A 125,351-nucleotide genomic window follows, 5' to 3' on the forward strand; every position below is an offset into this window, starting at 1 on the left:
CCCCCCCAATCCCCGTTGAGCCTCCCACCCGATTTTCTCTTCTCGCGGTCTGGCCAGCTACCTCAGTCCCTTGCCGCCGCCGTCACCGCCACCCCCTTCCCTTCCCGCGGTCGACAAACCTCTTGGCTCGAGCAGCGGACGCAGCACTGTAAATACGCTGCTTCACGGCCTCTACTGCCCCGATGTGCTCTTCCGTGTCTCTGATGACGTCATCAGAGACACGGAAGAGCACATCGGGGCAGTAGAGGCCGCGAATCAGCGTATTTACAGTGCTGCGTCCGCTGCTCGAGCCAAGAGGTTTGTCGACCGCGGGAAGGGAAGGGGGTGGCGGCGGCGGCAAGGGACTAGGGGAGCTGGCCAGACCGCGAGAAGAGAAAATCGGGTGGGCCACGAAGAGACAGGGAGGAACTGGGAAGAAGGAAGAGGGAGGAAGAGGGAAAGGGGCCTGCTTTGGGGAAGGGCTGTGCTTGGAGGCAGACAGCTTTGCTTGGGGGGGGAGACAGAAGGGGGGCCACAGAGAGATAGGGAGGAACTGGAGCAGGAGAGGGAAAGGGGCCTGCTTTAGGGGAGGGGTGTGCTTGGAGGCAGACAGCTTTGCTTGGGGGGGGGAGACAGAAGGGGGGCCACGGAGACACATGGAGGAACTGGAGGGGCAGAGGGAAAGGGATCTGCTTTGGGGGAGGGGTGTGCTGGGAGGTAGATAGCTTTGCTTGGGGGAGAGACAAAATGGGGGGCCACGGAGAGACAGTCAGGGAGGAATTGGTGGGGTAGAGGGAAAGGGGTCTGCTTTGGGGGAAGGGGTGTGCTGGGAGGCAGACAGCTTTGCTTGGGAGGGGAGACAGAAGGGCGACCACGGAGACACTGTCAGGGAGGAATTGGGGGGTAGAGGGAAAGGAGGCTGCTTCGGGGGGAGGGGTGTGCTGGGAGGCAGATCATTTTACTTAGGGGGAAGACAGAAGGGGGGCTATGGAGAGACAGTTAGGGAGGAACTGGAGGGGGAGAGGGAAAGGGGGCTGCTTTCTAGCACCCGTTAATGTAACGGGCTTAAAGACTAGTACTGTATAACTGACCTGTATGTTTCTAACTTATTACAGGCAACTTGGAAAATCTAATCTACCATCTGCAAGAACTCAGGGTGTGGATTTCTTCTCTTTCTTTCTTTCAGCTTTAACTGTGCCTTGTAACCTTTGCAGGTCAAACCTTGTTTGGGCGGGTACTGTGGAATCCAGACCAGAATCTGAACTCTGCCTACAGGCTGCAGCTGGAGAAGGTCTATCTGTGCACCGGTAAAGATGGTCACGTGCCTTTCTTTGACCCCACTGGGACAATTTATAATGAAGGCCCTCAGTATGGATGCATTCAACCCTACAAACATCTGAAGCACAGGTTTCTTCTTTTGGTGTGTCATTTATTCATTTGTGTAATTCCTGATCTATCAACAGAATGGGATGAGGGAGATTTTCAAGTTGAAATGTTTTTGATACATAAATCTGTGTGTATATACGATATCCGCTATAATAAAACCCTTAGCGCGCATGCGCAAACTCTGTGCATCCATGACTCCATGCCATGCATGCGTAGTGACTACTTCAGCTGATTTCCTGCCCTGACCTCCGACGCCGGCTGACTTTCTGCCTTCTGACTACGTTGCCACTGCCAGGATGCCTCTTCTTCTCACCCCTGGACCAGCAGCGGCAGCAGCCGCGGTTTCATCAAGCAGCTGGGGGGCATTTGCTAGGCCAGCCCACTTCGATAATGCGAAGAGGGCCGGGCTAGCTAAAGCCCCGAGGCTGCCCGGGCTAGCAGACGCTGGACAGGGGGAGCAGGTAAGGGAGAAGGGGTACTACTGGACAGGGGGGAGGTAAAAGTAAAGGAGAAGGGCAACTGCTGGACAGGGGGAGCAGGGAAGGTGATGTTGGACAGGGGGAGGTAAAAGGAAGGGAGAAGGGCTATTGCTGAACAGGGGGAGTAGAGAAGGGGTGCTGCTGGACAGGGGGGAGGTAAAAGTAAGGGAGAAGGGCAACTGCTGGACAGGGGGAGCAGGGAAGGTGCTGCTGGACAGGGGGGAAGTAAAAGGAAGGGAAAAAGGCTACTGCTGGACAGGGGGAGCAGGGAAGGGGTGCTGCTGGACAGGGGGGAGGTAAAAGGAAGGGAGAAGGGCTACTGCTAGACAGGGGGAGCAGTGAAGGGGTGTTGCTGGACAGGGGGGAGAGAAAGAAAGACAGACAGAAAGAAAGAAAGAAAGAAAGGAAGGGGGCAGGGAGAAAGAAAGACAGACATACAGAAAGAAATAAATAAATGCCTAAGTCTACACATCTATTCTAGCACCCGTTAATGTAACAAGCTAAAAAACTAGTATATATATAATACAGGTTTATGTGTGTGTGTTCATGTATATATATAAAATGCTTTCGCCCTGTGAAAGAAGCTTTTATGCTCAAAGGTTGTCCTAAATTTATCCAGATGGCTGTATGGAAGCAGACTGAATATTGGAGCTCTCGAATAGCAGCAGCCACTGCTCTGTTCATACATTTAGCACTGCTGCTTCTGTGGGTAGTGGAACTGAAAATAATGTAAAATATATATATATTTTTTAAATGTGTATTAGGTTTTTAACATTCCAAAATAGTAACTATAGATAGCACAGTATTTTACAACCAGGATAAGCAAACCTTCAAAATGGTTCATTAAATCAATTGCATCAACCGGTTGCATCAATCTTCATCTTAGGGCTCCTTTTACTAAGCTATGCTAGCGGTTTTAGCATGCGCTGCAGATTAGCCCGCGCTAACCCCGCACTACGCGCCAGACACTAACGCCAGCTCAATGGTGGCATTAGCGTGTGCGGCAATTTAGCACACGCTAAAACCGCTAGCGCAGCTTAGTAAAAGGAGCCCTTAGTCCAGGGGTGTCCAACCTGCGGCCCCATGAAGTATTTTGTGCGGCCACGGTCGAGGGCGATGCAGTGTTTTCCTCTGCTGCCCCCCCCAGGTGTTTACCGTCTTGCCAGCTCCCTCCCCTGTATTGCAGCAGCGTTTGTGCAGCCCAAGAAACATTTTTTTCAGCCAATGTGGCCCAGGGAAGCCAAAAGGTTGGACACCCCTGCCTTAGTCTAATCCAGCTTGCATTTCTCTGCTGGTATAGAATTCATACTGCTTATCCTCACCTGTCTGTTGATTTTGCAAAATAGTTTAAACTAGGTGAACAGACCCCCCCTCCCTCCCTTCCTTCCTTCACCCCTCCCCTTGTATCTTTTCAAGTATTGACAAATGTTTTGGGCAAACCCTTTCAAACTTCCCCTTTTTATTGTGCCTAATGGCAGTTAGCATTTCCACTAGCACCACCCTCTCTAGGCTCTTTCTCCAATCTACTAATGTTAGGGGAATTAGGCTTTTTCCAGCTACAAGCTGTAAAATATTTAAGTGCCTCAGCCATTGTTTATAACCACACTGACCACAGTGTCTACATATTGATCTGTTTATTGCCCAAACCATTCAGTCTACAGCAGCCAAATTTTCAAGCTAAGTAACATTTTTTTAATTAAGAAATCCATTTAAATATAATAAGATATGGATTTCAAAGCAATTAATACATCGTCCAAATCAAATAAACCACTTAAGGTGAATATCCATCAAGCCCACAATAAGTAACATTTATATCAAGTAAGAAACCAAAATAATGTCCCAGAAAAGTTATTGATCTAGCCAAAGATTTTAAAAATATATACAGTATATTACAAATATTTTTTTAAAAACTCACAATCTGCTCTGCAAGTTTTTCTTCCCCTTTATTACTGATTCTTCTACCTTTGCTACTTACATTTAGGGCTCCTTTTACAAAGCCGCGCTAGGGCCTTACCGCGCGGAATAGCGTGCGCTAAATTGCCGCGTGTGCTAGCCGCTACCACCTCCTTTTGAGCAGGCGGTAGATTTTTGGCTAGCGCACACTAATCCGGTGTGTGCACTAAAACCGCTAGTGTGGCTTCGTATAAGGAGCCCTTAGGTAGCATTGACTGATTAAGGGTCCCTTTTATTAAGATGCGCTAGAGGTTTTTAGCGTGAGCCGGCATGGTAAATGCTCTGACGCTCATAGAATTTCTATGAGTGTTGGAGCACTTATCTCGCCAGCCAGTGCTAAAACCTCTAGCGCTAATAGGTGGTGGTTGGGGGGGGGACGGTAAATAAGGAAGCTTCCCAGCACTGCTCCTTGTGACCCTGGACAAGTCACTTAATCCTCCATTGCCCCAGGTACAAAATAAATACCTGCATATATGTAAACTGCTTTGAATGTGTGACCACAATAAAGCAGTATACAAGTCCTATTCCCTTTCCCTGAGAGAATACTTCATATGTACTACTTCTGTTTAGCATGTGTTCATTTAGGCATCAAATAGTGCATCGCTGCTTAAATTACTTTTTTGTACTGTGCGTTGCCAGTAGCATAGGAAAGGCGGGCAGTGTCCCCCTTGGCGGGGACACCAGACCCTCTCCTCTTTCATCTCCATCCCCTTACCTTGAAAGGATAGATGCAAGTCGCTTGTTTATTGTTTTCAAAAATACTAGGACTAGGGGGGCATACAATGAAGCTACTAAGTCGTAGATGGAAAACAAACTGGACAAAATATTTCTTCACACTACATGTAATTAAACTCTGGAATTTGTTGCCAGAGAATGTGGTGAAATCAATTAGCTTAGCGGGGTTTAAAAAAGGTTTGGTAATTTCCTAAAAGAGAAGTCCATAAGCTATTATTGAGATGGCTTGGAGAAATCCACTGCTTATTTTTAGGATAAGCAGCATAAAATTTGTTTTATTACTTGGTATCTAGTTAGGTACTTGGGACCTAGGTTAGCCACTGTTGGCTTTATGGCCCTTCGGTCTGTCCCAATATGGCAATTCTTATGTTCTTAGGTACCACCATTTTGAAAGATGGTGGCACCAGAGGCAGGAGCAAATGGGTATCACTCCTGTATACAAATGTTTAGAGTTGGGGGTGTCTGGGGGTTGAAGGGGAGAGATTCCAGGAGAGGGTCCAATTGGCCCACCAAGGAATATTTTGAAAGGGGGAAGTTGAGGGGTGAGCGGTTCAAGGACCCACTTGGGATAATAAGGAGATTGGGTGATATGAGGTGAAGTGTCATACTTCACCTCAGTGGTGCCTTTGCTCCCAGCTCTATCTTTTTACCATACCTGGACATGCTTAAAGATTTTGCACTAGAAAAAAAAGAATACAAGCATGCACTAGATTTCAGCACATTTTTTTCACATCAGGAGCAATTTTTAATCAGCTGTTTGCATGTGTTTTGCATGACCATTGCACTATATTTTTAGTAATGTGGTTTTATGCAGATTTCCCACACTAATATTTTATACTATGTTTGAGAGTAAAATTGTTGTGGGAGAATCAAAAGGTAGCACAGTTACTGTATCAGGGTGGCAGCAGTTGCAAACTTGCATACTTCTGTGCAGCTCACTGTCTCCACATCACCACCTGTGATGTATACAGAGCTGCAAACTTGGATACTTCTGTGCAACACCTGTCTCCACCTCTCCCTGAACATCCCCGAGCTCAAGCTTAGTGGGTAAAATTGTTGAGTGGTAAGGAAGGTGTAGAGCTGTACAAGTCATCTTATACAGTATAACACGGCATACAATAGTTGCACCTCTGTATAAGGAACAGAGATAGTATTGTAATTCATGGCAAAGGGGCAGCCAAAATGAATTGTTACAAATATTTGTTATAGTCTAATTTAATTCTACAAGAGCTATTTGAAAGACAAGAATTATTGTAAAGAGGTTTCTAATTAGGGAGAGGAATTGTGATTTGGAGTAGAATTTTCTTGGCTCACTGCAATCTGATCATGAGTCTAAGAAAGTTCACCGCTTAGAAAATATGTAGAAGCCTTGCTGCCTTTAATGCACTCATTGCAAATCAGCCTCTCTTTCTTTCATAAAGAGGGACCAGTTTGATTTGAACTGTCTGTGATGTACTTTTGGGGGTCAGTTAAGAGAAGTCAAAAGATATATCAGACATCCCCTTGTCACTGTTACTGCCTCCCTTCCACAAACACACACACCACTGCTACTCACAGCACCAGCAGGAATAAAACATGTGTGTTTTTTATATAGACATTTCTTTCTTATGATTTCTAGGACCGAAACCAGCCAGAGGTAACGGATAAGTACTTCCATGATGTTCCGTTTGCTGCCTACTTTGCCTCCGAGTCTCCTGACTTCCAGACGATGGATTCTATGCCAGGCGTAGATGGGTTTACTATGAAAGTGGATGCTCTTTACAAGGTTAGGATTTAAACATTTCCAACATTTCCAAGATTTTATGATCACCAAGAGGATAATTTTATAACAAGGGCTTGGATGTTGTTCTAATGTTTACGCTTTGAATAAATTGTAACATAACAGGGGCTTGGACAAAAAAAAAACACATAAGCGTTCACACATGTATCCTCACCCACTTTGAAATAAATAAACATACAAAGCATATTCTGTAAAGGCAACATATGTGTCTGTGTACCAGTGTAAAATAGCCTCCCTGAATGCTGACACATAAAGTTACACTTGCTCTAAAGCAGAAGTAAGTGAATTTAGATTTAACTTACACCTTTTTCATAGTAGTTTAAGGCAAGATACATTCAAGTGCAATAAGTGTTCCTCTGTCCCCTGAGAGTTTATAATCTGAGTTGGTATCTAAGATAGTGGAAGGTTAAGGGACTTGTCCACTATCACAAAACATGAGCTAAATCTTTATATATGTATGTTCTAGTAAAAATTTGTGTTGTGGATTAATTGCCATTAACGATCATAGTTAATAAACCGTAACCTGCAAGACCGCCATGGCCTAAACTGAGCATCCATTTCTCTTCTGAATTGGTTTTCCTGGAAGAAACTCCCTTCCCGAAAACCCTCTCCCCATAAGCATACCCCTTCCTGAAGATTCTGCCCAAGTGCTTTCATCCTCCTGTCAAAGAACCCCCAGCCTCCTATAGTCCTTCTTGGACCTACCTTAAGGTAGGGCAGTAAGCAAGATTATCTCTCCAGATTATAGCTGCCATTTTGAACCCAGAGCTGGCACAGGCAGCAGCAACTGGGGATCACCTAGACCACCAGGGCATCTGTAATGTAGGCCAGGAAGCTTACAAAAGGAGTGGGGTGTCTGCAAGGGAGATGGATACGTTTGATGGGGGTGGATGCACTAGAGCTGTTTTGAGAAAATTGAATACTCTGGTAGGATACGTTTGATGGGGGTGGATGCACTAGAGCTGTTTTGAGAAAATTGAATACTCTGGTAGGGCTCAGAAGGGGGATGCTTAGAGTGGCTACAGGAGGGGGGTAGGTGCTGTCTGAGAGGGGGGCTTTGTGTGAATGGGCTTTGGCACCGGTTCTTCTCTGGTAGGGCTTCAAATAGGGTGGGGGAAAAGGTTCCAGGAAGTTGGTTCTTTGGGAGAGGTTCAGGTTTATTTTATTTGCTCATCCATTTGGGGATTCAATATCCATACAGCGGTTTACAAGAAAAGCAATAGCAAGAAAAAAATGCAAATCCAAATTAGTACATAAGAATGGCCATGCTGGATTAGGCCAATAGTACATCTAGCCCAGTTTCCCGTTTCCACAGTGATCAATCCAGGTCACAAGTATCTGGCAGAAACCCAAGTAACAACATTCCATGCTACTGATCCCAGGGCAAGTAGTGGCTTCTCCCATGTCTGCCTCAATAGCAGACTGGCAAATTTACCTCAGCTATACTAACTACTGTTACCACATCCTACAGCAACAAATTCCAGAGCTTAATTATTCGTTGCCAATTAACACCAGTAATTGATAGCACCCAGTTATTGGTGCTATTGGGGTCATTACTCGATTGAGTGTGCAAATTGGGCACATACCCATATTTGCATGCACAGTCGTGAGCGCCATTTATAGAATCTAGGTGTTATTGTCAGCGTGCAGAGATATAAGTGAGCAAATGTCCAATTTTATTAAAGACCTGTTTTGCAGGTAAAACCAGCTTTATGCGCAGGCAAAAAAAAACCTTTAGAAAATTTATTCACATGAATTTCAAACTCACTGAGAACTGCGTAGTTGGAAAAAAAAAAGGAAAGCTGTTCTGTGTAGCCTCTAGATCAGGGGTCTCAAAGTCCCTCCTTGAGGGCCGCAATCTAGTCGGGTTTTCAGGATTTCCCCAATGAATATGCATGAGATCTATGTGCATGCACTGCTTTCAATGCATATTCATTGGGGAAATCCTGAAAACCCAACTGGATTCCGGCCCTCGAGGACCAGAGTTGCCCATGTCTGGTCTAGGTGGAGTAGGAGCGATAAGGGGTGAAAGGCCCTAGACCAGGGGTCTCAAAGTCCCTCCTTGAGGGCCGCAATCCAGTCGGGTTTTCAGGATTTCCCCAATGAATATGCATGAGATCTATGTGCATGCACTGCTTTCAATGCATATTCATTGGGGAAATCTTGAAAACCTGACTGGATTGTGGCCCTTAAGGAGAGACTTTGAGACCCCTGCTCTAGAGGAGTCAGGAGTAGAATGTGTGCTGGAAAAAATAATCAGCGAGCCATACTTGGAGTTGATGGGAGCCTCCTTGACACCCCCCTCCCCCCCGTGCCTTACACTGAATGCTAGAATATACAGTGGAAGAAATCCTGCTCTCAAATGTACAGTATTGCTTCACTAACTGTAGTAAACATATTTTGTTTACTCTTTATGAAGGTGGAAGCTGGACATCAGTGGTACCTTCAGGTGATCTACATTATTGGCCCGGAAACTATTGCAGGTCCACGAGTGCAGCGTTCTCTTGCCTACCAGCTGAAACGCAGCCGGAGGGACCTGGTGGACAAGAATGGCAGGCTGACCCTGGATGACTCTCTGATCTATGACAATGAAGGGGATCTGATCAAGAATGGCACCAATATGAAATCACTGAGCCTCGAAATGGAGGCGGCAGCAGCTTCTCCTTCCTTCTCCTCCCAGACGGGCACTTCCATAGGTAGTGCCTTTGCTGCCGTGATGCTGCTTCTGCTGGTGCTCCTGGCTACTTGTTTCCTAACCAGGAAGTGCAAGAGACAGAAAAAGAAAAAGCCAATCAAAGATTTAATGGAGGATTTTCCTCTCAACACGAAGATGGAGGCTTCAAAGAAAAACATAGACCGGTTTGAGAAAAATTTTAACAGACACCACTGCACTATAAGAAACATCAACATACTGAACAAAAGTGAGGAGATATACAAGGTTAAAGGTTTCAAAGTCAAACAGGTCAATCTAGAGGTCAAAGTTAACAATAACTTACATGATGGTACAGAAGTTTGATAGTGTGGCATATGTTATTTTTTAAATGGCTTTTTATAAATTGTACACAAAAAAAAAGTACTAGTATTTTTATAATCCTGTGGAAAACAAAAAGGAAAAATAGCATTGCATGGTGGATGGCTATGCATCACGTTAACACACAACTGAGCTACCTCACTACAATACATGCAGAAGCATGTGGCACACAGGATAGAAAATGCTCTGAGGCTTTCCTGTAGTATATCCGTCTGCACTTTGCTATGTTTTCCAGCAAACCACTGCACCTCTTTTTTGATGGCACAAGGCTCAGGCAGTCATATTATTAACAGGTTTGTAGTATCAGGGTAGTTATAGCAAGGTTAAAGTACATAATGGGCCTCACGAATGCTTGACACTGGCTTTGATGCATTGGCATACATGGCACCTATTCATTAGGATTTCCAAGGTCCCTTAAATGAAAGAAAAGCCAAACAAATAAATGAGTATAGTTGAATAGAAATGATAATAATGGAGGCTTTAAAAATGTCAAATTTAACGACTACTTTCCTTCTGCAGGCAATGGAAAGGACCATTATCTTTCTTTATCCTTCACCTGATATGTTTTTCCTTTTTGTTTTCTCTTTTTGATTGCTTAACACAATGCTCGCTTTCTAGAAGCTTTTCTTTTTAATGTCAATTTGTTTCTAACATGATTTTCTCCATTTATTTACTCCTAGCCGCTCATTTTGCATCTTAAAGGAAAGGAAAGCAAACCAAGAGGAATAGTGAAGTCACCTTTTACTGTATTTATATTTTGTTTGGAGGTTTTCTCTTTTTTTCTCCTTTCTTTTTTGGGGGCAATTTAGTTAAAGGATTTAGAAATTCTGCTCCTGCTTCTACTTGAATGTTGCTGTAACTTTGACAGTTATACAGCATGTATTCATTAGGGTGGTAATTTTATAATTGCGTGAACCCATAAATAATATACAGATACTTTTTTTTCCCGTGTAGGTACTGGTGAACATTCAAAACAAAAGTATGCACAGACTTCTACTTTGAAGAAAACTACCCCAGAGAATTTATGCAAATATAATTACTCCCGCTCACTGGCATGCACAAATTTCCCAAGTTGATTGGCATACATGTATGCACATAGATAAGTGTAACAAATTTTACTAACTATTTATTGAATGAACACACGAGCAAACTATAGCATTGCACAAAAAAATCTCTAAAAATTAATGACCCGATGACGATAGGGGGCGTAAAGCCAGTTGCTATGAGATATTATTGAGCATCTGGTGGCACCTCTGAGGGCCTGAAGGAAGCTTATTGAGCAGTTTGGATATAGAAGATTTCGTGGGGAGGGTTATAGTGAAACCCTCTCTTTAGGTTGTCATTATATGAAATTATGCACATAAATTCTAATACTCCCCAACCTCACTCCTAGAAGCATCTCCCCTTAGTCCAGGTAAACATATGCACATATATATTGTATACATATGAGTTTACCCCCATATTGGTAGGGCACATTATAAAATCATATATCTACAGATAAAACAATCATGGAAGTAACTTTTAAAATGACGGGTACAAAGTCCGGGTAATCACCCCTCCCCCACCCCACCCCAATATTAATTCGGTGGTGGTGAGCCTTTTGCTGCTCCCCACTGCATTATTTCTGGATATATAAGGCCAGGCCCTGTCTGGGCTTTGCCATTGAATATCCCTTTTTATTTTTTGAACCACGTAACACATAGAGGGGCTGAACATCCACGTTGGAGGAACAAAAATGGCCATTTTCAAATGGCAAACTGCTGGACGTCCAAATATAATTTTTTTTTTAATCGTCTACTTAAATATCTTGGCCACCGGGACATCTAACTTTATACTCCATTTTCAATCAGAAAAATATCCATGTTGAAAACATCCTAATTCTAACCATTTTGACGTGGGTAGAGCCAGCATAGTAATGGACTGGCCACATAGACATCCTAACAGTGCAATGGACCACCTTAGAGGGCACTGCTGTGAACTTCACATAAAGGGTGCCAGATGTAAATCTCACCATAACCCCCTTATAATTTATGGTGAACCCCCCAACCCCACCTCCCCTCAAAACCTATTAGACCCTCCTGTGTATCACCCCAATAGCACTTATGGCTGCAGGTGGCACCTATATGGCAGTATAGTAGGTTTTGGGTGGGCTCACATGTTCTAATCTACCATAAATGTAGTGGTTAGAGTGGTTTATGGACCTGGGTCCTCCTCTCTATGGTTCACTAGCCACCTACTAGGCTACTTAAGACACTTGTGTGCAGCTGTACTAGGCTTCCCCATACCAGATGCTGCTGTTTTAGAGCCAGGTATGTACCTTGTGTGGGTGAAGGGGGTCAGTGAGCACTGGGGTGTCTTTCCTTGATGCATGCAGTGGTGATCTGGTCAGTTTGGGCACCTTTGTGGCACTTAGACCCATCAAAAACAGGTCTAGTTCCAAACATCTTAAGTTCCGTCCAGGATGTCTTGCAAAATGTTTGATTATTGCTGCAAGAGGTCCATGTCTAACCCGCCTTTGGGAATGCCCAAAGCCTGCCCAGAGCATACCCATCTCGTGCTCTGGACACACAGAGGCTGGAACACCTCACTAGACGTACAGATAGTTGGTTTTGATTATCGGCACTTGGATGTCCTGGCGATTAGGACGTCGAAGTGCGGATTTAGGATGCTTTTTGGACATCTATATTTTTTGATTATGAGCCTGATAGCCAGCTAGGTCAATATTCAGCCCGTTGCCACATAAGCCAAATTAGTTAAAAATAGGACTGCTCGAGAGACTACGAGAACTCCCCACAGCCATTTCCTAATGGCGATCTGCACGGGGCAGGAGCGTAGGAAGATCGTTCCTGTCCCGAAAGCCCGCTAGACCACCAGGTAAGGCCAGGAAGACGGGAGGGAGGCGGAGGTGGATCAGAGCCGGATATTCACGGTTTTTCGCCATTTGCGGTCCGGCTCTGCCCCTATCTCCCGCGAATCCGGAGGGAGAAGTGCAACCCCTTTCCTCAAGTCATTACTTTGGGTTCCTGTCCACTTCCACATGTAATTCAAATGTCTATTTCTTGTCTACAGTTTCATTTGCTCTGTAGTTCTTCATCTTTGTTCTCCCTATATTCCTCATGAATGCTTTTTTTTTTGGGGGGTGGGGGGGTAAGTCACTCTTATCTGCACCCTTCTCTTCCATTTCTTTGAATCTGTTCTTTCGAACGTGCTGTGCTGTTTGCCTGGAACAGACTTCCTGAATCAGTGCATCATATTCCCATTCCAGGCATTTTCAAATCCTTTCTGAGGTTGCTTTTACATTTTGACCACTTTATCACTTCTCCTGGAGAGGGCTTAAATGTACACAAGAGGAAGTGGAACAGAGGACAGCCTAGGGTCAGGAGCAACCGAAGAAAAGGGGAAAGATTGAGGAGCAGAGAGACTGTTCTCTGCTCTGCTACAAGCTCACCCCTCTCCTTCCCTGAAGACAGTCTGGAAGGGAGGGGTAGGAGCAGAACACCCCAGTTTCTCTGGAGTCTCAAAAATGAAGGAACTGCATTCCAGGCCCACCCACCCCTCCAATTAAGCACTGCTCTTAGATTCACTTGTTTGTAATGTATGTTTGTTTTGACTAGATGCAAGCTGTATAGAGCATGGACTCTCTTTGTTACATGTGTCTATACAACATGGAGAAATGATGTTCCTGAGATGGACTTTATTAATATTAAAACTTGGACGCAGGGTCCAAACTTGGGTCCAGGGTCCAAAGCTTTTCAGCGGACTGCGTTCTACAGGTTTTTATGTGGCTTGCCAAGTTTTAATAGCCCATCAAGCCCAATAGCCCATCCTCACGGTGGCCAATCCAGGTCACCAGTACCTGGCAAAAAACCCTATAATAGTAGCAATTTATTGAGGTCTTTTATTTAGTTAATGATTTACAATTCTAAAAATAAGAACATAAGAATAGCCTTACTGGATCAGACCAATGGTCCATCTAGTCCAGTAGCCCGTTCTCACGGTGGCCAATCCAGGTCTTTAGTACCTGGCCAAAACACAATGTGTAGCAACATTCCATGCTACCAATCCAGGGCAAGCAGTGGCTTCCCCCTTGTCTTTCTCAATAACAGACTATGGACTTTTCCTCCAGGAACTTGTCCAAACCTTTCTTAAAACCAGCTATGCTATCCACTCTTAACACATCCTCTGGTAACACGTTCCAGAGCTTAACTATTCTCTGAGTGAAAAAAAAAAAAATTCCTCCTTTTGGTTTTAAAAATTGTAACTTCATCGAGTGTCCCCTAGTCTTTGTAATTTTTGACGAAGTGAAAAATCGATCCGATTTGTAAGCACCTGCCATGGTAGGTGCCAATTCCAGAATCAGCCCCTAAGTGCCACGTAGCTCATAGGTATAGCATAGGATCCACAGCTTTTAGCATGGGCTAAGGTTTAGTGAAAGGGCTCCTCAGTCCCTAATCATTCTGATCTAGTGAACCACAAATATTAGCATGCTACAGGGGTTCAAAGAAGCTTTGGATAGGTACTTGGAAGACAAAGGGATTGAGGGGTACAGATAAGAGTAGAGGTAGATTATAGGGATGGGATTAGAGGTAATGTAATGTAATTTATTTCTTATATACCGCTACATCCGTTAGGTTCTAAGCGGTTTACAGAAAATATACATTAAGATTAGAAATAAGAAAGGTACTTGAAAAATTCCCTTACTGTCCCGAAGGCTCACAATCTAACTAAAGTACCTGGAGGGTAATAGAGAAGTGAAAAGTAGAGTTAGAGGAAAAATAAAAATAAAATAAACATTTTAACAAGACAGCATTGATCTAAATACTTTGGAAGGTAGAAGAGAGGAGAGAAAGGAATAGAAGCAGAAGGGGGAGCCGTTGAACAGTAGAATTCTGGAGAAATTTAAATGATAGAAATAGAACAAAACAAAGACAAAAGGCAAAACAATAGATAAGATTAAAGATAAATCATAACTGGAAAGAAAAATAAAATAAAACTTTGTCTTCAATCCACGGTTTCAGCGTCAGTGATGAAGTGGAGCAAGTAAGTTAGGAGGAGCGATTGACGTTTCCAGAAAGGGCTTCTTCAGGGAAGAGACTTGGCAGACAGTCCTAGGATGCCTATGTCTCCTCCCCTGCGATGTTCTCCCATCCATGCATTCCCTCCCAGACACACTGCCCGTGCCCCAGCCGCTCCAAGGAGGCTGCCCCAGATGAGGCCCACGGTGAATGTAGGATTCTCTCCTCTGCGGGAAAGCCGCCCGGAGCCGACAGTCGATCTTCTTAGCGGATTGCATGGGGGGAAGAGTTCACACTCTTGGTAGGATCGGGTCTGTGTGTAAAATTACACAAAATTAAGTTACAAAATTAATCAGGGACCACTGTTCAGGCACTAGGCCTGATGGGCCGCCGCGGGAGCGGACCGCTGAGCAAGATGGACCTCTGGTCTGACTCAGCGGGGGCAACTTCTTATGTTCTTATGTGTGCTTGGAACATCGCAGCTTTCAGCACAGCAGAGTAGACAAGCCAACATTTTGTGGGTGAGATTAGAAATTTGACTTGAACTTTCTGTGTTATTTAATAATAATAATAGCTTTATTTATATCCCATCATACCTTTCAGTTCAAGACGGCGCACGATAAGAGGTGCAGATAACAGCGAGTTATCAATTGCAATTGGGAAGGGGTAAGTGGGCAGTTATGTGATTGGGCAGCATAGGGGATAGGAGGGGGAATGTGTAAGAAGAGGTAGGTGTTGAGCTATTTTGAAAGATCAGACAAATTTGTCGAATAAGTGTGTTTTTAGTGATTTTCTGAATATGTGGTATGTTAGTGAATTCAGAATTAGGTCGCTTAGAGTGTTGTTCCATATCCCTATTTGGAAGGCAAGAGTCCTGTTGAGGAATCTTTTGAATCGGCATCCTTTGGGGGAGGGGAATGTAAACAGGAGTGTTCTGCGTGGGAAGCGGAGTTTGTCCCGTAGGATGAAGTGTTTCAGGAGACAGGTGGAAGCGGTGCCGAAGAGTGTCTTGTAGCAGAGGCAGCCGAATTTGAAGATTATTCTGGCAGTGAAGTTTCTTGTAATATGGGGTGATGTGTTCGGATTATTTTTCATTTAAGCATTTCCTAAAACATATTTTTTTTTTTTTTAAATCAAAACTTTTACTGCTTGCTCTCTGTCCTAGCTTTCCACCCTTTTCTACAGGACATGTACCTTTTTCAGGTTCATTTTTGGTAGCTCAGTCACTTGATTTAGCATGATATATGTATAGCCATAACAACCATGCCATATATTCATGGGCACAGCACTAGTTTTATTTGTAAAAGGTTATTATAACTACTCTATATGCATATTATGTACTCACATTCAGTTTCTTTGGTGTAAAAAAAATTCACTGCTGTCTGGGTAATTTGTGTAAATATAATTGTACAACCTGCAGTTTCTGCATGGAATTAAGACTTGATTAACTAGGTTCTGTAATGTAATTTCATCAGGTACCTTGTGAGCTACTGCATTCATATGATTATATTGGCTGAACAGGTCGGGTTGGTTGGGACTTTGGATGTTGCCAATGTGTTTCAAATCCTGCAGTTCTGCTGTATGATGTATTCGTTATCGTTAATTTCATATCATGCTTTGCAGGAAAAACAAAGGAACCTGGAAACTGTTGGGAGTTTTTCTCATTTGTTATCAAGTTAGGCTGCCACACATATATTTAAAAAAAAAAAATTAACTGAAGGCAATGTTCCATTTCTCTCATTTAACACACTGGAGAATGCTGCAGATTTTTGTGGCACTTACTGGCACGAATGTCCTGCTTTTAAGGCTACTGGCGCGTAAATTTATGGTGTACGATGCTGACCCCATGCCCGTTCTGTTTCCCTCTAACTTCTATAGCTGCTAAACTGCAAAATTCAGGAAGTGTTAGAAAAGGTACACATCAGGAGAAATATCAAACAGGATAGAGTCAAATATTCCTGGGCTGAGTTTTAAAATGTGGGAGAGTTTTCCCCCTGAGAAAAAATGTGTACTGAGAATTGCCAGCTGTTTGGCCGCTCACATGGTTCTCTGGAATTTTGCAGAATTGAGCCTTTTGTCCCTATACAGACTCACAGAGGCCTTGGGTTGATAAGGAAACCAGCTTTGGTGCTATTGTCATGTATAGTAATTATGTCTTTGAAATACTGCTCTGTTTATTATGGACAATATGTGATTGATAATACATGCCACAAAACACATTTTTACTTAATAAAAATAATTTTGAATATACAGAGAATGGATTATGTTATTTTTGTCTTCCTCAAATCTTTATCACTTACAAACACACGGAAAAGAAATATTTTTGAGGTAGAGGATTAATTCTTACCTAAAATATTTATATTACATATACACAATGATTAGGAAACCACTAGATTTTGTCATCTAATTGTTGTTTAACAGCATCATTTCAGCGAATTTTGGTAATATGTACCAGAATAACACATTATTGTAAAAGGTGAGATGGGGAAATATAAATAAAGTAGTGCAAAAAAACTCCACTTAAAGGTAGCTAAGAGTTTGCTCAAATGGAAGAAAAAGCTTCAGGTTTTATTGGCAGAGCTCAAGATCAAACCACCACCTCCACAGCATTGGTTAAAAATCTTCCCTAGAGTGGCAACTCGCTGTTGAGGTTTAAAATAATTGAGGACTGAGATATTTTGCAACTGAAACCACTGTGAGTGTTTAAAGCAGTCTGTTGAAATGCCAACGTTTCACAGCACTAAGCCGTTTCTTCAGGGCTAATAAGACCTTGCTTGAATCTTCACAGAGTGACAGTGCTGTGCTCACGATCTCACCATTTGAGCACTCTCAGCTACCTTTAAGTGGAGTTTTTTTGCACTACTTTATCCAGAATAACACACTGCATAACTGACCTTCAGAACTCACTGCATACTTACTTTTTCTACTGTGCAAAAGTGACAGTGTGATGTCATTATATACACTAACTGTGGAAATGATGTTTACTGGAGAAGATCGAGTAATTGTCAAGTTTTTGCAACAAATTAAGGGCCCTTTTACAAAACTGCGGTAAGCACAGCAAAACATGGTGTACCATGGAGCACACTGAGGTGTCCTATGGTAATTTTGGTATCTGTGCAAGCTACCCATGTGCAGAGGTGTGTCTTGGGCAAAGAGTGAGTGTGTTCTGCACTAATCGTGCACAAATTGATTAGCAAAGATTCAGCATGTGAGTCCCTACCGCCTACCAAATAGGTGATGATAGGGGCTTACACGCTAATGGCCTTTCACTAATGTAAACAAGGAGAGAGAGAAGGAATGGAAAGAATAACAGGAAGGATAGAAAAAGGAAAAAGTGTAGAAACAGAGAGAGAGAGAGAAGGAAAAGTATCCACTGTGAAGGAAAGAGAAAAGGCTGGAACTGAAAATGAAAAGAAGGAAAACACCAGAGAGAAGAGCAAAAGAAATAAATAAGACCAGGAAACAAGAAAAGAGTGATGCTGAACAATGAGACCAAGCTAGAGACACCCAAAGTTGGATATTTTTATCATCTGATAGATAATTCATTAGCATAAAATGTCTTGAGACCCAGTTCAAAGTTTCAGAATCTGAGTAAACATCATAGAGCATGCTACTTGTTGTTCAGCTGAATTTTGTCTGCTAATTTGACTTTTTCTTTGCATAATAAGAAACATGATGGCAGATAAAGGGCAAATGGCTCATCTAGTCTGCCCATCCACTATTTCCATCTAACCCTAATAGATCCGTGTGCCTGTCCCATGCTTTCTTGAATTCAGACACAGTCTTTGTCTCTACCACCTCTGCCGGGAGACTATTCCACACTGATAACATGACCCGATGAAGCAAACATTACTAGGGAGAAGAGAGTACAGGGGAGGGGTGGAAGGAAAGAGAGGGGAGGGAAGAGAGGAAGGAATGTTGCTGGTACAGAGGAAGGGGTGAGAGGAAGGAAAGATGCTGGCACAGGGAGGTGAGAGACACACATGGTGAGAGGAGAGGGTGAAATATTGCACATGATAATGGAGAGGAGGAAGAGAGAGAGAAAGTGTATGGAGAGGGATAGAGAGATTTGACCAAGGGCACAAGACAGGGAGAGAGAAAAATGGTGGACAATGGGAAAGAAACAAATGTTGGATATGGCAGTGGAAGGAAGAGAATGCTGCATAGGGGAGAGGGACGCAAGGGATGGAGAGAGAGGTACTGGACATGGGGCTGGATGAGAGGGAGAGAGAGAGATACATAGAAGGTGGAGGGAAGAAGGGAGATGTTGGATCTAGGAGCAGAATGGAGTGATGGAGATATGCCTGGCAAGGGGAGTGAAGGAAGAGAAGATCTCATAGGGTACTTTACTAGGCCAGACCACATCTCAACCAAAACCACTTAACTATGTACCACAAGGGGCTTTACTATCTCTTTTACTTTTCAACATATATGTCAGACCAGTAACTGACACTGATGAAAAACACATCGCCAACGATATCCAACTCTACCAACCCCCTGGGCCCAAATTGAACTGAGCAAATCATGCAATCAAGCAAATCTAGAAACCATAGCTTAATACATCAAAAACAGAGCTCCTCTGGGTTCACAAAGAAAACTGCACGAACCTTCATCCCTGCTTTTCTTAGGGAAATAATACCCTCACAGCCAAAGATAGAGTCCGCAGCCTGGGAGTACTACTGGACTCAAATCTATCTCTTACAGACCACATTTCCCAAATAGTGTCAACCTCTTTTTACTACCTCCACCAGCTGAGGAGCATCCAAACATTCTTCTCAGAACCTGAATTTGCCCAATTACTATATGCTTTCCTGCTGTCCCGTATGGACTATTATAATGCATTACTAGTAGGCCTATCTGCTAAAAACCTATCTCGCCTCCAATGTGTCCAAAATGCTGCAGTCCACCTATTAAAAAACTTGAGCATCACGTCACCCTATCACTAGCATCAGTTCACTGGCTGCCTAACAAGAAGCATATCTTCAAAGCCCTAGTCCTGGCATTCAAAACCTTCAAGAAATTGGTACCAATCTAAATGATTCCCACGCTACCAAACTATAAACCAAGCCAACGGTTAAGATCCCTGAAAGAAAGACTATCCCTAACCCCTGGACACGCCCTCAAAACAGAATCAGCTCACAGGCACGCTTACTCGCACTTCTTGCCCAAACTATGGAAATTCATCCCCCCCCCCCCCACTCCATCTATCAGAGAGCTGGACAACCTTCCTCTTTACAAATCCAGCTCCATGAAAAGACCAAGCCTAAACAATCTCAGATAAACTCATGATGGAAAGACCAAGCCTACACGATCTCAGATAAACTCACCATGAAAAGTCCAAGCCTAAACGATCTCGGCCAAACTCATTCATCAACTAGGCCATAGCGCTAGATTCCTTTCCAAAGCATGTATAGTTAATTAGTGTATCTCGGAGGTTTATATCTACTGTAGCTGATTAGTGTATCTCAGATGTTTATATCTACTATAGCAGGTATAGTTAATGTATCTAGGCTGTTTAATTCTACTTTAGCATGTATACTTACCTAGTGTATCTCAGATGTTCTCTATCTACCATAACTCAGCCATTGTACTACTTGCTTTCCAAACAGGTCTTCTAATCTAATCTTCTATTTGTGTGTCGCTGATACCTATACAGGCTCAAGGCAGAGGAGAGAGGGGGGGAATAGGATAGGTAAGAGGGTGAGAGAGGAAGTGGGAGGGAAGGCGGGAGTAGGAGAGGATGCAGGAGATTAATAATAATAATAATTTTATTCTTATATACCGCCATACCAAATTAAGTGTGGAACAGATGGGTTTGTCCATTCTGTCTTGACTATGCTGTGTATGTACTCCTGTAACTTGTTCTGGGCTCTTTTGGGATGGGCTACATAAATGAATGAATAAATAAATAATATTTTTTAATGTTTGAATTGTTGTATGTGGCTATGAAATCAGAATTCTCTGGTATTTTGACTTCAATGTGCAGTGGCAAGAGATTACCACCCATCCTTTTCAGGAAAAGGAAGGAAGTTTCCTCCTTTTCCCTCTGGGGGAAGGGTAACTGCACCTGGTTACTATCTCCCTCCTGGGCATGTTCTATATGTATATATGGAACAAGCTTTTAAATATTGAACCATGTCCAATTATGCATTTTACAAGTTTATTTTTAAAGGGTTGGTTTGCCTGATTATGATTGTTCATTTAAACATAAGAACATAAGAAACGCCTTCGCCAGATCAGACCCTAGGTCCATCTATTCCGGCGACCCGCACACGCGGAGGCCAAGCCAGGTGCTCCCAGATGGAGACCCTGGTCACCCGTACCAATCGATGTGTTTTGCAAGGAGGTATACATCCAACTTACGCTTGAAACCCAGAATGGTAATCTCCGTCACCACCTCCTCCGGGAGAGCATTCCAAGCATCCACCACCCGCTGTGTGAAACAGAACTTCCTGACATTTGTCCTGAGCCTGCTGCCCCTCAGCTTTAGTCCATGACCTCTTGTCCGTTTCACATTTGACAATGTGAACAACGATGATTCTTGCTCTATTTTGTCGAATCCTTTCAGTATTTTAAAAGTCTCAATCATATCCCCTCGCAAGGAATCAAGGGAATCGGGCTTGGGTACCAGAGGCAATTAAGTTACCTGAAAGGGGGAGGACTTCAGGTATGAAATTTAACTTTGGACCACCAAGCTGAACGTTTAGGCATCTAAACTCCTTGCATGGATCTTGAATGTGAAAACAGTGGACGACACGTGCCATGCAACGCAAGACAACTGAGGTACAGCAGAAGCAGACAGGGGAAGAGGGAGAGAGTAAGGGTAAACCACAGCTAGGGCAGGGAGAGAAGCACCTCGGCATCCTCTTGGACAAAGGAGGCGGAGGGTCAGAAGGCGTGGAGTAGAAGCGGAAAAGAGAGAGCGAGGGAATGGGAGATACTGGGTGGTTTAAAAGGCGCCAGACTGAAACTGAAGCAATGTGCTGGAGTGCCTTCAGTAGAGTGCGTTTCCTCGTATTCTGGTAAAGCAATTTCCTGAAGTTAGGTAATGACTATTAAAAGTAGAGTAGTTTTTTCTCTGTTCTTAACTGGGCGCCGGGTAAGCCAGCTAGTGGTGCATAGTAATATGAGGGAGGAGCTCTAGCGCTGTCGCTGCCCTGCCCTGCCCTGAGGTGGATTCATTGCTGGCAAGGAAGTGGGAGAGGTAGAGAAAAGTACCGGAGCAGCAGCGACAACCAGTGAGTGGTCTCGGGGGGGGGGGAGGGGGGCGCTCCTTCCTGAGAGCAGCAGGTGTTTCACCTTTTGCCCTCTTCCCGCCTTTTGCGCTGAACGTAGAGCCGCGTGTCTGTGCAAGCTGCTTTACGCGCTCCATTCTTGAGAGAAGCAAGTTTTCTTTTCGTTTGCTCTGGGGGGGGGGAGGGGATGAGTAACTGCTTTTGCTTTCTTCTCAGTGGAGCGTGGGGTGGGAGGAGGATTTTAGGTTTCATTACTTCCCTTAAGGAGAGTTACTTGCACGTATGGTAGGGCTCTCCCTGGCCCAAAGACCTTACTATTATGTTTACCTAGGAGGGAATGGGCGAAGTGACTTTCTGTAAAATCACAAGTAGGGCCAGGAGCGTCAGTGAGATCTTCCACTTGGTAGTTGAAGAACTTCATGTATTCCCTTGATGGTTACTGCAAAGCATTCCAAGAACTTTTGAGTAAAGTGGTGTGGTAGCCATGTTAATAGAAATAAAACAGAAAAGAAAATAAGATGATACCTTTTTATTGTATTAACGGCACATTTTTTTTTATTAGCTTTTGATATTTGTCAACATGTTTTGTTTTATTTCTATTTATTACATTTATTTACATTTAAGAACGTTTCAAAATATTTTCCTTAGCTGCCATAATGAATTGAAACTAGCTTTCTGTCTGTGCAAAATTGTAGGAGGTTTAGGATTGCAGAGAAGCAGCTAATTTTGCAGACATCCTTTTATTTATTTTTTATTTATTTTTTTTTGGGGGGGGGTAATTTGTAATTTCAGGTTCCCTAACCACCATACAGGAACCCAGACATATATTAAAACATGTACAGTGGGTGTTTACAGAAATAAAAGAAGTACAGTATATGAGGTGAAGTACTTCTGTGCCTTAAAGTGTGATATCTGAGAGTAATAGAATCTGACAGGTAACAAAGGAAAGCCAGGAGGATATTTGGGTGCATAGGTGGAGGTAATAATGCCTTTGCATAAGCTTCTAGTGACACTTGGAGTACTGTGTACAATTTTGTAGAAAGAAAGATATAAATAGAATGTAATTGGTCCAGACGGTATGTACTAGAATGGTCAACAGTCATCATCCCCAAAGTATAATGGGACAGACTTAAAGATCTAAATTTATTCGAGGGGGAAGCTGAAAAGTTCTCAGCCCAACAAGAAGAGAATGACTGGATATGGTTTAATCAATGATCTGAACCAATGTCAAAACAGAATTTTATTTCTTCTGATTTGCAGTTAACGAAATAAGATAACACTTTTCAGCTACAGAAGCAAAATAGTGCTCAGAATTTAGGAAGTTCTTTGTGAGTGGTTAGTTAGTTGGAGAAGAGACAGGATGAGAGAGAGAAGGGGAAATTTAAATATCTCAAATTTATAAATGCTGAATGTACAGCGCTGATTGTATGGCCTTTCAGCGCTATAGAAATGATAAAGAGTGGTAGTACAGGAGATGGATCTCTTTCAATAGAAAGTGGACTTTCTGATAAGGAGTGGACTCAGGAATGATCACAGGAAATATTTTGTTGTGGAAAGGGGTGGTGGATGTATGCACCAGCCTCCCATTGGAGGTGTTAGAGACAAGGATGATATCAAAGAAAAAATTGGGGCAAGCACAGAGAATCTCTGAGGGAGATAAACTAGGGATTATAGAGCTGAACGGTTGGTTTGGATGGGCAGATTAAATTCTGCAAATAAAAAAACCACATGATCTATCTAATCACTGGCTTCTTTTTCTAGTGAACATTTATTTTGTGTGAGTGCTAAGGTGACATATACTGAAATAGCCTAATACATTTCTTAAATGTTTTAAAATGGTGTGGTAGCCATGTTAGTCCACTTATCAAAAAATGCACTAAAACGTAGTCCAATGGAAAAGGTATCACCTTATTTCCTTTATGTTTTCTTTCTATATATCTCCTTTAAATGTTTTAAGGAACTGACACTCCCTTCTTCAGGTCTGAACAGGATGTACTAAAGATGCCAGCATACAGAACTGACTCATAAATTACAGTGATAATGTCAAGTTGGGGACTACAGAGTGTGGGTGCTGTGTAAAGCTGGAAAGGCACTGTTCTTTAAACTGTATCTACTTGATTCCTGCTTTATTACCTGAAGAAGTGTTGCCAACATGTTGCTCTAAAGGTGTTTTTTTAATTAACTGTGAAGTGATGTAAACCAAAAGGTTTGGACAAGTTTCTGGAGGAAAAGTCCATAGTCTGATATTACATTACATTAGTGACTTTTATTCCGCCTCTACCTTGCGGTGCTAGGCGGATTACAAAAGAGGTATTCTGGACATTTCCAGGTGAATTACAAGATTAGGGGACAAATGACAGGGAGAAATTACAGGACTGTACTTGATTAGAAAGTTATAGGATCAGGGAATCGTTTGAGTTGGTCAGTTACAGCATTAGGTTGTCTTGATAAAGTCCCTGAATAACAAGGTTTTATTTCTCTTCTGAAGGTTATGGTAATTTGGAATTGTGTGATCAGTAAGTTGGAGAGGTGGTGGTCTAGCTTCACTGCCTGAGTGGCTATTGAGACGTAAGGAAAGCAAGCCACTACTTTCTCTTGGATCGGTAGCATGGAATGTTGCTACTATTTGAGTTTTTGGCAGGTACTTGTGACCTGGATCGGCCCACTTTGAAACATTTTACTGGGCTTGATGGACCATTGGTTTGACCCAGTATGGCTATTCATATGTTCTAAAACTGTACCAGTCACAATTAGTGCCACTGAAAATGTCTGGTTAGTGTCTAAACTGAAACGGGCTATTTTGTGAGCGTTCCAGGGCAGAGTCAGCACTTCGGCTAGGATAACCGCATAAAAAGGACTAAATAAAACAGTCTTGTCTTTATGTGGTTCAACTTAGCTGATTAAGTGTTGAATATCGTACTTACCTATCTAGGTTTTATCTGGTATAAATTACTAGTAGGGAGAAAAATCACTAAAATTCTGTGATGAAAATAATAATATTCTTTATTGAATCACAGCTCTTTTTTAAGTTATCAAATTTACATATTAAAAACAAATGCTTATCATTCACAGTAATATATTGATTCAGTTTCCAATAACGCTGGAACAATTTATGTGATTTCTTCAAGTTCCAGCCATTTGCGACTAAATGGCGGAACAAATGTAAAAGTCAATAGCAGCGTTAATGGATTGTGCAACTAGTGCAAATAGTGCAAAAAATTGTATGATGTGCTGGAGTGCTATTAAAGTGCTATTTAAAGTGCCATGTGCTTTTTACTTCAATGCCTGGCCCCCCGACCCAGGTTTCGTGTTCTTCGTCAGGAGGGGTCTAGGTTAAAGCAAACTTACATTAAAAACATTTGTTTTATTTTTGAAATGTTTTTAATGTAAGTTTGCTTTAACCTAGACCCCTCCTGACGAAGAACACGAAACCTGGGTCGGGGGGCCAGGCATTGAAGTAAAAAGCACATGGCACTTTAAATAGCACTTTAATAGCACTCCAGCACATCATACAATTTTTTGCGCTATTTGCACTAGTTGCACAATCCATTAACGCTGCTATTGACTTTTACATTTGTTCCGCCATTTAGTCACAAATGGCTGGAACTTGAAGAAATCACATGAATTGTTCCAGCGTTATTGGAAACTAAATCAATATATTACTGTGAATGATAAGCATTTGTTTTTAATATGTAAATTTGATAACTTAAAAAAGAGCTGTGATTCAATAAAGAATAGGTTTTATCTGGTGCATATGCCTGAATATTCAGTGCTAGTGCCCAGAGAATAAATCAGTGGGGAAAGCATGCAGAGCATGGCTCATGGAATTCTTTCCAACCTTTTTGCATGTAAATGTATGTCTAAGGGAGTAGAGGAAGTGGGTAGGATTGGTGTATGTGTGTGTACATGCTTGCTTTTATGTGTGTTTTCTGTGTGTCTGTGATCAGTAGAGGAGATAAGTATGTATACCTTTGAAACTGCCTCCCCTTTTATCAGTATGTTACACTGAATCAGTATGTGCATACCTCAGCTGTCTGCTGAAAAATAGTTATTTATACAAGCATTCTCGTGATGAAGGGTGTGATGTTTCATTATTAAGCAGAGTTGATACAGTGCTGTGTCTGTAAAAAGATTATCTTCTCCAAAACTAATGACCCACCTTAAATCTCCAGAAAAACTCTGCCAACTCCATTGATCCGACTCAATATTGCTACTCTCAGACTGTGAACTCCCTTACTTATTTATTAACTTCCCTTCTCAGTTAGGACCTCTTGATTCCCTCTCTGCAATCCTCCAGTCTCTTCTTTAATGTAGCTCATGGACTCCTCTCAGCCATTTTTATGTAAACCGCCTTGAACCGAAAGGCACTCATGGTATATAAATAAAGATTTATGTTATGTTATGTACATTGGTTGTGACCTACCTAGGCCTTAGGTAGGAAAGACATTTTTTTAAATAAATAAAACTGCTTCTCCTGTAGAATGAATTGGAGTATTTTTTAGGGGGAGGGGTAATTTTTCTTCCTCCTAGGCAGTCAGGGAGGCCAAACTTCGAGTGGAAGAGACTCTGGCAAAGAACATGAAGAAAGGGGACAAATCCTTCTTCAGGTATATTAGTGATAGGAAAAAGAACACAGATGGGATAGTACGCCTTAGAAAACCAGATGGGAACTGCGCAGAATCAGATTCCGATAAAGCAGAACTACTGAATGAATACTTCTGCTCGGTCTTCACCTGCGAGGCACCGGGGCACGGTCCACAGTTGCAGGCAAGGCCCAGCGTGGAAGACCTGTTTCAGAATTTTGAGTTCACAGCTGATGACATCTACTACGAACTGGCAAGACTCAAGGTGAACAAAGCCATGGGACTGGACAATCTACACCCCAGGGTGCTCAGTGAGCTGCGTGATGTCCTGGCAGAACCGCTATCAGGACTCTTCAATCTCTCCCTAAGTTCGGGGAGAGTCCCCATAGATTGGAAAACAGCTAACGTCGTTCTACTGCACAAAAACGGTTGCAGGGCAGAGGCTGCAAACTACAGACCAGTGAGTCTCGCATCAATAGTATGCAAACTCATGGAAACACTAATCAAACGTAAATTAGACGCAATCTTGGATGAGGAGAATCTATGGGATCCCAGTCAACACAGATTCACCAAGGGTAGGTCCTGCCAATCCAATCTCATCAGCTTCTTTGACTGGGTAACAAAACAGCTAGACTTAGGAGAATCCGTGGACGTCGTATACCTAGACTTCAGCAAAGCTTTCGATAGTGTCCCGCATCGCAGGTTGTTGAGCAAGATGAAATCAATGGGGCTGGGAGAAATACTAACTACATGGGTCAATGACTGGCTGAGTGGCAGACTTCAGAGGGTGGTAGTTAACGGTACCCTCTCTAAAACATCGGAGGTGACCAGTGGAGTACCGCAGGGCTCAGTCTTGGGCCCGCTCCTTTTCAACATATTCATAAGGGATCTAACTCAGGGGCTTCAAGGTAAGATAACGTTATTCGCTGACGACGCCAAACTATGCAATATAGTGAGAGATGGCAATTCACCTGATAGTATGACACAGGACCTACATTTGTTGGAGCTTTGGTCCTCGACCTGGCAGCTGGGCTTCAACGCTAAGAAATGCAAGATCATGCACCTCGGCAGCAGAAATCCGTGCAGAACTTAGCACCTTGAATGGTGAGACCTTAGCTAGAACTTCAACAGAACGAGACTTGGGAGTGATCATCAGCGCAGACATGAAAACTGCTGATCATGTGGAGAAGGCTTCATCTAAGGCAAGACAGTTGTTAGGTTGCATCCGCAGGAGTTTCATCAGTCGGAAGCCTGAAGTCATAATGCCATTATACAGAACCATGGTAAGACCTCATTTGGAATACGTGTGCAATTCTGGAGGCCACACTACCGAAAAGATGTGCTGAAAGTAGCGTCGGTGCAAAGGATGGCCACCAGGATGGTCTCGGGGCTCAAGGATCTATTGTACGAGGAAAGGCTGAAAACTTTGCGGCTGTACTCACTCGAGGAACGTAGGGAGAGAGGAGACATGATCAAGACGTTTAAGTATATTACCGGCTGTATCGAGATGGAAGAAGAGATTCTCTTTCTCAAAGGACCCTCAGCCACAAGAGGGCATCCGCTCAAACTCAGGGGCAGGAAATTTCATGACGACACCAGGAAATATTTCTTCACCGAGAGAATGGTTGATCCTTGAAATGAGCTCCTGGTGCAGGTGATCGAGGCAAACAGCGTGCAAGAATTTAAGAGCAAATGGGTTGCCCATGTGGGATCCCTTAGAGGGTTAAGCCAAGGGAACCTGTCACCAGGAGTGGGATCCCTAGGATAGTAGACTTGGGGTGGGTCATTAGAGTGGGCAAACCTGATGGGCTATGGCCCTTATCTGCCGTCATCTTCTATGTTTCTAGGTGGGAAAGACATTTTTTAAATAAATAAAACTGCTTCTCTTGTAGAATGTATTGGAGTATTTTTTTTGGAGGGAGGGGTAATTTTTCTTCCTCTTCCCCCCACTACCACATGTAGAAATTTCTTCCAGATCACATCCTCTCTTCCTCTGACTAGAGCTGCCTTCCACTCCTCTGTTCTCTTTGCTTTCCTATTTGCTGGATCCCTCCAACCTCTGAACCATATTAATGAAGTGCAGGTTTTCAGTCAAACAGAAAGAAGAGTTTGAGGGTCATTTTCGTAAAGGACATGAAGTCCAGCTTGGATGTTTCCCACTAAACGTCCAAACTTGGAAGCAGAGAAATGTCCATTTTCAAACAGGATATCCAAATAATTAAAAATTAATAAATAAATCATCTACTTGGAAGTCTTGACTCAAAACATCTAGACAGCCAGGATGTCTAACTTTATTTGCCATTTCTAACCACAAAAATGTACAAGTTAGAAAGATCCAAATTAGCACCATTTTAGATGTGGGAGGGGCCAACAATCTAATGGATTGGCCACATGGACATGCCAACAGAGCACCCCCAAAGTACAAATAAAAAAGCTCAAATCTGAACTTTTTACTACTAGGGGATTCCATTATCAGAGGCATTAACCTTGGAACACAGTTCAAGGAGCCCAATATAGTGAAATGCCTTCCAGGATCCTCAGCTACCACAAGTACCAGGCAAATACTGACTAAAATTAGAGACAAAACGAAGAACTCTAGCACTGACGTTGTTATCCACCTGGGAACAAATGACCTGGCCAACAATACCCTACATGTATCTAAGAGAGCTTTTCGGGGAGCTGAGGGAGGGCTTAAAACTTTTGGCAAAGACTGTAGCCTTTTTGGAAGTGCTGCATACTCAAGGGAAGGGAAAGATCATAAAAAGCCTTTTGATTGTGTACTTGTAGAGAATGACACGGTGACGGTTTACCCGCGGCCACCGCATTTAAGCCGCGGGTCACCGCCGAAAACGGGGAAGAAAAATAGCAGTCGCTGCGGTGACGGGGACAAGGCCATTCACCGACCGCGGAAACGGTGAACAGGTTTGTCCCCGCGGGCCAATGTACCCCCTTCTAGGAACCGCTATTTCACCGTGCTCCTCATTTGTCATTTCAACCCTTCCTGCCAATCGCAGCAGAAGGGTACCCAACCCCTCCTGCCGGTCCTCCCAATGGCCTCCCCTAAGATCGCCGGCAGGAGGGTACCCAACCCCTCCTGCTGGACCCCCCCCCAACGAACCCTCCCACCCCGGAACCCCCTTAGTCTTACTTTTCAAGTTGGACCGGACAGCTCCTCGCTCGTCTGGCCAGCAGGCCTGCCTCCGTCCAAATGAGGCGGGCCCGCCCCTCCCCTCCCCTGCCTAACCCACAGGATCCTAGGGCCTGATTGGCCCAAGCACCTAAGGCCCCTCCTATAGCGGGAGTGGCTTTAGGTGTCTAGACCAATCAGGCCCTAGGATCCTGTGGGTTGGGCAGGGTAGGGGCGGGCCCGCCTCATTTGGACGGAGGCAGGCCTGCTGGCCAGACGAGCGAGGAGCTGTCCGGTCCAACTTGAAAAGTAAGACTAAGGGGGTTCCGGGGTGGGAGGGTTCGTTGGGGGGGGGTCCAGCAGGAGGGGTTGGGTACCCTCCTGCCGGCGATCTTAGGGGAGGCCATTGGGAGGCAGGGGAGGGGAGGGGAGGGGCGGGCCCGCCTCATTTGGACGGAGGCAGGCCTGCTGGCCAGACGAGCGAGGAGCTGTCCGGTCCAACTTGAAAAGTAAGACTAAGGGGGTTCCGGGGTGGGAGGGTTCGTTGGGGGGGGGGTCCAGCAGGAGGGGTTGGGTACCCTCCTGCCGGCGATCTTAGGGGAGGCCATTGGGAGGACCGGCAGGAGGGGTTGGGTACCCTTCTGCTGCGATTGTCGGGAGGGCCGTTGGGGGGGTCTACAGGAGGGGTTGGGTGCCCTCCTGCCGTGATCGCTGGGGGGAGGGGAGACTTGCAGCCGTAGCCGCGGTCACTATGCTAATCACGGCAGCATTTAAAGTACATGTCGTGTTTGTTTTTGCATTGCTAGCCCCAGGGGTGGTGGAAGATTAGTGATTGAAAAACTGTATGAAAAATAACTATTTTAAATTTAGTGATCAAAATGTGTCAGTTTTGAGAATTTTTATTAATTAATTTTTTCTCTGCGTGTTTTGTTTTTGTATAGTTATTAACTAATATTTAACTAAGTTTTAAAGTTTTAAAGAATGTTTCCTTTATACGTAAATAAAGAAAAGTGAATGGGATTGCAGTGGCGGTGACGGGGCGGTGAATGGGGTGGCAGTGGCGGTGACGGGGCGGTGAAGAGGATGGTGAGACGGGGACGGGGCGGTGACGGGGTTGGTGAGACGGGGACGGGGCGGTGACGGGGATGGTGAGACGGGGACGGGGCGGTGACGGGGACCAATTTTTTCACCGTGTCATTCTCTATGTACTTGTTTGATTGCCTGTTGCAAAGATCAGTGGCGTAGTAAGAGGGGTGGACCGTCCCAGGCATCAACTTGGTGGGAATACTGATACCTTTCCTCCCCCTCCCCCCACCAGCAATGGGATAGGTCTTTGAAACACCTTCCCCTCTTCCTTCGTTATCTCTTCAAATCTCGCCAGCAGTGAGCAGGCTGTCCTATGTGGTGCTCGTTCCAGCCTCATTCTCCACTTTGACATCACTTCCTGTTTTCAGGACTAGCACAATGATTTTGGGACAGCAGGAAAGAGCATATCAAGGAATGCACGGGGCAGTGATGCTGGGTGGGTACCTCTATCCCGGGTGCTAACTTTCCTCACTATACCTCTGGCAAAGATGACTTCTGCAAGTATCAGAAGAGAGGGCTCATACGTGATTATCTATTAATTTCAATTGTATGTTTGCCCTCAATAAAGATGTCCACCCTTTTTTATCCTACATATCGACAGCTACCTTGCAAAAGCAGCCTTTGTCCTCACCTTATAAAGGATTTAGGACATTGGTTCTAAATCCAAACTTTGAGACATACCCAGCCAGTCAGGTTTTCAGAATATCCACAATAAATATGATGAGATTAATTTGAATGTACTACCTCATGCATATTTGTTGTGGGAATCCTGAAAACCTGACTGGCTAGGTGTTTCCTGAGGACTGAGTTGAGAACCACTAGACTAGAGGAAGTACAGTTGGGCAGTTGCCATAGGAGAAAGAAAAAGCAGAAGATTTGTATAAAGGAGCAATAAATTCTAAATCTAAAGGTGAAATGGTGTAGCAGCCATGTTAGCCATGTTACTTTTTGAGGTAATATATAGAAATAAAAGCATAAAGGAAATAAGGTGATACATTTTTATTTTATTTATTAGACTAACAATGCATTTTATGAAAAGGTTGTGTTTTTTTTAAATTCTTTATTGATTTTTAAAACAAATACAAAGTGCAATAGAATATAATTGGTACAATGAAGCAGCACTTATATCTAACAAATATTAATATAAGTACCTTTCACCCCCTTCCCTCCCTCCCGCCCTCCCTGGATGTGTGTGAAACTCCTTTAGAAATTAAAGGCTTAATTAGTGATCAGTTTTTACAAATTTCACTAATGGACCCCCAAGTCTCTTTAAATTTTTTTATAGTGTCCCAGTTGTTCCAAATTCATTCACTCATATCTATAAAATTGGCTCTGGATTTCCCACCAAAAGTTAAAATTCAGTCTAATTTTTTGTAATTAGTTGCATAGCTACCCCTGTCATAATAAGAAGTAATCTGTTCTTGCTTGCATTAACTGGACTCTTGGGTTATAATAAAGTCCCAAATAAAACAATGTCATATGACATTGGGATAGAAGTTTCCAGTATCCTATTGATTTTACCCCATATAGACTTCCAAAAGTTGAGTATCAAGGGACAATAAAACAACAGATGATCCAGTGTCCCTATTTCAAGATGACAGTGCCAGCATCTATTAGACTTTGAACTATCTAACTTTTGCAAACGAACAGGGGTCCAAAAAATTTTATATAACATAAAAAAAACAACTCTGTATCAGAAGCTAACGCTGTACATCTCATTCTCCAAGTCCAAATCCATGGCCATTGAGTAGCAGAAATCTGCTGCTTTATCTCAATGCTCCAAATATCTTTTAGGCTTGTTTTAGGATTTATGATTAGTTTTTGAAGGTAGAAACTGAAGTGTCTAAAAAATTGACTTTTTTCTGGGGAGTAGTCAATTTTGAATTTGATTGAAGGATGGTATGTATTGAAAGAATTGTAAAATTGACTACTCCCCAGAAAAGTCAATTTTTTAGACACCGTGGTTTATAACAACAATGGTTATATATGTACAAACAACTGTATTCTCGTAAGAAACCAATAGACAGATGCAGCTACCTTCACAACTCCAGCTTCCACCTCCACATAGAAAAAATTCCATTATACAGCCAAGCCACTCAATACCACCATATCTGCTCTGACTCAAAAGACAGAAATAAATAACTACAAACCCTGACTGAATCTTTCAACCAAAAAAATACAACCCTAAAATAACCTCCAAGAATATTGCCTCATCCTTTAAAACACCCAGAAAAAAACTATTGTATTACAGAGACAACCCCCCCCCCCAAAGCAAGGACCCCCTTGGTAGGGACATACAATCTAGAGCTGGAAAAACTAAGAAAAATTATAAGATATTTACAACTACTACTCTAAGAAGATGAATTACTAAAATAATTATTTCCAGATCCACCTGTACTGGCCTTCAGTTAGCCACCTAATGTAATGTAATGTAATTTATTTCTTATATACCGCTACATCCGTTAGGTTCTAATCTGAAACAGAAACTGGTCAAAAGCAAATTCCCTACACAAACCCACAATGAAGAGAATGGCATACATCCTTGTGGTGTGGCAAGCTGCAAACTGTGCGAGCCCAAATCACAGGATCACACAGTCAGTCATATGGGGAAAGCATTCAACAAAAGGGGATCCTTCACATGCTCGTCTTATAATGTGGTTATATATCAATCAGTGGTATGCAATCAGGGCCTTCAGCAAATTTCCCTGCTGTAGTATGCATTTTTTTTTTTTTTGTTTACTTTTTGCTTGGTGCACTTTGATTGATTGTGCAGGTAGCCTGCTCAATTAATCAAACTGCTCAGGGGAATTATGATGGAGTTCTATAAAAGACTGAGTAGAGCACAACAGGTAAATTACTTGTTTACTCCTTCCAAAAATATTAGGACTAGGGATCAGGCTATGAAGCTGCTAAGTAGTAAATTTAAAACAAATTAGAGAAAATATTTCTGCAGCCAATCACAGAGTGGTGTGGGACCAGGCAGGAAGAGCAAAGGTCGCGCTCCTACGTTATGCGCTGCTCTACAATGAGAAAGGCAGCCGTCCAGCAGGAGACCACGCTGTACCACCACCAGTTTAAAAAAGGTACCAGGGGGCTGTGGGCTACCCAGCAACAGACGCACCAGACGCACCTACGTTTAGAGGAGAAAAAAACAAGGAAAAAATATTCTGAACCAAATTTTTTTTTCTTGGTTTTTCCTCCTCTACATGTAAAGGTGCATCTTATGGTTAGGTGCATCTTATAGACCAAAAAATACAGTAATTTCCCCCCAAAAGTACTTGAGCCATTATTAAGATGGACTTAGGAAAATTCACTGCTGATTTCTAGGATAAGTAGTATAAAATATGTTTTCATCTTTGGGATCTTTCCAGGTACTTGAGACCTGGATTGGCCACTGTTGGAAACAGGATACTGGGCTTGATGGACCTTCAGTCTGTCCCAGTATGGCAATTCTATGTTCTTATAAAAGTTCAAGCAGCAGAGGAAGAATGGATTGATCTTGTAAATGCTGTGGAAGACCAGCACATCACTTTTATCAAATCTAGTAACTCTATTATAAAATTGTTGCAGTGATACTGATTAGGTATTGCCACCTACAGTCTAGATCAGGGGTCAGCAATCTGTGGCCCCAACCCTTTAATTTCCCTCCCAACCCCACAATTCCCTTGCCCAGGCCTACTGAGGTACCTGGTGGTCCAGCGAGGGTCTTTGTGGCAGGACTGCGGCCCTCTCGCTCCTGCCTCCTTGTGGCTGCCTTCTAAATAGCTGCCATGACCTCTCACAGCTGCTTGCGGCTTTGCCTGTAGTACCGTAAGAGGTTGCGGCAGCCATTTTAGAAGGCAGCCGCAAGGAGGCAGGAGTAAGAGGGCCATTCTTCTGCCACAAAAACTCCTGCTGAACTACCAGGTACCTCGGTAAACCAGGGAAGGGTATCTTGGGGTTGGGAGGGAGATTAAAGGGTCAGGGCCTGGAGAAGGGAGAGAACCTTGGCTATGGGGAGGGATGAGAGGTGCAGAGACCTGCAGGAGGTTGGAGGGGAGTGAAGCTACACCTTGCGTCTCTTTGTAAATCTTGGGTCTAACATTTTGGATAAATTGGCTCTTTGCTGTAAAAAGGTTGCCAACCCCTGGTCTAGATCTGGAATCAGAGGTACAGTGGCGTACTAAGGGGGGTGGGAGGTCCGCCCCGGGTGCAGCCTTAGGGGGGGGTGCACAGCCTGCCTTTCCCCGATCAGCCTGCCTTTCCCCGACGTCAATTCTGCTGTCGGAGAGGAAGTTTGGGCCAGCCAATCGCTGCCTAGCTGGGCGGAACTTCTTCTCCGATGGCAGAATTGATGTCGGGGAGAGGAAGGCTGGTCGGCCCGACACAGGGAAGACAAGCTTGGGGTGGCGGCGGCTTTAGAAGGGCAAACAAATGTGTCACTGAAAAAAAAAAGGAGGCCAGAACTGGGTCACTGAAGGCAGCATGTTTACTTCATTCATGCTGCCGGTGGTCCGAAGAGTTGCAGCAGTGCTGCTGGGAAGAACAATGAGCAAGCACCGGATCCTGCCGGGGGGGGGGGGAGGAATAGCATGGGGAGGGTAAGAGAGATGCTGGAACGCGGGGATGGGGAGAAAAGATGCCAGACATCCAAGGGAAGCAAGGGAAGGGGCTGATAGAGATGCCAGACAACGGGAGGGAGGAAGGAAAGGAGAAAGATGTCAGACTACGGGAGGGAGGAAGGAAAGGGGGGGGGGGAGAAAGATTGGATGCACAGTCAGAAGAAGAAAGTGCAACCAGAGACTCATGAAATCACCAGACAACAAGGTAGAAAAAATGATTTTATTTTAAATTTAGTGATCAAAATATGTCTGAATTTATATCTGCTCTCTTATTTTGCACTATGGCCCCCCTTTTACTAATGCAGAAATAATAGCAAAATACCACTATATCAAACAATACACATCAGTATTGTCAAACCTTACTCTGTCAAGGCATCCTATACGGCCTCAGAAATGGAGCCTACGCACAGCAATGCAGTCACAAACTGAGACAATCCGCGTAGTAGAAATACTCCTGCTCCAATCATTGGCCTTTAAAACTATTTACTAAGTGCTATTTTTTAATCACTATTTTTTAATCTAAGCCCTACACTACTCCATACTTAGGATGTAGTTCTAAATGGACATGAATTGAGTTTTTACTATTAAGACTCCGACAGTGAAGACTACTAAACAAATAAGATAAGTTTCTGTGGTCGAGTTTTTCAAATTTTGATATTACACACAGTATTTGATGAAAATTTTTTGAACAAGTATTACGTATTTAGAACTACATCCTAAGTATGGAGTGGTGTAGGGCTTAGATTAAAAAATAGTGATTAAAAAATAGCACTTAGTAAATAGTTTTAAAGGCCAATGATTGGAGCAGGAGTATTTCTACTACGCGGATTGTCTCAGTTTGTGACTGCATTGCTGTGCGTAGGCTCCATTTCTGAGGCCGTATAGGATGCCTTGACAGAGTAAGGTTTGACAATACTGATGTGTATTGTTTGATATAGTGATATTTTGCTATTATTTCTGCATTTGTGCTATATACCACTGGGTTATATTACATTAGGTTTGATACTAGTACTTTTCCCCCTTTTACTAAACCACAATAGCGGTTTTTAGCGCAGGGAGCCTATGAGCGTCGAGAGCAGCCCTGGGCATTCAGTGCAGCTCCCTGCGTTAAAAACTGCTATTGTGCTTTAGTAAAAAGGGAGGGGGGTATTTGTCTATTTTTGTATGGTTGTTACTGAGGTGACAGTGCATAGAGTCATCTGCCTTGACCTCTTTGAAAAAACCCCAGAATAGGAATGATAATTAACATTTTCTCAGCGTACAGTGTGCTTTGTGGTTTGTTTGTTTTTTAATTTTATTGTTGATAGATCATTTTGACTTGGTCATTTTAAATGTAGCTCGCAAGCCCAAAAAGTGTGGGCACCCCTGAGCTAGAGCATTGAAGTTGCATGTTTCTGCCGTAAAGGTCATCTCTGATGCAACCGGAAGTTGCATCAGAGACAACCTTTACAGCAGCCATATGCAACTACAATGCTCCGGCTGCTGTAAGAAGGCAGTTTAGACATCGCCGGCCACAGGGCAGGGAGGTTTGTCGGATCGGGCCTGTTGTCCGGGCTGGGGGGGGGTGGAGAAAGCGCCACGAAGGTAAGGGGCAGGGAGGGAGAAAGGAAGAAAAGATGGAGAGGAAAGCAGGGTAAAACAGAGGGGGGAGAAGGACGCTGAAAGTACATGGGGAAGACAGAGTGGGAAGAAGATGCTGAATGGAAATGGGGAACAGAGAGTGGGGAGAAGATGCTTAAGGGAAATGAGGAACAAAGAGTGGGGAGAAGATGCTGCAGGAAAATGGGGAAGAGAGAGTGGGGAGAAGACCGCTGATGGGAAATGGGGAAGAGAGAGTTGGGAGAAGACGCTGGCAGATAAGAAGACAGAGATGCCAGACTATGGGAGGAGCGGAGGGAAGAAGATGGGTGCCAGACCAATTTGGAAGGAGGGAGAAAGGGAGAGGCACAGTAACAGAACAAATGGAAGATGCAGAGAGAAGAGGGACAGTGGATGGAAGGAAGAGAGTAACAAGAAGATGAGGAAAGCAGAAACCAGAGAAGACAAAGGTAGAACAAAAATTTTCTATTTATTTATTGCTTTAGGAGACCTGTGTCACTGTTTCTGTGGTGTTGCATTGTATGCAGAGTCCAGCTTCTTGCTGGTTCAATTTAACCTTTGTCTATGTATTTCTATTTTATCCCCCCTTTTACAAAACTGTGGAGCATTTTTTAGCACCAGCCTTGGTAGTAGCAGCTCTGATGCTCAGAATTCTATGAGTTTTGGAGCTTTTACCACCATGGCTAAAATTCACACTACAGTTTTGTAAAAGGGGGAGGGGTTAGTTTGTGATGACATATTCCATACTAGGCGAAGGTGTTTTCTGTGTTCGAAAGACATGGTTTTCTGTTAGGATTGACGGTGTAGGATTGATCTGTACTAGTCTAGCTTGTTTAGTTTTACAATGGGTGTATTGATGTTGTACTGCTCACTGCAGTATGTAACATGCTGCCTTTTCCTAGGTACTCATGTGTGACATGTGGCTTGTTACTAAAAATCATATTTTTTGTACAGATTGGGGGGGTGCCAAAAAATGATGGGCCCCGGGTGTCACATATGCTAGGTATGCCACTGCAGAGGTGTATTAAGGGGGGGTCATACTGCCCCAGGTTCCGTCTTGGTGGGGGCAGCGGCACGTGTCCTCCTTTCTGCCCCCTGGTACTTCCCCTCCCCATCATGTGTGTGCCTTCCCTTCCACCCACACCTCTAACACTTCACTGGTGCGAGCAGCATCTCCAGCATTCTGCTTGCACCAGTCTTGGCTCTCCCTCTGAAGACACATACTCCAAGGTACACAGCAGTGCTGGCTGGTGCAGTTGGCCTCAGAAACCCTAAATCAAAGTGCGAGCAGGCTGCCATGGCACCTCTCCCAGACATGCACGTTCATGACCCGTCATGTCCAATCTCCCTACAAACAGGAAGTTCAGAGGGGAGGGGATGTGGCATGCTTTTGCTTGTGCTGTCATCTGATGGAGGTTTGTGGTAGTGAGAGCTGTGATTGCACTGCCTACTTAAGAATTGAAGAAAGAAAATACTGGATATCTGAAAATGGGAGTGGGGGAGGAGGATAGAAAAATGAGATACTGGTCTCCTAGAAAAGGGTAGGGGAAGGAGATGGTGGACAAGGGGGGAGCAAGGAGAGGGAGATTCTTGAGTGTTCAAAAGGGGAGATGCTGGACACCTGAAATATGAGGGGGTAGGGTAAGGAAGGGGAAATGCTGGGACAGGTGGTAGGGAGGGGTAGCGAAAGAGATATGTTGGACACGGGGTTGAAGGGACTTGAGCTGCAAGTTCATGATAGAGATCAGATATCCTTGGGCTGGCCCTTGTCTCAAGAAAGATATAGTGGCGCTAGAAAAGGTTCAAAGAAAAGCGACCAAGATGATAAAGGGGATGGAACTCCTCTCGTATGAAGAAAGACTAAAATGGTTAGGGTTCTTCAGCTTGGAAAAGAGATGGCTGAGGGGAGATATGATTGAAGTCTACAAAATCCTGAGTGGAGTAGAACGGGTACAAGTGGATTGATTTTTCACGCCGTCAAAAATTACAAAGACTAGGGGATGATGAAGTTATAGGGAAATACTTTTAAAACCAATAGAAGGAATTTTTTTTTCACTCAGAGAATAGTTAAGCTCTGAAATGCATTGCCAGAGGTTGTGGTAAGAGCGGACAACATAGTTGGTTTTAAGAAAGGTTTGGACAAGTTTTTGGAGGAAAAGTCCATAGTCTGTTATTGAGAAAGACATGGGGGAAGCCGCTGCTTACCCTGGATCAGTAGCATGGAATATTGCTGCCCCTTGGGTTTTGGCCAGGTACTAGGGACCTGGATTGGCCACTGTAAGAACAGGCTACTGGCTTGATGGACCATTGGTCTGACCCAGTAAGGCTATTCTTATGTTCTTATGAGTTTCACAGCATCTTTTGGCCTGAGCAACCAATCTTATTTGTAAGTAACTCTTCTGAACCATTTATAGCAGTCCATGCAATCATGCTTAATATCTTCAGAGCTTAACCTCCAGTTGTGGTGAATTCTGAACAACTTTGATACTTTGGTAATGAGTCACTGCATTGGGAGCTGACTCTTGCTGAAAGGAGCAGCTAAAGAGCTGAAGTAGAAATTTCATAGGAGTAATAATGACTCTGATAAGGAGCAGCTGTAGCAGCATAATCGTGATTTTGCATATGAAAATTAAACAATTGAAAGGACCTTCCAGATACTGGTAAGTGTGGCACAATGGTTAGAGAAGTATAATTTGATTATTGCCTTTCAGTGGTTACAATCAAAGCAGTTTGCATATTACATACACTGGTACCTATGTTGTACCTGGGGTAAGTGGAGGGTTAAGTGATTTTGCCCAAGATCTCAAGGAGACACAGTGAGAACTGAACCCACTGCAGTAATCATTAAACTACTCTTCTACTCCAGCCCGAGTTTTACAGAGGTGCTTGCATGGACTTGTATTTTGCCCCATTGATTTCTATAGAAAAATCAGAAGAGCATTTCCATTCATTCACCAGGCTAAAGCTGGAACTGGATTATTAGCTTGTTCTTTGAGATATGGAGCCAGATGTAAATTAATATTAAACAAATGAATCTCTCATGAAGAATATAAGGGGCACTTTTACTAAAGCTTAGCACCTGCTAAGTGCCACATGGCCCATAAATATAAAATTGGATGCACATGTACACCCAGATTCTATATGCAAATCTGGGCACATTGCCAATTTGTGCATGCAACTTAATTGGTAAACAAACCAATTAGCGCTAGTAATTGGCAATAATTAAAATTTAAACACACAACTTTCTAAGCATGTTTTATAAAGTATGTGTAAATTCTACTGCATAGATCTCAAAAGGGAGCGTGGTCATGGAAGGACATGGGTGGGTTGTAGGCATTCCAAAAAAAATTTGGCACACTAATAGAATAAGCAGAATTTAGGCAGAGGCATTTAGGCCTAGTTTTCATTGTCATAAATGAGCGCACTACATGTATTCTATAAACCACACCCAACCCTGGAGGCAGATTTTTATTGGGGGTGGGGTGGGGGTTGTAAAATATATATAGAATTTGGTTCTTAGTGTGTGCTAAGCTTTAGTAAAAGGGCTCCAAAGAAAATTGCTTTTTGGGAGGTTGAATTGCAATGATCTCTCATTCAATATTTTTTGAAAGATACATTTATTGGATTGTCTTACAGTGGGTATAAGACGTATTAATGGCTTAAATAGGGTGCTGAAAAAGTTGTAACTTATTTTGTAGGTGTTGTATGCTATACTGAATAATTGGTTCCTTCTCTGTTATATTTCAGGACAACTTTGAAACAAAACATGCAGACTATGACATCAGTGTGGGTAAGCAAAGAAGGATGTGGGCTATTTTTTTTTTGCATATTTTTCATTCAGTCCATTTGTGAGTTGTGGAAATGGTGAACTCCAGGCTTAAAGATACACTTTGATTTGGGATACCGAAAAGTTGGCATGGGCTAGTGTGGACAAACATAGCACTATAAACCTTGATAAGGAGAGTGATTTTAACAAAGATCCTCTTTTACAAAGTCTCACTAGAGAGTGCCATGCGGCAAACCCCCCCAAAGCCCTTTAAATCCCTATGGGCTTCAGGGCAGTTAATGCAGTGGCCTGCACTATTCAGCTTCGTAAAAGAGGCCCAAAGTAATTTTATCTGTATTTGGGGGGGTTTCTCCAGACGTATACCTGGTAACAGCTAAGCTGAAACAGTAAACTACATTGAGAGCACTCAGCATTTGATAGGTTTAGCAGAAAGGAAAGCTGCCTAATTAGGAGTGAGCAATTAAAAAATTTAATCACATGATTAATTGTGTTTAATCATGGCATGCAAAGGCGAAATAGGAAGTTATATTTGGGGGGAGGGGCAGGACAGTAGGGGAAGGTTTCTTAGGTCAGCTGCAGACAGCATGTGGGAATTGCTGCCTCTGCTGGTGACCCTATGAAGAGCAAGGCCCATTAAGGTAAATGCGAGAAGGTGGGAGAAGAGTTACAGAGGGTAGTTAAAAATTTTGGTCAGAGTTAAACTTTAATTGTATTTAAAATCTGCACAAATCAATTGAATTAATAGTGCACTAATTGCTCACTCCTGCTTCTAATATGAGGTGGCACTCAATTTTAACAGCATAGAGCCACTGAAGGGAACAGGACTTTTCAGTTTGCTGCTTTTGACATTAGTAGGTTGAATTGCCTTTTTAACATTAAAACTACCATCAGGCAAATATGGTGCATGCTTGTAATAGACCAGATGCAGAGCTGCACAGTGGGAAAGCTAAAAGTTGGTACATGAGAGTAGGACATGTTTTTCTAGCATATCACACAGTTTAATATGTAATCGGACAAGAACAAGATGTGGTATACAGGAACAGGTTTGACTTGAATTTCTAAATCTGGATACAGCATAGACTAAACATTCAAATAACCAGCGAGAAGGCTTGTTGGAGAAGCTGTACACAGAGCTTAGTGAAAGAATTTGAACATACTAAAATATAAAGGAAACCTCTGTCTTCGAAACTCCTGCTCTTTGCAGGTGACTCAAGCACATGCTCTTTCGGTGAGGCTAAGCAAGGCCTTCAGTGCAATGAGATTCCACTGGAGCTAATAGGAATTTATCCCTTGCAGTTAAGTTAGGGTGCTAGTCATGTTTTAGGAAAGCTGTTGGGGGGGGGGGTTGGGTCTAAGGATCTTTTCAGGATCCTCACTATCTGTGCATTCTCCTGGATTCAGGACCATACCAACTTAGTATAGAGAGGAGGTATATACCAGTTGGTTACAGCATTCCTTTTGAGATGGCTGCAATAATTCTGAATGCGTCTGTATCCGTCAGAGATCCCTAGAGAGTGATGGTGGTTTGGTGGAACGTGTAGCATGGAATATGTGTTTAGGGCTCAGCCTTTGGGCCTGTTTGAGGTTATGTTCCGGGGGCAATGTCTCCAAATGGGTTATTTATTATAAATGTTTATTAGTAATGCACGTCACTTCTATGCTAGGGCATAAGAACTAGTGCTGCCCAATTCATGAAAAATTTTTTTGATTTGATTCAGCCTATTGAATCGATTTTTGGATTTGATTTTCCTGCCCAATTGGTTCTTTTTTTCAAACATCCTGGTGGGTTTATTTTATAGCCTCTTCACTCCTTTGCCCTCTCCTACCCACACAGCACTGTGGTATACACAAAATAAACAAACAAAAAAGACTTTTCTTCTCTCTATTAAATCCTAGCTCACATTCACGGTCTAACACCAGCTCTGGCAGGATACACATTTCAAATCTGACTTATTGTAATCATAAAACAGAAAATAAAATAATTTTTTCTACCTTTTGTTGGTTAGTCATTATTCAAGTCATGTTGGTCCCAGGCTGGTTGTCTTTTGATCAGGGTCTCCTCCTTTCTTTTTTCTCCGTGCTAAGCATCCATCATCCATCTCTGTCCTCCCCTTCTGTTTCCCTTCCCTCCTCCGGAGGTCTGGCATCTTTCCTTTTTTTTTTCATCTCCATTCCCGCAGCTGCAGCGATGGACCCCATCATCCCCAGATCCACCATCTCTCCTTTTCTCAACTACCCTTCGTCCAGCATCTCTCCCTCCTTCCCCACCACCCCAGGGTCCATCAGCTCTCCCTTTCTCTTCCCAACTACCCTCCTATCCAGTATCTCTATCCCCCACCCCCCTCCACACCATCCCTTGTGTCCTTCTCTCCCTTTCTGTTCCTTCCCTCCCTAAATCCCATTGTCCATCATCTCTCTCACTGTCTTCTGTTTTTAGATCCATTATTTCTTCCCCTCCCCCAGTCTGGTATATGTATGTCTCTTTGAACCCCTCCTTCCCTCCCTTCCTCCATGTACTTCTAAACCAGGGCCCCCCTCCCCGAAGGCCTGCCCCAATTGGAGGCCTGCACCCCCCTGAAGGCTTGCACCCCCCATACAAATGCCTGCCCCCCCCCCCACGAAGGCCTACATGTTCCCCCCTGGTTTCCCGCTCTTACCTTAAGATAATCGGCAGCCTGAAGAGAGGATTGCAGTGCTGTAGCGATCTTTGCAGACTGCCGTTGTCCTCAGCATCACGTTTTCTCTACCTTGGTCCTGCCCCTCCTCTGACGTCAGGAGCAGGATCGCGGCAGAGCACACGTGGACGCTGCAAAGGTCCAAGACAGCACTTCCTGATTGATCCTCCCCCCTCACCTCCTAAAGCAGCAGCGGCAAGCCAGCAAGATTCATCACTGCTGCTTCTGCTTTAGGTGGCGAAGGGGGAGGGTTGGTAACCGAATCGGTGAGGCCGATTTTTTTTAAAAAACACAAATCGATTCGAATCGATTCACCTTATTCGAATTAGTGAATTGATTCGAATTGGAAATCGGGCAGTACTAATAAGAATATAAGAATAGCCTTACCAATGGTCCATCCAGCATAGTATCCCATCTTCATGGAGGCCAATCCAAATCACAAGTACCTGGCAATATCCCATGCTACTGATCCAGAGCAAACAGTTGCTTCCCCCATGCCTGTCTCAACAGTAGACTATGGACTTTTCCTCTAGGACTTTGTTCAAACCATTTTTAAAACCAGCTACATTAACCGCTCTTACCACATCCTCTGGCAATGCATTCCAGAGCTTTTGAGTGAAAAAATATTTCCTCCTATTGGTTTTAAAAGTATTACTCTGTAACTTCATTGAGTGTCTCCTAGTCTTTATAAATCTTAATGCAGTAAAAAATCGATCCACTTGTACCCATTCTACACCACTGAGGATTTTGTAGACTTTAATCATATCTCCCCTCAGCTGTCTCTTTTTCAAGTTGAAGAGCCCTAACTTCTTTAGGGTTTCCTAATATGAGAGGAGTTCCATCTCCTTTATCATCTAGGTCGCTCTTTTTTTAACCTTTTCTACTGCCGTTATATCTTTTTTGAGATAAGGAGACCAGAACTGAATGCAATACTCAAGGTGAGGTTGCACCATTGAGTGATAAAGAGGCATTATAACAATCTTAGCCTTGTTTGCCATCCCTTTTCAAATAATTCCTAGCATCTTATTTGCTTTTTTGACCACCACCACACATTGGGTGGAAGGTTTCACCATATTGTCTAAGATGACACCCAGATCTATTTCTTGAGCGATGACCCCCAAGGTGGACCCTAGCATCCAGTAACTATGATTTGGATTATTCTTCCCAATGTGCATCACTTTGCATTTGTCCATATTAAATTTCATCTGCCATTTGGATGCCCAGTCTTCCAATTTCCTAAGATCTTCTTGCAGATTTTCACAGTTCACATGCATTTTAACAACTTTGAACAGTTTTGTGTCATCTGCAAATTTAATCACCTCACTCCTAGTTCCAATTTCCAGATCATTTATAAATAAGTTTTGTAAAGAAAAGTAGGCAACAAGGGAAGTGAATGGGGACTTATATACTGCCTTTTTGTGGCTTTGGCATTTCAAAGCTGACATTCAAGGTGGTGGGCACTGGAGGATTAAGTGGCTTGCCCAGGGTCACAAGGAGCAACACTGGGACTTGATCTCGCTACCTCTGGGTGCAAAGGCAGTAGCTCTGCCAGTGAGCCACACCTTCCCCTCCCCCTTTTTAAAAAAAATAAAATAGCATCTTATTACTTTTCCTAGGAGCCCTGTTGCAAGCACTTTATCTTTGCTCTTTGTTCTTCTCTCTTTTTATTGCAAGATTTGTTCATATGTCTTTTCAGTCATGTTGGCACTGGACAAAGAGATATTTGTATTTGCACACTCCACCCTTTGCATTAGCAGGGGGTGGTTTTGTGGCCTAATGTTCTCTCTCAAGAATAATCTCGTTCATGTTTCTCAGAAGAACTCTGGAATGGGTGTGCCTGAAAATGGAATCATGTCATCACCCTAGCAAAGCCTGGAGGTATGCAATATGCATCATAAAGTGCTCTGAAAGATGTTCAGTTAAAACCCCAGCATTTTATCCTTGTTCCCTGAAAAAGTATCATTGAGGACATAAGGACAGTCCTGACATGTTCTAATTCCTCTTCCTCATCACTGGTGCATCACCAGCAGGAATTTGCATTCATATATGATGGCCAAGGAAAAGAATGAGTACAAATTGAAATAATCTAATAAGAACATAAGAACTGCCATCACCGGATCAGACCCAAGGTCCATTGAGTCCGGCGATCCGCACACGTGGAGGCCCAGTCAGGTGCATACCTGATTGTAGTTTTAGTCACCCGTATCCCTCTATGCCTCTCATAAGGAGATGTGCATCTAATTTGCTTTTGAATCCTAGAACGGTGGATTCAGTAATAATCTCCTCGGGGAGAGCATTCCAGGCGTCCACCACTCGTTGCGTGAAGCAGAACTTCCTGACATTTGTCCTGGTCTTGTCCCCCATCAGCTTCGGTCCATGTCCTCTTGTCCTTGTCACACTTAACAAGGCAAATAATTTATTTTCCTGCTCTATTTTGTCGATGCCTTTCAGTATTTTGAAAGTCTCAATCATGTTCCCTCGTAGTCGTCTCTTCTCAAGGGAGAACAGTCTCAGTTTCTTGAGTCGTTCCTCGTATTCCAAGTTCTCCATACCAGTTATTAGCTTTGTTTCTGAATTTCTGTATTGCACTTTTCCAGAACAGATTCAAGGCAATTTACAAGTGAAGAGACCCGTACAGTACATGGGGAATTACATAGTTGGGAACAAGAAATTACATCTTATAGTTGAGAATTAGAAGCGATAAAATCCATGCAGAACACAGGGAATTACAAAGTGAACATGATAATTATTTCTTATAGATAGATGTACTAGTAAATACAGATACAGTTAAGAGGGTTTATAGACATATTGATCTGTGAATAAACTCATTGAGGAACGTGATTATTACTTCACTAGTCTTTAAACCTGTTACATTAACAGATGCTAGAATAGATGTGTCTGTCTGTCTTTCTTTCTCTCTCTCTCCTTGGCCGCTTTCTGTCTGTCTTTCTTTCTTTCTTTCTGTCTCTCTCCTTGGCCGCTTTCTGTCTGTCTGTCTTTCTTTCTGTCTCTCTCTCTCTCCTTGGCTGCTTTCTGTCTGTCTGTCTTTTTTTCTTTCTGTCTCTCTCTCTTTGGCCACTGGCTGTCTGTCTGAATGTCTCTCTGGCCCCCTGTCTGTTTTCCATTCTTTCTGTCTATGTCTCTCCCTGGCCCCTTGTCTGTCTGCCTTTCTTTCTGTCTGTCTCTCTGTCTCTCTCCCTGGCCCCCTGCCTGCCTATCTCTCTCTGATGCGCCATGCCTGCCTGTCTCTCCGTGGCCCCCTTCTGTCTCCTCCCCCAAGCAAACCAAGATTGCTGCTGCCCCCCAGCACATGCCTCCCCCCAAAGCAGCCCCCTTTCCTTCTCCCCCTCCACTTCCCTGTGCAGCAGTAGCAGCTGGACGCCTTGCAGCACCCGCACCCTGTCCACTTCATCCAGGCCGAAGGTCACCCTCCTGCCGTTGCTCTTGGCACCGCTCAAACGGAATTCCGTTTTCAAGTTGGGAATATAAGCTCTCCGCTTATGCGGATGATATTCTGCTTTATTTGAGGAAACCAAAGACTACTATTCCATGTTTGCTTGAATTGATTGAAAAATTTGGAAAGTTTTCTGGGTACAAGATTAATTGGAGCAAATCGGAAGTGCTACCACTTAATGTACATTGTACCAAAGGATTATTTGATTCATTTACATTTGTTTGGAAAGAAGATGGATTAAAATATTTAGGAATCAATATCAAAAGTAATATTGAAGATACAGTAAAGGAAAATGAAAAACTTTTATTAAAGAAAGTAACGGAAATGTGTGAGCAATGGAATCCTTTATATTTATCTTGGTGGGGGAGAGTTCAAACAATTAAAATGATGATATTGCCTGTGGTTTGTTATCAAATGAGTATGATACCAGTTTTTTTTCAGGGGTCATTTTATAAAAAGTTGAATGGTATTCTTACAAAATTTGTTTGGTTGGGGAAAAGACCTAGAATTGCTTTAGTAAAGTTACAAAAAACAATTGTGGAAGGGGGGGTAAATTTTCCAAATTTTTATAGGTACCATCAAGCCTATATTTTAAGACAGGGTATGTATTGGGTCCTTCCAGAGCTCATGGAGAATGTCCCAGACTGGTTGTATTTAGAATGGCGACTCATGTTTCCTATACATTTGGTTCATCTTTTGAGTATACCAATGCCTAATAGATACAAAGGGAATAGAATTTTGATTGATACTTGGAAGACTTTGAGATATGTTACTAAATTATCACCTATTCCAATTTTTAAATCATTAAATCAATCCATTTGGCTAAACTCCAAGATTAAAATAGGCGGTCATAAAATTCTCTGGAAACAATGGATCATTGCAGGAATAAGAACTTTAAATGATGTTATTTCAAATGGTAAGCTGCTTAGTTTTTCACAGCTGCAACATAAATATGGTTTTACTAAGTCACAAAGTTTTAAATGGTTGCAGCTGAAGCAGGCTATTCAGGAGGGGTTCCCTGAATGGAAAGATCTTGATACTCAATATAGTTTGGAAATCCTGTGTTTCCAGGCGGATTTCTTGGGTCACCAAGCCACTAAGTGGTATAAATTGATATATGGTTTTACAAATAAAAAACAAAAAACGGGTCTAAGAGACATTTGGAGCATTGAGATTAAGCATCAAATTTCTGCTTCTCAATGGCCACAAATTTGGTCTTGGAGAATTAGATGTACAGTGTCGGCATCTATGAGACAGACTTGGTTCTTTTTGTTGCATAGAGCTCTTTTGACCCCAGTACGTTTACAAAAGTTTGATAGCTCTAGATCTAATAAATGTTGGCACTGTAATCTAGAAGCAGGGACTTTGGATCATCTAATTTTTTATTGTCCTTGTATTAACGCCTTCTGGAAGTCAATTTGGTCTCAAATTAATTATTTTCTAGAAAATCCAGTTGCTATGTCATATGATACAATTTTGTTTGGAACAATGATGAGAGCAAAGAGTCAAATTTCAGCAAATAATAATAAATTACTAATGATTATGACAGGAGTTGCCATTCAGAATATAACTAGAAATTGGAAAGATTATACAAGACTTAACTATACATTTTGGTGGAATTCTATATGTTATATTTATAAAATGGAACGAATTCTTGCTATGCAAAAAGGAAATTATAACAAGTTTAAAAAAATTTGGGGGCCATTGATTGAATATTCGAATGATTAGACACTTTTTTTTTTTATAGAAGAATAATATGATATGGGATTGGGAGGGTATAATGTGTGAGATTCAAATAAAATGTTGATATGTGCCCAATCCCTCCTGCCTGAAGACGCACCCCCTCCGCACCCTCCCCCCCACGCTAACAGCCCCCAAACCTCCACCCCACCAAACTAACATTTTCTTTTGGCCAGATGGGTCTTGCCCGTCCAGCCGGCAGGCCCGCCTCGTCGAAATGAGGTGGGCCCGCCCCTTCCCGGCCCATTCCGCCAAAGCCTAAGGCCTGATTGGCCCAGGCTCTAGAAGCCTGGACCAATCAGGCCTAAGGCATAGCGGGACCGCCCATCCCCACTAAGTCTAAGGCCTGATTCATCCAGGCGCCTAGAGCCTGGGCCAATCAGGCCTTAGATTAAGTGGGAATGGGCGGACCCGCTATGCCTAAGACCTGATTGGTCCAGGCTTCTAGAGCCTGGGCCAATCAGGCCTTAGGCTTCGGTGGGATGGGCCGGGAAGGGGTGGGCCCACCTCATTTCGACGAGGCAGGCCTGCCGGCTGGAGAAGACCCGTCTGGCCAAAAGAAAAGGTTAGTTTGGTGGGGTGGAGGTTTGGGGGCTGTTAGCGCGGGGGGGAGGGTGCGGAGCGGGTGCATCTTCGGACAGGAGGGATTGGGCACCCTCCTGCCAGCAATCGGTAGTGTTGGGGGGGGCATCTTCTAGCAGGAGGGTTTGGGCACCCTCCTGCCAGCGATCGGTAGTGTCGGGGGGGCATCTTCTGGCAGGAGGGTTTGGGCACCCTCCTGCCAGCGATCGGTAGTGTTGGGGGGGGGGGGGGGCGGTCGGTAGTGTCGGGGGGAGCATCTTCTGGCAGGAGGGTTTGGGCACCCTCCTGCCGGCAATCGGACAGGCGGCCGCGGACCGCTATACTTATAGCGGCAGAGAGATGCCTTGCCGCAATAAGTATAGCGGCCGCATGTACTTACAATGTAGACCAACATTTTGTTGGCCTACATTGTAAGCGTCTCTTCCTCTACTAGGGAGATGCATAGGGCCGCCTAGATTCGCCTAAGGCCCTTAGGTGAGCTTAGGCATCTTGCGGGCCTCCCTAGGCTCCCGGAGGCACCTTCAATATAGGCGGCCTGCCTGGGGAGCATTTTTTTAAAAAAAAACATGCATCCCAATTGGCTGATTAGACAGCTGTAGGACGCCTACAGCTTCCTAAAATCGGGACGCACTTTGTAGAATCAGGGCCTGAATATGTATTTTGGGATCCCATTCAATTGCAATAATTCTTATTAGCTCGAGAACACAAATAAGTTTTTTTTCTTTAAATGTGTTTCACTACTGAGAAATTGGTGGATGTAAGAGTCCCAAATAGTAGGGACTGGTTAAAGATTCACAAGGATGAATCAAGAACCAATTCTTAGTTTTCTACTTATTTTTGTAGTTAGAAATTGTAGCATGTCTTCCCATAGTTGTGGGCTTGGAAAGGAATTTTGTTTGTATGTATAAATATCGTTAACTATGTGTAAGAATCCTTTTTTTCCTTGTATCATCTGATATTGTAATCATTAAATTTGTATTAAAAAAAAAAAAAAAGCCACACAGACGCCTAATGGATCCCTCAAAAAAAGGACATGTCCACGGAAACCCAGATATCTGGTAACCCTAATTACAAGTTTTATAGTCCACAATTCCCTGTAAAGTTCAATGTCAATAAGACAACTAGAAATAAAATCTAAGAATTGCAATTCACATTTTCAGAGAGAACTGACAATGCTAATTGAAAGGCTGAAGATTTTTTTACCTTAGATATCATTTTATTAAGGTGCGATAGCCGATTTAGCGCACGCTAAATGCTAATGCGTCCATAGAATGGGCGCGTTAGCATGTAGCACGCGCTAAATCAGCTACCGTGCCTTAGTAAAAGGCCCCCTTAGTCTTAAGGGGCCTATGCAATAGTATTCATAATAAAAATGTTTTACTTGTAATTTGGTAGTTTCTACATGCATTCTAAAAAAGAAGTAGCATACTATGCAATGGCATAGTAAAACTTGTGCTCAGTTGTTCTGATATTCACCCATAAAATTAACAAAAAAAATGTTAACAAAAAAATTCCTAGTACAAACCAGCTTAAAGTGACTGTGTTGGGAGTGTTCATTCCCTCCTCCATGAACAAAACAGGAAACCAAGGTCTGCCTGTTTTTTTTCCTTTTTATTTTCTCTATGGGTACAAAAAAATGCTGTGCCATGCCGGCCCTCTCCCTGATGCTGGCCCCCCCTGGCGACCCCACCCCTCTAGAACCAAAAATAGAGGCAGGAGGGGATGCCAACTTCTTCCTGCTGGTGGTGCGACCCGCCCTCCCCCACACTGAACCGATGCCCCACCCACCAGGACCCCCCCCTTCCCTTTCCCACTTTACCAAATATTGACAGGAGGATTGCTCACTCCCTCCTGCCACCAGAGGCTCCCTGGCCCCCCAAACTACCCCCACGCTCCTTGAACCTCCCCCATACCTCTTTTTTATTTGCGAATTCTCATTAGAAAATTAGTCCAATTGGAAAATGATGATTTCTTATTAGGAAAGTAGTGTATGAAACCTTTAAATAAATAACTCCCCCTTTTACAAAACAGTAGCGTGGTTTTCAGCTCTGGCCATAGTGGTAACAGCTTTGGCACTCATAGAATTTCTAAGAGCATCAGAGCTGTTACCACTGCGGCCAGTGCTAAGACCTGTGCTACAGTTATGTAAAAAGTGGGGGGAGGGGGTAAACGAGGAAACAACATATGAAAGCTAGTGGCCTAGTGGTTAGAGCTACAGCCTCGGCACCCTGAGGTTGTGGGTTCAAATCCTGTGCTGCTTCATGTGACCCTGGGCAAGTCGCTCAGTTCTCCATTGTCCCAGGTACGTTAGATAGATTGTGAGCCCACCGGGACAGATAGGGAAAATGCTTGAGTACCTGATTGTAAATCACATAGATAACTTTGACAAGCAGTATATAAATAAATAAATAAATGACATGCCTTTCTAAAAAAAAATATATATATATATATAAAAAAAGAAATAGTTAACATGCGCTTATCATGCAAAAAAGTCAACATTTCTGAAAAACACTTTAGCACATTGTGCTGTAGCCTGATTTCTTGTTAGTACCCTTTAGTATAAAGGCCCCTATAATTGATAAGTTTCTTCTAATTATTTTGTTATTGCTGAATCTTGTACCCTTTTTTTTTTTTTACCTTTTAGGTTGGGAGTAGGGGAACAATTAGAGACTATCCAAGCTTCAATGCAGCTCAAGATGCTAATGCTATTAAGAATGCAATCAAAGGAGTTGGTAAATATATTGATATAGTACATCTTTGCCTTAAGGAAATAAGCATGTTTTTTTAATGATTTTTTTTTAAAAATTCTCCCTCACATGCAGAACAATTCTGTAAAATTTAAAAGGACACAAAGGAAGCTATATAAAAAGGACTGTGGATTGAATCCCAGTGCTGCTCCTTGTGACCCTGGGCAAATCATTTAATCCTCCATTGCCCTGGGTACAAATTAAGTACCTGTATATACATAAACCATTTTGAATATGTAATCACAAAAAGGCGGAATACAAGTCCCATTCCTTTTCCCTATATGCACATAAGGCGGTGTAGTAAGAGGGGTTGGGGTTGGGGTGGCGGTCATGATAGGGGCATGGCATCAGTCCTTCTCTCCGCCCCTCCTTCCTCCCCTGACCTGCTGTCACGCCTGGACCCACACCTAGGAAGTAACGTCAGAGGGAGAACCCACACAGGCGTGACAGCAGGTTGGGGGTTGCTGCTCGGGCCAGGAACGTTACAGAGGTATGGGAGAAGGGAAGCAGCATGCACGTGCAACAGTGGGAGGGTAGGGAAGGAACGTGTAGGGGTGGGGGGCAGAGATGAGGGTGGGGGGAGAGGCACCTCTCACCCTACGCCACTGTACACATAAAAGATTTCTTGTAAAATGATCCCATTCATAAAAGTAGGCACAATGCAATTAGGCATGTTCTTGTACATGCCTTTAGAGTAGGCATGTTCAGGGAAGTGTTTTTGGCAAAGCAGTGATTTACACTCCAACATTTAGACCTGGTCTAGAGCAGATGTAAATGTCAGTGCTATTTCTGTAGGATTTCTACTGGTATTTTTATAGGCATTTTCAGGCCCGCCACTGCAAAATGGTGAGCCTTCCTCTTCCTGGTGCATCCTGGGATGAATGGGGCTCAGACACCTAAACCCCCTTCGTCTTTAGAGCTGTTTTTTTAACATATAGCAGTGCTTAGGACTCCGTATGTCAGTTATGAAGGGGCTGGAGTAGTTTGGTCAATGGCAGCACAGATGGTCTGGGGGATGCTATGGGGAGCTCTAGGATGCTTGGGGAGTGTGGGTGAAGAGGTGAAATGGTGTTAGTGGGGATGGGCATATTAGACTAGAATGTCAAATGGACACCTATTGTGCATGTTTAGGTCTGTTTCAAACAGCAGGAAAGGAATTAGTGAGGTGGCAGGAGAAAAAGCAATAAAACCATAAAACCAAAATGGAAATTTCTCATGAGATTATAGATTAAGGGGCTCATAATAATAATTTAAAAAAACGTTCAAAAAGTGGCCTAAGTTGGTACTTGGACGATCAAAAAGACAGAGCGTCCAAGTACTGATAATCAAAGCTGGTTTTAGACGTATCTAAAAATCAATGATAAACACATTCACATGGATCGTGCAGAAGGTAGGAGAAGCTATAACATGAGTCAAGTAGGACCCCACTGGGAGGAAAAGCCTCAGACAAAGCCCTCACACCACCACAGCTGTGGCATAAGGTGTTCAGGCAGAGAACTTCATCGGCAGAAAAACCTCTCGTGGAGCCTAGTAAGGCTCTATGTTGTGCAAATAAATAGCAAGTGGTCACAATTTTTAGGTATAAAACGACTCAAAACTTATCTTTGTCAGTGTAATAAATAGCAAAGCTTGGTCGGAACACCAACGGTGGCCAGCATTTCACATAGTGCTGCCTCAGGGTGTGACCTCCGATTGTGAGCTTTCAAAGTGGGGCATGCTGCAACGTGTCTCTGAACGCCTAGAGTGAAAAGGGGTGTTTTTGGAGGAGGGGATAGGGCGGGAAGTGGGCCGACCTAAACTTAGCCATCTGGCCGCCATAACCAAAAAGGGTGGACAGGTTGCCAGACGGAACTTATACATTTTGACTTACACCAAGTCAAAACACGTATAAGTTCCGAATAGGTGCCACTGAGCTGATAGTGGCTGTGGTGATCAGCTCAGCAGCCCAGGCAACTTGTCCAACCCCCACCGCAACAATTGTGGCAGGAGAGATGCTGCAATCGTGATCTCCCCCCCCCCCCCCCGAACTCCACCGATGCCCGGCAGGAGGGATCCCAAGCCCTCCTACCAAAGATGTATCCCCCGGCAAATACCAACAGGAGGGATCCCAAGCCCTCCTGCCGACACCCCCACCCAAACGGCAAATACCAGCAGGAGGGAGCCCAAGCCCTCCTGCCAATACCCCCACCTGAACCGGCAAATACCGGCAGGAGGGAGCCCAAGCCCTCCTGCCGACACACCCACCCGAACCCGCGATCGTGGCAGGAGGGCTTGGGATCTCTCCTTCTGGGCATCGGGGGGTGGGGAGGTTGAGGGGGGATCACGATCGCGGCAGAAGAGAAAAGGCATCTCTCCTGCAATGATCGTGTGTATGTGGGGGGGGGAGGAGGGGGGAACAGTTACAGGATTCTGTAACCGGCGTTGTTTTTGACAGACACCGGTTACAGAATCCTGCTTTTAGGCAAAGGACTGACTCCTCCTTCGCCTAAAAGGTCTGGTTTGGGGCATTTGGGACTTGGGTGATTTTTTGGTCGAGAATGTGTTGTAGGTATAGACGTAGTGGCAGTCTGGGCGAGTAGATTGCTGAATGTAGAGGTAAGCCATTCTCAAAAAACTCATTTTGGATGTTTTTTTGAGAATGGACATTTCCTTGCAGCCTACTTTCAGCGTCTAGTAACTTAGGCCAAAATGGGACAGACGTTTTTTTTTTATTATGCCCCTCTAAGGGTGTTATTTCTCTTGTGTTGTAATTTGATTGAAATGTGGTGGTGAAGCCATACCTTTTTATTATGTTGTTGCTTGCAAGTTGAAGATCTGTTGCAATGATCATTTAAAAAATAAACTACCCTACATGTATTTTATTAATGTGGCACCATCGTTTATCATTTATTGAACTTGATATACCGTCTTAGTTGCAGCACAATTCAATGCAGTTTGCAATAAAATATATCAAATAAAATAAAAAATATTAAAGGAATGCCATTAAAATAGGATAGTACACTACTTTCATACAGAAGACATAAAACCATTCATGGTCTATCACTGCAAAAATGTGTTCTCTACTAGTTATAAAGTTAACAGAAAGCACGTTCAAAGAGATAAGTTTTCAAAAGAATTCGAAAGCAAGAATACGATGATTCCAAACGTAAGCTAGGTGGTAAAGAGTTCCATAAAGCTGGAGCAATTGCAAAGAATGCTGAGTTTCTAGTTCTCTCCCATTTCGTTTTTCAGGGATGTGGAATTACTAATCTAATATTCCGTAAAGATCGAAGCACCCTTGATGGGAAATATGGGATGATTAGTTTCAAGTTTATTAGTTTTTAATATCCCGATCATAAAACAAATATCTGACCGGTTAACAATAAAATTTAAAATAGGTTAGAAAGAACTAGTTGTTTGGTGTATTAGATAAATTAGAGAAAACATATAAAACATGTACTGACAAACCTGAAAGTGAGGATGAATGGGGAGGAAGGGAGAAGTTACATAATATTAGAAGAAATGAGATAGAGGGATGCCAAATAATCATGGATACCTAAGTGTAAGGTTTTTATACCTCAAGGAGTAAGGATCATAGAGGGGCCTTTTTTACAAAGTCATTTTCTCATGTATGTGTACTAATAAAATACCAATCAGCATAAAAGTACAGGCGATGCACATGGGCGTACGTTGATGTTACAACAAGCCTCCATGGAACATCTGTATCATTCTTCATTGGACTCAATGCAGGGGCGAGTGTATTGTACTCGTTGGGAACCATTCTGGAATACATTGACACCCAGAGCTCGCAGCCATTTACTCAATGTTTGATCTCCACTGGTATGAGACACACTGGACTGGAATATTTCTATTGCACTTTGTGATTTCTGTTGTTGGGGGGGGGGGAGAGAGGAGACAGGGACGGGAGTGGAACTGGGCTGAATGTTGGTACTCCCTGCTTATTGTTGTACACTACGTTGCTGTTTGGTGTTTATTCTTTGAAAATATAATAAAAAACATTGGGGGAAAAAAAAATACAGGCAATAACATGATGGAGCGTACTTTTGCTTCTCCTCTGTCCATGTAGCCCAGCCATCATTATGACGTTTCTTGTTCAGATAAATGACATTTTGAACCTGGCCCATAGAAAGTCACTATTAGATAATGGCAAACACCCTGTTCTCTGCTCTTCAGTGGCTGTGCACGCCGTCTCCACTTAAACCCAGTCCTGTTTGTAATTTCCAACTTCAGGAAAAAGATATTTATTTACTTTGATCCTTTCAGTGTTAACAGTCTTGTTGTCTTGAATTATTTTCTTGTAGGAACAGATGAAAAAGCCCTCATCAGCATCCTTGCTGCAAGGAGCAATGCACAGAGACAGCTGATTGCAAAGGAGTACCGGACAATCACTGAAAAGGTAATGAAGAGGAGCATTCTTAGGCCGTAGCCCTGCCCAGCAAATGGTCATACCTGAGAAACACAAGATAAGGTGGCAGTTGTCCTAGTTAGGTGGGATCTAAGAAGACGAGCACATTGGGCCCCCATCCTAATATTCATTCTAACATAAATACATGTTGAAAATGCCCACCGGCATTGATTGTAGAGGAAAACCTGCAGTAGAGGAGGAAGCAGCAAGTAAGAAATGCTGCTTGTTGACTGGAAGACAGTGCACAGAGAATATGAAAACTGACCCCCACCCCAATGAATAAGCACATCTAATAGGCCCCCTCCTAAACATTTAGACCCTAGCACATGCCTAGTTTTCCTAGGCTTGGATCCTACTCTGGTCCTAGTAAGCTCAATGTATTGGTCGGCAATGAATGCAGTACTGCTCCGTGGTTTTGTGCACTGTAACCTGAAGATATTGACATTATGCTGTGTAAAGATGTGAAACATGTGTTTTGCTCACATGTTATATATTTTTTTTCTTATCCATTTTATGTATAAGGTATGAAATATAAAGCAAATGCTACCATATTGAAGTGCTATTCAGATTTATCCCTTCTACCTCCAGGGTCCTAGGAAAATTTCTGGGAAAAAGCTAATTGCTGACTTCAATGCATAAGAATAATTATGTGCTGTTGTTCTCTGAGGACAAGCAGACATTATATTCTCACATGTGGGCGAGATCATCCACAGAACTCTGTGTGGACATTGTAAAGTGCACTGTCACTATAGATCAGGGGTTTTCCAACCTGCGGCCCAAGGACCGCATGCGGCCCCATGAAGTATTTTGTGCAGCCCCAGTCAAGGGCTATGCAATGTTTTCCTCTTCTGCCCCCAGGTGTTTACTGTCTTGCCAGCCCCCTCCTCTGTCTTGCTGCAGCGTTTGCACGGCCCCCATAAAAAAAATTTTCGGCCAATGCGGCCCAGGGAAGCCAAAAGGTTGGACATCCCTGCTTTAGACAGTGTCCACACCGCGTGCGTGCAGGTGCCTTCCTGCCAATCATCAGCACGAAGGACCAACAGTTCTCTGCAGAAGCTGTATTTTTCAGTTTCTCCTTAGCATCTCAAATTTTTGGAGGTGTTTGGTGCCTTCCCAGTATTTTTCATTGTTTTCTAAATTATTCTTCTTTCTTTATAATTTTAAAGTAATTTCTGTGTTTTTGATCGAATTTTGACAAGTATGACTTTTGCAGCCTTTGGGACATGTGGAGGGGCATAATCAAAAGGAATGTCCTTTTACGTCTAAGTCGCAAGTCATCCAAAGTAAAAAAACAGCTTTGGACACATTTTCGAAAAACACATCCAAATTTTTTTCGTTTTGAAAATCATCTAAGTATACGTCCTGTCGATCTGATCATCCAAGTCGCAAAATCGTCCATCTTTATACCACATTTTCATCCAACTTTTCGTCCAACTCAAAAACACCTAGAACAAGCCCTGTTGGACATGGGAGGGGTCTACAAAGTGATGGACTGAACACCCAGACATGGCACCTAAATAGTGGGGCACCTTACAGGGCACTGCTGTGAACTTCACAAAAAGGGTGCCATGTCTTCATCTCACTACAGCTCCCTTATAGATCATGGTGAGCCCCCCAAACCACCTCTAGAATCCCCTAGACCAGTGGTTCCCAAACCCTGTCCTGGGGGACCCTGTCGGGTTTTCAAGATATCCCTAATGAATATGCATGAGAGAGATTTGCATACCTGTCGTTTCCATTATATGCAAATCTCTCTCATGCATATTCATTAGGGATATCTTGAAAACCCGACTGGCTGAGGGTCCCCCAGGACAGGGTTTGGGAACCACTGCCCTAGACCCACTTATCTACCACCTCAATAGCCCTTATGGCTGCAGGAGCCACTTATATGCCAGTAAAAAAGGGTTTGGGGTGGTATATAGGGGAGTGCACATATTTCAATATCAATGCAGTGATTACAGGGGCTTATGGGCACGGGTCCTCCTCTCCAGGGGTCCCTAACCTACCCCCAAGACAGCTTAAAACGCCTCTGTGCAGCACAACTAGGCTTTCCTATGCCAGGCTGCCAGGTGATGCACAATTTTCAAGTTGTGATTAATATTTGTATGTGGGGTTGGGGGGTCGGTGATCCCTGGGGTAGTGTGTGGGGGTCTGTATTATGTGTTTGCAGTGCTTATCTGGTCACTTTAGGTGGGTTTTTGTGACTTAGACCATGTTTTAAATGGTCTGTCACAACTTCCAAGTAGAGAGCTGCACGGGAACGGGGACGACGGGAATCCCGCGGGACCCGCGGGTTCCCCCTTTGGGTCACGGGGATCCCGTGGGGACGCCCCTAGGGTCGCGGGGATCCCGTGGGGACGCCTCCGAAGGTCACGGGGTTCCTGCGGGGCTGGATGTACTCAGTCGCGCGGCTCTTCTCTCTACCTTCTCTGCTTGCAGCACAGAGCCGAACGGAAGTCTTCCCGACGTCAGCGCTGACGTCGGAGGGGAGGGAGGGCTTAAAGCATAAAGCCCTCCCTCCCTCCGACATCAGCGCTGACGTCGGGAAGACTTCCGTTCGGCTCTGTGCTGCAAGCAGAGAAGGTAGAGAGAAGAGCCGCGCGACTGAGTAGGGAAGACTTCCGTTTGGCTCTGTGCTGCAGGCAGTGCAGGTAAGGAGGAGAGTAGCCTCGCGGTTCGAGTGGCTACCAAGGGATGGGGCGGTCCGCCCTGCCACACCCCGCCCCGGTTGCAGCACAGCCGGCCAGGTCCCCTTACTTTTGTGGCACTTCCCCGACCAACCGACAACAGCCCCGGTCCGACAATCCTCCCTGCCCTGTAGCCGCGAATCTAAATTATCTTCTTACAGCAGCTGTAATAAGGTAATTTAGATTCGCAGTTAAGGGCAGGGAGGTTTGTCGGACCGGGGCTGTTGTCAGTCGGTCGGGGAAGTGCCACAAAAGTAAGGGGACCTGGCCGGCTGTGCTGCACCCGGGGCGGTAGAGAAGGAGGGGGGGAGAAGGACGCTGAAAGCACTTGAAGACAGAGGAGGGAGAAGGACGCTGAAAGCACATGGGAAGGGCGGGGGGGGGAAGGACTCTGAAAGCACTTGTGGAAGACAGAGGGGGGAGAAGGATGCTGAAAGCACATGGGGAAGACAAAGGGGTGGAGAAGGACGCTGAAAGGACATGGGGAAGATAAAGGGGTGGAGAAGGACGCTGAAAGGCCATGGGAAGGGCGGGAGGGGAAGGACTCTGAAAGCACTTGTGGAAGACAGAGGGGGGAGAAGGATGCTGAAAGCACATGGGGAAGACAAAGGGGTGGAGAAGGACGCTGAAAGGACATGGGGAAGATGGGGGGTGGTGGAGAAGGACGCTGAAAGGCCATGGGGAAGACAGAGAGGGAGAAGGACGCTGAAAGGACATGGGGAAGCAGAGGGGGGAGAAGGACACTGAAAGCACATGTGGAAGACAGAGGGGGGAGAAGGACGCTGACAGGACATGGGGAAGATGGGGGGAGAAGGACGCTGAAAGGAAATGGGGAAGAGAGAGTAGGGAGAAGACGCTGGCAGGGAAGAAGACAGATGCCAGACTATGGGGGGAGCGGAGAGAAGAAGATGGGTGCCAGACCAATTTGGAAGGGGGAAGAAAGGGAGAGGCACAGTAACAGAGCAAATGGAAGATGCAGAAGGAAGAGAGACAGTGGATGGAAGGAATTGAATGAGAACATGAGGAAAGCAGAAACCAGGCAACAAAGGTAGGAAAAGAATTATATTTCTTTTTTTTTATTTTGCTTCAGGATAAAGTAGTATATTAGTTGTGTTGATAAAAATTTATAAACATTAGAGGCTCTGGTAGAAACCCATTTGCAAAGTATGTATTCTTCCCAATTAATATTTTCAAATTAATAAAGTCTTTTTGCTTATTTGTAAATGGTTTCTACCAGAGCCTTTAATTCAGTAGCATAATTAAATGAAATAACTATTTCTGAAGTTTATATGGACGGGCGGGGACGGAGGGGATTCCTCGCGGGGACGGGTGGGGACGGAGGGATTCCTCACGGGGACGGGTGGGGACGGGTGGGATTCCTCACGGGGACGGGTGGGACTTTGGCGGGGACGGGTGGGATTTCTGTCCCCGCGCAACTCTCTACTTCCAAGTTCCATCGATCCTGTGCTGTATAACTTTTATTTATATATGCAGTACGACTAAGTCTAAGCCTGCCCACGTCCCGCCCTCAACACTCCTCCTGACATGCCCCGTTTAGCTATGGTCGTTCAGAGGCACTATGAAGACCTAGGTCGTTTATAAATACGTGCAAAACCCTGTTTTATTATCGGCACTTGGATGTTTTTGAGTGATGATCGTCCAAGTGCCAACTTAGGCCGGTTTCTGGATGTTTTTCTCTTTCGATTATGAGCCCCTTAAGGCCTTTTTTGTGCTCAGGGAGTGTTGGCCTTTTTTGGTATCCTTTCTACCTGAGCTCCCCAGGCCATCAAGCCTTTTGACTTCGTGTTGGCTGGTTTTTCCTTCAGTGTCAAAGATGATGCCGAGTATTTTAAAAAAATGTAATTAATGTAACAAGACCATTTCAAACTCTGACCCCCATAATTGGTGTATTCAGTTTCTGAGTCCTGAACATCGTGATATTCGTTATGATTTCTGCCTTCGTATGCAAAAAAATCCAAAGTGAAAAACTTTCCGGCTCAGCATCATCATTGGGCATGGCAGGGGATTCGGAGCCCAGTACTCAACCTGCATTGACACAGCATCAAACTTTTTGCCGCATGTACCATGCCACATCGAGAACACAGGACATCGGGCTCTATACAGAGATAGGACTCTGCATAGACCTCTTCCATAACTTGAGCATTGGTGTACTCTTTACATAAGAAAGCTAGTAAGCATAAACATTCTTCCCTTCTAGGTATTGCACAGAGTCGGTACATAGACTAAACCATGCGAGGACAATGCCGGGTAGACAGTCGCGTGCAGAACGTCATTGTGCTGGATGAAACACTGTTTTAAAGTGCTCCAAGGGTGTGTGTGTGGGGGGGAACCACCCCTCTTTACTTAGAACTGTTTGCGCTCCCGTTGTGGGGGTGTTGGGGGGAACCTCCCATTATAGAGGAAACAGCCTTTTCCCTTCTTTTTAAGGGAGCACCAACAGTTGTAAGTAAAGTGGGGGGTTCAAACCCACACCCCCCTTGGAGTGCTTTAAAATAGTGTTTCAATCCAGCGCGCTGACATCCTGCTTATGATTATCTGGTGCGGTTTTGACTCGTCACCAACAATCTTCCCAGGCATCGGCATCCTCAACTCATAGTAAATATTGACACACCAGAATGCACTCACTATTATGACTCCTACTAAGCAGGCATCAGCATTGAGGCTATCCACCCCCAGCCATCCAGCACTACAGACTGCATCTACACCGATGTCAATTCCGATGCCAACATCCGTTCTCCAGGAGGAGACCTGGGCTATGCTCAAATTAGAGCTATCAAAGCTACTGCTGATGCAGTCTTCACAGGCTTTAAAGACTTCTATGCCTGCCTCATCCCAGCCTGAGGACATGGCAGACCGTTAATCAAGGACAGTTGCACACCCCTGCTCAATGTTGAGCATTGGGGTTGACATGGACCTGCCTGATGCATGCATCACCATTGGCAGTGGAGTTATCTCTTGGATCAGAGCATCGATCCCTGCCTCAGTGCTCCCTGACACAGCACTGTCGTTCCCCTTGATGTACCCTTGATGCTAGCCTCAACACACATTCCCTCATTCACCTAGCAGGAAATACTTTGAAGAGTATGAATTTGAATTTTCCAACTATTCAGATGAGGAACTCCTTGATTTGTCAGCTGAAGAGTTCTGTGGCATCCCTTCAGATCCTTTTCCACTGTCTCAATTGCATAAGTCTTCACCAGAAAGCTTATCATTCACTGGCTTTATAAGGTAAATAAATCAGGTTTTACCCATTAAAATGGAGACAGAGGAGGAATCTCACTCTGAACTCTTTGAGCTTTTTTAATTATGAATCACCTTCCAATGTTTGTATCAAAGTACCTCTACATAAAGTCATGAGAGCTACTTTATTAAAGAACTGGGAGACCCATTTGGCAGTTCAGGTGCATTTGATGATTCTTCTAGAGCATCTGTGGTACAGGTAGCAATGCATTGACTTTCTTGGCTCAGAGTCTCCAATCTCAAACCTTCAGTCCAAGAATGTCTCTCCAGTGTTTCTGTGAAGGTGGTAATCTGTTTGGAGACAAGATTGAAGAAGTAGCTGATATAATACCCTGACTCTACCGCCCAATCTTTCCATAGGAGGAAGGTTGTTCTTTTTTCATCAATGTTGGACTCTTGTCACAAAGATCAGTGGGTACTTCAAGTTATCACTCAGGGCTATGCCCTACATTAGGTCAAAAAAGCCCAAACCACCCACCAAAAAAGTCTCTTTTCAGCTCCCTCCAGAAGACCCTCCTTCACCAAGAATTCTAAGCCCTTCTCCAGAAAAATACAACAGAGCCTGTTCCTCTTCAAGAGAGAAGTTGGGAGTTCTACTCAAAAGTATTTCAGAATACCCAAAAAAAGACTAGAGGTCTTTGACCCATTCTAGACCTCTAAGGCTTAAACAAATACTTAATTCAGAATAAATTTTACATGCTTTTTCTGGGAACCCTCTTAACACTACTTCAAGAGGGAGATTGGCTTTGCTCTCTATCCTTCACATGCTTATATGCACATCCGCCAAATGCTTGCCAGACCTTTGGCCAACATTCTCCCAAGTCTGTCAGGCTGCCTTCTCCTGGGCTCCTCTGGCAGTTTCTGGTGCCAATAACCAGTCTCTCTGCCAGTCACCACTGGTCCTGCTGATCCCTCCACTGGTGCCTTGGACCTTGGACTCCACTCTTCTGGCTCTTCTTGTGGGGCCATTGCTGATCCCTATGCTGTCCTACCTTTTGGGTCCTCACAGGTCCTGGAAACTTCACCGGTCCCACTGCCTGTCGTCAAACCTCAGCCCCTCCCTGGACTCCAGGCTCTACTGGGTCCTCCGGCTTTTCCTTCTTCCATGCCCTTCCAGTCACTTAGGCATCTTTTCCTGGATGCATGCACTGAGGACTCTCCCAGTCCCTCAGTCGTCTTATCCCAGACACACACCCTGAGAACTCTTTCAATCTCCCAGCCAATCTCTGTCTGAGGGCTCTTCCTGGGACTTACTTCCTGTTCCCTCAGTTGCTCTCCTTGAGGACATCCCAGCCACTCACTCCCCTGGTCTCTCACACCATCACTAGGCCCTCTGCCGGTCGTCAACCCTGGGGTACCCTCCTGGTCATCCTCCCTAGGTCTACTGGGCAGGCCATTTTATCGGAGCATAGACTTTGTACTATAATCCACTCACTTGGGTTTATATTTATTTCTCAACATCCACATTTGTTCTTTTGATCCAGTAGCAAACATTAGGAGCCCTGAGGAAGACATGTTTATCGAAACATGTACCGTATTAGGTCCCTTTCAACTTATGCATATGTGGATTGTTTCTATATTTTTAATACAGACTGAATAAAAGCCTGCAACAAGAACATCTTCTCCACAGTTTTTTTTGTTTTGGTTTCTCCATTCACTGTGGAAATACTGGGTTTTCTTTTGCTGTTTGACAATGGTACATAAGAACTATGAATTGCCATACTGGGACAGACCAACGGTCCTTCAAGCCCAGTATCCTGTTTCCAACATTGGCCAATCCAGGTCCCAAATACCTATCTAAATCCCAAGTAGTAAAACAGATTTTATATTGCTTATCCTAGGAATTAAGCGGTGGATTTCCCCAAGCCATTTCAATAATGGCCTATGGACTTCTTTCTTAGGAAGTTGTACAAGCCTTTTTTTAAACCCCACTAAGCTAACTGATTTTACCACATTCTCTGGCAATGAATTCCAGAATTTAATTACATTCTGTGTGAAGAAATATTTTTTCTGGTTTGTTTTAAATCTACTACTTAGTAGCTTTATTGCATACTATTATGTTAAATGACTGTGTAATATTATTTCCCAAGCTGGTCAAAAGCATTTCCATTCTAAATAAGGTATTCCTTACAGTTTTCTATATGATGCAATTAAGTTTACTTTATAATTTAAATAACAGCAGTTTCTTACTTAACTCATTAAAACTTAAATGTTTGATTATGCAATAGTCCAAATAAAATATGAAGGGTCACAATGTATACTCTGAATTTCAACATCAAAATTAGTCCTGCATTTTATTGCTGTGCCTCAGCTCAGAATACAGGACCCCTTTACAGGAAACCAGAAGTCATGTCTGTGTGGCAAAGATTGTTTACTTGGCGGAGAAGCAGAATGTTCTTGCAGACAAATTGAGTAGACTTCTTCAGCCTCATGAATGATCCTCCAATCCCTCCCATAGAGAAAACTACTCAAACTTTGCCATGATTGGGACACTATGATCCTTAAAGTGCCTCTCTGGCCTTGATAGGTTTGATTTCCTCTGTTCCTGGAGCTCTCCTCCAAGGATCCATGAAACTTGCAACCATTTCCAACTCTGCTCACTCAGAATGAGAGCGACAACAATTTTTAATAAAACTAACCCTTGGTGCATTGGCGCTTTTGGTTTTCTTTTAAGAAACATGGTAAGAGTTAACGTATTTTTCGCTGTATAAGATGCACCTGACCATAAGGCACACCTACCTGTAGGGGGAGGAAAAAACAAGAAAAATAAAATTGTGAACCAAATGGTGTACCCTGATCCACCACCCTGCCCTGTACCCTGTTCCCCCTCTGATTGGTCTAGTGATAGGCCGGGACAGGGCAGATCTAGTGGCAGGCTGGGACAGGGCAGAGGGCAGGCAGACCTAATGGCAGGCAGGTAGGGAGGGCCCCCCGGTACCTTTTTTTAAATCTGGCTGTCCAGTGCTGTATCGGCAGGAACTTTCCATGCTCCTGCTCCTGCCCCTCCCTCTCTAGATGGCTGTCTCCTCGTCTCTTGCAGCAGAGCGGCACACAAGGCAGGCGCAAGCTTTTTGCACTCCTGCCTGGCCCCACGCCGCTCCATGAATGGCTGCCATCAGTTCTCATAAGTCCTGTGAGAACTGACAGCAGCCATTCACGAAGCGGCGCAGGGCCAGGCAGGAGAGTGAAAAGCTTGCGCTTGCCTTGTGCGTCGCTCTGCCACAAGAGACGAGGAGGCAGCTGTCCAGCGAGGGAGGAGCGCGGAAAGCTCCTGCCAATACAGCGCTGGACCGCTGGAATTAAAAAAGGTACCGGGGGGGGGGGGTTATATTCGCTCCATAAGTTGCACCTACATTTCCACCCACTTTTTTGGGGAGAAAAAGTGCGTCTTATGGAGTGAAAAATACGGTAATTAAAACCATTGTATTTCCAGCATTCTCTTTGACAAATACATTTCTAATTAAAATGAAATGTCTTAAAATTTGGTGAACAAATATAGCTAATTAAAATCAAATAAAAGGTGAAACAACATAATAGGAATCTTAATGCTGTAGTACTTGATAAGAGACTTCAGAATTTCAACTTGCCTTTTGGCTCTCTCGCTTCTCCTTTTGGTTGTGTTCCTGTGACTTCTTTATAACTTCTCGTATTTTAGTCTGGGGAAGACAATTTTCAAAGAGGTAACTAGTCAATCAGGAGCAGTCAGCTTTATTCTTATCCCAGACCCCAACATTATACCAATGTCACCAACATTATACCTAGATATTCAATGCCAGGCCATGTTCAGGCACCAGCATTAATATCTGGTTATATGCAGCCTTGTGTGGTTAAGTGCAATATTCAGCAAATAACTGCTTAAGTGAAACTGGACAAAGATAAGACTGAGTTGCATGCACTATGATTTGTCCAGTTAACTTTAGTGGTTAAGTGCTGAATATTGGCCATCAACTGCATAAATGCCAACTCCACCCCCTGGGCCACCTACAAAATACCTCAAAAACTGTCACCCAAAGTGGCTCTGAAAAATATGCTACCCAAAATTGTAAGAAAATATACCACTTATACTAGTGTTACAACCACATAAACTTCTTTTTTCTTTGTTTTTTATCAGCACTTTCAAAAGGTCATAAAACTGTTCTTTTCACTCAGGAAAAAGCCTCAGAATAGGAGCCCACGCTCAGTCTAATCATAGACTTAACTTTCAACGTGGTTTTTTCCGCTCCGTGGTTCCAGTCATTGGCTTAAAAAACCTGAGACTCAATTTTATTACTAAATAATCTAAAATGCTTTTGTCATAAATATCTTTATAAATCTTTGAAATAACTGCTTATTTTATATCTTTATAATAGCTGTGGAAGCACCACTTCTTTAGTTTGAAAAAGCTAGCAACCAAGCACTTATCTCAGCGGCAATGATTTGATAGCACGACAGCATACAAAATGAACGCTGAGATAAGTGCTTGGTTGCTAGCTTTTTCAAACTAAAGAAGTGGTGCTTCCACAGCTATTATAAAGATATAAAATAAGCAGTTATTTCAAAGATTTATAAAGATATTTATGACAAAAGCGTTTTAGATTATTTAGTAATAAAATTGAGTCTCAGGTTTTTTAAGCCAATGACTGGAACCACGGAGCGGAAAAAACCACGTTGAAAGTTAAGTCTATGATTAGACTGAGCGTGGGCTCCTATTCTGAGGCTTTTTCCTGAGTGAAAAGAACAGTTTTATGACCTTTTGAAAGTGCTGATAAAAAACAAAGAAAAAAGAAGTTTATGTGGTTGTAACACTAGTATAAGTGATCCACCTACAAAATAGCCAGCTACAGCTTTAACAGTTAGTGCTTATATCTCTTACCTCCAAACATTTCGGGGACAGCACTTGCCATAGCTGAAAAATGTTGGAAACCAATTTGGAAATTAAAATAAATAATTGGAAGACAGTTAAAAAACGTAAAGTATATGTACAGTATACAATTACATATATTAGTGTCATTCTTAGATAAGACTCCGGAGACCATTACCCCAGTTTGTCTGAAATCAAATGGTGGTAGCTGCTCTGCAGGCGTCAACTAGAAATAAGAATAAAAATTATTTTTTTCTTATGCATATTCTTCAGTAAAGTTTTGTTAGTATTACTATGGGCTCCTTTTACAAAGCCTTAATGCGCGGGATAGCGTGCGCTAAATTGCCATGCGCGCTAGCCGCTACTGCCTCCTTATAAGCAGGCAGTAATTTTTCGGCTAGCGCACACTAATCCAGTGTGTGCGCTAAAAATGCTAGCGCACCTTTGTAAAAGGAGCCCTATGTTGAAATCTTGACAGCTTTTGAGGCTGTGTTGTAGGTGGAAGCTATGTTAGGAGGGTAAGGAGGGGTCCTGAGGCAGGACTGGACAGACTCTGATACTGCTTGTTTCCTCTGTTGTTCAGGATCTTAAGGCTGACTTGAAGAGCGACCTGTCGGGCAACTTTGAACGAGTTATGGTTTCTCTGCTGCTGCCCCCAGCATTTTTTGATGCTAAACAGCTAAAAAAATCTATGAAAGTAAGTTAACGAGAAACTATTTACATTCTGCTTGCAAGGAAAAATATTATCTCAAGTCAACTGTCTGTTCCTCTGTTTGAAAATATTGCATGTTACATGATATCAAAGTTTGCAGCGATCAACAGGGTGACCCAACACAAGGAGTCCAGGGTCGACAATTGATGATGGAAAGAACACCAGTAACACCAGTATGGCTCACAAATAGGATTTATTTGATGAATAAAAACCAATGTATCCCACAATACAAAGGACCCCCCCACACACACACACACATGTGAAAAGGTAAAACATAAAAGAAGCGGGGAAGGGACACAATCAAACAACTTCAAGGACAATCAATTTATTTAAACACTAGTCTTATAGCCCGTTACATTAACGGGTTCTAGAATATATGTGTGTGTCTCTCTCTTTATTTCTTTCTCTCTCTCTCCTTAGCCGCTTTCTTTCTTTCTGTCTTTCTTTTTCCTTGGCTGTCCATCACCACCCCTTGCCTGCTCCCCCTGCCCATTCTCCCTTCCTTTTACCTCCCCTGTGTCCACCACCACCCCTTCACTGCTCTCCTTATGCAGCAGCAGCCCTTCTCCCTTTGTTTTACCTCCCCCCTCTCCATCAACACCTCTTTCCTTCTCCCCCTGTCCAGCAGTAGGCGTCCCTTCCTTTTTCTACCACCCTCCTCCTTATCCCTATGATACACTTACCTTGCTCTGCCCCTGATCAGAGGTTCCCGACAGTCGCCCAGTTGCACCCATTGGAAAAGTTCCTTCTGCCGCATCCCGCACCCCTCCTGACACGACTCCCGCTGTCTTTCTTTCTGTCTGTCTTTGTCCCTGGCCCCCTTTGTCTGTTTGTCTTTCTGTATATCTCCCTGCCCCTGTGTCTTTCTTCTTTTCTTTCTGTCTCCCTTCCTCCCTCTGTCATAATGCCATTATATAGGTCCATGGTGAGACCCCATCTGGAATACTGTGTACAATTCTGGAGACCACATTACCGCAAAGATGTGCTGAGACTTGAATCGGTCCAGCGAATGGCCACACGGATGGTCACGGGGCTCAGGGATCTCCCGTATGAGGAACGGCTGAATAAATTGCAGCTCTACTCCCTAGAGGAACGCAGGGAGAGGGGGGACATGATCGAGACATTCAAGTACCTCACGTGCCGTATCGAGGTGGGGGAGGATATCTTCTTCTTCAAGGAACCCACGTCAACACGAGGGCATCCATGGAAAATCAGGGGAGGGACATTGCATGGCGACACCAGGAAATACTTCTTCACCGAGAGGGTAGTGGATCGATGGAATGGTCTTCCGATGCAGGTGATTGAGGCCAGCAGTGTGCCTGATTTTAAAGCTAAATGGGATCGAAAGGTGGGATCTCTTCGCAAAGGGAGGTAGGGGAGAGTCATTGGTGTGGGCAGACTTGATGGGCCTTGGCCCTTATCTGCCGTCACTTTCTATGTTTCTATGTCTGTCTGTCCGAAGCAGCATTCCCTCCCCCTCCATTTCCCTTCCCCCACACCAGTTCCCTGTGCACCTGCCCCTGTCTTTCTTCTTTTCTTTTTGTCTCCCTTCCTCCCTCTGTCTGTCTGTCCAAAGCAGCATTCCCTCCCCCTCCATTTTTCTCCCCCCACACCAGTTCCCTGTGCACCTGCCCCTGTGTCTTTCTTCTTTTCTTTCTGTCTCCCTTCCTCCCTCTGTCTGTCTGTCCAAAGCATTCCCTCCCCCTCCATTTTTCTCCCCCCACACCAGTTCCCTGTGCACCTGCCCCTGTGTCTTTCTTATTTTCTTTCTGTCTCCCTTCCTCCCTCTGTCTGTCTGTCCAAAGCAGCATTCCCTCCCCCTCCATTTTTCTCCCCCCACACCAGTTCCCTGTGCACCTGCCCCTGTGTCTTTCTTCTTTTCTTTCTGTCTCCCTTCCTCCCTCTGTCTATCTGTCCAAAGCAGCATTCCCTCCTCTTTCCATTTCCCTCCCCCCACACCAGTTCCCTGTGCCTATATTAGCGTTTCCTCTACCCCCTTTCCCTTCCCACAGTCGCGACTACAAACGCGGGGCCCAAAGCAGCGTGTGAAGACTGCTGGACACGCTGCTTAAATCGCCAGTCGGGCCCGCGGTAAGGGAAGAGGGGGGGCGGCAAATGAGTCGGGTCCCGGGCAGCGGAAAGTTGCTGGGCTCCTCGGTGGGGGCGCTGAGTGGCCGCGATCCCTCTCCTCCCAGACACCCCCCCCTCCGCTGGAGGAACGGATATTGGCGGTTACAGCCGCTGGCTTCGGCGTCTTCTATCCACTGCGGCCAACCCTAGCGGAAAGAGGAAGTAGTCAGAGAGGGCGGCCCGCAGTGGACAGAAGACAGCAAAGCCAGCGTTCTCTTCATTTAAAAGCGGGTGAGCCGGCGAGAAGGAGGAGGTGGTGGTTTTGGCAGTGAGTGAGGGCGGGAGGGGGGAGTCGCCGGCTGTGCTGTGCTTTCCCGATCGCAGTGGCGCTGTTGTTGGTGTCAGAGCTCGCCGCCTTCTCCGACCTTCACCGGGCCCTTTGAAAGCAGCGCTAGGTGGAGAGTAGGGAGGTTGTTGTGAGGTAATACGCGCGCATGCGCACTCGTGCGGCCACATCCTGACAGAAAAGGGATCAGGGAACATTCTTGTCGCGAGTGCGCATGCGCGGGCTAGCATTTTATTATATAGATTGTAAATCAATGATACACATATAGCATATACATAAAACAAAGACATACAAACAAATCTTTCAATTCTTTTTCATACTGGACCCCAACACTGTCCGTGTTTTGGCTAAGGTAGCCTTCTTCAGGGGTGTATGAATAAAGCCCAGTAGATGGCACCAGAATGCAAATAATCAAACCAAAAGGATTACTCTCGATATCTAGTAAGGAGCCTGCTCCTGCTCCCTCTTGCCCCGATGTCGTCGGTGGGGGTTGGGGATCGCGGGGCAAGAGGGCCTGGGCTCCCTCTTGCCCCAATGTCGTGGTGGAGGGGAGATGGATTCTGTAACCGGTGTTGTTTTTGACAGACACCAGTTACAGAATCCAGCTTTTAGGCGAAGGACTGGCTCCTCCTTCGCCTAAAAGCCCTTGTTTTGGATGTTTGGGGCTTAGGCTTTTTGTAGGTTGATTATATGGTATAAGTTTAGATGTAGTGGTGGTTTGGGCGTTTAAACAGCTGAACATAGAGGCAGGCCATTATAAAAAAAAACCTCCTTTTGGATGTTTTTTTTGATAATGGACATTTTCCCTGCTTCTGCATTCAACATTTAAGGCCTTAGGCCAAAAGGGGACTTAGACATTTTTTTTTTAATTTATCCCCTCTATATGTTTGAAAGTGTGTGACATGTACTTCTTAATGTTGCCATCAGATGACAGAAGAGTGCTGTAGTCTCTGATAGGGGAGAAGCAAGAAACATGACATTTGAAATCTATTTATGATCAAATATATTTTATTGAGCTCAGCAAAAACACCAAACAGAGAAACAAAACTAAGTACAGACAAGCTGAACTTTTTAGATTACAGAACCCAGTCCCCACACATCTCCTCCCCCTCGAGCAACCCCACCCCACCCCCAAACAAACCCTCCCTAAGCACTCCCCCGGGTCCTCCTTCCAAGTACAACATTAGCGATGAGAAAACACCAAAGGAAACAGGCATACCAATTGCAACATAATGGGACAGAAACAAAGATTCAACAGACGTGCGACCACAGGGCGTGCCCTAAGGGGCACGCCAGGATCCTTGGGAGCTCCTTGGAGCCACTTGGAGACAGTTGGAGTGAGGTTAGTGAGTGGTGTCCCCTTTGATTTATGTCTGTATAATGATATTGCAAAAACTTTCTTCTAATGGGGAAACGTAAAGCAAAAGTTAAAGTCTCGACTCCTGTATCTTCAGGCCCAATGGATAAGCATTTGACATCTATTGAGATTAATACTAAACAGACTAAGAGATCAGAACAATTTTCAGGAGCCTCACTTAGCTCTCCTGAAAGAACTCCTCCTCTCCCTCCTTTAAATCCTGTTCAACTGGCACCCGAAGTTGGTACTAGTGCTTCTAAGGAAGCCTCAGAGCCCCAGACTGCCCAAGTAGTATCCTATGAAAAAATGCCTCAAATCATACCATTGGTTGAGGATCTGGAAGGCTCTGAAGAAAATAAACAGGAAGTGACTCTAAAAGACTTGTGGCAAATTAATATTAGGATGGAGAAAATGTTGAAATTAGCCATGACTCAGTCTCAGGATTTTTCGAAGGAGGTGGTAGGAAAACTAGTGAATGTTGATTCTAATATTAAAGTTTTGGATGAATGCACAATTAAGATAGAGAAGCACGTTTCTAACCTACAAGCATCTTCCATGTCAGCAATAAAGGATTCACATTCTATACATGTTAAACTAGAAATAATGGAAAATGCTAGAAGGGCAAGAAACTTGCGACTGATTAATTTTCCTGAAACACGTTTGATCTCTCCTGAGATTCTTTTTCGTAAGTATCTCAGAGAGGTTTTGGAGTTGACTAACTCTGAATCAGTACCTATTCCAACACTATTATATACGTAAGAAACAAAAAATTACTGTGGAACAAGGACTAGACCAATTGGCTTCTATTGATATGAATTTGACGGAATTTCTTGAAGACTCACCAGATACAATACAAACCAGGTCTATCCTTTTAGTTTCATGTACAAATGAGAGTGATAAGGTACTGATAATGGAAACTATATTTTAAAAATAAACAGGCAATGTTTTGTGGGGCTAGAATCCAAATATTTCCAGATGTGGCAAGAGTAACCCAACTTAGACGAAAAGCTTTTTTAGCTTTGAAATCTAAGGTAGTGAAATCCAGTGCCACATTTTTTCTGAAATTTCCGTGTAAGTGTTTGGTAACTTTTCATGATAAGGATTACGTATTTTTTGATCCTATTCAATTAGAGTATTTTCATGAACATTCTTAGTAACCTCCTTTTTGTAAGTTGGGGTAGAATTTTCCTTTCTTGGTTATGATAATTTCAATGAAAATAGGAATTTAAATAGTTAAATGCCTCTATAAAATTAAGGGTATTATCCCTTATTGATTACCAAATTTTATGTTGTTGTGTAATGTAATTCTTTCTCCTCAATGATGTGGGCTTGATGGGATTTTAGATTTTCTATGACTGATTTAAGTTGTATTAAGAAATAATATTTCTATATTTTTTGTGTAAATTCCCATATCCTGTATACTTGTTTGGATACGTTAATAAATTTCAATTAAAAAGAAAAAAAAGAGAGCCAGTGGGGTCTGTTCAAGTAAAGTTAGATTAAAAAAAAAATCCTGAGGCAGTGCCGGTCTGAAGAAAAGCATTCAATTGACTAATTGCATTTAATTGCTAACTGGCACTTATTCTTTTCAGCTAGTAGTGGGTTGTGCAATGAGCACTTTTAAAGGGAAAAAGTGCTCATTGTGCTCCAGATGTGAGGTCAATGCAGCCAGCCTGTGCTCGCAGTGCACCAGCAGCTGTGAAGGGGAATCCTCAGCTTTGGGTGCTAGCGAGCAGGATTCCCTTTCCTAAGTGCTTTGCGCATTGGCAGCAGGCACAGGGACGACGGTCAGGGAAATAAGGTTTCCCTAACCGCTGATAGTGCTGAGTATTCCCTTTCCGCTGCTACTGACTTGCCTGCTTTAGCCGCTGCAGGCCTCAGGGGAGTATTTTTCAGCAGGTTTTGCTCTGGTTTTGGTGGGAAGATCCTTCATTTTGTCTATAACCTCAGGTGACCTTCCCCCTGTATTGGAGAGACAGGGGCAGGTTTCTGCTGGGTCTCCTGCTTTGGCAGTGAGTCCTAATATGACGTCAGGAGTTTTTCCCCTGATTTTGTGTTAACCTTGTGCAAGGCTCAACTTCAGGCGGCCGGGGTTCCAGTTTCCTCCCCGGGGGAGTCTTGGGATTATTTTTTGGAGGGGGGTCTTTCACCTTCCACATCCACCCATGTTTGGCCCTCCGTAGTGCCGGATCCGACCCAGTCCCCCCCTCCAGTTTTGTCCAAGCGGCCAAGGGTCTCGTGGGATGATGAATTTTTGTTTGGGGTAGCATTTTTTCTTTGATGAGGACTTGGACTCCTTGGTGGACCTCCAAGATCCTCTCGGGGGGACGGAGGCTGCTGGCGGGTGTTTTATGGAGCTGCCAGCTGGCAAGGATGAGTCAGTGGTGCGCATTTTTCAGCGGAAAGAGCTCCATGAACTTATTCTTCAGGTTTTGTTAGTTTTGCATTTCGATGAGGACACAAAGAAGCCCCCGTGTGTGGTGGACCTCCTGCTTCATGGTATCTGTTCGGCCTCCCACTCTTTTCCTATGCATCAGGATATTTGGATATTGTGCTCACGCAATGGATGGTGCCAGAAACGCCTTTTTGTTTTGCACCGTCAATGGCCTGCCTATATCCCATCCTGGAGGGGGATAGGGATACCTTGAAGTCTCCTGTTGTGGATGCGGTGGTCTCGGCCATCACACATCGACATATGCTTGAGGGTGGTTTGGCTTTGCAGGACTCTAAGGAGCGTAGAATAGTCTCTACTTAAGCAGAGTTTTGATGTGGTTGCTCTGGTGGTCCAAGTGGCAATGTGTGGTGGTCTGGTGGCTCGGGCTTGTTTTCAGTGGTGGCTCTGCTCATGGCCTGGGCAAAGGCTCATCTTCTAGACATCTCAGCTTCCCACATAGCGGGAGTGGAGAATATCCAAGTGAACTTCCTCAATTGTCACATGCTAGATCCCGGAGAGTGGTGTCTCGATCCTGAAGCCTTCAAGCTGATTGTGCAGGCATGGGGTCAGCTGGTCATGGACCTGATGGCCACAAGTGTCAACGCCAAAGCACCCCTGTTATTTAATCAGCACAGGGATGTTCAGGCTGAGGGACTGGATGCTCTGATGCAGCCATGGCCATCGGAGGGCCTCCTGCACATGTTTCCCCCATGGCCGATGGTGGACAGAGTCTTTCTTCGCATTGCTCGGCACCCCTGCCACGTGATCCTGGTGGCTCCTGTCATGCCCAGGTGTCCGTGGTATGCATATCTGGTTCATCTTCTCATGGCAGATCCTCTTCCATTGCCCCTCTCACCCAACTTTCTGACGCAGGTCCCCATTTCAGTGTTTGATCCGGGTCCCTTTTGTCTTACAGCTTGGCTCTTGAAAGGGAAAGCCTAGGTAAGAAAGGTTATTCAGATAAAATGATCTCCACTCTCTTGGGGTCTTGGAGACTTTCCACCTCTCGGGCTTATGTGCGAGTTTGGCGTATATTTGAGGAGTGATGTTCCACGCTTGGTGTGGTTCCCGTTCATTCCTCTTTGCCTCACATCTTGAAGTTCTTGCAGGATGGTCTTGACAGGGGCCTTGCCTGTGCTTCCTTCCGGGTTCAGCTTGCAGCTTCTCTGCATTTTGTGGTTCGCTGCATGGTCAGTGTTTAACTTCTTCTCCGGATGTGATTCATTTTTAGATGTCGCCCAAATTGCTCTGGTCTCCAGTCCGGCCTTCGGTTACAGCCTGGGATCTCAACCTTGTCCTGTCCATGCTCGTGCACCCTCCTTTTGAGCCTGTGTTCCTGCACGTTGAAGGACCTTACTCTTAAGGCAGTATTCCTGGTGGCCATTACTTCTGTAAGACATGTTTCTGAGCTGCAGGCTCTCTCTTGTAGGCCTCCCTTCCTGGAGTTTTCTAGGGAGCATGTAGTGCTGCGGCTGGTTCCTTCCTTTCTGCTAAAGGCGGTTTCACCTTTTCATGTCAACTAGTCCATGGTCCTCCCAGTCTTGGGTAGTTGGGAGGGCTCTTTGGAGCAGAGACAGTTGCGCAAGTTGGATGTCTGCCGGGTCCTTTGCTGTTATGTTCAGCGGACCCAGGAGTTCCGGAAATCAGATCATCTTTTTGTCCTCTTAGCGGGTTCTTATAAGGGGAGTGGTGCTTTCAAGGCCACCATTGCATGCTGGATGAAGGAGACTATCGCTTCAGCATATCTTCTTCATAAAAAGTCTGTTCCAGAATTTCTCAAGGCTCATTCTACTCAGGGGCAGACTGCTTCGTCAGCTGAGTCTTCCCTGGTGCCTCCGGTAGATATCTGTAAAGTGGCGATCTGGTCATCTTTCCATTCCTTTGTGCAGCACTGCTGTGTGGACGTTCAGGCGCGTCAGGTTGTGGTGGCCCTTCAGAGGTCCCACCCATGATGAGTACTGCTTTGGTATGTCCCATCAGTGAAGCTGTGCCAGTCTGGAGAAACGCTTAAGAAAGAGAAATTAGGTTTTTACCTGCTAATTTTCTTTCTTTTAGTCTCTCCAGACCAGCACAGCCCCTGCCCTGTCTGTATTTTCTTTCGGGATTCATGTGAAGAGTGCATTTTTTTCTGTGGGATCTCGTATTTTTGGTTGGTTAGGGGAGATTAAAAGAACAGTGGCTTTTGGCTCAGCTGGCAAGCTTTGGGGACGTTTTCTGAAGGTCCTCCTATTCAATTTCTAACAATATTTCTCTGTTAGTTGTTACTCCTGTGGGGAGTGTTGTTACTGTTATAATTCGCACTTATTGGTTTCTTAGTTCTGCTTGGCTATTCGGCAGACTGATTGTATTTGAGACTGCACAGCCCACTTGTACTACAGCCAAAAGTTTTATGTCTCTATCTCCACCTGCTGGTCATGGTGAGCTATTACCCATCATTGAAGCTGTCCCAGTCTGGAGAGACTAAAAGAAAGAAAATTAGCAGGTAAGAAATTATTTTCTCCTTTCCTGCAGCCTTATAGGTATTTTTACAAATGTCTTTACATGTAGTAGACTCTGTAAATTTGTGAATGTTCAGCTTGGACATATTTTTTCCTACCAAGATAATTTATGCAAACTTAGGCTTCAAATGTCTGATTTCCTTTATAATAATTGCTTTTAAAAAATGTTCTTTTAAATATTAAAAAAATATAACACAGTGATTTAGAAGGCAGAAGATTCAAGCCATTTGTTTATCTACAGGGAGCTGGCACAAAGGAGCATGCTCTGATAGAAATCCTCGCTTCAAGAAGCAGCAAGCAAATGAAAGAGGTAGCTCAAGCATACTACACAGGTACAGATGTTTCCAAACAAATATTCTTACTTCTCTGCTTTCCCTTTCCCAGTTCCCAGAAAAGGCATTAAGCCCTTAATGTGCGGTTTCCTTGCATTACTGATAAAGCGTTTTGTGGTATTTTGCCTGTTTTCTACTTGTTAACTGCACATTACTATTTTTATAAAATACTTTTTGGAGGTCTCACCAGAGCCTTATACTTGGGCATCAATACCTCCTTTTTCTTACTGGTCATTTTTCTCCCTGCACCCAAGCATCCTTCTAGCTTTTGCCTTTGCCTAATATCACATACTATCACATCCAAGTTATGCTGTTCTTTTGTGCTCCAAAGTTTTTCACTCCATAAATTCCCTTGGCTGAAACGTTGGTTTCTACCTGACAAGACACAGTAAGACCTGGAAACCTGCAACAAGCATGATGCCAGTTGCGTAAACCCTAAGAGAACATACAACCTAGCTTCACAGGGATAACTTCTCTAAACTCACCAGAGACTTTTCCATTCTATGGAAAACCAATGAACTTTCCCACCAAAATTCAAATTCATGACCAACGGACCTCCCTGTTCTCAATCAGGTCAGTGGACCCACTATATATAAAGACAAACTGCAGAACTCGCAGCATACCCTGAAGAAAGCCACAGCATGATGGCTAAAACATTGGTTTCTACCCGACAAGACGCAGCGAGACCCGGAAATCTGCAACAAGCATGATTCCAGCTGCGGAACCCCTGAGAGAACATTCCCTTTGGTTTTTGCAACTCAAATGCATGACCAGGTTTTTTTAGCATTAAATCTTAGCTTTTTTTAGCATTAAATTCTGGACCATTCCTCAAGCTTCACTAGGTCCTTTTTCATGTTATCCAAACCATCAGGTGTGTCTACCCTATTGCAGATTTTAGTATCATTCACAAAGAGGCAAATCTTACCACACAGCCCTTCAGCAATATTGTTTGCAAAAATGTTATAAAGAACAGGTCCAAGAACTGAACCTTGAGGCACGCCACTGGTAACATCCCTTTCTGCAAAGCAATCTCCATTGACCATACCCTCTGTTACATTCCACTCAACCAGTTCCTAAATCAGTCTGTCCCTTTCAGGTCCAAACTGAGGGCACTCGGTTTATTTATTTGGCGTTTGTGTGGAGCTCTATCAAAGGCTTTGCTAAATCTAGTGCTTTTTCTCTATCTAATTCTCTGGTCACCCAGTCCAAGAAATTGATCAGATTTTCAGGACAAGACCTGCCTCTAGTGAATCCACATTACCTTGGGTCCTGTAATTCACTAAATTCTAGAAACTTCACTATTCTCTGTTTTAAAAGCATTTCCATTAATTTACTTACCACAGCAATCAGACTTATAGGGCTGTATTTCCCTCCTTCCTTCCTTCCTTCCTTCCTTCCTTCCACTTTTGTGGAGTGAGACCATATCCACCCTTCTCCAGTCCTCTGGTACCACTCCCGACTCTAGAAAAGCATTGAAAAGGTCAGCCAACAGAGCCACCAGTACTTCCTTAAGTTCCTTCAGTACCCTCAAATATACACCATCTGGCCCCATCACTCTGTCCACCTTTAATTTAGCTGGCTCCTCAAACACAATCCTCCAGCCCTATTTGCTTTTGTCTTCTGCAGTCCAGCTCCCTGCGCTTTAGCTGTGAACACAGAGCAGAAATATTTGTTAACCAATTCAGCCTTATCTTTATCAGCTTCTACATATTCCTCCCCTTCACCTGCGAGTCTCACAATGCCACTTTGCACATCCTCCTATCAATGATATATCTAAAAAATGTCTTGTCCCCACCATTGTACCGTGTTCAATATTTTTTCTTCCATTTGCATCTTTGTTTTACTGACTACTTGACCAGCCTCTCTTAACTTTTCCAGATATTTTTGCCTGTCTTCCTCTTTCTGCGATCTTTTGTAGTTTATGAAAGCTAACCTCTTTTTCCTTACCTTCTCAGCTACTACTTTTGAGAACCAAAGTGGCCTTTGTCTTATTTTTACTTGGTTTCCTTAAAAAATGGTTTATTGTCTTTACAATAGCTCCTTTCAGTTTTGCCCACTGCTTTCCTACTTCTTCCAGATGTTCCCATCTAGATAACAATTCCTTAACATAAACCCCATCTGAAAAAGTTAGTTTTTTAAAGCCTAGAACCTTCACTTTTTGAATGAACCCTCTATATACCTTTCTTAATATTAAACCACACCAAGTGGTGATCCCTGGATGGAACCCTGGGTGGACCCACTATAACATCAGAAACTCTTTCCCCCTTTGTAAGCACTACATCCAGTATGGACCCATTGCATTGGTTCCATTACTAACTGCTAGAATCCAGGATCTCCCTAGGACATCCTGCAATAGGGATACCCAATCAACACCTGGCATATTAATCACTTATTAGTAGCACTTTCCCTTTAACAGCTATATTTTGAAAGTCTTCTATTAAATATCTGTTACTTCTTTCATCTGTGAAGGAGACCTGTATATTATACCAGTGTCAAGTCATTTCATTGGCTCTTCATCCATTTCTGAGTACAGTTCAAACACCTCTAACTGACTTGCAAGTGTATTCGCTTTGCAACCCCTCAATATCTCTCCTCACTTATCTCCCCCATGAACTCCATTCATTGGGTAAATTCCTCTTATCCATACCCTTGTCCTCCACTGCTAGCTCCAGACTCCGTCCCTTCTATTTTGCTGCATTGTAGGCCTGGAATAGACTGACTGAGTCAATATGTCAAGCTCCGTCTCTAGCAGTATTCAAATCCACGTTTTTGAGGCTGCTTCTAACTCCCACTCACTGTATGATACCTATCATTTTCTCTACAAGAAACTCCCCAATCCCTATATGTCCCATTTTTTCTGTCTGTCCTAATTAGATTGTAAGCTTGTCTGAGCAGGGAACATCTAATGAGCAGCACTGAGTACACCTTTCAGCGCTATAGATAAATAGTAGTAGCAGTAATAAATACATTTTCCATTCCTTCTTTCCATTTTGAACCACAGTGTCTCTTTTGTATCCTGTAGATCTTGCCATTGTGTGGTTTTAATATGACCTTTAACATATAATGCTACTCCCCATCATTTTCTTAATACCCTGTCTTTCCTGAACAGATTATAGCCCATTATAACTATATCCCAGTCATGATTTTCTGTGAACCACGTCTCCATGATTGCCACTAAATCCAACTCAGCCTTTTCCATCACAGCTTCTAGATCCAGAACCTTGTTTCCCATACTTCGAGCATTAGTAAATACTGCTTTCCAGATATTGCCCCTTTTTTTTCATTTGTGTAGAGATATTTAATGATTCATTTACCTAAGAGCTTGTATTTACCTGGGGAGGGGGGCCGTTGCTGTTTAAAAAATGGCAAGGTAAGTCGACCTCCTTCAGCAGGCCCCCTTCACAGTTTCTGGCCCTAGGCACATGCCTATTGGGCCTATTGATTAATCCGGCACTGAATTCCAGGACTACATACTAGTTCTTCAAGGATAGATAGAGTCCATCTGTCCTCCATCAGCATGTCCTCTTCTTCCTCATTGCTGGAAATCTTTGTTGCCGCATGAAGCATTTCATCAATGTATCTCTCATTCTCATGGATGCTTCTCAGTCTTGGCCCCTCCTCTCTCGGTTCCTTCACTTCCTTCATGAGGGACTCAAGCTGAAGACAATTTGTACACGGAACTACCTTCTCTGCGTAGGTAGCATTTTCTGCCTGCACAGAGATAGAACCTCGGCAACAGGTTTGGTGACATGTTTCCCAGCTATACTGTGGTAGCAGTACTCACACCTGATGAAAGAAAAGAGGAAAAAGCAAAAAAATCCTACCAAAGCAATGTCCTCTTCCTAGTTGGTTGAAGAGTTTATAAATCAAAAGATCAGCCTTGGGAAGGGTGGGAGGGAATTAAACACTAAACAGAGACTTTCCTAAACTGCTATCTGTGCTCTAAACTTATGCTATTTTATGCTCTGAAATGCAACCTAAAATACTAATCTAGACTAAAACACTTTTTATATAAAACTGTAACAGAAACTATAAAGGCTACATTACTGTCTAAACTGACTTTGCTGAAAAAGCAGAGTACTGAACTAAAACGTTAAAGAGAAAGAATGATATAACCTATTGAATCCCAAGTTTACATTTTTTCAAATCTGAATGCCAGCAGGCAAAATATTCCAATAGAGTTTTTATTCCCCATAGTAGTTTCAAGTTTATTTAAGTCTTGATATACCGCTTTTATAGTCAAAGTGGTTTCCAATTAATACAAAGTTTTAAAAAGTTTAAAAAATAAAATGAAGAGAACAAATTCACAAATTACCATACGGACATAACATGATACACATGAAGTAGATAGTTTTGTGTTAAGCAAAGCCTTTAAGGGAGTGCATGCCAGACTGTGGAGACTACTTCAGAGAAGTAATATCATTAGAGAAAGTATTGTTAGGGATATTCTTAGGAGAACCTTGATGACCTTGAATGTGTATAGAGGGAGATCCTGTTCTTCAAGTACTCTGGGCAATTTCCTATAAGGGTCTTGAAGATCAGATATACTGGGGGATGCACAAAACTTACCGATCGTGTCCTGATTGTCGCTAAACTGGTTTGACTAGTTTAGTGATCGGATTGGATTTCCTGATGCACAAAACTGCCCACCATGTGTTTTTCTCCTCGATCACCCATTTAACGCTCCGATCCAGTTCGACCCATGCAAATTAGTAAAACCCCATGCAAAATAACCAAGTGATTGCTGCAAACATTGCTTGGCTATGTAGCATCAGGTTTTATTAATCATAAAACCCAATTGTTCTAGACCTGTTGGTAAGTGTTACCGACTGGTCTGCCTGAGTTTTTTTTCAATGGCACAGATATTTTGCGTGTATTACACATGCAAAATATATCTGTCCCATTAAAAAAAAATCTCCCACCACTGCTGACAACCCTCTCCAATGACCCCCAACAATTGTGCCCCCCTGACATACACTGTGACCCTCCCCCAAACCTAAAACAAATGGCAGGAGGGATGCCTACTCCCTCCTGGCATGATGGATCTTCACCCCCCCCCAAAAAAAAGGCATGAGGGATGTCCGCTCCTTCCTGCCACAAAAGAACTCCCTCTCCCACACCCGAAAAGAAAGTCAGGAGGAATGCCCACTCCCTCCTGCCATGAAGGCGACAACTCCTCCTCCAGGCCCCCCTGCCCTGAACCTTAAAAGTTGGGAGCAGGAGGTACTGAAAACACCTCCTGCTCCTCCTTCCTTGATGACGAAACTGGGCCTTAGGCCCCTCCCTGGTGCATCATGTGATGCACAGGGAGGAGCCTAAGGCTCTGATTGGCTCAGACGCCTCAGGCCCCTTCCTTGGGATGGAGGGGCCTGAGGCATCTGAGCCAACCAGGGACCTTCTTAGGAAGGAGCCTAAGGAAGTCCCTAATTGGTCAAAATAAATGGCCAATCAGGAACTTCCTTAGGCCCCTCCCCAGTGCATCATGTGATGCATGGGGAGGGGCCTAAGGTCTGATTAGCTCAGATGCCTCAGGCCCCTCCCTTGGGACTTCCTTAGGTTCCCAGTGTCGCCGAGGGAGGAGAAGCAGGAGGTGTTTTCAGTACCTCCTGTTCCCAACTTTTAAGGTACGGGGTAGGGAAGCCTGGAGGGGGAGTAGGTGCCTTCATAGCAGGAGGGAGTGGGCACCCCTCCTGCCTTTTTTGGGGGGCAGGGGAGTGGATGCCTTCATGGCAGGAGGAAGTGGGCACCCCTCCTGCCTTTTTTTCGGTCGGTGGTGGGGAGTGGGCTCCTTTGTGGCAAGAGGGAGTGGGCATCTCTCCTGCCTTTTTTTGGCGGGTGAGAGTGGGCTCCTTTGTGGCAGGAGGGTGTGGGCATCCCTCCTGCCATTTTGCCGCTGGTTGGCGGCTCAGGAGGGGGTGGACAGCAACTCTGGGTTCTTTTGCGGGTTTTTTTGTTTTTTAATGGGACAAGTTGCATTTAACACAGCAAAACATCTGTGCCATTAAAAACCAAACAAAACCAGAAGTCCTAACAGCAGTCATTGTTGCTAGGGCTTTGCGCTTGTGTCAATCGCTTTTGCATGCAAATTATTTGCACCTCCATGCAAATCGTTTGCATGCAAACTTTTTTGTGCATCGATTGCTGTTGGGGAATCAGCCAGCAAATCGGCCAACAGCGATCCAGTTGGTAATACTGACTGACTTTTGTTCATCTAGGCCATAAAGTTTTAAATTTAGCTCTGTGTTGTACTGGTAGCCAGTAAAGTTTTTGCAAAAATTGTGTGATGAGGTCACATTGCTTACAATCTATTAGTCTTACTGCAGCATTCTAAATCAATTGGAGCTGGTGCTTTTACATTCAGGTACAGTAGGTATTTTTCTATTCCTGTACCTAAATGTAAATCACTTTTGGGCTTGCAGGTGATATATAAGAAATTAAACACATCTAATCTTGACTTGTTTAGATGGCCTCTGCTAACATAGGCAGGGCAGGGTGTGACCTTAACCTGTAAAATTGAATTTTCTGGGAATAAATAGCATGGATTTTCCCTTTATATAGTTAAAGGGAAAATCCTTTTTATAAAAAACAAAAAAGAAAACTATGTTGACACACGATTAGCTCATATTCCAGAATAATATGTAACTTCATACTGGGAAAAAAATCTGTCAGAAATATCCTGGAATTTTGTAATTCAAATTGAATCATCACAGATTATTTTCAGGAGTCTTTTCTATATGTGCTTAGAACCACAGCAGTGGAAAAAAAAATCAAATTGACTGGAGTCCATACCCTGAGAGTTAGATAATAATAATATGTATTTCTAAAATGTCAATCAACTCATGTATGTTATGATTTCTCAGATACCAACAAACTTCACTGTGATGCATGGTTTGCTGTTTCCTTCTAGCAGTATTACAAAGTTCCTTCTTTCTTCTTCTAGCATATGGGAAAAATCTGAGTGATGACATCAGTTGTGACACACATGGTCACTTCAGAAAAGCTCTGTTGATGTTAGCTGAGGTAAGGCATCAAGAAATCCTTTTGCAAAAAGGATATCTGAAGCACCTATGATTTTAAAGAACATTTAACTGAATCTTTTTGGTGTACTCAGGAATTTCCATTTGGAAGGCAGCCCAATGGCAGAGCTGCAGTGCTATGAGAAATTTAAATTTGATTCTCTGCTCAGGTTTTCTGATCCCCAGCTCAGCTGTGGCTGAAAGTAGCTGGATCGGATGGAGGGATACCCTCTGCCTCCCTCTTCTTTTAGGCATTAAGATAAGAAAGATTCAGACAATATTCTAAATGAATTGTCCCAAGAACTGGGAGCTCTCACCTACACATCCTGCCCCATCGCCATCTTGTCCCTCTTAGGTGTGCTGATTAACAACTGGAGGACAGAAACCTGGGGATATAGCTGTGGATGTGGGAGAGAGAAGTGGGGAGGTCAGACAGAGAGCTTTTCTAAAAAGAGACAAAACAGGGACCAGAGAAGGAAAGCTGGGAAGAGCAGAGAGACAAATAATTAGAAAAGGGAATCAGAGAATTATCCATTCTGGAGAGGGGCCAGGGAAATTTGGGGGAAGGAAGATCAAGTATAGGAAGGAGGAGGAAGGGGTTTTCACTCTCAAGTGATTGTTCACAAAACTGTCTAATATGCAAACTCATGCCCACATGGGCACAGTAGTGGCACCACCAGAGGTTTCCACTTGTGACAATGTTGAAAATGTAAAAGCTTTCAACAGACATGAATACTGTCCTCATTTAAATTTAAAAAATGGCAACAGATGACATTCAAGATTCATTTATCCCAGGACAAGCAGGCAGCATATTCTCACAGATGGGTGAAGTCACTGACGGAGCCCCGGTGTGGTCCACTTCAAAAGTGCATCGCCACTTTAAGTGTTTAGAAAGTTTGCTTAGCCCACACTGTGCATGCGCAAGCACCTTCCTGCCCAACGTAGACACACAGTCCCTTCAGTTTCTTAATTTCCACAGAGCTAAGAAGTTGTTTTTTCAACGGCCGTTGAAAATTTTTCTTTTCGCTGCCTTCCCACTCTCGCGGTTTGTGACTTTCCAGTCATTTTTCTTTTCATTTATTGCCTTAAAAAAAAAAACCAAAAGCAAAAAACAACAATTTTTGTTTTTTCTTTTTCACGGGTTCGGCCTAGTGGGCCTGTTCTACCACCTTGGCCTCCGATTTCTATCTCGCCAGGGAGGTCTTCCCGTCGATGTCCCATTTGCAGACAGGTTTTAAGAGTGTGGTCTCTGTGCTCGACCCATCTCTGTAACTGTCCTACACCACTGATGCCTCCAGTGTTTAGGGCGTGAGCACCACCCAGAGACTTGTTCCCAGTGTTCTTCTCTTCAGAAGAGGACATTAAAAAACCACCTTCTTTAACAGAAACTTCTTTTTGGTGCCGCTATGGAGGGGGAGCCGACATCAATACCAACTTTGACGGTGCCGGCCAAGGCATCCTTCGACACCAGCAGAAACATCTCCGGTGTCGCAACCTTCTGTGGGTAAGCCCTATCTGGTACTCAGGCCAAAAAGACATCGAGTCAAATCATGCTGACCTCGAAAAAGTCCCATAAGCACCCAGTCCCGATGTCGGTGAATTCCTCAACATCGGCCTCCTTATCGCCGGGCCAGAGTGCAGCACCAGTGGTACTGGCTAAAAAGCAAACGGTACCGGTGCTTTCACTAAAGCAAAAGATTGACAATTTGCTTAGGGAGGAATTGGGTGAGCATTTTCAAATGCTGGTACCAACCCAACTTATACCCATGTTGACACTGATTGTCCAAGCTGGGTCAACATCAGCTCTCCAGGTGATGGTTCAGTCTGAGCAAATAGCGACACTGACCACACCTTACATTGATGCTCCACCGGTGCAATTGATCCTATCCCATGGCACCAGTCGTCTTCTACACAGACATCTAGAGAAGGACTCCAATGTGGTCTTGGAAGGCCTCTTGCAAGTTGAAACATCTTGAGCCTTCAACACTGAATCTTAGACACTAGCCTCACTCCATTCAGAACTCAGACTTGTTTGGAGACTCTGAGCAGGAGCCACTCTCGTCTGATGAAGACTCAGCCAGTTCAGATTCACCTCAGTGTTCTTCTCAACCTGCTGCTTTTTCTGAGAGATCCTCTTTTTCCAGGATTCTTCGGAAGATGTCTGAAGATCTTTCTATTCTACTGGAGGTGGACTCCAAATATTATAGGCAATTCTTGGAGGCTCTCGACTATGACCAGCCACCAAAGGAGCTGCTGAAGCTTCCTCTCCATGACATTCTATAAAAATTTGGAGACCCCACTTTCCATTCCTGTGGCTCCTAGAAAGCTGGACTCATTGTACTGAGTGGTTCCTATACCTGGCTTTGATAAACCTCAGCTTCTTCATGAGTCTCTTGTCGTGGACTAGGTTTTCTTCCTGGTGTCTCCTTCATCATCACGATCCAATTTCCTTGTCAGTAGAGTTGGTGTTGGATTATCTACTTTGTCTGACTCTTGACTTAAATCTACATCCATCAGAGTTCATCTCAGCGCTATTACAGCTTTTCACATGCCAGTTGGAGAAAAACCTCTTACTGCTCATCCTTTGGTCTCCAGATTCATGAAAGGGCTTTTTAATGTGAAACCACCTCTCAAGTCTCCTCCTGTAATCTGGGATCTTAACATATTCTTTCAAGTTTATTAGGTTTTTATATACCGCCTATCAAGATTATCTAAGCGGTTTTACAATCAGGTACTCAAATATTTTTCCCTATCTGTCCCGGTGGGCTCATAATCTATCTAACGTACCTGACGCTATGGAGGACTGAGTGACTTGCCCAGGATCACAAGGAGCAGCACAGGGTTTGAACCCACAACCCCAGGGTGCCGAGGCTGTAGCTCCAACCACTGCGCCACACACTCCAAATTGATGAAGCCACCATTTGAACCAATGGCCACAGCTCATCTCAAGTTTCTCACCTGGAAAGTGGTCTCTCATCGCCCTTACCTCTACAAGGAGGGTCAGTGAGTTACAAGCCTTGGTGGCAGATCCACCTTTCACAGTTTTTCACCATGACAAAGTGGTTCTGCGTACTCACCCAAAGTTTCTTCTGAAAGTTGTCACGGAGTTTCATCTCAATCAGTCAATTGTTCTGCCAGTGTTTTTCCCTAAGCCTCATTCTCATGCAGGAGAAACCGCGTTGCACACTCAACTGTAAACATGCTTTGGCCTATTACATCGTCAGGACAAAGCCTCATCGTACTTCTCCACAATTCTTCATCTCATTTGATCCTAACAAGATGGGGCTTCATGTTTCCAAAATAACAATTTCCAACTGGCTGGCTGCCTGTATATCGTTCTGCTATGCTCAGACTGGACTGACACTGGAGAATTGTGTCACAGCCCACAAAATCGAAGCTATGGCAGCTTCTGTAGCTTTCCTTAGATCTACTCCTATTGAGGAAATTAGTAAAGCTGCCACCTGGTCATCAGTTCATACAATCACTTCTCACTATTGTCTGGAGTCTATCTCCAGATGGGATGGGCACTTCGGCCAATCTGTATTACAAAATTTATTCTCCTAAAGGCCAACTCTCTCACCATTCCATTCTGGCAAGCTTGGAGGTCACCCATCACTGAGAATATGCTGCCTGCTTGGCCTGGAATAAAGTACAGTTACTTACCGTAGAGAAAAAAATATATTTGTAAACGTATTGTAAATAATAATAGTAGCAGGGATTCATTCACACTACAATGACAAAAAGAACAGTTGACAAAATCATAAAGAAACGGAGAAAAAATAAACCTCAATTGTGGGCTGCCGGGACTACACAAGTGCCCTAAGCCCCCCACATCATCACGGGTTTATAAAAAAACTCCGTACAAATATAAATCACTTTCATACTTTGAAGTATAATCTCAAAGGATTTTCAAAAGGTAAGTATAAAAAGTTTCAAAATCTGTTGTGATTTAAATGACAACGTTCAAAAATGTCTTATAAACAAGTGATTATGTCCCAAACTCACTATACTGTGGCAATCAGCTCAGCTGTAAGCAATTCAAAATGGTTAAGTAGCGTAGCTGTAAAACCCGAGTATCAAAATCTCTAAGAAAATCTATCACTCATCTCCGATAGTGGCTCATTGTTTAGACTTTGAACATAAATTCGAAAATCTGAAATGTTGGGTTATTGAGAAAGTTGTTCCATCTTTAAGAAGAGGAGACATAAGAAAGTTGTTATAGCAGAAAGAACAACAATGGATAAATCGTTTACATACCATAGAACCGCAGGGTTTAAACTCGGCGTATGAATGGCAACCTTTTTTGTGAGAATGCAAGTTGTTTTTTATCCGGATTTACTTGATTTGGTGTAATGTTTTATGTTCTGGTGTTTAGCCTATCACACATCACGTTTTTGTGATGATGTCATGACGCCCGGCTCCTTCCTGCTTTTTGAACGAGTCGGGCGCGTCTCGCAGTCCCAGGTCCATTTTGAGAGAAGCCAGCCTTCCATTATGTTGCTGAGAAGCGTAGAAGTAACCTATCTAATATGGATCCCCTGAAGTAGCCTGTTTTCAAGTGAAACAGAAAGTCTTTTCTGTCGGGACGAAGAATGATTTCACCTTCAGATGAGTGATAGATTTTCTTAGAGATTTTGATACTCAGGTTTTACAGCTACGCTACTTAACCATTTTGAATTGCTTACAGCTGAGCTGATTGCCACAGTATAGTGAGTTTGGGACATAATCACTTGTTTATAAGACATTTTTGAACGTTGTCATTTAAATCACAACAGATTTTGAAACTTTTTATACTTACCTTTTGAAAATCCTTTGAGATTATACTTCAAAGCATGAAAGTGATTTATATTTGTACGGAGTTTTTTTATAAACCCGTGATGATGTGGGGGGCTTAGGGCACTTGTGTAGTCCCGGCAGCCCACAATTGAGGTTTATTTTTTCTCCGTTTCTTTATGATTTTGTCAACTGTTTTTTTTGTCATTGTAGTGTGAATGAATCCCTGCTGCTATTATTATTTACAATACGTTTACAAATATATTTTTTTCTCTATTGAATACGATTGTACCTCTATTATACTTAGTTCAGTTACTTACCGTAACAGGTGTTTTCCAGGGACAGCAGGCCGATATTCTCACAACCCACCCACCTCCCCGGGTTGGCTTCTTAGCTGACTTATCTTAACTGAAGGGACCACGCGACTATGTCGGGCGGGAAGGCACTTGCGCAAGCGGGCTATCGCAAACTTTCTAAACACATAAAATGCTGATGCACTTTTGAACTGGTCCATACCGGGGCTCCGTCGGTGACGTCACCCATCAGTGAGAATATCTGCCTGCTGTCCCTGGATAACACCTGTTACAGTAAGTAACTGTGCTTTCTGAGAAAGCTAATGAGGGTCGTGCTTCACCTGTCCTGCTTTTTTGTCTTCCCATCAACTAGTGCTGAGGAAATCCCAGCCCAAGAATTTTCACTGAAGAAAAATGAGAGAACATAAGAATAGCCTTACTGGGTCAGACCAGTGGTCCATCAAGCCCATTAGTCCATCCTCACGGTGACCAATCCAGGTCACTAGTACCTGGCCAAAACCCAAAGAGTAGCAATATTCCATGCTACCAATCCAGGGCAAGCAGTTACTTCCCCCATGTCTTTCTCAATAGCAGACTATGGACCTTTCCTCCAGGATCTTGTCCAAACCTTTCTTAAATCTATCCGCTCTTACCTCAACCTCTGGCAATGCGTTCCACAGCTTAACTATTCTCTGAGTGAAAATAAAATTTCCTCCTATTGGTTTTAAAAGTACTTCCCTGTAATTTCATCGAGTATCCCCTAGTCTTTGTAATTTTTGACGGAGTGAAAAATCGATCCCCTTGTACCCATTCTACTCCACTCAGGATTTTGTAGACTTCAATCATATCTCCCCTCAGCCATCTTATTTCCAAGCTGAAGAGTCCTAACCTTTTTAGCCTTTCCTCATATGAGAGGAGTTCCATCCACTTTATCATCTTGGTCGCTGTGTGAGATGTACATGTGACTGCATCCACACAGAGAGAAAGAGAAAAGGAATCTATTCCCCTTTTAATAGGAAATTTTGGTGGAAATTAATTCAATTAATTTCCAAATACATTGCTTCACTACAGGTTATAGTGGATGGTGTTTTAAAAATACATTTTTACTCTTATTGATTTGGTACGGTCAGCAGTGGCCAACTATCATCTTAAGAGCTGCATACAGGGCCTCTTTTACAAATCTGTGATAGCAATTCTCCCATGACAAATGCACTGGTGCCTATTCAATTCCTATGGGCTTCAGTGCCTTTGCCATGGAAGAATCATTACTGTGACTTGTAAAAGGGCCCCATAGTTCTTTCTGGTATTAAACGCTGCCCTTGAGTGTTGTGGATAGCTAGCAGCAGTCCTCCAACAGCTCCATTCCAGTTCATGTCAGTTTGCTGCATGTTTCTTGATGATTCTCCCTATCTGAGCAGGCAGTATAGTGAAAGCTAAAGGACATTTAATCCCAGTTTTTAGAAGGGGGAGAATCACCCTTCATATGAACTGCAACTGCAGAGCCACACACTGAACACTCACACATTTGACTATTGTAACATGGTTTATCTTGGGGCATCTAAACGTGCCCTTAAACTTCAAATGCTGCAAAATACTGCTATGCATTTGTTGTATAACTTACAGACAAAAGATCATGTCAGCCTTGCTTTGAAGCAGCACCTTTGGCTGCCTTTTGAATTCCACATTACATTCAAACTTCTGTTGATAACTTTTAAAGCATGCTACTTAGGTACTCCTGTTTGTCATCGTGTACTTGGATCTCTTAACAACCATTGGCTGGTTTTTACCAGGTCTCCATTCAGCCCATCTAGAGAATACTCGACACGGTGCCTTTTTCTTTGTGGCTCCCTCTGTTTGAAATTCACCCCATCTTACTCATAGGGAAGAGCTATCCCTGAAACATTTAAGAGAGCTGTTAAGGTTTGGCTTTTCCGTGAGGCTTATGGTGACTGACCCTAGTCAGAGTAGATGGGGGCAGATGACACTCCCTGCAAAATGTTTTAGTCTGGTGTGCTTGAGTATTGGGGTGAGTGGATATTGCTTTTCTATTATATTAATAGAATACTTGTTTCCTCTTTGCACAATTTGTTTTTATTCTAAACTGCTTTGACTTACACTGTTAGCTAAAGGTGGTATAGCAAGTCCTAATATTTAATTAATTATCCCCCCTTTTACAAAACTGCAATAGTGTTTTTTTAGCACAGGCCAGCACGCTGAATACTCTGCGCTGCTCCAGGCGCTCATAGGAATTCTGTGAGTGTCGGGAACAGCACAGAGCATTCAGCATGCCGGCCTGCGCTAAAAACCACTATCATGGTTTTGTAAATAAATAAGCATGCTGCTGCCATACCACCAGATCTGTTAACGGTGCCCTGCCTTAACTGAGAGTTGTCTGTATGGCTGCCACCTGTGGACTGTGGTTCTTCAGTGTCTGAGGAAACACCAAAGAGATTGGAGAAATGCTGTGCATAGAATACAAGCAATAGGGGTTGGGAGAAGAAAGAAGAGAGATGAGAGCAAGAGGGATAGATAGAGGACAGAAAAAAAGATGTGCAGGAGTGAGAAAAGGATAGAAAGATTGCAAGAGGAAAAGAGAGAGACTACACTTCTCCCTCCGTATTCGCGGTTTCAGCATTCACGGTTTCGATTATTCACGGTTTTTAGCTTGCTGGCTCCTCCCCCAAAATTACATCAGCTTGCATAGAGAAAATCGCTGATTCCCAGCACTTTCTTCACCGTGTTTTGCCTCTCCTTCAGTCACAGGCTAGGTCTCCCACCGCAGTTTCACCATATTCACGATGGTTTTTAATAGAAAACCATGAATAACATATGAAAAAGTTATTCACGGTTTTTCTGTATTCACGAGTCTGTTAATCCCCTATCACAGCGAATATGGAGTGAGAAGTGTAGTGGAATCAAGTACGGGTATTTAAGAGTGAGACTTGTGGAAAGGGGAAGAGGACTACTGATTCTCCAAATGTGAGACTACTGTTGTGCCTTCTGTGGCTCTTGACAAATCCACTAGTAATTTACAAAATTATAAGGAACATGCATCTTTCTACAAACACAAAATCAACCAGGCTAAAAATAACTACTATAATAATAAAATCATTGAAGCAAGAAACCCATCGGCTCTATATTCCCTGGTGAAATCCATTTCCCCTTTAGCTAGAAAAAACTCTACGCAAACATGTTCTCTTTCATCTCAAGAAATCGCAGATTATTTTTCAATGAAACTAGATCTTATACATAATTCTTTTCCATTAACCACCCCTTCTCAAATCACAGACAATGATAATTCCTACTATATTTCAACTTCTAAATGTTCTAAATTCAAAATTCCAACATTAAATGACATAAAACTCAATTTAAGTAAAATTAATCTAAAGGGAACTCGCAACGAACCTATACCACCATACTACCTCAAAAAATTTTTCTCTTGTTTAGGCCCATTCATTCTGTCTTTAATACAACATAGTTTATCTACAGCTACCCTTCCTCGGGAATGGAAAAAATCGTTAACCTTTCCGATTTTGAAAGACCATAAGGTCTCCCCAGACAATACTTCCAATTACCGTCCTATCACCAATATTCCTTTCATGGCTAAACTTACAGAGAAACTGGTCTTTGAACAACTCTCTGATTTCATTGAAACTACTAATGTTCTTCATCCACAACAAACCGGATTTCGCAAATTTCACAACACTGAATATACTATGATAGGCTTGACTAATAACATTCATTATTTTTTGGATCATCACAAGTCGGTAATTCTTATTTCTCTAGATCTAACAGCTGCTTTTGATACCATAGACCATGACCTTTTATTAGACCGTTTAAACTCAATCGGGATCAAAGACCAAGTTTTGGATTGGTTCTCTTCTTTCCTCGCAAATCGTTCCTCTGTCATCAGCTTCAACAACAGTATCTCCAAAAGTTGTTCAAATACTTACGGCATTCCACAAGGATCAATACCATCTCCCCTTCTCTTTAACATTTTTCTTTCTCCACTTCTAAATTTAACCCAGTCTCTAGGCTTTACAACTTATGCATACGCTGATGACATACAATTAATTCATCCTTTAGACCCAGAAAGCCTAGACGATATTACAAGTATCAATAATAAACTTCTCTCAATAAAAGATTGGCTTACCACAAACAAATTAGCTTTAAATTTAGATAAAACGAAAACAATGTTTTTTTCCTGGAAAAGTGATCTAAAATTAATTTCTCCAATTTCTATTAATAATACGGAATTAAAACAGGTTTCCACTATCAAAATTCTAGGTGTCTTATTAGATAATAACTTCACTTACCATGATCACATTAGTAATACTGTCAACTCATGTTTTTTTAAATTACGTCTTATTCGTTCACTTGCTAAGTTCTTACATTCTAAATCCATTAATATTCTTATCCATTCTCTAATCATTTCCAAATTAGATTATTGTAATTCCCTTCTCATTAATACCACTCAAAAGGAAAAAAGAAGATTACAATTAATTCAAAACACTGCTGTTAAATTAATTTACAATGCCAAAAAATACGATCACGTCACTCCCCTCTTAATAAAATCTCATTGGCTTCCTGTAAACCACCGCATTACGTTCAAAGTATTACTTCTAGTTTATAAAGCCATAAATTTTAATGAGCCACAGTTTATAAATAGATGGTTAATCCCTTACAATACTTCTCGTTCACTTTGCTCCTCTTCTTCTAACCTTCTTACGGTCCCCTCTTTAAAGGTAATTGGTACTAGGCGTAATGATATGTTTTCAGTATTTGCCCCTCAATCATGGAATCTTTTACCTCAGTATATTAGGGACTTAAAAAACTTAGCCGTATTTAAAAAAGCATTAAAAACTTTCTTTTTTAAAGATGCGTATGATTCTTAAAATTTTTTTTTATTCTCTTTTTTTTTTTTTTTTTTTTCTTTTTTCCCTTTTTTTACCAAATTTAACCTCCCCTCCTATTTGTTTTTTTCCATAGTTGTAACCCTCTTTTTCTTGCTAAAATATTGTAATTTCTCCCCTATTTTTCCTCACAATTCTTGTATGTTTTTTGTCTAAAACTAATATTTGTTTTAATATGTAAGTATTTTTGTTTGTCATTTTTTTTTTTTTTTTTTTTTTTAATTTATAACAAAAATTAGTTTTTACATTATCACCATTGTCTATTTTACATGTTTTATGGTTTTGTACATCGCCTAGTAATCTATAATAGGCGATTCATTAAGAATCAATAAACTTGAAACTTGAACTTGATGTGAAAGGTTGTCCTCTTCTGGACTAGATTTTAAGTAGGCCATGCTCACACAGTGCCATTCTGCCTTCTTTCTACATACTTATCTAACCATGATGTGGAGGAAGAGTCTAATGATTAAAGCAACAGGCTGAGAATCAGGGAGACCAGGGTTCAAATCCCTTTGTAATCCCTTCTTGTGATCTTGGGCAAGTCACTTAACTCTTCATTGCCTCAGGTACAAACTAAGGGGTAGATAGTCAGCCAGTGGCAGTCAGCAGTTTTTTGGCCGCTGCCAGCTTTATCTCCAAATATTCAATGCTAGGTCCCTGGAAAAGCGGAGACTCAGAGGAGACATGATAGAGACCTACAAGATCATGAAGGGCATAGAGAAAGTGGAGAGAGACAGATTCTTCAAACTTTCAAAACATAAAAGAACAAGAGGGCATTCGGAAAAATTAGAAGGGGATAGATTCAAAACAAATGCTAGGAAGTTTTTCTTTACTCAGCGGGTGGTGGACACCTGGAATGCGCTTCCAGAGGATATAATAGGGCAGAGTACGGTACTGGGGTTTAAGAAAGGATTGGACAATTTCCTGTTGGAAAAGGGGATAGAGGGGTATAGATAGAGGATTATTACGCAGGTTCTGGACCTGTTGGGCCGCCGCGTGAGCGGACTGCTGGGCACGATGGACCTCAGGTCTGACCCGGCAGAGGCATTGCTTATGTGCTTATGTCTGGTCACTGAAATTAAATATCCAGCATATGCAGCTGGTTATCATTTATGTGATTAAGCCAGCATTCAGCATTTAGCCATATAAGGTGATAGGACTGTGTTTTATATGATCCTATTTATGTGTTGCCTTATGTGATTAAGCATTGGATTTCGGTACTTAACCACATAAGTACCAACCCCAGCCCGGACCACCCACAAATTACCTGGTTTCAGCTAAGGTGTTAACCACAAATATTCAGAAGTGCTATTTGGCTAAGTGCCACTGAATATCTGCAGTTAACCCTGGTCAAGGAGTCTTACATTAATAAGACTATAAGTTCTCTGAAGACAGGAAAGTGCTTACTGTATCTGAATGTAACTCACTTGAACTACAACTGAAAAAGGCCTTGATTTTTCAGAGTTGTCTTAAGTAGACAAAAATGAGTCAACAGGAAAATGTATAATGCTGCTGGGAAAAAAAGATTTGAAACTGTGAAGAGCCTTTAACCCTTTCAGGACCAAGGGACATATTTGTCCCATAACTTTAAAATCCTATAAATTTTGATTGGGATAGTCTACAGTTCTAAATTTGATATGTACGGATTCCATAGGATACTGCCTTTATGTAAACAAACTGGTTCCGACATTCATTCATTAGCGTCGTTGCCAGATTGACGAGAAGATTCACTTGCCACACTGTCCATAAGCCAGAAGTGTGATTTTTTTAAAAAAAAAATAATGATATTTCACAAAAAAAATCAATTTTTTGGCATCTGCAAGCCCTTTTTACCATAAAAATGTCGTCAAAACCACAAAAATTGGCCTACGATCCTTATGGTCCTGAAAGGGTTAAGTAGAGAATGACATGGGGACAAATTTGTTCCCATCCTCGTGGGATCTATCTCTATCCCCGTCCCATCCCCACAAATTATATCCTTGTCCCTTCCCTGTCCCTGCAAGTTCCATCTTTATCAGCACAGGACAGAGTTTGTAGGGATGGGATTTATCTCCAACCCCGTCCAATCCCTGCGTGTTCTATCCCCGCCCCCATCCCTATCCCTGTAAGCTCTGTCCTGTGTTAATAAACTGTTAAACCGTGAAGGCAACTCTCAGGATGTATATTTAGTCTGTCTGGATTAGTTTGACAACAGAGGAGGGTGCTCTGCTTGTATGAGATTTTCTTCTTTAGTTTGAATCTCAGTAATATCTTGACAGCAATTTTCTTCTATTCGTTTTGTATTATAGGGCAGAAGAGATGAAAATCCCACAGTGGATGGACAGCTTGCTAAAAAGGATGCGCAGGTACGCAGGGCTTATTGGTGTTAATCTGGGTTTAACTACAAAGGCAGATTTAAGATCAGCCTCATAGTCAGATACAAGGGTTTATCTTCTAGTTGTAAAAATAACATGTTACATAACATAAGAATTGCCATACTGGGACAGACTGAAGATCCATCAAGCCCAGTATCCTGCTTTCAACAGTGGCCAAACCAGATCCCAAGAACTTAGCTACATCCCAAGTAGTAAAACAGATTTTATGCTGCTTATCCTCGGAATAAGCAATGGATATCTCGAAACCATTTCAATAATAACCTATAGACTTCCCTTTTAAGAAAATATCAAAACCTTTTTTAAACCCTGCTAAGTTAACTGATTTTACCACATTCTCCAGCAACAAATTCCAGCGAATTGCTGAAATACAACTGGCTTACAAATGAGCAAGGGAAGACAAGTGCTTTCATATGATAGAAAATGTGTTACTAAATTCTGACAAGACTCTGGCCTGCCAAATCCTCTGGGGGCAACAACTCTTTTGCATGTTTCATGACAATAACAAACCTCACTCCTAAACTAGGGTATGTGGAATGTCTCAGTTTCTCATACTTCCACCAATTCTCACTGCAATACTTGTGTCATGTCAAAAAGAGCTTCCTTCTAGAGTTTATAAAATGCAATATGTATAGTCAATTTACCAAGGTGTGCTTAGAAATTGCTTTTAAACAGACCTGTGGCACCCTCCTTGATAAGAAGAATTTTTCCATCTTTCTGCTACATTTTCTTGGTCTCTGACTGCATTTCTTGGTACTTGAGGATCCTCTCTCTTTTTCCTTCCACATGATGTGTAAAATGATCTCTTGACACTGACCCTCCTAGTAGAGATTCCGGTTTGTCTTCTGTGTGAGAATCAGAGGAAAGGTGTTCAGAAATCTTGTAAATAAACATCCTAAAAAAGGGCCAGCTTGATGGCCTGGTATCATTTAGGCTTCTATATTCAGCAGTGAAGTGACTATGGGTCTCTCACTTTTCAGCCTACCAATGCTGGTGGCAATGCATTTGTGATGCTCATTGTTCCCAAGGGCAAATAAGGTTGCTATATCACTTGTCATCATACCCTGATGACATCAAGTGCATCTTTACTGCTGGAGATAACTGCATTTTGTGCCACCAGAGAGCATGCAGGCATGGCTCGTGTTAGACATTCAGGGTCCTAGAGCAAAAATTGGGGCGGAGGCTCCTAAGCTGATCTTTAGCCTAAGCCTTCTTCAGACTGAAGCAGGCTTGAGGGCCCCCTGTAGTATGGGGACCCAGGGCAATTATCTTGCTTTCTACCGCCTAACGCCAGCCCTGCAATGCACATCTAGGCTTGTACATTTAGATGTAAGTGGGAAATGATTTCTGCAGTGGCACAGTATGCATCATTTGAGATTACTTTCAAGGTCATAAGATTACCCTGAACAGATTTCTACTGTCCATTGCATTCCAGTTCCCAAGTCAGAATGTCATTATTGCAGTAGTTTTTCCCCTATTGTGCATGCAGCATCTCAAAAGTAATACTTTTTTTTTAAAGACTTTATTGCAAAATGTACAATAAGATTTAAAATGATGATGATTTCTGTCCTTTATTCTTCATACAAGATTTAGACCTTCTAGGAATAAATACATAACCATTGAATTGACAGATGCAAAGTGAAATTTGAATAATCTGTTAAAAAAGATTTCACTAGTACAGTCTCATATGCCATCTATTTCTGATAAACCCCATGCAAAGTTCTATAGTTTCCTAGGGAAATTTGTTTAAATTCTTTTATATATCTCAGTGTTGCACAAAGTAAAGAGTGGAATTGTACTAATAAAGACTGGTGAACACAAAATATAGCATAAATGTCCTTTTATTCATCCAATGATTCAAATGATTTTATTCATCCAATTAACTCAGTGACTCGACATGTACATGTTTCGGCCTAAACAGGCCTGCTTCAGGAGTCTTGAGAATCTTCTAGACAATGACAAATGATGTTGCGGGTAATGTGTAGGACTTTTTTGGCTCCAAGTTCTTTTCCAGTAAACTCCATACCGCAACATTGATTTGTGAACCTACACATTACCTGCAACATCATTTGTCATTGTCTAGAAGATTCTCAAGACTCCTGAAGCAGGCCTGTTTAGGCCGAAACATGTACGTGTCGAGTCATTGAGTTAATTGGATGAATAAAGTCATTTGAATCATTGGATGAATAAAAGGACATTTACGCTATATTTTGTGTTCACCAGTCTTTATTAGTACAATTCCACTCTTTGCTTTGTGTATTTGTTTCCCCTGTTTTATTCTCATCAGTGCTGGACATAAGGAATTGCATATTAGTTTACCTTGCCACAAGTTAATATTCATAAATAGGCAACATAGATGCATATTAATGTAGCCCATATCATATGAAGAGATCCAAGAGAGGGAATCTCAGGAGTGGGAATAATACCAACAAATTAAGGGCTCCTTATGCAAAGCCACCATAGAGGTTTCTACTGCAGACTGGCGAGGTAAATGCTCTGATGCTCATAGGAATTCTATGAACGTCAGAGCATTTACTTCACTGGCCGGTGGTAGAAATTAGAAACCTCTACCGTAGATTTGTAAAAGCCAGTATAAATAAACTCTGTAGTCCTAAATAATTATGTTTCAACATCCAGCTGATCCCCATCTATTCAGTCTATACATTGGGCCTGTTGCTCTTGAAATGATTGACTGATAGTCACTGCTTAGAAGAGTGTGGCGTGGTGGTTAGAGCTATAGCCTCAGCATCCTGAGGTTGTGGGTTCAAACCCTACACTTCTTGTCATCCTGGGCAAGTCACTGCTCCGGGTACATTAGATAGAGCTATAGCCTCAGCATCCTGAGGTTGTGGGTTCAAACCCTACACTTCTTGTCATCCTGGGCAAGTCACTGCTCCGGGTACATTAGATAGAGCTATAGCCTCAGCATCCTGAGGTTGTGGGTTCAAACCCTACACTTCTTGTCATCCTGGGCAAGTCACTGCTCCGGGTACATTAGATAGACTGTGAGCCTGCCAGGACAGATAAGGAAAATGCTTGGAGTACCTATATGTAAATCACTTTGAGTGTGGTTGTAAAACTACAATAAAGTAGTATACAAGTCCCAATCCCTTTCCCTTTTCAAGAAAAAAAAAAAAAAAATCTTAAGGGCTAATATTAAGGTGATAGCAACCATGTTAGTGCCAATATGTTAATGTATTCAGTGCTGCTATGCAGTCACTGTCAACAGTATCTGGGATGATTTTCACAGCCTGCTTTTACTACACCCTCATTGACTACATTAGGGTCCCCAGACCTTTTCACTGAAGGTCACATTGGACATTTCAAATCATTGAAAGGGCCTGGGAATTTGCTGAGCAGAGGGTTCCTTCATTCTCTCCTGTCCTCTCGCCCCCCATAAATCATCCTCCCTATCTCTTGTCCTATGGGTTGCAGTTTAGTAACTCCTGACAAACATACCATAAGAATAGCCTTACTGGGTCAGACCAATGGTCTTTCTAGCCCAGTAGCCTATCCTCACAGTGGCCAATCCAGGTGACTGGTACCTGGCAAAACCCCAAAGATTAGCAACATTCCATGCTACCGATCCAGGGTAAGCAGTGGCTTCTCTCATGTCTCTCTCAATAACAGACCATAGACTTTTCCTCAAGGAAATTGTCCAAACCTTTCCTAAAACCAGCTACTCTTACCACAACCTCTGGCAATATATTCCAGAGCTTAACTATTCTCTGAATGAAAAAATAATTTCCTCCTAATGGTTTTAAAAGTATTTCCCTGTAACTTCATTGAGTGTCCCCTAATCCAGTGTTTTTCAACCGCTGTTCCGCGGCACACTAGTGTGCCGCGAGATGTTGCCTGGTGTGCCGTACGGTCAGGGCCGCCATCAGGGCAGTACCACCAGTCTAGGGAGAGGGGCGGTCCGCCCCACGTGGACAGGAGAGAGCTGGACGGAGGACCCGCGAAGTTCAATACATCTCGAGCCGCGAGGCTCGTCTTCTGTTCCTGCCTGCCCTGCAGCTAACATATAGCCGATCGCAAGCGTTCCCCGATGTCAGCGCTGACGTCGGAGGGAGGGCTTAAGCAAAGCCTGCCCTCTGACGTCAGCGCTGACGTCGGAGAATACTTCCGTTCGGCTATTTGTGCGCGGCAGGGCAGGCAGGAAGCAGAAGACAAGCCTTGCGGCTTGAGCTTCGTTTTGCTGAGAAAGTTGCAAAGATGGGCTGGAAGGCAAACACGGAACACAAAAGGGGGGAGGGAGTGCGTTTTGGACACAAGGCATGAACTTGGGAGAGAGGAAGGGAGGGAAAGAGATGCTGAGGTGGGGGAGGGAATGGGTTTTTGGACACAGAAGGCATGGACTTGGGAGAGAGGAAGGGAGGGAAAGAGATGCTGAGGTGGGGGAGGAAATGCGTTTTTGGACACAGAAGAAATGGACTTGGGAGAGAGGAAGGGAGGGAAAGAGATGCTGAGGTGGGGGAGGGAATGCGTTTTTGGACACAGAAGAAATGGACTTGGGAGAGAGGAAGGGAGGGAAAGAGATGCTGAGGTGGGGGAGGGAATGAGTGTTTGGACACAGAAGGCATGGACTTTGGAGAGAGGAAGGGAGGGAAAGAGATGGTTGTGTACACGGGGAATAGAAGAAAGAATTTTTGGTCATAGGGAGGGAGTGAGGTACAGATAGTGGCATACCAGGGTGGGGGGTGGTCTGCCCCACCCCGGGTTTACGTCCCAAGGGGGTGCACAGCTGGCCACCCTCCAGTGTTGTCCCTAGGCCGGCAAACTGCGGCTCTTTAGCCACTTGAGTGCCACCGCCGCCAACAGTGTTGTTGGCGGTGGCAGCATTATAAAATACTTTCTTTGTGTTTATTTGATTCCTATTCAAGAGAATTACTTTATATATAGTCAATATAGGCACAGAGTTAAATTTTTTAACATTTTCTAATGGTGGTGTGCCTCGTGATTTTTTTCATGAAACAAGTGTGCCTTTACCCAAAAAAGGTTGAAAAACACTGCCCTAATCTATGTAATTTTTGACAGAGTGAAAAATTGATCCACTCGTACCCGTTCTACTCAGGATTTTGTAGACTTCAATCATATCTCCCCTCAGCCATCTCTTTTCTAAGCTGAAGAGCCCTAACCTTTTTTGTCTTTCCTCATATGAGAGGAATTCCATCCTCTTTATCATCTTGGGAAACAGACCAGCATCTTCCCCATTCCCCACACTGACGTCCAGCATCTTCTCTCTCTCTCTCTCTCCCCTTCCCTTCCCCCCATGGTCCTTCTTGCTTCTCTCCCTCAAACTTCATTACCTCTGGTCATCAGTGATGACTTATCACTACCACTTCCTGTTAGCCTTGTGGCAGTGGCAGCAATTACAGAAACTCTTGTTATGCGAGTTCTCAGAGCCTTCCCTGTGCTCTGCCATGTTCCACCCTTGCCAGAAAATTGAGTCAGAAAGGATGAGACACAGCATAGGGAACGTTCTAGAGCTCATGCTATGCTATTCTTTATTTCTGTATTTTAATTGCATTCCACACAGGGTTTGCTACATATCACAACTAAGAAAACTCAACAGCTGAAGGACATAGGGTTCCTTTTACGAAGCCACGTTAGCGGTTTAACGTGCATAATAGCGCGTGCTACTTTGCCGGCCGCATTAGCCACTACCGCCTCCTCTTGAGCAGGCGGTAGTTTTTTTGGCTAGCGCTGGGGTTAGCGCACACTAAAAATGTGCGTACGATAAAGCCGCTAATGCGGTTTCGTAAAAGGAGCCCATAGTCTTTTGTAGACGTCTTAAGTAGTTCTCTTCCACAAACAGATATGTTCTTAAAGCTTTTCTGGAACACAAGTAAGATGAAGTTTGTCTCAGTTCTTGAGGTAAAATATTCAAAATTTTGGCACCTTAAGAAAATGAATGATTTTAGTAAGACTTTAACCATTTTTTTAAAAGATGGATAGCCTATATGTGGAGCTTGTTAAAAAGGAGAATTATATTTGTAAGCAAGAAGAGCAAGCAAATTAGTAACTTCCTCTGAATTCTGGCCATAAAGAGATTTAAAAATTGGACAATCTAATTTATACTGGATGCGTTTGTTTATGGGCAGCCAATGTAGTTCCACCGAAAGTGGGGCTACACTATAGAACTTCCTTTTTCTAAATATCTATCTAGCAGCGGTATTTTGCATCAATTGCAGCCTTTTTTGTAACGGAATTATAGCATTACAATACAACTAACTACAGTAATTTAATTGTAGGAGCAAAATAGATTGAGCTACAAGCCTAAAATTGTTTGTGGTCAACAAAAGACCTCATTGCTTGAAGTTGTCTTAGCCTAAAGAAAATATTCTTAGTTAGAACATCAATTAGCTTCTTAAGACAAACTAGAATTCTGCTTAAGACAAACTATCTTCTGCTTTTTAATTCTCTCCAGAAAGCCACACAAGCTTTTTCTTTGGAATGTATTTGTATAGTTTGTAGATCCCAGCACTATGCAGATAATGTTGAGCCAGTTAGATGCATTTTTGGCCTCATGCTATCTGTATAGCAGCTGAAAATCCATGGATAGCAGTAGAATATATAACTACATTACATTAGTGATTTCTATTCCGCCTGTGCCTTGCGGTTCTAGGCGGATTACAAATTATAAGAGATCTGGACATTACCGAGAGAATTGCGTAACAACGATTATCTAGAGAAATTACATAACAGTGATTCATGTACTTTACATGGTGTGGTAGAGGATTCAATTGTAAGAATTACATAGCAGAGAATAACTCCATTTGGATACTGGCTTCTGGTATTGGGTCAATATATATAGTAATCACCCTGATGCTTGAATATGTATATTCCTTATCATGTGTTCTAGGTCCTATACGACGCTGGTGAGAAAAAATGTGGAACCGATGAAGATGCATTTATTCAAATTCTGTGCTTAAGGAGTGTACCTCAATTGAAATTAAGTATGATACTTATTCAGACACTCATTTATACAGTACTAGCTGATGCCCCGGCGTTGCACGGGTATTTAATTATAGCAATAACACTGTAAATGGATTCAAATAAAGATACTTTATAGAGGTGAATGAAATTATTTTTTTACAGCTTAATAAAAAGTACAATATTCAAATTATAATGTGAAATATTTGACAAAATGAATACAATACAACTAACGCAAAACGTGATTATAAACAACATTTTTAGTTTCACCTCCAGGAGCAAGAACATATAAATTCTTGGGTGAACCCACTCTTGAGCAAGCAACATAGAGTTGTGGGCCGAGAGACCCCCAGAACATATCACCCCAGGTAGTGAGGGATCTGCATACCAAGTTTCGTTCAAATCGGTCAAGCTGTTTTTGAATTTCTGTGAGAATGGCAGCTTTTTACATTTTTTCCATTGACATGAATGGGTGAAATCTGATTTTCTGTTTGTAGCTCCGCCCACGTGTGCAGGTGGGCCGCGAGACCCCCAGAACATATCATCCCAGGTAGTGAGGGATCTGCATACCAAGTTACGTTCAAATAGGTCAAGTCGTTTTTGAATTACTGTGAGAATGGCAGCTTTTTACATTTTTTCCATTGACATGAATGGGTGAAATGTGAATTTCTGTTTGTAGCTCCGCCCACGTGTGCAGGTGGGCCGCGAGACCCCCAGAACATATCATCCCAGGTAGTGAGGGATCTGCATACCAAGTTTCGTTCAAATCGGTCAAGCCGTTTTTGCGTGATCGCAGCATATACACACACACATACATACACACATACATACCTCCGATTTTATATATATATATAGATATATATGAGAAGACAATGGGATGATTTACACAAATAACACAAAAAAGACTACACTGTAAAAATTGATTAAACATGCAACCCGTTACTATTACACATTTAGGAATAGGAAAAAAAAAAATTTCAGAATTTTGGCTGCACATTTATATCTTAAACAATTTGTAGGGCTTCATATTTGCTTACAAAAACTACAGCACGGTAAGCCTGACTTCAATGCCGGGCAAAATGGTGGAAACAATTATAAAAAATAAAATTGTGGAACATGTAGAAAAACATGATTTAATGAGACAGAATCAGCATGGGTTCAGCTGAAGGAGATCTTTCCTCACTTCTTTGAAGGTGTGAATAAACATGTGGATAAAGGTGAGCCGGTTGATGTAGTGTATCTTTATTTTCAGAAAGCTTTTGACAGTGTTCCTCATGAGAGTTTCCTGAGAAAATTAAAGTCATGGGATAGGTGGCAAAGTTCAGTTGTGAATTAGGAATTGGTTATCAAATATAAAACAGAAGGTAGGGATAGATGGTCATTTTTCTCAGTGGAGGAGAGTAAAGAGTAGAGTGCCGCAGGAATCTGTACTGGGACCGGTGCTATTTAACATATTTATAAATGATGCAGAAATTGGAACTACGAGTGAGGTGATTAAATTTGCATGTGACACTAAACTGTTCAAAGTTGTTAAAACGCATGCAGATTGTGAAAAATTGCAGGCAATTGTAGGAAATTGGAAGACTGGGCGTACAAGTGGCAAATGAAATTTAATGTGGACAAATGCAAACTGATGCACATTGAGAAGAATAACCCAAATCACAATTACCAGATGTTAGGGTCCATCTTGGGGGGGTTAGCGCCCATGAAAAAGATTTGTGTGTCATTGTAGATGATACGATGAAACCTTCCATCCAATGTATGGTGGCGGCGGTCAAAAAATGAAATAACATGCTAGGAATTATTAAAAAAAGACTAAAGATATTATAATGCCTCTGTATTGCTCAATGGTGCAACCTCACCTGGAGTATTGCCTTCAATTCTGGTCTTATCTCAAGAAAGTTATAGCGGCACAAGAAAAGGTTCAAAGAATGAACAAGATGATTAAAGGGATGGAACTCCTCTCATGAGGAAAGACTAAAATGTTGCTACTCTTTGGGTTTTTGCTAGGTACTAGTGACCTGGATTGGTCACCGTGAGGATGGGCTAGATCAGTGGTCTCAAACTCAAACCCTTCCCAGGGCCACATTTTGGATTTGTAGGTACTCGGAAGGCCTCAGAAAAATTAGTTAAAGTCTTATTTAAAAAAATGACAATTTTGCATGAGGTAAAACTCTTTATAGTTTATAAATTTTTCCTTTTGGTTAAGTCTTAATAATCATATTGTCATTTATAGCTAAAGAGACATTTGATCAAGAAACTGTTTTATTTTACTTTTGTGATTATGATAAACATACCGAGGGCCTCAAAATAGTACCTGGTGGGCCGCATGTGGCTCCCGGGCCGTGAGTTTGAGACCACTGGGCTAGATGGACCATTGGTCTGACCCAGTAAGGCTATTCTTATGTTCTTATGTACATATATGAAGGACTACAAATTGAGTATGAGTACAAATATGCTTCTATAATTTAGAAGTTTAGAGTGTCATGAAACACTAGCCATTTCGGAAAGTTATAGCAGTAGCTTTTCAGTTGACTTGATAAAAGATATTGTGATGATACATTGTGGAAATATTGTAGAATAGTATATACATTTACTGTATGTGATGGAAAAAAAAAAAAGCTTTTGAGGAGAGGGTTTTTTTTAAATATAGCCTATGATTGAATGTTGTTGGCTTGTCTTGTTAATCTTGTTTAAGGTATAAAGGTGCAGCCAAAATTCTGAACCTTTTTCCTACCCCTACAAGTGTAATAGTAGTGTACTGCATGTTTGTTCAATTTTTACAGTGTGTTTTTGTGCTATTTGTGATACGTATTTCAATCCATATTATCCTGGTTAACAGGGAAGATATCACATTTGTTTGCTACACGTGCTATCTTTTTTTGCCAGAGATATTGAAATAAAATCCCATAGAAAAGAGGAAAGGGAAGAAGCCATTGTAGCTTCTAAGGACTTCAGACCCCTCCAGTGCACAGCAGATGATGATAGAGGTGAAATTGTTAGATTTAAATGTGTGGAGAGAGATGAAATAAAAGGGAGAACTAATAACAAATGCTTCTTTTTGAAGAGTTTGAAAAAATACTGTCAGTTGTTAACAAGGATGTATATAAGAATGGGCTAAATGTATGGCATTTACAGAAGAGGTTATTTGTGTGGAACTAACAAAACTGAAGGTGGGCAAATCCATAGGGATACATCTTAGCATATCTAAAGAGCTCAGAATTTCTGATAGTTGTGGGAAAATTTAAAAGATGCTTTATGGAAGGAAAGAGTAGTGAGTTATCTATACCAGTGGTTCCCAACCCTGTCCTGGAGGAACACCAGGCCAATTGGGTTTTCAGGCTAGCCCTAATGAATATGCATGAAGCAAATTTGCATGCCTATCACTTCCATCATATGCAAATCTCTCTCATGCATATTCATTAGGGCTAGCCTGAAAACCCGATTGGCCTGGTGTTCCTCCGGGACAGGGTTGGGAATCACTGATCTATACTTCGTGGTTTGCATGACCCAAGACAGCCTGACTTTACCAGAGGCCGATGATATCAAATCTCATAATTTTTTTTGTGGAGAATTAGATCAAAGGGTGTGCCGGGTGCTTGAATTTCGAGAAAGACTTGCATACTGGCTTATGAGTAAAGTGAGCAACCTGGAAGTGGATCCTAAAGTAGTAAACCGGATTAGAAACTGGTTGAGTGATAGAAAGCACAGAATAACGGTAAATAGAATTTTTTTCTGTTCAGATAAAAGCGATTAGTAGAGTTCCTCAAGGATTATTTCTAGAGCCTAAAGTAGTAATAGTGGTAAGTTTACATTTTTGTGGGTCCCATGAAGAATTGCAAGAGAATAAACATTTTTTAGGGAGTAGGCAGAATGAAAAGTTATCTCTCACAGACAAAAAGTGATAACAAAATTCAAAACAATGTGAAATAAACACAAAAAAATCCCTAGAGACAAGAGGATGCTAAGGAAGCAATATGGTAACCTGCACAGAGGAACAGTTAAACTGTGAGCAGCAATATTATGACTGCTTTGTGCTTCCTAGATGGAACTGGTGTTACATGCGTGAGCAGTGGTTACAGCCATAAACTGACATGGTGCAATAGTACCGGGCATACAAGAAGGTTAGAATAAACTGCTTGAAGGGGCCATGGCTTAATCCCAAATTTCAGTGAGCATAGGAAGGCCGTATCCCTGTTTTTTTACCACAGCATCACTAACTGTAAAACTTTATAATAAGATAGGGAAGGGGAGGCTTCAGGATTGGTTTACTAATATTTTTTCAAGACACAAAGTCAAAGATTGCAAATCTTGAAATAGCCTACTAGTTTAGATATTAGAGGCCATCAAATTTGCAGATTTGGGGCATACTTGGAAAAGCTGTAGAGGACACGTGCAGGAAAAGGGTTAAGAGGACTTGTTACAGATATGGAGTAGGGAGGATTTAGTGTTGGATTGCACAAGGAAATTTATATGCATTTATCCAAATTAGATGGCTCTACTGGGAAAACAGGATGAACCATTTTAGAGCTCCTTTTACAAAGCTGCGGTAGCAATGCTGCCACGGTAAATACCTGCAGCCCATTCAATTCCTATGAGCTTCGGTGCTTTGATCACAGCAGCATCGCTACTGTGGCTTTGTAAAAGGAGCCTTTTGGTCCGGATTCTCTAATCGACACCGTTGTTGACGGCCACCTTAAAACTGGCCACCGATTGCGTGTCAATCACACAACGATGATGGCTAGAGAATCACGCCACTGGAAATGTAGGCCAGGGTTTTCCAATCCTACAATTCCAGCACCTCCCTTTGAGGTGATTCACACTTCTGTAGGTGCTTTATGGTATTAAGACACACTTCCAGTGGTATTAGATCTTTTCTGAGCAGAAACTGGTGGTCACATCTGATGGCGTTATTATGTTAGGGACCCAGCCTTGAAAAAGCGTTTTTGACGCGAAACATGTCGGAAAAAGAAGTCCCTTCGCTGACCACATATTCAAGATAATATAATAATAATAATAAATACTTTGCATATTTTATATATTGCTATATTTAAAAATGACAAAAAAATCAAGATAAAAATTAAACGATTGATAAAAACTGATCCAGGGAAGATTCTGCACATCAAGCTTAACGTGGTGATAAAGTTTGAACGTGGAGTGGTGCATCTGAGGATCATTATAGTATTCTGGTTATGTGGATTCGTAAGTTTGAATCTATCATTGTCATAGATTATTTAATACGTCACATATTTTCATTGTGGATACCACAGAAGTCAAACTGGCTATAAGGAACAAAATCAAAGTGGCTTTTAGTCTTGTCTTCAGCTGGATTCTACTCTGCAAATGATAATGATGGAGGATGAATTATGAGGATAACCTGTGTTTTGATTAGGGGTAAGAAGAATGAGAGGGCAGAAGAGTTGCCAGTGAGAGCATAGTTCAGGACAGATGTGTCAATGAAGAGACTCAACCTGGGGGAAGAATGGAAGAGAATCAAGGAAACGCCCTCTTCTTTCTTCTGAGAGAAACTGAATTTCCTACGCAAGCCATCTGAGATAAGGAGGAAAGGATCTATTAAATGGGGGGAAAGGGCACATTGATAGTATTCATCACTAATAATACAGGGGTAATTTTTAAAACTCTTCATTAGGATAAAATCTGTGAATATTTTTAACTCATGAAATATGCGATTTCTTGGTTCTTAAAAATGGGTTGATTGAGAATTATTTTCAAAGTCAATAATTATTTACTTACATCGCTGTTTCATCCCTGTACTGATTACAGTTTTTTGCATTGAGTCCTTCCTCTACTGTACGACATCCAGATAATGTCCTTTATTCTTACTACTTATACTATACAGTACTATGTTTTTCAATTCATTTCATTTGATCATTATTTAATATTTTCTTCTTTTTGGTAATGTATTGCATGTATTGTGGTGCTATTTTCCATATTGGACTTTGTGCAATCATAATCACTGGTATGCACCATAAGTTTTGTTCATTATGTTCTGGTTTTGTAAAACTTTAATAAAACTTTTTTTTTTTTAAATTCTTTATAAAGATTCACTCTGAAACTTGCGTTGGTATAATACACCCATACAGATTAACAGCTGGATCTGGACAAGTCCCGATGTCACCCTAGAACCCAGCACCTTGACTCCCCCCATACTCCCCAAACATTCCCCCAAAAACACACTGACTACAGTTGTTGGTAATTAGCTGCAGCTCAATTTATTAATCATAACCATTAACATAATATAATTTCAATTATAACATTAATTAACATAAACTCACAGAGCTCCTCCCGAGCTACCCATAAAATTCAGTGCCCTCGACCCTGCCACCACAGCAAGGGTCAGAGGGGTGGCATGTCCCTCATGCCCCATTATCCGGGTCACCTGACCCACCAGGCACGGCACCCCGCCGGCCCACCGCTCATCACCTGATGAGCCCCAATGACCCCAGTAGCTCGGGAGATCCGCCCCCGAGCTACTCCCAACTACCAGAAAAAACATGGGGTGGGTGGGAGGGAAAACCAGCTCAGGAGGATCCACAACGGTTGAGTCCTCCACTGTCTCCCCCTTTTATAAACTCGCCATTCCCCCCCCGCCGCGTGCTCCTACCTCCGCCAATTGATTTAAAACTCGCCTGCCCTAATCCACCAATCCCGCCGCACCTACACTCACCGCCCCCCGACCGCCCCAGCTGATGGGCGACACGCAGGCCTGCCAGCCCCGTGTTATCATACGCCCATCGACACCGGGGTCTCGGGCTACTCTTAACAGCGGGATCTGGACAAGTCCCGATGTCACCCTAGAACCCAGCACCTTGACTCCCCCCATACTCCCCAAACATTCCCCCAAAAACACACTGACTACAGTTGTTGGTAATTAGCCGCAGCTCAATTTATTAATCATAACCATTAACATAATATAATTTCAATTTTTACTTGTATAAAGGAAAGCAGTGTTCAGATAGCCAATTGAAGGGGTAAAGCACTTTTCTTTAGCACTCTCCAGACCGGTATAGGATCTTACAAGCAGGTGGAGACTGAGACAAAACTTTGGAACTGTACGTATCATGTGATTCCCCTCCCTAATGACCTCAGTCTGCCAAATAGCCAATCAGAAGTAAGAACTAAATACAGAAAAAACAAACAAGATTCTGAACAGGAGTATCAACAAATAAAAACAGAAATGCTGTTGGAAAATACAAAGGAACAAATGCAAATAGCAAAGGTCCCCACAGCTAACCAGCCAAGCCACAGCCACTGTTCTTAATCTCCCCAGCCCTAGAAAAATACTAGAAACCAATTGAAAAATGAAAATATGCATGCAAGAACACGACAATAGAAAGGGTGTTGTCTGGAGAAGCTAAAAGAAAATAAATTAGCAGGTAAGAACCTAATTTCTCCTTAAATCTTGTAAATGGCTTTGAAAATTGTTTTTCCCATGCTTTGCATAGGATCTGTCAAGCATAGTCAGACAGCAATCTGTGCAAATGTTATATCACACAACAACTTATTTTCAGACCTAAGTGGTAGTTCTCATTGCCTGTTAGAGTACTGGCACTTTTTAATTCCTGTTTATTGTCCCTGGTGCCACTTGAAAAATGTATCAAATAATTTGTACAACTGTTTTTTTAAAGCTTTTGAGATATACAAGAGCCTCAGCAAAAAGAGAATTGAAGACAGCATAGCTGGTGAAATGTCAGGACATCTGAAGGAGTTATTGTTGGCTATAGGTAAGATACTGTAGATTAGGAATCAAGCATGCTGCCTGTCCTAGAGCATTACAGAGCCTTTCATCAGTTTTCCTTTCAAGTTTCTCCATGACGACTGCTGATGTCCAAGATGCTTTTGGATAACAACTGTCCTTTTAAGGACTAAAACAAATTTTATAGCTTTTACCCTCACCTATTGTTTTTCCCTTAAGTATGCTTTTTCCTCAAAGATTGTAGTTCTGCCCTTCTTTCCTAACTGTGTGTAGTTAGTATATATGTTTTGGTACGTGTCTACTAACCTAACCTGGTTCTGTTTAGTATTTTAACTCTAACTTGTAGTGCTGCCCGATTCAGGAAAACAATTTTTGATTCGATTCAGCCTATTGAATTGGTTTTTCGATTCGATTTGATTTTCCTGCCCAATTGGGTGTTTGTTTGGTTGTTTTTTTTCAAACATCCTGGTGGGTTTATTTTACAGCCTCTTCACCCACTTTGCCTTCTCCTAACCACACTGGCGCTGTGGTGTAAACAAAATAAACAAACAAAAAAGACTTTTCCTCTCTCTGTTAAATCCTAGCTCACGTTTGCGGTCTAACACCAGCTCTGGCAGGATACACATTTTAAATCTGACATATTGTAATCACAAAACAGAAAATAAAATTAGTTTTTCTACCTTTTGTTGTCTGGTCATTATTCAAATTTTGTTGGTCTTAGGCTCTGGTTGTCTTCTGATAACTTTCTCCCTGCTAACCATCCATCTTCCATCTCTGTCCTCCCATTCCTTTTCTTTTCCCTCCCCAGGAGGTCTGGCATCTTTCCTTTTTTTCATCTCCCTCCACAGATCCACCCTTTCTTAACTACCCTTTCATCCAGCATCTCTCCTTCCTTCCCCACCACCCAAAGGTCCATCATCTCTCCCTTTCTTTTCCCAACTACCCTCATATCCAGTATCTCTATCCCCCCCTCCACACCATCCCTTGTGTCCAACTTCTCTCCCTTTCTGTTCCTTCCCTTCCTAAATCACATTGTCCGTCATCTCTCTCCCTCTCCTCTATTTTCAGACCCAATTCTTCCTCCCCAAAGTCTGGCATATGCACATCTCTTTGAATCCCCCCTTCCCTCCCTCCGTGTACTTCTATACCAGGGCCCCCATCCCCTGAAGGTCTGTCCCCCTTGAAGACCTGTCCCCCCTTTGAAGGCCTGCCTCCCCCCCTTGATGGCCTATCCCACCCCTGGAGGCCTGCCTGTCCCCCCTGAAGGCCTGCCTGTCCCCCCTAAAGGCCTGTGTCCCCCCTTGAAGATCTGCCCCCCCCTTTGAAGGCCTGCCTATCTGTCCCCCCTAAAGGCCTGCCTGCCTGTCCCACCCCGAAGGACTGCTCATCCCCCCCCCCCCGGAAGGCCTGCATGTTCCCCCTGACCTCCCACTGAGGTCCGGCATCACCTCTGGCCTCCCCGCACTGTTTACCTTCCAGGAACAGCCTGCAAACAAGATCGCAGTACTAGCAATCTTAGTACCACTTTGGAGCTGTTTCCTCCGTCACGGTCCCACTCCTCCTCTGATGTCAGAGGAGGGGGCGGGACCGCAATGGAGGAAACAGCTCTGAAGCGGTACTAAGATCGCTAGCACTGCGATCTTGTTTGCAGGCTGTTCCTGGAAGGTAAACAATGCGGGGAAGCCAGGGGGGGAAGCGGAAGGCCAGGGGGGTGGAAGCCGGACGCTGGGAGGAGTGGGGGAAGCCGACAGCAGCACTTCCCGACTGACCCTGCCCCCTCGCCCTCTAGGGGGTGAGGGAGGAGGGTCAGGTGAATCGGGAAGTCGATTATTTTTTTTTTTGTTTTGAACCAATTCGAATCGATTCACCTGAAGTGAATCAGTGAACTAATTCGAATCGTGAATCGGGCAGCACTACTAACTTGTTTTATAAGATACTTTTTATTTCTGTATACCACCTAGAAATTTGATTAAGCGGTATAAAAATTTTTTAATAAACGTGAAACTTGATGTCAGAGGGCATAGAAGATGGGGTGCTATTGCACTCCTTCTGACACTCAGGATAAGTAACTCTTTATCTGAAGATGGAGGCTACATAGAAGATATAGCATTTGCTAGTGTCTCTGCATTCATGACATGTTCTGATGAAGACTAATATAGGTTAGAGACCAACCGAAATTGCTTTTTTCAGTTTCGGTCAAACCCGAACTCAAATTTGCTGGTGTGAATGTGAACCAGTGAGGGCCACTGGAGATTGTCAGAGCTTACAGTCTGCATCTCTCTGCTAAACCCACAGTAAACAAGCCAGAATATAATAAATAATTTTAAAACATATTTTTTTTTCTCCAAGCAAAGTAGCCTCCACACCACAGATAATGAAAACAAACTTAAAACCATGGTACTTTAATTTTGTGTTCTAACTTTGAGTGACAGCTCTATGTGATAGACTCCTTAGGAATTGGAATTAGCCTCTCCATGGAGTTATCATCCTAAATTTATGGACTCAGGGCTCCTTTTACAAGAACTACTGCCTGATCAAGAGGAGGTGGTAGCAGCTAGCGTGCACGGCATTTTAGCACGCGCTATTCCGCATGTTAAGGCCCTAACGCACCTTTGTAAAAGGAGCCCTTAAATTCTTATTACATTTTTTTAAAAATCAAAACTATTTTTTTGGAGCACTCTACTTACCATATAAACTATAGTGTAAGATCATGACATATATAGCAGTTATCCTATATAGCCTTTATCCTATATATCCTAAGGTAACCAGACTGAAACCCTTTAAATCCCTATGGACATATATAGCATGTATGTATGTAGTAGAACTTTATATGTAGTAGAAGAGCTACTTTCCTCCCCCCCTCCCCTTGCTGACTTCATTTTGGGGCTTTGTTTAGTGTGGCATTAAAATAAAGTATCTTCTGAAGTCAGTATTCAGCTGTGAGGTGAATGTATGATTTCAAATGTCTAATGCAGAGATTTTCAAGTTATACCTGTATTTAATATCGCTGTCCAATTAGGTGGTGCTGCTGAGTACTGTATAATCATATAATTTGAAATATGTAAATGAGACTTTTCAAGTTATACCCAGCTATTTGTCTATCCCAATTGGCCGTTTAACTTATGGTTAGTGGCTGAATATCACCGCTTTGATGTCTAAGCTATACATTAAGGCCCTATTTTACTAAGCAGCATTAGCGAGGGCCATGCGGCAACCGTACCAAAGTCCATAGGGATTTAAAGGGTTTCAGTTGAGTTACCACGCTAATCATCTTAGGATCCTAAGTGGCACTATCTGAGAATATCCCCCTCCACACACACACACACCTTTTCCAGCAGATCATTTTGGCTGTATAACGATTTGAATTCCAAATTTACTGATGGCAACTCAAGTACGGTTGAATAATGACCTTTCTGCTTCAAGTAACATTTTAGACATCCAAGAAAGATTCTGTAGTGCACACACCCAGGAAGATGTACTGATAAGTTGTGGGTCATAACAAAGTTATTAGCATGTAATATTGCTCACTTTTTCATCTCTGCCAGGTACTTATGATTTGAACTATCTACTACTGTAAACAGGATACTGGATTACCGGTAGATAGACTCTTGGTCTGACTCATATGTAAAGTTTCAAAATTCATCCTTCCATGTTTTAGCAGTCCAGATCACAATCCTCTACATAGTTTTTAATTACTCACTATTAAGCACAGTCAATGCTCACAGGATTCTTGCTGACAACATCATGAGAGCAGGAGCTTCAGATGTTGGCCTCGTGACCTTCTCAATATGCATAATTTTGTAATTCTTTGAGGCCAGTTCCCTGAGTCCCAGGAAGCGGTGTCACGTTACCCACATGTTGTATATATGATGTCATTTGTGGTAACATGATTTTTTAAAAATTATATTGTTCTGTTTGCTTCCCCCCCCCCCAAAAAAAAAACTTCCTTGCTATTCCACCTTTTGACAAAATCACCAAAGCAGTTTGCAATAGTAGTAGTAGCAGCAATGTAACACCTGTCAAAGGACTGAAGAAATTGTCTACTTGTCAATATTCAAAATGATTTAACCAGCTGGAAATGGCCACTGACTGGTTAAATAGCTTTTTCAGGGCTATCCACTAATTTTTAGTGGCACTTAACTGGTTATTACCCCTGAAAATTTGCAGTTAGTGCCTAAGTAAAAATAGGCTATTTTGGTTTGCTCCAGGGGGCGAAGTCAGCACTTGCTGGATTATTGCCGATATTCAGCACTGGACCAGCCAGATTACCACATAATTGGGTCGACATAAAACAAAGTCCTATCTTTATGCAGTAACCTATATCCGGTTAAGTACTGAATATCGAGTTAACCAGCTATGTGTTAGCTGACTCCACAAAAAAAAAATGGGCATTCAGTGGCGGAAGCCTGGTATTGAATATCTAGGAATAATGCTGAAAGAAGTCAGTAAAACACTCGACACTGCCGGTTGCCTATTTTTACCCCTTAGGGGCTATCATCCAGAAGTACCATGCACAACCACTTTCTGGCAAAGTGGACTGGTGCATATGGGCAGTTGCCCTGCAATATGAGTCTGCAGTACATCAGTTTTGGCATGTTCTGTAAACAGGACAGCTGGCTGTTCACATACTTAAAAGTGTGGGGGGAGGGGGGTTATATATCTACTTCTGCATATACCGTATATATGTAGTCCCAAAAGCAATATCCCTGACTGTATATTCTTGGATATCCTGCAATAGCCTGAAAATTTGATATGGATTCAACACCAAACATAAGTTACTGATGTGGGGAAGGAGAAAGACACAAACAGTAGTGCTCTCTTAACTCTGCTTTACCTTCTTTCATAAACAGGCAAATACTGGCTTCATTAGTAAAGCTTTGTCATGAAAAGAGGGTGTGTGGTATTAATAGACATGTCCTGGCTGGCTCCATTATTCAGTAGGTCGATCTGGTCTTGGTATCACCCCGTTATTTACTTGTAGTTCAACAGTATTTCTCATAGATGAATCAATTGGGAAACCAGAAGTACAAGTTTGTAAGTGCAGTGGAGTAAAACCAGGGCTGGGTCACTCTCTCCTGAAACAATGAAACCAGTTGGAAAACTGAGCTTTGTTGCAGTGTATAACTCAAGAATCCACGTGTAATTTTTTTATTACTTCAATATCTAACTTGAACTTTATTTCTCTTCAGTGAAGTGTATGAATAACACCCCTGCTTTTCTTGCGGAAAGACTGCACAAATCAATGAAGGTGGGTTCGTAGAACTGCAAGGAATCTTTGTTCCATGTTCATATTGAGGTAGTGTTCATTCTTAAGAGCAGTTGGTCTATCTCTATAGCCTTGGCTACTCTTTGGTTTGAACCTTTCTGATATGACAGAAGCATCCAACCCTATGAAAATAATGAAACAGAAAAAAGGGAACACACACTTTGATGTCATGTGCACAATGCTCAAATTCCGATAAGAATACAGCCATCTCATTTATGCCATTATTGTTTTTTAAATTGTTTTACAGGGTCCTGGTACAGATGAGTTTACCCTCACGAGGATAATGGTCTCTAGGTCAGAAATAGATCTTCTGGATATTCGAACTCAGTATAAGAAGCTCACTGGAAGTTCCTTACATTCTTCCATCAAAGTATGAACTTTTAAGCCAAGCATTATCATCTTATCACACCCCCATTTTCCTGTGGTGCATAGCTCACAGCCGCCTAAGGATGATTTACTTCTGATATTGTTTCATGTTTCTTTGTACCACATGATTCTTTGACCAGCTTGTGTAAAAGCACTATGAATGCTCACAGAGGTTTCCCTTCCAACACTGAATAACCAAAAATATAAGAGCCTGTCACGCTTCCCTATAAATAATTCTGAAAGCAAACCACTTCCTGGCATACATTGTATTATGGCGATAGTTGTTGTTGCTCTAGGCACAAACATTGACTCATGAGATTAATTAGTGAATATCTTATATCCTCCCAAGACTCTTGATGGTACTGCCATTATTTTGTTTGTTTGTTTTAACCTGAGTGGGAGGGAGAGAGGATTTTGTTTTGTTTTGTTTTTTGAGATCTGATGTTTCTCCTGGAGACTCCATACTTTTAGTGAAGTCTTAAATGTTATAGGTGTCGGGAGCCTCCAACAAAAACCAGCATACAGGGCAGAAATACTAAGGATTCAAAGAGTGTGAAATCCTTCTTCTACAGAAGGGAACATTTAAAAAACAGGTGAAAATGTGTTATCACCTTATCTTCCCTTTTCATAAAAGGTCATTTTTATTTTTAAGCTGCACTGCCTAAAAATGAAATTCTCTTTTTAAACTGATTCATAACTGCCAAAATATATCGGCTAAGATTCACAGTTCTAAATACAATTGGATGACATTCTTATACTGGAATGTCCAATTTTCTGGCAACATAATTCAGCAAAGAATGAAAAAATATTGGTCATTCTGGAGCAGGCTCCTTCCCAGGCAATATTGCTTTAAGCCATGCTGAAGCTTAGCAGTCAGTATTTTCCACAACTTAACCTATTAGCATTCTACATTTGGAATACTGGAGGATGTCACTGTGAAATGTAAGAAAGGAAGAAATTAATTACCATAGATAGCTGCAGGTGTATAATCACTAGTTAGTGAATGTGATGGCCTAGCTATATCACCAATTCAGAGTCCCAGTGCTGTAACAAAGGAGGGGGGAGCAGAGGGGTGGTCTGCCCCAGGTGCAAGCACTAAAAGGGTGCAGCCAGCACATCGGCACCTCCCGCCCTTCTCTGCTGCAGCTGCTGCTTTCCCAAAGTAGCAACGGCGATAGTAAACACTGGATGGAAGGGGAGAGGAGAGTGAGAGGGGAAGAAAGAGGGAAGGAGACAGAGGTGCCAGACCATGGGGAGAAGGAAAGGAAGAAGATGGATGCCAGACAAATAGGGGGAGGGAGAGATGGAAGGGGGAGGCAGACAGGTTCTGGAAGGGGCATAGAAAGAGGGCAGATGCCATATGAAAAGGACAGGGAGAGGGCAGACAGTGGATTGAAGGAAGACAGTGATAAGATGAGGAAAGCAGAAACCAGAGACAAAAAGGTATATATATATTTTTTTAATTGTCAGTTTCTTTCTTTCATTTATTTGTTTTTTTGCTTTAGTATAAAGTAAAATTGTAACTGTGTTGATAAATGTTTATAAATTGAAAATGGAAATAAGGTGATCCTTTTATTGGACTAATTTTAATACATTTTTAACTACTGTAACTTTCAGACGCCAAAACTTTCCTCAGGTCAGGTCAGGATACCATAACAGTTATATACTTTACTGAACTGAGGAAGGAGGTTTTGGCCTCTGGAAACTAATTGAAAATGTATTAGTCCAATAAAATGGTATTATCTTATTTTACATTTTTTTGTTATATTGTTATTTGTTCATTTGTAAATTGATGATTGTTATTTCTCAGTTTTTTTCAAATGAATATCTTCTATTTTGCACAATATTAGGGGACATGTATCACTGTTTCTATGGTGTTGCATTGTATGCAGTCTGGCTTCTTGGTGTTTCAGTTTAACTTTTGTCTACATATTTCTATTTTTAGTTTGTGATTACTGATTCCATACTAGGTGAAGGTGTTTCTGGGTTCTGTATGTTATAAAAGACATGGTTTTCTGTTAGCATTGACTATGCAGGATCAGTCTATACTAATATGGCTTGTTTAGTTTTACAATGGGTACACTTCCCCCTCCGTATTCGCAGGGGTTAGAATATTGAATATTCGCGAATAACTTATGGGCTGGCTCTGACCCACCCCCGTCTCTCTCCCGCCTCCTTCCCAGCATTCCAGACCTTACCTGGTGGTCTAGCGGGCTTTAGGGGCAGGAGCGATCTTCCTACGCTCCTGCCCCATGCAGATCACTCATAGCAAATGGCTGCTGTGAGTCCCCATAGTCTCTCGAGACTACGACGGGAACTCCTCGCAGCCAGAGTAGGAAGATCACTCTTGCCCCGAAAGTCTGTTAGACCACCAGGTAAGGTCTGAGATGCCGTGAGGGAGGCGAGAGGGAGGCGGGGTAGGTCCGGAATGCAGCTTTATTTAAAATAAAAATAAAAAAAATCGCAAATTACCGAATCCATTGATACTGAAACCGCGGATTCGGAGGACTCACTGTATATTGATGTTTAGTGCTTCACGTCAGTCTTCACGAGAGAGGACACAACCAACATTCCAGAACCCGAGGAGATCGTAAAAGGAGATCAGGATGAAAATCTGGTCCAACTGGAGGTGAGCAAAGTGGATGTCCTTAGACAGATAGACAGGCTAAAGAGCGACAAATCGCCAGGTCCAGACGGCATTCACCCAAGGGTACTCAAGGAACTAAGGAACGAAATAGCTGAGCCACTTCGACAAATATGCAACCTATCCTTAAAAATTGGAGAGATTCTGGAAGACTGGAAAATAGCAAATGTCACGCCGATCTTCAAGAAAGGCTCAAGGGGAGACCCAGGAAACTACAGGCCGGTGAGCTTGACCTCGGTCCCGGGAAAGATGATGGAAGCGCTGATTAAAGACTGCATCTGGGAACACATCGAAAACACTGGGCAACTAAAGCCGAGCCAGCATGGTTTCTGGAAGGGTAGGTCATGCCTCACTAACTTATTATACTTCTTTGAGGGGGTAAGCAGCCAGGTGGATAAAGGGGAATCTATAGACATCATTTACCTTGACTTCAAAAAAGCCTTCGACAAGGTACCACATGAAAGACTGCTAAGGAAGCTATGGAACCACGGGGTGTAAGGGGAGGTCCACCGATGGATCAAAAACTGGCTGGCGGACAGGAAACAGAGGGATGGAATAAAAGGCCATTACTCAGACTGGCAATGGGTCACGAGCGGAGTTCCGCAGGGGTCGGTGCTGGGACCGCTCCTGTTCAATATATTTATCAACGACCTGGAGGCAGGAACAAAATGTGAGGTTATTAAATTTGCGGATGACACTAAACTATACAGCAGGGTCAAAACCATGGAGGACTGCGAAGACCTCCAAAAAGATCTGACAACGCTGGAAGAGTGGGCTGAAAAGTGGCAAATGAGCTTCAACATAGGAAAATGCAAGGTCATGCAAGTAGGGAAAAAGAACCCGATGTTCACTTACAAAATGGGGGGATCACCGCTAGGGGTGAGTAACCTTGAAAGAGACCTGGGAGTGATGGTAGACACATCATTGAAAGCGTCAGCACAGTGCGCCACAGCCTCAAGGAAGGCGAACAGAATGTTGGGCATCATTAAGAAGGGTATCACAACCAGGACGATGGAAATAATCCTGCCACTGTATCGTGCAATGGTGAGCCCGCACCTGGAGTACTGTGTCCAGTACTGGTCGCCGTACCTCAAGAAGGACATGGCGGTACTTGAGAGAGTCCAGAGAAGAGCAACTAAGCTAATAAAAGGTATGGAAGACCTCTCATATACTGACAGACTGAAGAAGTTGGGGGTTTTCTCCCTGGAAAAGCGGAGACTTAGAGGAGACATGATAGAAACCTTCAAGATCATGAAGGGCATAGAAAGAGTGGACATGGACAGATTTTTCAAATTACGGGGAACCACAATCACAAGGGGGCACTCGGAGAAAATGAAAGGGGAAAGGTTTAGAACAAACGCCAGGAAGTTCTTTTTCACTCAGAGGGTGGTGGACACATGGAACGCGCTACCGGAGGATGTGATAAGCAGAAGCACACTACAGGGCTTCAAAGAGGGTCTGGACAGGTACCTGGAGGACAAAGGGATTGAGGGGTACAGATAAGAGTAGAGGTAGGTAATAGGGATAGAATTAGAGGATCAGAGGCAGTTATAAAATTAGTCATGGACACTGTTCAGGCAATTTGGCCTGATGGGCCGCCGCGGGAGCGGACCGCTGGGCAGGATGGACCTCTGGTCTGACTCAGCGGAGGCAACTTCTTATGTTCTTAAGTGTGTAAGATACTGCCTTTACCTGGGTATACTCTTGTTGTGCAAGTTGTGGATTATTACTAAAAATCATGTTTTTCAAATAGAGGAGGGAGGTGTTAAAAATGATCGGCCCCGGGTATTTACCAGGTACACCACTGCAGACACCTATTATAAGTTCATTTTCTCTGTCCTGCCTCCATTTTTCTCTGTTTCTATAAGGGAGAGGAGGGGATGGTATATGGCATGGTTAGACAGACTAGATAGACCATATGGTCTTTATCTGCCTTGTATTTTTCTCTGTTTTTGATGTTTCTATTACTTTCAATGTATGAGCAAAGTTCTAAGGTTTACTGCATAAAGTGAAGTAATGCTGTGTATTTTGTTCCTTCTTTCCCCCCCCCTCAATGTGTAGTCTGATACATCTGGAGACTATGAAGCCACCCTGCTTAAGATCTGTGGAGGAGAAGACTGAAAAGGAGTTACAAAAAAGAATAATGACAACGCTTCATGACCAAGATAGTCAAGTCTTAACTTTTGCATATTTTCCTCAAAAGCCCTCTCCTATCAAACGGTGATAGCAGTTTTTAGCGCGGGGAGCCGTGCTGAATGTCTCGCGCTGCTCCCGACGCTCATAGGAACTCAGCGCAGCTCCCCACACTAAAAACTGCTATCACCGTTTGATAGAAGAGAGCCAATGTCTTTTTATATTATTCTGCAAAATAAATGCTTATTTTTCAGCATTTCTAAAGACTATAGCCATTTGTCTGCTCATGCTTGAAATTTTATGATGATCACAGCCTGTGGCAGTATACTTTAATGTGTAACCTTTTTCCTCTGCTTTTACATTCCACTGTGTAATACTGACATCTACAGTTATTTATGGATAGCATGGTCTATCACAGCTCTTTATCCCTTGGCCAACCCGTATTGAATGGGCAAGGGAAAAAAGTGGTAAAGGACAAAAAACTTTGGGTGGCAAGCAGAAGCAGAATTTGAGCTTTTATAGAACACCCTAAATAAGGGGCACTTTCTTAGCAATATTTCTGCCAAACTGAAAAAAATCAAGTTTATACTCCACTAATAAGTTTGATAACGGGTGCCATTTCCCATTTTTCAGAATGGCTGTTAATACTAATATAACCTCCAAATAGTACTCCTACTGAGCTATGTCTTCAGTACTAAATTTTTCAGGCTTTGATTAATAAAGATTAACTCTCTCTGTCACCACTTTTTTTTCACTTTAGGAATATGATTTTTTCCACAGATAGCTGAAATAGCATCCACTTTCCTAATTATATATTTGCCACCGTATACATTTTCAAACAAAGTTAGAAGCAAAGTCTTTATCTCACAGTTGACTCCTAGTGTACATACAGTAGGGGACATTCCTTTTGACTTGCCCCTAACAGCAAGCCCTCTCTGAAGTTGGGTCTCTATTGAGGCCAGCAGCTGGTAGACAATGTCAGCAGAGGGGTAACTTTACCTATAGATTTATCAGAAAGGCACAATCTGGTGCTGTAGGAACAAGGAGAGCCCTGGAATATCCACAATGAGAAGAATCAATGAGTAGAAGTACCCATACCCTCCTGCAGGCTTCTTCTGCCTTAAAATTACATTAAGGTTAAGTGAAATTTAACAGGAATCTGTGATGCAGACAGTCAGGTGCCATGTAGGAAATTTTGTTCATGCTTAGAAATAGCTTAGAACCCATCTTTGTGGATTATTTATTTATTTGTTAAGATATTTCACATTTAAAGATGTCAGCACTTTGGAAAGATTTTCATTTTATGCCAGCTATCCCTCTATCTATCTTTTATCTTCTCCCTGAAGTCCCATGTTACATAGACATAAGAATTGAGATGTCCAGGTCAGAACATGTCAATATCTACTTGTACATTAGAAAAGGATCTGCTGACATAGAGCCTTTTTTAACATACATGTAGGATGGACCGAATGTGCATTCACCAATTACATGCAGTAGGAGCATCAATCTAAAATATCAAATGGGTCAACAAAGCAACAGACATTAGTTGGTATTATCCCAGGACAAGCAGGCAGCATATTCTTGACTGATGGATGACGGCACCGACGGAGCCCCGGTACGGACAATTTTAGAGTGATTGCACTCTAAGAACTTTAGAAAGTTCTAGCTCGGCCGCACCGCACACGCGCGAGTGCCTTCCCGCCCGACAGAGGCGCGCGGTCCCTCAGTTTCTTAGTTTCCGCGGAGCTAAGAAGACGCGTTTTTTTCAACGGCTGTTGAAACTTTTTTTCTATTGCCTTCCCGCTCGCGTAAACTTTTTGGCTTTTGGCCTTATTTCGTTTCTTTTTTTTTTCTTTTGTAAAAAAAAAAAAAAAAAAAATATTTTTTCTTTTCTTAATTGATTTTCCCCGGCGGGGCCTTCTGCCACCATCGAAGCCTCGGCCTTCGATTTGGCGGAAGCCGTTTTTCCTTTCATGCCCCCTCAACCGGGTTTTAAAAAGTGCCAGCGGTGTGCTAGGCCTATATCTCTCATGGACCCACACAACTGGTGTTTACAGTGTTTGGGTCCTGAGCATCAGGCCTCTACTTGCACCCGCTGTGCTACTCTAAAAAAACGGACATTAAAAAATCGCCAGATACAGCAGCGATTACTGTTCGGTACCGAGATGTCCGACCCCGTTCCTTCGACTCCGGCTTCGGCACCGATTCAGTCGGCACCCTCGTCTTCGACGCCGCGTGATTCCACACCGGCATCTCAACAGTCAGGTAAGCCGGCTAAGAAGCCTTCCCCGCTGGAACGTCTTCCGGCCTCGAGTGCAGTGAGTCCAATCCTGCCGCCTGTAAGACGCCAGCGGAAGCGCTCCGCCCCTATAGAGGTGAGTCCCTCGACATCGGGCTCCTCATCTCCGGGGCGTCGAGCGGCACCGCAGGTACCGCAGAAGAAAAAAGCGGTACCGGTGCCATCCCTCGATGACCGCATTACGGCCATCCTTCAGGTGCAGCTTAAGGAGCAATTAGAAAGGCTCCTTCCTGCTATCATGACACCGAACCTTCCGGTGCCGGCCCGCACCGAGCTATCGGTACCGGTTGTGGAACAGCCCGTATCGATACCGATTGTGGAACCTGTGTTACCCGCTTCCACTGTTTCGGTACCGCTTCACCTAACCTCATCGGTATCGATGCCAGTTCTTGCACCGGAGACGAGAGCTCACCATCAATCGGTACAGACTTCGGCACCGGTGCGACCGATAACATCTCCTGACTCGGTATCGATGAGGTCGGGTAAGTCGGTGCGCAAAACCCGACACATACAAACGTCGACACCTGAGTCTCGGGACCATTCTTCCCATGTCAGGGACCCTGATCTGTGGGGAGACTCAGAGGAACCCTTTCTTTCTGAAGGCGAATGTTCCTCAGAGGAGGAGGATTCGGCTGTCCCTGACCCATCCTCCAAACAGGTCACTTCCTCTTTCTCCTGTTTTTTGAAAGAGATGTGTGAATCCTTGTCCATTCCTTTGGAGGCTGAATCCAAAAAGTCTAAAGCTTTTTTGGATGCCCTTGATTTTGATCAGCCTCCAAAGGAATTTTTGAAACTTCCCCTTCATGACATCTTGAGGGAAACTTTCTATAAGAATTTAGAGACTCCTTTAACTGTCCCAGGGGCCCCACGTAAACTGGATTCTCTATATAAAGTAATTCCCATTCCTGGGTTCGACAAACCTCAACTTCCACACGAATCATTATTTGTCGAGTCCACCCTTAAAAAGACTTCAGGAGCCAGTGTATATGCATCTGTCCCTCCTGGCAGAGAAGGAAGGGCCATGGATAAATTTGGTAAGAGGCTCTACCAAAATGCTATGTTAGCAAATAGGGCTAGTAATTATGCTTTTCATTTTTCTTTTTATTTAAAGCATCTCCTTACCACCATGGCTTCTTTCGAAAAATATCTTCCTTCACGAAAGCATCCCTCTTTTCACACCTGCTTGTCGTCTCTTTTCCAATTACGTAAGTTTATGGTTAGATCCATATATGACACCTTTGAACTTACATCCAGAGCGACAGCAATGTCGGTGGCTATGCGCCGTTTGGCCTGGCTTCGGGTATCCGAGCTTGATGTTAACCATCAAGATCGGTTAGCCAACGCCCCGTGCCTAGGGGATGAGCTCTTTGGGGATTCCATGGACTCAACCACACAAAAGCTCTCGGCTCATGAGACGCGCTGGGATACCCTGCTTAAAAATAAAAAGAAGCCTCCTCAGCCAAAACCATATAGACAGCAGTCGGCCTATCAACGCCGCTTCACAGCTCGTCCATTAACTACCACTGCTCAGCAACCCAGGCGTCAGAGGCAACAACAACGTCAGCCTCCCAGACAGCAGCAGCAACAACAATCTGTGAAACAACCTCCTCAGCAGAAGTCACAGCCCTTTTGACTTCATTCTCCACAGTATAGCCAGTATCCCTATTCCTGCTCTCCTGCCTCAGCCTATAGGAGGTCGACTTTCTCTGTTCCTCAGCCGGTGGGAAGTAATCACGTCGGACCAATGGGTCCTCAACATCATCCGCCACGGCTACTCTCTCAACTTTCAGACTCTTCCACCTCAAAGCCTGCCAAAAGAGTCTGCTTTGAACAGTCCTCAATCGGCCCTCCTTATTCAGGAGGTCCAATCCCTCCTCCTTCTGAACGCTATAGAAGAAGTTCCTTTAGATCAAAAGGGGCAGGGATTCTACTCCCGTTATTTTCTAGTCCCCAAAAAAACAGGAGATCTCAGACCCATCCTAGATCTTCGCGATCTCAACAAACATCTGGTAAAAGAAAAATTCAAGATGCTTTCTTTAGCCATCCTTTATCCCCTTCTAAATCAAAACGACTGGCTATGCTCCCTCGATCTCAAAGAGGCTTACAC

The 125,351-nt window shown here is 43.1% G+C and overlaps 2 protein-coding genes across 12 annotated transcripts in view; both read left to right on the plus strand.

Moving 5' to 3' along the window:
• Window positions 1-11,554, plus strand: part of FRAS1 (Fraser extracellular matrix complex subunit 1) — a 741,777-nt gene extending 730,223 nt beyond the window's left edge. For 4 of the 6 annotated variants that reach the window (XM_033963431.1, XM_033963450.1, XM_033963468.1 and 1 more), the window contains 3 exons: window positions 1,194-1,399; window positions 6,151-6,297; window positions 8,732-9,328. In XM_033963431.1, coding sequence (XP_033819322.1) covers window positions 1,194-1,399; window positions 6,151-6,297; window positions 8,732-9,328 — 950 coding nt within the window. Of the gene's footprint in view, window positions 1-1,193; window positions 1,400-6,150; window positions 6,298-8,731 lie in introns of all 6 variants that reach the window. The other 2 variants (XM_033963422.1, XM_033963441.1) reach the window with 1 other exon arrangement.
• Window positions 11,555-21,037: 9,483 nt separating this feature from the next.
• Window positions 21,038-121,214, plus strand: ANXA3 (annexin A3). 6 transcript variants are annotated; one of them, XM_033963490.1, is made up of 13 exons: window positions 21,038-21,141; window positions 40,337-40,379; window positions 51,472-51,559; window positions 55,876-55,970; window positions 67,351-67,464; window positions 76,426-76,516; window positions 83,457-83,536; window positions 95,800-95,856; window positions 102,749-102,842; window positions 110,469-110,564; window positions 115,726-115,784; window positions 116,050-116,172; window positions 120,874-121,214. In XM_033963490.1, the coding sequence occupies exons 1-13, from the start codon at window positions 21,083-21,085 to the stop codon at window positions 120,931-120,933; spliced, it is 1,059 nt and encodes a 352-aa protein (XP_033819381.1). In that variant the 5' UTR covers window positions 21,038-21,082; the 3' UTR covers window positions 120,934-121,214. The 6 variants fall into 6 exon arrangements, with proteins under 6 accessions (XP_033819381.1, XP_033819371.1, XP_033819409.1 ...); XM_033963480.1 differs by lacking the exon at window positions 21,038-21,141 and adding an exon at window positions 21,274-21,380; XM_033963518.1 differs by lacking the exon at window positions 21,038-21,141 and adding an exon at window positions 21,308-21,403.
• Window positions 121,215-125,351: the final 4,137 nt, after the last annotated feature.

The sequence above is a fragment of the Geotrypetes seraphini genome, chromosome 1, assembly GCF_902459505.1.
Source record: "Geotrypetes seraphini chromosome 1, aGeoSer1.1, whole genome shotgun sequence".
In the NCBI taxonomy this organism is placed as follows: domain Eukaryota; kingdom Metazoa; phylum Chordata; class Amphibia; order Gymnophiona; family Dermophiidae; genus Geotrypetes; species Geotrypetes seraphini.

What these genes read in the sequence shown, in the direction of transcription:
- ANXA3 (XM_033963480.1), top strand. Translation starts at nt 21,289, where the DNA reads ATGGGAGATACTGGGTGGTTTAAAAGGCGCCAGACTGAAACTGAAGCA. An exon ending in TGTACCTCAATTGAAATTAA is followed by an intron (nt 102,843 to 110,468) that starts GTATGATACTTA and finishes GTTTTTTTAAAG; the next exon opens with CTTTTGAGATATACAAGAGC. An exon ending in GGAGTTATTGTTGGCTATAG is followed by an intron (nt 110,565 to 115,725) that starts GTAAGATACTGT and finishes ATTTCTCTTCAG; the next exon opens with TGAAGTGTATGAATAACACC.